This window comes from Nymphalis io, chromosome 3 (genome assembly GCF_905147045.1).
Source record: "Nymphalis io chromosome 3, ilAglIoxx1.1, whole genome shotgun sequence".
Classification (NCBI taxonomy): domain Eukaryota; kingdom Metazoa; phylum Arthropoda; class Insecta; order Lepidoptera; family Nymphalidae; genus Nymphalis; species Nymphalis io.
The window spans coordinates 7,337,368-7,481,546 of NC_065890.1; the positions used below are offsets into that span (position 1 = coordinate 7,337,368).

A 144,179-nucleotide genomic window follows, 5' to 3' on the forward strand; every position below is an offset into this window, starting at 1 on the left:
TTTTATCGAACAGCTAATATATGAATGAATATTAAAATTTCGGCTCAGTTGTAATATGTTTGTCAAAATTTCTTAGCAAATATTATTTTCATGCAAAATGAAACCTTCATTTTGTTCAATTGTTTACTTAGAAATTAATAATATATTATTTTTTATTGTATAGCTTCACATTTGGAAGGCTGTTTCATAAATAAACAAACCTATATATTTTATATAAAAAGACATTTAATTAGGTTGACTTTTCGCTGTTGCTGCAATTTACTGGAAAATTTAATTTATTTTATATTTTAAGATTTTTAGAATATCGAAATTCACCTAATTTATTGTTTAAATTTAAAAAGTAATTTTATTATACAACACAAAAAACTAATTGATAATTGAGATTAAAAAAAACTTTTTCGATTCGTCATAAAATACGCCGTAAAAATAGGATAATCTATGGGAAAATTTTTACGTACGAGATATTAAATTCTTCGTATGTTTCTCAGAATATATAACTTTTATTATCCGATGGTTCATTTTTAGAAAGCTTATAAGAATTTAATACTGTTTTAATTATTGTGTTACGTAAAAATTTTTTTTATGATTTAAGGTTAATTTTTTTGTGGAAGTCTGGGTGTTGTTTCAAGGGTTCTGTGTATTACAGAAGGCTTTTCCTTATTGTTCAACGTTCAGTGCTTGTTCGGAGAGCCATCGACGCGGTCGTCACGCGCGGCCTGCTTTCTTGTTTCAGCTTTAAAACTGATATTTTTGAACGATATAAACGATCTGAAAAAGTGAAAAATATTTAAAAGTGTTTGTGGTCTTTCATGTTATTTCCAATTGTAGTTATTGAACCTTTTTATAGTTAAGCTTTGTTTCCAAGTAGTTTAAGGTAAGGCTTTTTAATTCATATATTAGATTTATTAAATAATTGATTTGCAGGGAACAAAAATTAAGTTAATACGAATTTAAAATATTATTCAATACTAAATACTTAGTGCAAATGTTTTTTGTTAATTTTTCAGAAATTAAATATACGATTTACTTTTAAATGAACTATATCTAAATATACTTTAATTTATGTATATAATTTTTGTTATTTTTTAATGACTCAAGCTTTTATTTTGTCGTTATAAAATTAATATTGTCATTTAAAAAAATCTAAAGTATTTCTCAGTAAAATAATTGTATTAACAGTTTTAATACACTTTCTTTTGTATGATAGGATATGTGATTAAAATTATTATGACAAAAATGTAATGTGTTTTTAAACACAATAACCATTGTACATATTTTAATTAACACGGATGTAATATTATTTAGTAATAAGTTAAGTATCTTTGTTCTATTTATTTTATTCTTCATGACTTTCTCGAAATCTAATATAAAACTTGTGTTAAGAACATTACCATTTATTAATAAATAAAATAGAGAAGATTTTATCATTTATAATATATTATAAGAAATATAGACCAATTAAATTGAGAAATTACTGTTAATCAATTATACAAATCATTACTCTTTTTGTTAATTTTAAGTTAAAGTGAGGATAACATTAAAATTTTTGTATTTTCTTTTCGCGAAACTAGAACAAATCGAAAAGTGGATTCGTTCGTTCGCAAACAATGTCACACGAGGTTGTGCGATTGAGGGGAAATATAGGGATAGTAACAACGAATGGAACTACATAGATACGGCTACGGAAATAACTACTTGCAATCTATTTCCTTTGTCGATTTTGAAGTTAAATGCATTTCCATTTATATTTTTAACAGCATTGAATTGATTTAAACGTAAATTATGTTCGTTACATTGCATAAATAACTTTTAAAATATTAAAACGTTTTGGGATAGGTTTATAGATTTGCGAATCATTTTATACGAATTACAATTGGTCACGTTTTAAGTATTTATAATTTTATTAAAAATAAATATGCCTATATGGCCCTGTGGTAAGAACGCGTGAATCTTAACCGATGATCGTGGGTTCAAACCCGGGCAAGCACCACTGAATTTTCATGTGCTTAATTTGTGATTATAATTCATCTCGTGCTTTACGGTGAAGGAAAACATCGTGAGGAAACCTGCATGTGTCTAATTTCACTGAAATTCTGCCACATGTGAATTCTACCAACCCGCATTGGAGCAGCGTGGTGGAATAAGCTCCAAACCTTCTCCTCAAAAAGAGGAGAGGAGGCCTTTAGCCCAGCAGTGGGACATTCACATTCACGGTTACGGTAAATATGCCTATTATAATGTAGAGGCTTTTATAAATTATAGAAGAGCTTGGAGTTAGTATTCGTTGTTTTTCATACAAGATATATAAATATAATTATATACGATTTTTTGTTGACAAGAGTAACTACTGAGTTTCTTGCCGGTCTATTGAAATTTAATTTGTAACACGACGATTCAGAAGTGTTTGTGAAAGCCTACTTGAAAAAAGTATATTTTGACTTTGACTTTGAAACAGTAGACATTTCTTAGTATTATTAGCGATATATTGATTAAATCGAGTGTAAAGGTATTTAATTGATTTATTTTTAAAAGACAAAAATTCCGACAAAGGTGGGATGTAACATGGAATAGCCTTTATAATTATTATATTACACTTTAAGGTTTATCTAGCAATGGAATTATATATTTTCTGATACGAACCATATTATGAAAACTCTTGAGCTTTTCGTATAAATGACGTCATTTCCTCCTCAAATCGAAAATATTAAAAAGCTTACCATTAATTTTAAATGTACGGTCTTCCTCTGATTGTTATACTAGTATAATAAAAATGAAGCCTTTTTTTCTTGACATGCATACAAAATTAATAATATAATATAATTATTTACAAAATTATTCAGTTAAATTAAGGCCAGTTAAGGCAAGATTCCAGGTATTACTTGTCTTCGCTTTTCTTGTCCAGTCTTCTCCAGTATTTTTATAAATTTCATCTACTCGACGATCTGTAGGGCATCCTCTGGCTCTTGCCACTTGGACCTGAATAATTAGAGACCAATTTTGTTCACCTTCCATTTGTAGATCTTAACCACACCCTAACATATAGTAACATATTATATTTAAAAATCATAAATAAATAATAGTAATCGTACTTATATTATAAATTTAAAAATGTCAAACTCATTTTCACATGAAGAGCAATGGATAAATTTTTAATTTTGATGCATAGAAATAGTTTGTGTGACAAAGTGTGTATAAAATTACAATATAAACTTATATAGTTTATATTAGTTTAATTCAAAGAAAATTGTAATTTTTTAAACATGGTCAATCAAAATTGTTTCCATAAAATAATATTAAAACTTATTCATTCCCATCACATATCATATTTTTATTTATATAACCATAGTCTTTCAAACCGGAACACAACTATACCAAGTACTGCTGTTTTGCCGTAGAATATCTAGTGATTAGGTGGTGCCAACACAGACGAGCTCGCACAAGGCCCTACCACCAGTATATGAGTGAGCCAGTGTAATTACAAGCACAAGGGACATATTATCTTAGTTCCTACGGTTGGTTCATTGGCGATGTGAGCAATTATTAACATTTTTTATAATGCCAATGTCTACGGGCGTTGATGAACACTTACCATCAGGTGGCCCATATGCTCGTCCGCCTACCTATACTATAAAAGAAACACCTAGCTCTTATAATCGGTATATGATATCTAATAATGTTGTCATAGCTACAAAGACCGATAACCCTAGTGGATTTACAAGGGCTTTACCTGTATTCACGATTCGTCTCATGTTATGTGATAAATGAAAATATCTTAAGAAAATCTATACGTATCGATATTAATCTGAGTCAATTACATCGTATCCCTAACAATCCAAAGTTAGTAGTTTAACTTCTAATCATTCCAACGACTTCATGCAAGGAAACATTTCTTGACTAACTAGATAACTGTAAATGTAAGTATATATTGGAAGTCTCCCGCGTAATGTATTCAAGCAACGATCGAAATATTGCCTAAATGTATTCAACCATATGTTACGTATTCGATATTGAAATTGCCAATTTCAGTGAAGATATACTTGCTATTTATATTAATGTTCTAATTCTTTAAATTTAAATAAATCTAAGAAAATTGCAGTTGCTGATAATAGATATCTGCCGTAATCGTTTGGCTAGATTTTAGAAAGCTGTAGTGAACGACACCGGCGCTAGTCCACTAAACGAGTCTGAGTCAATTTTCGTTTAGGGCAGGATTTGGCTGGGTCTCCAGGGTTCAGCCATTGCGACGAGCGCATCCGATTGTCGTTCAGCATCCACTTTCCATCACAAGTAATGATTCGATTTAAAATCCCTTCATTATTGTGTCGGTTGAGCAAAGTAACACAGCATCGTAATCGTTTAAGTTTTTTTACTTTCCCGACTTGCTTCAAGTGGATTAATACAGTTTTATCACTTACCCGAAGCCTGCAGCTATGTCTAAAGTGCTTTGTAATGGATCCGCTTCCACAATAGCGTTTAATTCTTCATTTTCCACTTTTATCTTACACGTCCACGGGGTTGGTTCTGAAAGTCGAAATTTCCGGAATGTAATCCTTCGAGCTGTTTCTGCAGCACTGCTGCTGCGGTAGAACTCGTACTCGTAAATATACCGATATTTCATGTTTTCCATTGTAATAAGCGACGCCAAAGAAAAAAATATTGAGGAAAAAACAAATGAATTTCAAAACTCAAATGAATTTATAAATTTGAATTTGGAATTCTTAACCAAAGAGCAGATACTTCAGATCAAAGTGGCCAGTACGACAAAACGCTAATTTCATATGTAAGGACCTAATAATAATAATTAATCATGACTTATAGACTAATTAAACATAAATAGCAATAGCAATAAGTCTAATTACATATCAATATATTCTATAAAGTATATCATATAGTGCCGTATATAAACTTATACAATTATACACGAATTCAAATGATGTGCTTGATACAATGTATGAACACGACATAATAATTTTGTACCTGTTAAAATTTTATGACACTGCATCACGACGCCTACGATAAAAAATTTAAACCAGGAGTGTTTAAGTATTTTTAGCATTTATATTATAGTTCTAAACGAACATCGGTTGTCGGGGAGTTTTAATTTACGAAAAAAATACATTTTTAAACAAAAATAAATTAAACTACTAAAATTAAACGAAGTTACGTTGAGACGACGAAGGGTCTCATAAAATCGTCTGAACAGCACAATGATTTTTCTTTCCATGCTTTATTTGTTGTACATTAAAAATTTTGTACTTTTTAATTCTAAATTAATCAAATAAAGCTTGTTTATTTTTAGTGTCTATGTTTTACAAAACAAATACCAACCGTTCAGCTTTGAGTTCGTGAATATCTTAATTAATAGTAAATTTAATAAGATCAATTAAAAATATATATATAATAATATATTTGTGTAAATTTTAAAAGACAATTTGATTTGATATTTAACAGACAAAGTTTTTTTAAATCTATTAAGTCATTTTTATAGTTGAGCAACTATAAAAGAAACACCTACCTTAATCAGTGCCCATCCCATGTTACTGAGGTCCTCCTCTCCCTTTTTGAGGAGAAGGTTTTGGAGCTTATTCCACCACGCTGCTCCAATGCGGGTTGGAGGAATCCACATGTGGCTGAATTTTAATGAAATTAGACTCCTCACGGTTTCCTCACGATGTTTTCCTTCACCGTAAAGCACGAGATGAATTATAATCACAAATTAAGCATATGAAAATTCAGTGGTGCTTCGGGTAAGCACTGGTTTGAACCCACGATCATCAGTTAAGATTCACGCACTCTTACCACTGGGCCATCTCGATATAGATATAGTTGTTCATCTGATGCTTAATAAATACATCCAATAATGTCTTTTATTAATAAAATTATTTTCAATTTTATTTTCTATTCGTTATAGAAGTAGTTTCAATAATAATCAGGATTCAGGACCGATTCCAAATTTTACTCCCATCCTTCCATCGTTATCATGTTTGTATGTTCTGTGTATAGTATTATAGTAAAGCATGTGTTAAAATATATAAATTTGGAAAATTAACTGAAATTTAAAATAATTTTGTTAATACTATAAGAAAAAATCATAACAAACAAAATATTTTTTTCATCATTTGGCTCTTTTGTATTGCCATTTTACAAGATTACACTGGCTGTAAATATGCCTCTGCTATTGGTTCGAAAATCAGTTGTTCGTTTACGTCTGAAAGTAAGAATGCGTGGATTAATTAGCTAAACAATTCGTATTACGAATTGATTGATCTGTTCCCGGCAATAATAATAATAATAATAATGTCCTCCAGACCGATTTCGGCCACGGCGGCCAGTCACAAGAGAGATTTGCCTACTGCGCAGGAGATATTATAATGCACAAGTGTGTGCGCAAACACAGGTGCACTCTCTCTTCCCTCAATGTCATAATCCGATGGGGCGGCAATCCGACACGACCGGAAAGAGTTCAGGCGCAGGACCAACGGCTTTACGTGCTTTCCGAGGCACGGGAGTGTACACATTTCGAACTGCCAGACTCCTGGATACATGAGAATTTTCTGACAGAAAAAACCAATAACTTTTTATTGGCCCGATTTGGGAATCGAACCCAGGTCCTCCGGGTCTGCGGCCTTACATCAAGCCACTAGATCAACGAGGCAGTCAAGTCGTTCCCCGCAATATTGTTCAAGCAAATGTCGAAAATTAGTTTAGAAAATATTTTTAGTACTATTAAAAACTTCTGGTAACTTAATTTCATATATATATTCAAATGAGACAAGATTTTTGCTGAAATTAGAAAAAAATGTACTGGATAGATACAAACATATGGTGGTAATATTAAAACCCTTAGCGGTGATACGAATAACAAATAATGTTGAATAAAAAGTATCAAATACACTCTCCAGATTAATTCCGGAAAATCTCTATATCGCAATCTCATTGAAACTAATTATTCGTTTTTAGGGCCAAACGAGGCCGATATAAAAGAGAATATGTGCTCAATGATCAAAAGGAAGAACAGATAATAAATGTCGAAACAATGAATGCCGATTCTATAAGCGTAATTTATTTTATAAACCGATTAGACTAGGTAAAAAAATACGATATTTTAATAAAAATATAAAATTTTGTAAAATTAAAAATTATAGGGTTACAGCGGACAGTCCGCTCTTACCAACTTACAGACTGGTGAAACGTAACATGAAAAGTATCATTCTGCCTTTCATTGCAGGTTCGCTGCAAGCGTAGACGCGTAGTGCGCTTATACCGCGCATTCACTATGAACCTCCGCGTTTTAATTAGACATAAAACGTGTTTTACGATATTTTGTCTTGTTTTAATATTGATTTCTTTAATGTCGATAAGGTTTTTGCAATAAAGTTTTTTATGTAAGAATAATAAAGCATAAGTAAACGGTTATTAACTAAATAATATTTATGTTTAGATAATTACTATTACAATGATTTGTGATATTTGTTAAAATATTTAAAAAAAAAAATCGGTAGGTAATCGATTCCCATATTACCGTTAATGAATGCAGAAGCCACGACGTAAATGATTAATGTTGTTTTAACAATGTAGGCGGCCGATGTAATCATGTTTGGCTGATGTGGGTATAGCAATATATGTGGTTTATTTTTCTAATTTAAGTGCTTTAATGCTTCTGTGAAAATCGACTCAATCATCTGCATTTTTTATTTATTAAAATATTTGCAATTTATTAATTGTTTACTTTAACAACAAAGGTAAAGCCAATAAATGTCCACATTCTTGGCAAGGACTCTACTCTAAGGGTTTGGAAATTTGTTGAAATTGATAAATATGACGCTGAGAGAATATTAACTGACACATGCAGGTTATTCACAATGATTTGCTACACCACTGTTCGTGAAATGGAAAACCCAGTGGTATATGCCTGAGTTAGAACCATTGATCCTAGCTTAAGAATCACGGGTTCAATCCACGGGGCATATCGACTCTAAATGTATTAATTGTTATATTATATATAACATATTTTTATTTCCTGTGAACGGTATTTACGTAAGAATATTACTGTGATTTTTATTATCGTTTATTTGACGAGGCTATTATAATATTGATCAGACATACTATTAAAACTTGCACCTTTTAAATTGTAACACGAGTATGTGTACCAAACAAAAAGTAAACAGCGTGCTGAAACAGGCTTCCAATCTTCTCCTAAGTAGGAAGGCCCTAAAGTACGCTCGGTTGTTAAGTAACTAGGAGCGGTTACCGTTTATCATTTTGCAAAAACTATATATTTGCGAAAAATGTAGGTCGTATATTTTATTTACGTAAAAAGCATAGTTACGCGAGCCACACGATTCGCTTAGCATTATTATAATTTACATATTATATATAATATCATTAACATAATTTTGTTTTTATGTTATAACTGCTTAATATGCAACGGTTAGAATTTTTTCAAATAATAAAAACATTATAAATTGTATATAAGTGAGGCCGTGTCGCTTTGCTGTTTTAACTACAACTACTTTCAGAGATTTTACTAAAGTAGAGTAGCCTAAGAATATGTACACAAAAGATGCGCGCGAAGCAAAAGCAAAGTGCACGCAGAAGGTTGTGCGAAAGATAAGTGCTGTAGAAAATAGCCTGGGAGAAGATATCGTAATATTTTCTATAATATTTGCTCATTAAATCATCAAAGTTTTCGTGATATCATAATAACTTTATTCGAAGGCAGTAAGGTCAGTGAATATAGAAAAGGGTAAAATGGGCAGGGTGCGCTAAATTATTTATAGCACAAGTCCGTTTAATTCTGTCAGTCCGATATCTTTAAAAAAATCGCACATAAAATTACAATGGATTTTACACTTATTTCATTTCATTGCGTTCGGTTCACTTTTGTAATTTGCCATTTCCTATTACATATCAATATGATATTATATTTCAAATATCACTGGATTTACTAGATACCTGGGGGGCTGTGCGGGTGGGTGGATGTTTTCTCACCTATAATTGTACAAGTAGCAGGTCATCTCGTTTACTTACGTAACAATAATAACCGTTTATTTACTAGATATATTGTAAATTATGACGACAAGTTTAAGAAAGACCAAACACGTAACTGAGTTGCAAATATCAAAGTGAAAATGAAATGAAATTAACTATTATTAACCCAAATAATGAATTATTACTTCATTACCATATTGTTGCGAATTCAGGCCTAGTTTGATATTTTACTTAATTTACTCTGATCCGGTTATCGATGGGATAACCGCCGAAGGACCAGAGGGAATTTGTGTGTATTACCTATGTAATACGTATTTTTGGCAAAAGTGGTTGTTGTTAGGATTTAATTTATACAACCATGATAAAAGACTTATTGACTTACCAAGACTAAAAAATCGCATACGTCGGTCGTAAAATAACAGGGATTTAAAAAAAAAGCTTTGATGTTGGTTTCACGGAAAGTGCTCGAGGGGTACGAATCGATGACTCCGTGTTTAGAGCTATTATAAATACGGATTTAATGGGTTGATATTGTAAAAAATAAAATTATATTTTATGTTAGCAGATATATCAAATGATTGTTAAGTCCATTCATAGAGTTAATTTTCAATATTTTCTCATGATAATAGTTGTTTATGTGCGAAACTTTGCTTATATACGGTTATCTTATTTTTTAGCAATGTGTCAAAACACTGCAACAATCTTCTTGATTTACCTTTACCTAACTTATACGCGTTACGTAACTTACGGGCTACACACACAATAATGTGCCTACATTTTCATTGCACAAGAAAAACTGCGTTTTGAATATGACAGATTTGTTGCTTCCAAGTTGATGCGATCGCATTGTGTGGGTTTATTCCAATACTAAAATATCTGAATCGTAAAATGACAATTCAGAACCTTGTAAACAATAAAGTGTATTTTGATCAAATGTCTAATATTTTTTATCTTAATTAGATACTTTGATCTTAATTCAACAATTCGAAAAAATACGAGTATGAGTAAACATAAATGTATGTATTTATTTATTTTGGGGAATATTCAGATTAAATGAGTTGAATAAAGAATGAATTATAAAAAAAGGTTAACAAAAAATAAGGTAATGTGTTAGGCAAAAATTTGTGGAATGTGTGGAAATTGTTTAATTGATGTATTATTTAATTTTAAGAAAACGAAAAATAATGAGTGAGGAATAGAGAGCGGTGGCGGAGAGAGGCTATATGAGAGCGTCATGCCGTTCGCCGTCGCGGCATACGGGTCTATCTAATGCGCAACAAGGCGCGGCAATAGATGTTTTACATAAGTAATTGCTTTGCAACAGCTGGTTTTTACTCCGAATTTCATTTGTTTTTTTTCGCCCATGCGTTAATTATGCGTATAAAAAAAGTTGACACCTGGCTTTTTTTGTTCCTTTTTGAAAATTGTCATAACTGTATAATAGTTTGTTTTATTAATCATTTCATATCATCATCAAAATCATAATTAATATCTTATTCAATATATATTTGCATAAAATAGCAAGTTTGGGAAAAAGGCAATAAATCTGATTTACGGTAAAAGTTTTATTAAATACGTCAAAAACCTCTTACGTTACTAGCTGAGTTCGTTTGTGTTTTGCTGTTGCTTGCCCAATGTTGCGGAAATAATTGCTGATGCATCTTAGCCAATATTAATGGGCACAGTTGAAGCAATATCAAGCTTGTGATGTGCTTATAAAAGTCCTGTATAAAATTTTACCAAGTAAAATTATTTATTTTCTGTAAAATGGACGTGAAAAATGATAATTATGCATATTTGCGATGTACACGAAACGGAAAACTACCGAACATATTTTCATACGGTTCTTACCAATGGATGGAGATGAATCATGAGGAAGAAAGATTTAGATGTATAATTCATTAATGATTTGTTTAAATTAGCTGTAATAGGACGATGATTGTTGAAGGTATTGAAAAAAAAATGCCGACTGGGAGCTTTACTGGCGTGCGCCACGTAAATGAGTAGTTAGATGTATAATATTACGATATTTTGTAAACCTTTTTTGTCACGCAAGATAAGCCTTGAGAGAGGTAGCACCTAGGCGGGGAGGGACTGGGTTATGTAGGATTCTTACCCACTAAAGATACTACGTTGGCCGTCTTCACCACGAATCAGAGAGGCTGAGGGATCGTATTGATATAACCTCCGCTTCGATGGTGCTCCGCTCGTGGCTCAGCGGAGCTCCGCTCAGGCCTCCGCACTCCTCGCTAGTGCGTACGGCAGCATGAACTTTTTGTACACCCTTATTCTAACCATGCGAAGAAGGGACGGGTAGCTCTTATTTGAATCTTTTAAAGATAAATTTGGTTGTGTCAGTTATTGAGGAAATGCCATTATCACGTCTACCACGCTTGGTAGACGGCTTGGCATCGTAGTAAGTTGATCATAGTACTAACAGAGTCGCTGCTGCCCGTTCTCTAGTATATATTCCCTCGGGACGACTTCTAAGCCCCTCATGGGGTAAAATGGGTTGTTGATGTTTTCACCATCACCATACAGCAAAATAAATTGACCAGTCATCATGGAAATCCTTGGAGGAGACCTTCGTTTAGCAGTCAGCAGCAGTCTTCCGGCTGATATGTCGATTTAAAGATAAATAAAATACAAATCCACGATATTTAAATATTTTTTTAGTTTAACTTACACTTGCAACATATGTAAAATAAATATTTTACAGTTTCAGAGATGGGAGATCATTAACAATGTATTGCAGTGCAGAGGCATTGTACATGCAGGCATGCCTAATGCCGTTTACATTTACAAAGTCGTGTATCAGGCGTGACGACTTACCGTCACGTGATTATTATGAGCATTTGTCACCATATATAATCATTTGTGCTCGGTTTTGCCTAGATCTTATTTAAGATTGAGTTGAAATGTATACGGTAAAGCTATCTATCTATAAGAAGAAATTCGAAATTTACCACAGAACACAATCGAGACTTGTCAAAGAGTGATATGCGAGATTGACTTTAATAATTAATTATAAGATTTAATAGATAAACAGATCAAAATAGCATGTAAGTAGTTTTCTCGTATTTCACGAGATGTTTCAAATTTCATGGGACATGAAGTCAGTTCTAAAAGAATAGCATTATTGTAGTTGTAAGCACTTGTGTACACTGTTGAAGAGGTTGGCATGTTACCATCAATATACTAAAGGCGGCGCTTGGGTCGTATCGGAAAAATGTTTACATAAAAGAAAAGTCATATTGCAACTAGTTTAGTTGCAATTTGACTTTTCTGCTGTTTGCTGTTTGCTGTTTTCGCATTTCTGAGATATACGTTAACTGAACTGAAGCTATTTCTTAGCCGTTTCTATTTTTCTAATTTTAATAACATTCCTTTAATCATTCTTGAATATCTTTGAAAGTATTAAAATTACAAAGAAAGTATGAATTGTTTGTTTAAGGAAATGCTTATTATTTACATGAATTTATTTTATTGAAATAATTTTATGTTAAAAAGGAAATGAATCTAAGATGAATTTCACATTTCTTAGGAAATTCTGACATTATTTATTGACATTATTGGTCAAATCTTCCTTTAATGCTTACCTACTGTATAAAAGGAATCCGTATGCAAATATTTATAGTGCTAATACTACTGGGATTTGGCTGGGTTTGGGCTGTGCGTTGATATGCCAGTCAATTAGTCAGTTATTCTTATATATATAAACTACTTAAAGATAAAAATATTTTTGTTGCATCATTCATGTTCACCAACAAACTACTCTATAGACTATAGATCCGACTTTTTATAGCACCAGATTTTTCGTGCATCCCAATAAAACCTACAAACTACAGTTCTTCACTTAAATATAAAGTACGAGCGAAGTTAACTATTTATGTCGAATATGTAGGTCTAACGACAAACGTCTGCCCGAACTCCATATTTCGTATAGTTCGAGCTTCTAGGAGCGGTCGACGTAATTTATATGCATTGTTGACATTGCTTGGTCAATCTATGACCTGTGTGGCTGATATTGTAGTGGAAGATAAACTGTTTTTTTATTTATTTACTTTACGAAATTTTTTGTCAGTTTTTAATGTTCACATAATAATATAATTATGATAAATTACCCGTCCTGGCTTCACATGGGTCGAATAAGGTTCACTGAAATCGTTTGTATCGTAGTACGTATAACTCTACTAGTTAACGCCGCGCATGCAAATAAAGTTCCCAATCAGTATATTTTATATATCTTCAACAATGAGCGTCATATTCAAATCAATTTACTAAATCTTAATAAATTACCTATACACTTAAACCTTCCTCATGAATAATTCCGTCTATTACGAAAAACCGTTTGAAAATCCGTATGGCAGTATTGGAGTTTATCGCGTTCAGACAGACGCGGCGTAGCTTAGTCTTCTATACATATAATAAAAATGTAACTCATCATACTGGCTGTACATGGAAGATATTAAGTTAAACTATTATCGGAGGCTTTTTATCAACGCAATAGAACCCAAAACAATGATGATTAGAATTTTTGTTTGTTTGTGAGTTTGTGCACGCTAATCTTAGAAACGGCTTAACTGATTTGGGTGCGTATTTTCACTAATGTATTGTGGCAAATTTCATTTAAGATTTAGTGTTTGTTTTATTCAATCGGCTTATAAATAAAAAAGTTATGTCATTTTAAAGAATCACGTCGAACATATATTCGATAAAAATGCTATAAATACTTGTTCAGTTGAATTGGCTGAAACTGTAGCTATTTATAAATAATAGTCTGTAAAATGATGATGGTTGAAAGTTTATAGGAACAAAACAAAGTTATAAAATGGTCAGTTTCAGAGATTTAGATTCTTCCAATATAAGTTAAGCTCAGATCTATATGATCAATCATATTAAATAGGGTTCCGTTTATACTGAACATTCGTCAGTTAATCGTGCTCGCGCGTAGATGTAAAACGCACCGATTGCCGGGCTGTTGCCTATAGCATCGAGCAAATGCACGTATGTCGGAGACGCACAGCACTCCTGGTAAATCTCTGTCTGTACTCGTTTGTAATATATTTTTTTAGGTTAGCGTAGTAGCTTATTAAAAAAAACGACTTACTTTTGCGAGCACGGGATGGGGTTATGCTACGCGGATGACACATCATCACGGCGACAGGACGGAATTTCTAGGAGGCAGCCCGCCCAGCCGAAGTCTGAACGTCGCTCACGGTAGACCGAATAGGATTGTTGGGATTGACGGTCATCGTTTCGTAACAGAGGCACTCTTATTCCCGTCGGGGCTTCCGGGCCCCCCAAGGGTTCGTAAATAACTTTTTAAGTTAAATTTTATAGGTTAGGAAGATATTTCGTTTCGTTACCGCATTTTTTTTTCTAATTGTTACACACTCACAGACACACAGTCGGTTAGTTAATAATAAGTAAGTTTTTCAAATACACAGATTTACCTTTCAGTTTTATAAGGACACCATTTCCTGTGAAGGTATCGTTTGCAGTCACAATAAACAAAGCACATTGAAAGACATTAAAATATGTCAGAATAAATTTAGGGGAATGTTTTTTTTTCATGGGCAATTGTCGTCTTTTCTAGATCCGGTGCGTATGCGGTGAAAAACAAAAAATATTGATATTAATATCCAACAATAATTAAATAAAAATAGTTTTATAATATGTAGTGATAGTAATAAGTTATCTTTACTTGAGTCGTGCAGTGCTTTTCTGTAAGAACTGACTTCATTACTCACCCGTGAAATGTTGACAACCGACTTATGGGGATATACTATTTTGATGAGTGTATTCTTGAAATGTTATAATTATTATGGTCAATGTAGCATAATACTGTCTGATATGTCACGACCGTTTTTTTTGGTGATTTTCGATTCTGCTTTTTTTATCTAATAGGAAGGCGGACGAGCATATGGGCCACCTGATGGTAAGTGGTCACCAACGTCTATAGACATTGGCATTGTAAGAAATGTTAACCATCGCTTACATTACCAATGCGCCACCAACCTTGGAAACAAAGTTGTTATGTCCCTTGTGCCTGTAATTACACTGGCTCTCTCACCCTTCAAACCGGAACACAACTATGCCAAGTACTGCTGTTTTGCGGTAGAATATCGATGGTACCTACTGTAACCCTATAAATTAAAATTTTTCAATATTTTTTTTTGTTTATTATTTAAATTATTTTCAATTATTAATTTTTATCATTTTTTTCATATTTTATTCAAAAACTGAACATAGACTTTGTCAATGTCTAGGTGACCTGGGTCGAATCCTAAAGTGATTCAAATTGTTTAAAAGCTTTAATTGTTTAATGAAACAAGTCATTAATTTAAAGATAGTTCTTGCTTTCTGATATTATTTTATTGCTAATTAAGTGATAATATACCATGTTTTCACACTTTAAAAGTTAACTTTAATAACCTCTATTGTCTAGGTTATTACTTGGTTTTAACTTATCTTCTTTGTATCAGTGTCTAGGGCATTCTTAGGACCTTCTTAGTGTTCATGCAAGATAGGTTATAAATTGTTTTGTTCCCTGTGAACAGTGTTTATTTTTCTTAATTTTATATATACTTTGCATTACAAAGTAATATAATATTTTTCGGTGGACACAACCGAGGAATTGTTGCTGATTTGGAGCTGTTGGAGGCTCTGCTGTTTTATAAAGGAGAGGCTGTTTGTCCAGTGGCCTGCTTTTGCTGCTGGTGCTATTTGCTGCTTCGCACTGCTTTTATTTGTTTGCTCACTCATTGTGATACTGTGTTCAGGGTTTGCACTATCCTGCTAATTTATTTATTTAAGTCTATCACTTAATTTTACCGATGCCAACTCACCTACAACTAACTTGTAATATTTTATTGTATTAATGTTAACTTAATTGACCAGATACTGTCAACGGCCCACCCCCTGATTTTGATGATCAATAAACAAGCGTGATTTGACTTGAAAGCTGCAATAAAAAATAGAGTAAACTATAGATACATAACAAGTTTTACAAATAATAATTACCATTTACCTGTCAAACTGTCTCTGTATAAACTCTAATATATATTTTTATCCTAAGGTAAAATTATCTTCAACATTATTGTAAAAAAAAAGAAACAGAAAATATTCAACGTGTGCCATAGACAAAGCAATCAAAAGTCCTCTTTGATCTTTTTTAATATCTTTAGTTAATCTTGGCTTACGATTATTTCATTTATATTACCGACACACGCATCGCTTTTTACCTGATTTTATGTTTATTGATATTTTGGTGCAAAGAGAAATAGTTATGTAGTGTTAAAAATATTTATATTGTTTTAGCTTGTTTATAAGCCAATTGGCGCTATTTTACCTGACAAGGTACTAAAATTGTGACTAAGATAATCCCTATTTCCTTAGTCAACATGTGTAATGATTTCTTCCTTCTGGCAATTTTTGACAACTCTCCACGACTCGAATATCGCAACAGAAACGGCATGACGCTCTTCTTTGCCATCATGCCCTTTCTTAGCTGCCGCAGTCTATTTCCCTTGTATAAAAGTACTTAAATTGTCAAATATTTGTTTACTGGGATATTTTAATTATAAATAATTTCAAAAACTAACAATATCGGTGTTTCACATCTTGTGACCATGATTCCACCACCTGACAACTACCTTACTGTATAAATGTTGCTACCCTTCATCACTGATTATATACACCATTAATCACTGATTTCACTCTTTCTGACATTATTTATTTGATATTCGAAAATAAGAAGACAACATTATGTTACTAGACACCCGCTAAAAACAGTTCATAAGTAAGGCCGTATATTATGCGTTAGACTAATTAAAGTCACGTCCTTCAAGTAATATGAAGTAATTTTATGGGTCAATATTATTGTTATAATTAAAACCAACAATGATTGTAACGAAGTTTTTATCGCTTTTGTATGAAGATCAAAGAGACGGCTCGTGCCGCCAGAGGTTTGTATGGGTTTATTAAATTATAGCTTCTTTGTTTTGGTTTTTGATTCCGAATTTATTTTAATTGATTGATTCAATGGCACAAGTTATGGATATATATTATTGGTCCGATATAACGGTTATATCGATTTTGTCGTTCGACATTTCATCTGTTAACTATATTCGTGAAACTTTTTTGCGTTTAGATTTTACAATTAAAAGTCCTGATATTAGTAATTAATCGGATTTGACAAACCGACTCAGTATCTCTGACGCCGTCGTTAAATGATGATGATTTGTTTTTTACTTCCTCACTAATTTATTTTATTATATTAAAAAATCCGTTTTTTAAAAAAATTACAGGATTCGCCAAATTACGAAATATCTACCCGTTGGAAACACATATCGGGCTACAATAATGCGCGTAAGCGTGAGTTGAAAGTAAAAGAAAACAAAGTTATCACATGCATGCATTTAATAATAACAATGATAACCCGAGTTTTGAGATGACACATGAGAGAGACATGCCTTGCCTGTGGGGATTTTTTTTTATTATTCAGATATTTTTATTTTCCAAGGCGTTCAAATACAGTTTAAAATGGCCAGTTTTGCTTTATACGTAATTTTTTCCTTAAAATAATAAAACAATCCTTCAAAGTCATTCTTCACAATTCCATCTCCGTTATACTCGACGTAAGAGAAAATTCCAGCGTTACCTCGTCGATATTCCGATGACGCGCACTAAGAGTTTTCCGTCTTCGCTCCGTCTTGGTTCTGAATGGCTCTAACAATTGAAATTCCTTTACATTGCCGTCGGTTTGTTTCCCGTTTGTTTTGTATGTATTTCCGTTACTTAACGTACTAATTGTACTGTTTTATTTATATCTTTTTACTTTATTTGATTTTAAGCCGAGATTGTTTTTGAGTTGCTAGACAACAAAAAGTAATTTTCTTATGCTTAATTTGTGTTTATACTGCATCTTGTGTTCGGCGGTGTAGGAAAACTTCGTAAGGAAACCTATCTGTTGAATGATGTATCAACTTGCATTGGAGCAGATTATTGGAATACGCCTCAAGCCTCCTTTACTGTAGAAGATGCCTTTGCGCAGTAGTGGGACATTTATAAGCTGTTACTGAATTAAAAATCAGTTATAATTAATTTTTGCTTACGTCTCTGCTATAATAGGTATAAAATTTTCGTAATTTGCAAATTAAAACATTGATCAATTATATCAGTAAGTTTGTTTAAAGATACTTTTTTTGATACTATTAATAGGCCAGCGTTTGACCGTTGACTTGAATGATGTTAAGCATCGACACGGTCTAAGATGTAGCACGTTTGCCTATAAGAAACCTGTTTACTCTGGATTTGAATACACCAACATTGTACCTATCGGGAAATACGGACTCAGGCAAAGCATTCCAAAGTTTCGCAGTGCGAATGATGAATGTAGACTCAAAGCGCTTCGTACGCAAGCGGAGAATTTCCACTGTGTACCTATGGCGCTTTGGTCGCGTTTGCCTGGGCGTTCGATAGTAAAAAGGGGCTGGAGGAATCAGTTCATGTAATTCCTGAGCACATTCTCCGAAATGTATCCGATAGAAGACTGAGAGTGATGCAACCACACGTCGATGTTCCAGACTTTGGAGCCTAGACTCGACCAATGCGTCGTCTCCTATCAACCTTCTGGCACGCCTCTCAATCAACTCTAGAGCCTGAAGGTGGTTCTTGGCAGAGCCATCCCAAAGGTGAGAGCAGTACACCATACATGACCTCACTTGTGCTTTATATAAGTTGAGCAGTTGCTCTGGAGTAAAGTAACGTCTCACTTTGGAGAGGATACCAAGTTTTCGAGCAGCTATTTGGGCTTTGGACTCAATAAAAGAGCCGAAATTTAGAGTCGACGTGAGAGTAATGCCAAGAAGGTCAAGATGGTTAGTTATAGGTACAGATACATTTCGGAAGGAGGGAGGTAGCTGGAATTCCCTCTTTTTGGCGGAAAACAAACACGCCTGTGTCTTAGATGCATTGAACTTGACCAGATTGGCATCGCCCCACTCGGACACTGCCTTAAGGGTCACGCTCAGGCGCTCTACCATGGCCTCTCTCTGAGCCTGGATTTGGCCTCACTAGCTCGCGCGTTGAACTTGTAGCTCTCGATAACTGTGCAATCATCTGCGTACCCATAGATACCGAACATCAGCAGATCATTAATCAATCAATCAATCAACAGCCAATCGTTGTCCACTGCTGAACATAGGCCTCTCCCAAGGTGCGCCAAAGCTCCCTGTCCTCCGCCTTCCGCATCCAGTTGGTGCCCGCCACCTTCTTAAGGTCGTCGGTCCACCTGGCTGGAGGGCGCCCTACGCTGCGCTTGCCGATTCGCGGTCTCCACTCTAGGACTCGTCTGCTCCAACGGCCATCGGTCCTACGACATACGTGACCAGCCCACTGCCGCTTCAGCCTGCTAATTTTGCAAGCTATGTCGGTGACTCCGGTTCTTTTCCGGATAATCTCATTTCTGATCTTATCCTTCAAAGATACTCCGAGCATAGCTCGCTCCATAGCACGCTGAGCGTCTTTGGATTTGTGGACTAGTCCCGCAGTTAGTGTCCACGTTTCGGCACCGTATGTCATGGCAGGTAAGACGCATTGGTTGAAGACTTTCGTCTTCAAACATTGCGGTATAGACGACTTGAGGACTTGACGAAGGTTGCCAAATGCTGCCCATCCCAAGCGAATTCTTCGATCGGCTTCCTTCTCGAAGTTGTTCCTACCGACTTGTATTATCTGTCCTAGGTAGGTATATTCACTAACAACTTCAAGAGGTTTCCCCTCGACGTATATCGGTCCCGGCACGACATGCCTATTGAACATGACCTTGGTCTTGTCCAAGTTCATACCGAGACCGACACGCCGGGAAGACTCGCCTAGGCTACGCAGCATTTCGGTGAGTTGTTCCAGCGACTCTGCTATGATGACGATATCGTCGGCAAATCGAAGGTGTGAGATGTACTCGCCGTTTACATTGACTCCATACCTAGTCCAATCCAGCGTTTTGAAAACGTCTTCCAACGCGTTGGTGAACAGTTTCGGGGATATTACATCCCCCTGTCTCACCCCTCTGCGCAGTTGGATCGCCTTCGTCTTACAGTCCTGGATGTGGACAGTCATTGTAGCGGCGTTGTACAGACATCTCAGTACCTCGATATATCTCCAATCGATATGACATCTCTGCAATGAGTCGAGCACTGCCCAGGTTTCGATGGAGTCGAAGGCTTTCTCGTAGTCCACATATGCCATACACAGCGGCTGATTGTACTCTTCGGTCTTCTGCACAATCTGCCGAACAGTATGGATGTGGTCCACGGTGCTGTAGCCTGATCGAAAGCCGGCTTGCTCTGGGGGCTGGAACTCGTCAAGTCGTCTGGCGAGACGGTTCGTGACGACTCTTGAGAACAGCTTATACACGTGACTCAGGAGGGAGATTGGTCTGTAGTTTTTCAAGAGGGTTTTATCACCTTTCTTGAAAAACAGTACCACCACACTCCCGCTCCACGTTTCCGGGGTCTTGCCATGTTGGATGACGGAATTAAAGAGGCTTGCTAGCTCTTTCAGGACCGGAGTCCCGCCTGCCTTAAGCAACTCTGTTGTGATTCCGTCATCTCCCGGAGCTTTGTTGTTTTTAAGCTGTTCTAGAGCCACCCTAATCTCTCCTTGGTCAACGATCGGGAGCTCCTCGGAGTAATGGCGCATAAGAGGGGCGCGCTGGTCATCAATACTGATTCCCACGGGTTTATCCGATCTTGAAGAGAACAACTGCCCATAAAACCTCTCTACTTCTCCGACAATCTCAGGCCTAGAGGTAACGACCCCACCCTTTTCAGTTTTAAGTTTTGTCAGACGCGGCCTCCCAAACTTGCGAGCGAACACTTTCGATCCCCGATTTTGCTCAATCGCAGCCTGATGGCACGGGTATTGGAGCGTCGGAGATCGCGTCGCGTCAGCGTTTTTATTGTTCGGTTTAAGGCCTTATCTGACAAAAACGATGGTAGTTCTCGTCGTTTTCTCATGAGCTCGAGTGTCTCAGCAGAGAGTTTTGGTGCGTTGTCTCTTCTCTGTGGCGAAAAACACTTGCGGGATGTGTTTTGCAGTATTTTGACCAGCGTGTCGGTTCTCTCATCAATGCTGCTTATGGATTCCAACGCGGTGAATTGATTTTGAAGTTCCATTTGGAACTTTTCGGAGCCTTGAGCAGCTTGGAGCATGGTAGGTCGGAGAGTAGACCTCATCATTCTCGATCTTTCGGCTTTTAAGTTGATATTTAGAGTGCCTCGAACCAAGCGGTGATCACTTCCGGTATTAAACCTGTTGATCACTGAAACATCTCTAAATATGTGCCTTTTATTCGAAATTATAAAGTCTATCTCGTTCCTTGTCACGTTATCCGGGATTCGCCAGGTCCACCTCCTCTGAGGCTTCTTTTGAAAGAAAGAATTCATCAAAAAAAGCCCCTGCGCTTCGAGAAAGTTTACCAGCATTTGCCCCCTGTGATTTCTGCAGCCCAAGCCTTTAGCATTAAAGTCTCCCATAACAACATTGTAGTGGGCCTTCGAGGTGTCGTTGCGGGCCTTTGCGATGTCCTCGTACATCGCTTCGACCACATCATCAGAGTATGTCGAAGTTGGCGCATATACCTGTACGACCTTCAGGGAGTACCTGTCGGAAAGTTTTAGGACAAGGTACGCTACCCGGTTCGACACACTACTGATTTCCACAATGCTGCTAATGAGATCCTTTTTGACTAGAAAACCGACACCACCCTGGGAGAGGTTATCACCTTCGCGGAAGTAGAGTAAGTTACCGGACTCTAGAGTTATCGTGTCCTCCCCCTGTCTTCGGACTTCAGATAACCCCAGTATATGCCAGTTTATATGACTTAACTCGACTTCTAATTCGGCGAGGTGATGGTCCAGCCTCATCGAGCGTCCATTATACGTTGCCATGTTCAGTCGTTTTATACGGTAGCCTGCCGTGAACCGGTGATTCTTATCACCCCCTGCCCTGCCGATACCGCGACCGCTACCTTGGTCGGGCCTAGCGGGCTTGCTGGTAACTGGGGGCCTTTTTTTGGGCGCATCTGCCATTAATGGAGGGGTTTGCCCATACTAGCCGCGCTGGGCAGGCGTGTTGGCGAGCGTAGTAGGTAGCTCCCATAGATGTTTATGGGAGGGGGGACGCTGCTGCCCATCCCCCCTTTTCCCCGTCCCTCAGTCGCCTCTTACGACACCCACGGGATGAGATTGGGGGAGTACTATTCTAAGCCGGTACTCCACGGCACAAGCCGGTACTCCACGGCACATCATTAATGTGCAGCAGAAATAGTGTCGCCAAGAGCACTGACCCTAGGGAACACCGGCATTTATAGCCATTTGATCCGACGAGTGGCCATTATCCACTACTCGTAACGATCGATTCCTCAGGAAGTCTGCAATCCACGCACACAGGCTAGCAGGCAGGCCATATGCAGGAAGCTTGCTGATAAGGCCATCATGCCAAACCCTATCAAAAGCCTTCGAGATATCCAAAGAAACAGCAAGTGCCTCCCCGTGTTTCTCGATGGCCTCACTCCAGATGTGTGTGACGTACACCAGAAGATCACCAGTGGACCGATTTCGGCGAAACTCGTACTGTCGGTCACTGAGAATGTCATTGGCTTCCAGGTACGTCAGGAGCCTAGTATTTAGGATACGTACCATTGTCTTGCACAAATTGGACGTAACCGAGATGGGTCTGTAATTGGCAGGGTCAGCATGACTGCCCTTTTTAGGCACGGGCTGCACGTTAGCAAGCTTCCAGGACTTAGGCACTTGACCAGTCTCAAGAGAGAGGCGAAACAGACGTGTCAGGATAGGAGACAGTTCAGGCGCACATTTCCTCAGGACAATTGCTGGAATGCCATCAGGTCCGCTTGCCTTGTTCACGTCTAGACTGCGTAGCGTTTTGCGAACTTCCTTTTGCCGAATGCGTATATCACTCATATGAGTGTCGGCGCTAGGTGTTGCTGGAAGTGTCGCGCTACCAGCATCAAGACGTGAAGACTCCGCAAATAGAGACGCAAACAGATTTGCTTTCTCTTCAGAGGTGTGAGCAAGCTTCCCGTCAGGCTTCTGAAGGGGAGGCAGTGAGGGCCGACAAAAGTTCGCTTCAACCGCTTTAGCTAAGGACCAATACGCTTTGCTACCCGAGGGGTACGCAGCCAGTTTGTTCCCTATTCGACTAATGTGATCGAAGCGTGACTTTTGCATAGCTTTCTTGCATGACTTGGCGGCTTTATTAAAGGCTCTTTTTTTTTGGCGTATATCCCTCGCTTTGCGGTTACGAGCATCAACCCAAGCCAGGTACGCTTGATGCTTCAACGCTTCAGCGCGTCCGCATTCAGGTCCGAACCAAGGTTGAGCTTTAGTGGAGAGTGGCACGTCTGAAAATGGAATAAAATATTCCATAGCCAGACGTAGCAAATCTGTCACACTTTGCGCGCTAATCGAGGGATCACCAGATGAGAAGCACACACGCTGCCAAGGATAGCATGCAAGGAAAGAACGCATTCCTTCCCAATCTACTGACCAACCCCAGTAGGACTGGGGTTGGGCAGTGAGAGACAGATACAGATTTCACCAGACAGTGGTCGGACTTACTTAACGGTGAAGAGATCGCCACTGAGTAACGGTCCGGATCAGTTGTCGGTAGAAGGTCCAAGCAATAGGCCTTATGCGAGTCAACGTCAGGTAGTCGTGTAGCACCATGGACCAGCTGGGTAAGATCTAACGCTAAGGCTAGCCTTCGCGTCTCTAACCCAGCATGGTCAGTGTCCTGGTATGGAAATAGCCACTCCTTGTGGTGGGCATTAAAATCCCCCAGAAACACCAATTAGGCTGTGGGGTACAACCGTTGAGCCGCATCAGCCACCTCACTGAGGTATTCTGTGAGCCTTGTTGTCTCTTGATTCCCGCTGTGCGATCGGTAGCCACAGGCATACAGAATTTTTTCCATACCCGACACCAAAGCCTAAAGTACCGAAAATGTGGTTTCTTCAAATCGCCAGAGACGCCGAAAGCAGATGTCATTCCGGACGTAAACGCATACGTCTGCTCGTGATTTAAAATTGTTCTCCAGGGTACGAAAGATACGATACGTCGGACGGACAACCAATCTGCGTCTCCGTGAGAAACAAGAGGTGGGGTTTCTCAGAATCAAGGTGGTAGTGGACTGGCACGATATTAGAATGCAACCCTCTAATGTTGCTGAGGTGCATTTTAAGCGAGAGGGAGTGCAACTGCTGTGAAACTTTCCTTGAGTTAAAAGGTAGAGAGTCGAAAGTAGAACGAGGCGCCATGCTGCTAAGACACGATGATACACACAAGGAATATCGCGCACACTGATGGGGGACTAGGCTCGAGACTGCGGGGACGCCCGAGCCCCCCCAAGTATGTCCATCGGGCCCTCTCATCCGGTCGCCGGATGACGGCGCAACCCCGGGATTTTTCGACAGTTGGCGGGGCAGCCTTTTGTGAGTGGCTAGCTCACTACTTGGGCCCCCATCTATCTTCGGTCGGCCAGCGGTGCACCGTGCCTCGGATCCCGCAAACCTCCACGACTAGTCTCCCGATGTTGCGATTCCAGTATGTATTGTTTTCAAGCTTTTGCAGGGACGCAACTGTTCTGACCCGGCTCTCAGAATGGTGTCACCGGAAATCGTACCGGAACACAACAGCACTGTTTGGCGATACGGCTTTGTCCGGTGGGTGGTCACTAACCACGGCTGAGGCCTACCACCAGTTAGCTTGTCACCTGATTTCCACCACCCAGGGACCACGTGTGGTTGGTTACAAATTAAGGGTCCCCAAAAATTACTATACTATATAAATACATATTTTTATATTATTTAGATACTAATTAATTACATATTTTTGACTCGCTCTCGGTATAATTTTTTTATTTCTAGTATTTTTGCGGGGCCTTTGCTACCTACTAGCATGTATGTCGGCACCATCCACCGTGAATTAATTTATATATTTATATTAAAATATTAATTTCAAGGTTCCAAATAAGGTAAATAAAACCTATTAAGAAATTGAAAAGAACTAATTTCAGTTTATTATATACTATGTGTCTTTAATATTCTAGAGTATGCCATAAATATTTCATTGTTTACATACATAATTAGTATATTTAAAAAAAAAAAAATTATTTATACATTTAAAAATATTATGAATATCGATTTTATTATATCTTTCCATTTCTATTTTAGATTGCTGAAATGCGCCATGACAGTTCACAAACATATGTATGATATTTATCAAGTAACCACAATATGATATGTTAATTTGGTTTAATGTGGAAATTCAATTATTCTACACAGGGTTACCGGATCGTATAATTATATACAAAACGTGTATAATATAGTTTCTTATGTATTCAGTTTGCATAGAAGTTTACCTTGTATATATTATAACAAATATCAAAATAAAAATTCAACACAATATAAGTTGCTAAATTGATCGCTTTACTACAATACATCGCACGCTTTACTACAATTGATCGCTTTAATACATTTATAACAATAATTAATAATAAGTAATATTGTATTCTTTCGTATTTTCGGTCAGATTATATGATAACATTAAAAAAAGAAAGAAAAAATGTTTTATTAGTTTTGTTATAATAGGATTTGATTCTGTATAATTTCAGTGGCCCAGCGGTGTTAAAATACTAGCTGTACTGGAAGCCCTGATTCTACAACATGTCATATATGAACGACACGGTAGAATTTTGTACGGACAAATATCTAGATTAAGAAAAACAATGCGAAAAGAAAATTTTATTGTCTAAATGTATTAATTATATAGTTTATATGAACTATCACTTTTGAAGAACTTAGAATTATTTTATAAAATGAAAGAAAAAACAAAGTTTCTGACTTAATTTACACAGTACCATTGCTGTTTAAGTTAAGTCAGAAAGTTTGTTTAACAAAACACGTTTATTTTTAAGTGTTAAGTTTATACTTTTTTTATTGTTCTTGTATTTTTAATTAATAATAATGAAACTAATATCTTATTCGTCAGTTGTCAATCTACTTAGCAGGTGTATCGGAAACGAAACTATTTATAGAATAAATAGATATGCTTAAAATAGACTTGATTTAAATACATTGATACTTTTTCTTTTAATTTAATCTTTTAATCTTTGAGGCGGTTATAAAGCTTATTTACGCACTAGCTGTGGCAACGGTTTCACTCACGTATAACTTAAAAAAAAAAACATTAAGAGCAGACATTTCAAATATTTTAGTATATACAACATTTTTAATTTTATTTTCGTGAAATATTAGTATTTATTAGGTTTTTGAAACAACCGGATTTAGATAGGGCAACATAAAGTTGGAATCATACATGTGAAAAATATCATTCCCTTAAATCTATTCCGACATCCTTGAATGTCTTTCCCTGACATTTATTTATGTGACTGTAAACGATACCTTCACAGGAAATTGTGTCCTTTTTAAACTAAAACGCAAATAAGTTTTTTTTAATAAGTACTTATTATCAACTAACTGACGGAATTGCGATTCAACTAACTGACGGAATTGCGACTCAACGGAATTGCGATTCAAAGGGGAAATGCTGCTAGCATTCTTGTCACGATTTGTTTATTTTTAACTATTTTTAAATTTTATTTGTGTATATTTAAGGCGCAAAGCCTTGTTCACAGTTCACTTGTTGAACTAACCGACTAAGTATAAATTTAACAAAACCATGAAAAAATATATATGCTGCAACGAAACAAAATACCTATCTAACCTATAAACTTTTAACTTACAAAGTTATTTACAAACCGAAAACAAATACGTATGGATAAGTATTTTTAAACAACCTACTCAATTAAACGTTGTTATAATATGTCAAAACTATAAAAAGTACTAAAACCTGTCTATGGTCTAACCTCGATATCTTTCATAAGAATTAATATTTTATAAAAACGACTTTGCGAATAATACATTACTTTAGAACAAATTTGACCATACAAAAGATTATAGTCAACCTTAAAAGATAGACATATATATCTACGTATAGGCGCGTAACCGACATGTACCAGCATAAGCTGAACCGTATTTAATATGATTGATTATATAGACCTGAGTTCAACTTAAATTGGGAGATCAGTTATTTTATAGCAATTGTATCGAATAAATGTTCGACGAGATTCTTTAAATTGATATAACTTTATTACTTATAAACCGATTGAAATAAAACAAATATTAAATTTTAAGTGAAGTTAGTGAAAACTGCACTCGAATCCGTTAAGCCGTTTCTGAGATTAGCGTTTACAAACGCACAAACAAACTGACAAACAGACAAACATTCTAACAATCATTGTTTTGTAATAGTTTAGTACACATTTATCTTCCATGTTCAGACAGCAATCAGTTATATAATTATTATATGTATAGGTATAGATTATAAAAAGACACAATGGTGATATAATTTATGGTGGTGTAAGATATTATGTTGAATACTATGAAGAATGCTATGAGTTCTGGCAATTTAATCTTCTCTAATAAATAAATCTTCATTTATTAAGTAGTATTGATTGAAAAAAGATATTTTCTTGTAACTTAAACGCTATTGAACATCTTCTAGGAGAGTTTAATTTATCACAATGGTTCGTGTTACATTTGAGAACTAGTTTCCAATCAATGAGATCTGATTCGATCCGATTTCTATTATTAAAATATATTAAAGAGGATTCATGGACAATTATTTACTTGTTCAGAAAGTCAAAGAATTATAAATAGTAATACAATTTATTTTACGACTATGTGATCTTCTTATATGATAATATGCAGTTACCTCACGATTCCTTTTATGTAGTGAGTTTGATAAATTACAAATTAGGTGGAGTTTTCTTGAATATAGTACCAACTACGAGCGGTTCAGTGTTAATTTATACAAACATAAATAATAGAATTTAAAAAATACATTATTTAACATATACGATGTGTATGTATTTTATTAAATATTACAAAAAAAAAAAAATATTTACATAAGAATTTACAATAAACAAATAGTAAGTAATAAGTAGTAGCACCTTTTAATCGTAATACCGATCCTCGGCGAATAATGTCCATCAACCAAAGCAATCAACCATCCTGTCCAGTCACCAGTAGTGGAAATAAAACGAGGTGCTATATTTTAATACACGATTTGCACTCTTACTCCAAGGTCCAAGCGTTCCAACTACAAACGGAATAAAGACGTAATTTGGAATAAGAGACGAATATTTACAACGTTTGCTTGCTTCAGGGGCCAGTGTGTCAACACATGTAGCGTCCAACACTAGACCCCGTCATTATTTCCAGGGAAACAGTGTCAGTCTATCAGGACTTGCCATCATTACGACTAATTTTATGGGGCTCATTAAGAGCAGGAACGTCAATGGCGGTAAGAGCTCTTTTTAATGTATCAATACGAGGACCGTGGCGGAAAAACCTAATTGAACTCCTTGAACAAGATCTTGTAAGTGGAAAGAGTCCACCTCTTTTCTACAATAAATGATTTAAAAATATTGTATTATTTTTTTTTATTTCAGTTAAATATACATTTTATTACTATGTTCTATTTAGTTACGATATAAAAAAATTCTGATTGGTTTTATCCTATATTATTGTAATTAGTTATCAGAACTATATTTACTTTACTAAAAATACATAAAAAACTATTGCAGTTAATATATGCTAATATGCATAACTAATATATGCAAAGCAACAACAAATCAATAATTGCGCTCTACTTTGAAAGACAAAGCGAGCCAGTGTAATTACAGACACAATAGGCATAACATCTTACATCACTTCAGAATCAGATGGTTGGAATTGGAGAATCAGATGGAATCAGATGGCATAAATGAAATTAGATAGCATATATAAAGCAATCACAAGATAAACGTTGAAATAAGAGAAATGCTTTTAAATGTAAGGTGATGTTTGAAAATTTTAATAGTACTTTTGAGTCGTCATTTTTATTAAGATAAAGATATCCCAAGATTATATCAAGGTGAAACTAGCGTCGGTTTATAATGTAGTATATAGATATTTATAGAGAAAAACTGGTAAGAAACTCAATAGTTATTTTTTCACTAATTAAATGATGTAAATTTACTGATAATATAAAATTAGACCTGCACCTGAATTTTGTTATAGAAACGAATAACCAGCATCAAGGAGGATTTATTGACTGCGGATCGAAATCTTAAATATTATATGTATATAATGAGAAAAGGACATGCAAATTGTAGATGCTCCATACGCAACCTAGGTTACTCTTATGAAAAAGGTTGCTGGGATACGTGATCAAATTAACGTAGTCCTCATTCTTAAACAATGTTAATTAACTGTTCTTTTATATCTATAACAAAGTGTATAGAATTTATTAGCTTCACAAAAACAATTTTAATTGTCAAATAAAACAAGCTTTAATAATGATTGATGAATTATTGAAATACGATCCCACATCAACAAGTGCTCATTAATCACTATTTTGTTTGTTTATTCAAGTGTGTATAACCTCTAACGTTTAAGGCAAAAGATTATTTATATTATATGTATGTATATATAATATATAACTTAGAACAAGCCAATACCACAATTACAAATAGTTGTTTTTTAGTGAGCCAGTGTAACTATAGGCACAAGGTATCTCATCTGATTCACAAGGTTATATATCTGGTTATATCAGGGTTACACGGTCTTACACGGTCAATATCTATGGGAGCAGTTGACCCCTTACCTTTAGGTGGCTCAGTGCTTTTTGTATAAATAAATAATTGAATGAAATATATACATAATACACCCAGCATCGGGGTGGGTACCGAACTCGAAAAAAAAACTTCATTAATTATAATTTAATTGTAAACTTACTTAAAATAAATCTCATTCTTGACCAGTTATCTGGCAAAAAATCCAATAGCTTTTTAGCCAGTATTTGAACCACGAAATTCGGGATCAGAAACCAGCTGAACTCAAAGGCTCAAATTTAATCTAAACAAAAACAGTCATTAATTGTAAAGATCTCATAGCGGCTTATTTCATACATATACTTTATTGTACTTTCGTTCGATGCCAAGATATTAATTACTATGTGGGTGGGTGGCCTTATCTAAATCTTATGATTAATTAACGGATGTTGAGACTTAAACAGAAGTTCAAAGCATCCAATAATACTTAGTGATCATGATGGAAAAACATTAAAAGAGATTATCAAAGCACTTTCTTGTGATACTTGTAATATTCCGTAAGAACTCACTTCATTACTCATAAAAGGTTGACAACCGACTTATCTACATTGTGATATACTATTTTGATGCGAGTACTCTTGAGATGTTATAATTCCTATGGTCAATGTCGCATATCACTTTCTGATATTTCTCGACATTAATAATTAATAAAAAAACATATTAAAAAATAGTGTAGCTTGTAAACATTACGATTTGTGTGTTTTAAACATTTTACGATTTGTGTCATAATTTAAGTATGACGCCGTCGAGAAGGTTTATAATGCTTAGGGTAAATAGTTGATGTTATCACCAATACTCTATAGTAAGTCAATTTTTGTGATAAAATAATACAACTCGAAAACTATAAAAAATCGCTAAACATATGTATACAGGCGTAGCGGTAGTCTACTTCTTGATTCCGGTTGACACTATTTCCTGGGACTGTATTTATCGTAGTTTTATCCCAATAATAGGACTTTTAAATGCTTTAAAAAATATCTTCGTTAATGTCAACACGAAGAAAGTCGCATGTTTGCCGATGACCCGATGTCATTTGATTGTATAACGCAGGCTTGCTGCGCTGTTATGAGATTGACATTATCAATAAACGACGTAAAACAATAAATATTCTGGATGGGGAGATCTATCTGGAGAGATGGGGGAAATCTATAAAACTGAGCTGAAACATGGGGGATCATAGGATATTTATTTGCACTTTTAATACTTGCCTGGCTTTTGACACATGCTCTTTCTTATATTTTATCGCCAATCTTACAATTTTATTTTATTTGGCCATGATAGATGCGCGACTCGCCTTAATGTTCAACAGCTGACGTAATATTTTAAAATTAAAGGAATGAAGCGCATCTCACTAGCTGTTAAAATGTCCTTAGAATTTTAAAATTTTCTTTGTTTAAAGAGTTCATCTTCAATATATATATTTTTACTTAAGATGTTTGTTTTCAAAATGGCTATAGTAGATAATAAAATGGCTCAGATGACATTTTGACGTTTTTGTTTCGACTAAGAATAAGATTCAGCGCCGATTTTTTTATCCCGCAGCGTTTTATCGCAAGATTGAAATAGTCGTTTTGACAAATTTTCTATTGTTGTTAGTATGGGAAGTTGATATTACTATATTTTTTTTTTATAAAATAGGAATATAAAATAGGCGGACGAGCATATGGGCCATCTGATGGTAAGTGGTCACCAACGCCCATAGACAATGGCATTGTAAGAAATGTTAACCATCGCTTACATCACCAATGCGCCACCAACCTTGGGAACTAAGATGTTATGTCCCTTGTGCCTATAATTACTCTGGCTCACTCACCCTTCAAACCGGAACACAACAATACCAAGTACTGCTGCTTTGCGGTAGAACATCTGATGAGTGGGTGGTACTTACCCAGACGAGCTTGAACAAAGCTCTACCACCAGTAAAGTATTTGGTGGCACAAATATAAATCTACAATACAAAAACAGATGGAATACAGTTTTTAGTACCCTATTTAGATGGTACAGTCATTGTTATTAAAAAAAAAGAAAACAAATCCTTTCAAAAATAAATATTCAATTTGAAAATACATTATATTATTATAATAGTAATTTTATCGCAGACTACGTCACTTAAGACTAAGTTCAGAAAGTAACGTGAAAACTTGCATTATACCTACCATATGGGATTTACCATATATTTAAGTAGATAATTACTGTGAAACTAGAGAGCAGTAGAAAATAGCCACTTCTAGAATGATATTATATTTTGAGTTTTTGTCTTTCTACAGAATAAGTAAACTATATAATTTTATATTTTTTTATATAGCACCTGTATTCATATTAGAAAAATCCTTACAAAAGATATACACTCAAATTACTTTCACGAAAAAAAAATATATTTATAAGCGAATGATTAGAAATGCTAATAACATATGTTTCGGCCCATCAAGGACAAACTACGGCAAGAAAAGTATTTTGTTTGAAGGAGCCCGCACCTAAAACAATTTGCCGAAGGATATCAAAGATATAAAATCGCTTCATAATTTTAAAAAATGTCTTAAAAGCCACATTTTAAAGGATTCTTCTTAAAATTCAATTCAATATTATATAAAATTAATCTAAATAAATAAAGTTGTAACTAATATAATATAATACCTAATAACACTACACTACTCCTAACTTAAAATAACATTACTTATGGATATATCTTATGTAAAATAACTACTAAAACTACTATACTACTACTACTAGAATACTGTTAATGTACACTCATTGTAATCAATTATACATTTTACACATGTCAATAATTATGTAATATTAAATTAGTTAATTTATATATGTATATTTTTAAGCATTATCGTAAATAAATACACACATTATATAAATTCGCCTTGCCTTTCTATATAATGAACAATCGCACTGTAAAATTTATAAATATAAAATTTAAAAACATCAGATGAGTCTAATGTGTCACCTCCGTTACTTGACTGTGTACGTCTATTCGATTTAATTTTTTTTTTATTCTTATTGTTCTGCAATTTTCTCTGTAAGTGATTTTAATTTAAATCTTTTGAGAAAATAAATGGCTTTAACCGTAAGAGAATAGTGTACTCATTCCTTGCAAGCTCTCGGGTGTTGCAGGTGTCCATCGGTGGTGGTGGTCACTTTTCATCAGCCTCCTGCTCGTTGACCCTCCTCTTACATAAAAAAACACTCTATTATTAATATATTAGGTAAATAATAAGCCATTGGTTTGGCGGTCTGTAACTTAAACAATTAAGATTAAGTATTAACGCGCCAGTCCAATTTCATTTAGAAGAAAAATAAAAAACAAAAAAATTGTCGTTTGTTTTTTTCTTAAACTTTATATAGAAAATTTATTATTGCAATAAACATTTTGAGGGTGATATGGCAAACAGAGTATTTGCTAAGCAGTACGCGCTTATTCATTACTAGACAAAGAAAAATCTATTTTTATTTTTAAATATCATACATAACTTTTTAGTTTTCGTGTTTTGTGGGATTTCTGCTTTGTGTAAAATTAATAATATTTATCATACTGTTATTATATTATTGCCTTTTAGCTGTAATATACATCGTAAACATGTAAATTTTATTTAAAGTGAAAGCTTATGTAGTTGTATGTATATGTAGTTTATGCTTTGAACACAGGTTTCGTTATAATAACAAAAATATTGAATGTATTTTGCAGTTTTTAAACAAAATAGTTGAATGTAATAATAAATATGTTTCCTACGTAAACATTTCGACGTTTTTAATGAGAAAGTTTTGCTAGATTTGCTTGAGTTTTTTTTTGTTAGCAGCGATCAAGCAACATTTAAATTAGTAATTTAGGTTTTTGAAAACGTTGTTATTTAATATTGTTTTAATATATTTTGAAGGTTCTGTTTCATTTATAGGCACGTTTGCTGTGATAGACTTTAACAAAAAAATAACTTATTACAGTAATAAAAATAATTTTTATCAATGTTATAGAAATAATCTGATCAAATAATATTCAAATAAATTTATACTTACTTTTCACTTTAAACTATGCAGAGAAACAATGATGTGTTAAAAAAAATACGTTAGAATTTTATAACAGTTAAAACGCTTGGTGGTATTTCGAAGTAAATTTAGATTTTTTAAACGAATAATCTATTGATGAATTTATTCAAATGTTAAACGGTAAATACATACATTTATTTAATGCTTGATACAATATTTTTTATTAAGAAAAAAAAACGAAAATTTTCGGTAACAATGATTCGCTTTATAACTAAATACGTATATCCTTTAGAACTTAGCTATGATCTTAGCAACAAAATTAATCCAAGTCCTACTGAATATACAGTGGGTCGGTGGTCACTGTTAATTGAAATAATTATCTAATATGTATTCGGGCTCGTCACGAATATCTACATGCAATGTCTGAAAAGACATTACTTTCGCATCACACAACATTTTTCTAATTAACGTTGATTCGTACTTTCATTTGGAGTTCCATCAATTGACTGTCTTGTTGATCTAGGATAGCTCGAGGTCCTAGGCTCAAACTCTAGGTCGGACCGATAAAAAGTTATTGGGTTTTTCTGTTGAAAAATTATCAGTAGCAGCCCGGAGTCTGGAAAATAGAAGTGTGTTCACTCCCGTCCCGCATAAAGCACATAAACGCACGCCTGAGCCTGAACTCTTTCCAGACGTGATGGATGCATCTATGTTTGCGCACATACCTGTGCACTATAATAAGTCCCGCGCCGATGGCCATTCTCTCTCGAGATTGGTTGCTGTGGTCGAAATCGGTCAGACAGATATTATCACAATTGACAAAATGAATAAAAAATCATTCACGTCCTTGTTATTCTAAATACAACTCCGTGTAGTGTAGCTCATACGTTACAAGCGTCGAGTTATTTTCGTTTCCCATTAAGACAGTTTGTTTTTCTACTGCGATGATCGCGTCAACAGATTTTTTCACTAATACAAGTTTTCAATTTTTTTTCAAAAACAAATATGAGTCTAGTTTACCTAGACATAACAAGAATGTTTGGACTTACGTGTGTATGTGTTTGTGTGTGTATGTGTTGGTGATACGTTGATGTTCCACATCACATCAGAATGTTAATATGATTTTATATTATTTATGTTACAAAGAATATAGTTTTTTTTGTTTCAAATCAATAAAAAATCTACTAATACCAATAATACAAGACTTTCGTTTATTGATAGATTATAGTTTCTCGATAAAAGGTTAAAAAAAAAAGGATAAAAGCTTTGTATTTTTATTTGCGATGACCTTAGCTATATTGTGTTATGGAATGGCAAACCGACCCCATCGGAGTGATCAAACTTTTATTAATTTATATTAAGTAAACTGGCAAATGCGTCTGATGGTAAGGCGTCACCATCGCCTATAGTCATTAGCACTATAAGGTTTATTAACAATTTTTACATCGCCAATCAATCAACAGCCAATCATTGTCCACTGCTGAACATAGGCCTCTTCCAAGGTGCGCCAAAGCTCCCTGTCCTCCGCTTTCCGCATAAAGTTGGTGCCCGCCACCTTTTTAAGGTCATCGGTCCACCTGGCTGGAGGGCGCCCTACGCTGCGCTTGCCGATTCACGGTCTCCACTCTAGGACTCGTCTGCTCCAACGGCCATCGGTCCTACGACATACATGACCAGCCCACTGCCACTTCAGCCTGCTAATTTTGCAAGCTATGTCGGTGACTCCGGTTCTTTTCCGGATAATCTCATTTCTGATCTTATCCTTCAAAGATACTCCGAGCATAGCTCGCTTCATAGCACGCTGAGCGACTTTGAATTTGTGGACTAGTCCCGCAGTTAGTGTCCACGTTTTGGCACCGTATGTCATGGCAGGTAAGGCGCATTGTTTGAAGACTTTCGTCTTCAGACATTGCGGTATAAACGACTTGAGGACTTGACGAAGGTTGCCAAATGCTGCCCATCCCAAGCGAATTCTTCGATCGGCTTCCTTCTCGAAGTTGTTCCTATCTACTTGTATTATCTGTCCTAGGTAAGGTAGGTATATTCACTAACAACTTCGAGAGGTTTCCCCTCGACGTATATCGGTCCCGGCACGACATGCCTATTGAACATGACCTTGGTCTTGTCCAAGTTCATACCGAGACCGACACGCCGGGAAGACTCGCCTAGGCTACGCAGCATTTCGGTGAGTTGTTCCAGCGACTCTGCTATGATGACGATATCGTCGGCAAATCGAAGGTGTGAGATGTACTCGCCGTTTACATTGACTCCATACCTAGTCCAATCCAGCGTTTTGAAAACGTCTTCCAACGCGTTGGTGAACAGTTTCGGGGATATTACATCCCCCTGTCTCACCCCTCTGCGCAGTTGGATCGCCTTCGTCTTACAGTCCTGGATGTGGACAGTCATTGTAGCGGCGTTGTACAGACATCTCAGTACCTCGATATATCTCCAATCGATATGACATCTCTGCAATGAGTCGAGCACTGCCCAGGTTTCGATGGAGTCGAAGGCTTTCTCGTAGTCCACATATGCCATACACAGCGGCTGATTGTACTCTTCGGTCTTCTGCACAATCTGCCGAACAGTATGGATGTGGTCCACGGTGCTGTAGCCTGATCGAAAGCCGGCTTGCTCTGGGGGCTGGAACTCGTCAAGTCGTCTGGCGAGACGGTTCGTGACGACTCTTGAGAACAGCTTATACACGTGACTCAGGAGGGAGATTGGTCTGTAGTTTTTCAAGAGGGTTTTATCACCTTTCTTGAAAAACAGTACCACCTCACGCCCGCTCCACGTTTCCGGGGTCTTGCCATGTTGGATGACGGAATTAAAGAGGCTTGCTAGCTCTTTCGGGACCGGAGTCCCGCCTGCCTTAAGCAACTCTGTTGTGATTCCGTCATATCCCGGGGCTTTGTTGTTTTTAAACTGTTCTAGAGCCGCCCTAATCTCGCCTTGGTCAACGACCGGGAGCTCCTCGGAGAAATGGCGCATAAGAGGGGCGCGTCATCAATACTGATTCCCACGGGTTTATCCGATCTTGAAGAGAACAACTGCCCATAAAACCTCTCTACTTCTCCGACAATCTCAGGCCTAGAGGTAACGACCCCACCATTTTCAGTTTTAAGTTTTGTCAGACGCGGCCTCCCAAACTTGCGAGCGAACACTTTCGATCCCCGATTTTTCTCAATCGCAGCCTTGATGGCACGGGTATTGGAGCGTCGGAGATCGCGTCGCGTCACCTTTTTTATTGTTCGGTTTAAGGCCTTATCTGACAAAAACGATGGTTGTTCTCGTCGTTTTCTCATGAGCTCGAGTGTCTCAGCAGAGAGTTTTGGTGCGTTGTCTCTTCTCTGTGGCGGAAAACACTTGCGGGATGTGTTTTGCAGTATTTTGACCAGCGTGTCGGTTTTCTCATCAATGCTGCTTACCGTTTCCAACGCTGTGAATTGATTTTGAAGTTCCACATCGCCAATGCGCCACAAAAATTGGGAATTAAGACGTTATGTTTCTTGTGATTGTAGTAACGTCTTACTTATTGCGAGGAAAACAGTATGTGTCGGATAAAAAATTGCCACCTGTTTATCAAACCCGCATTACAACAGCATTCTGGAATGCTACTTAAGAGTATGGACGCCTTGTCTGCAGAGATTATATTAGTAAATAATTATATAAGAAGGCGGAAGAGAAGGTACCTATGTAATTTATTTATAATTTACAACATAGGTCCATATAGTAAATTTAATAACCTCCTGAAGTAACCTTCATCATACTTGTGCAAATCCGAAATATTATTATTAGAAATTAGATAGATACGCATTTGTTTATGGTCGTTTAACGTTTTAGTAAATTATAATGTTATGAGTTCGCAATATATTTCTGATGTTCCAACGTTTGTTATAAAGTTTGATTGAAGTTTCCTTAACAATTAATATCACGCAAATAAAATTGAAATTAGGATATATTTATAACGCGTCTGATTAAATATTAAAACCATTTACACAACAATTTACTTGGTGGTATGGCCTTATGCAAGCCCGTCTAATAGCAATATTTTCTATTGTTGTGTTACATTTTTAAGGGTGAGTAAGTCATCTTTGTTCCTAAGGTTGGTGGCGCAATGGCAATGTAAGGAATGGTTAATATTTCTAAGAGTACTAATGTCTATGAGCGATTATAACCCCTTACCATTTGTTGGTCTGCCTATTCTAATAAAAAAAATCTAATAACATTTAACGTTGCCTAGATTTGAATATTAGACCTTCAGGATCAATGGACGCGCTAAGTTAAGTAATTGTTACGGCATGTGAAACGTATTAGACATAATTTTTGTATCTTAGTTTTTTTATTATTATTACTTTTCATGTCATCATTTGTAACGATATATTTACATATTTTATGTATTATGCGATGCTGTCGAAATTTTACATTATAATAGACGGACTTCAACACTACAATATAAATCGATCTCATTAATTAGAGTACGGATTAATAACAAGTTTGCATATTCCATGAACAGATTTAATTATTTCGGCTGAATGCTCGTAGGTGTTATTTTCTATAAAAAAGTAACTCCGGATGTTTGCTTCATAAAAGTGATTAATAAAATCTTTGTTTATCGTTTAAAAAGAATGTCTTGCGTCAGTTTGGCAGATCTTTCATAAGGTGAGTCGGTGATGAATAGTTTCCGCTGATCCATTTTGATTTTAATTAATCTGTCTTTTAAAGTTGTTTTTTAATTGGATTGGCGAAACAATGAATAGTTGTTATGTTAAGAAAAATTAACGTATTCCGATTAAATTGCGTAATTACATGATAAACGATATTCAACTCTGATCTTTGGCTGTATAGTATAAATATTAGATTTATATTGTTAACAAATGTGGTTGTTTGAAAATGAATATCTAATTAAATATGAAGTATTGCCAAAAATGAAATATTATAACATAAATATTTAATTAAATACAATTTTAAAATCTAGGCCGTCGTTTACTTAATAAGGTAACTAGATATGCATTATGGGTAATATGTAATTTTATAAGGGTATAAGCTATCTATGTCAGATTTTGATGTATATCAGATTTTATAATTTAAAAAAATTATATAACTCAATGAGCAAAATCAATTTAAAATTAGAAATAGCTTTAAAGACCTTCATCTTCATCATGTCTGATTAGGCAAATTGATTTAAGTTAATTACTTAGAATAACATAAGGCTTATAAGGCTTCCATTTAATTCTGCTTTCGGAACTTAGCGAAATACATATAATATATTTGTATAACGTTTGTAATATTATAATTTTGACGTTTTATAAACTTTGATTCGTATTTCTATTGTTTTTAAGGTTTCGTATAATACAATGAAAAAACAAAATTATAGGATCGGTATCCTGTGTCTGTCTGTTAAAAATTATTATTAAAAAGAAATAATAGTAAATGTACATGCTAATTTTTTAACATATTTAAATTGCTTACAAAATTAATTGTAGTTACAAATAATATTCCTTAGACAAGGCTTATTATTCACCAAGAGCTGCGACCTACACTATCATGTTTATGACGCTATCCATTCGTTATCTCAAAGCCTGCAGGATAGGTTCGGTGTGACCTCCATACGATAGATAGCATGCATACCTTATAATGCATGCATAACTTATAAAATATTTAGATTAACTTAGTTTATTTTTTGAATATTTGGTTGTATATTTGTATCTACAAAAATAATATATAAAAGGCATAACCTTAACTCATTATCAACACACAGCTTAGGCTACGGATATGTAGAGACGAGTTTGGAGACGAGCTGGCCACTGAGGCCTACTCCAGTGGTACAGAAAATTATTTACAAAAAAATCAACAATGAAAGCGAAATCATAAAATTTAATATGCTCCATAACTGATCTCGTTTTGTTTATCTTCTCTCACGCTTTTACAAGTGAATACTACATCTACAGCTATATACATAGCTTATCATGTAATAAGGGGCATTAGGTTAAATACAACTAAATTTTTATATATCACAAATACGTTTAATGTTTTACTCTAATTTTGATATAACAATATTTAAAAAAAAAAGTACTAACACTGAATTCATGTAATATTTTTCGTAACGTAACGTATTTTTCGTTACGTATATATTTTTCGTAACGTATAACGTTCCTGCAGGAATAGGGCCGTTAATATCGGACGACTGTCAAAAGCTCATTATACACCGTTCACGGCAAACGAATTTTAATTTAGTTTACGTTTTACGTTACGTTAAGTTACGTTATTGTTTTAAAGTTAAATGTGTATTTCAAACGCTGTGGAAGTGCCTAAAAATCGAGAATTCCAAAAAGAATTCCAAATATAAATCGCATTTTTTTATTGTGATACTGCCTGGAATTGAAAATAAGCAGGAACATAATACATAACTAAACCGACAGGACGATACATTAGAGGAACGGACATTACGTCTGTGTAAACTACACGACAAGATCAAAAAAATTAAATAAAAATCTGTTTCTCAATCTCAATTAAGGATATCAACGTAATAAGACTATGAAATATATATTACTAATATAATATTATAAAGAGTAGGTAGGTAGGCGGGCTAGGTATACGGTAGGAAAGGGGCTGGTTTTTTAGTGGTTATTCCGATGTTCGGAGCGCACTTGGCACCTTGGACAATAGTGAGTCCCACATACCCCCCTGGGGGAAACGCCTAAAAAAAAGGTGAAGATAGAACTTTTGTTTATTTTGGTTTAACCGGTTTCAAGCGAAAATTACAAAACCTATATGCAGCTTTCATATTCTTTTAATTCATAGTTTGAGGACGGATATAGGCTTTATACTCGTGGTTTGTTAATATGTTGCATATTATTTATGATATAGCTTAAAATATCGACGTAAACTGAGCGAAAATTGCCGTTCTTGGCGCTTTCGAAGCGAACGCTGCCAAAACTATAACAGACACACAAAAACTTTGTATGTGTGATATATAGGTCTTTAAAATGAGCAAATAGATCGATTGAAGTCTGAAGTCAGCCAGGTCACTTATTAATACTAAATTGCTATATTACTAGGTGGTAGGACTATAGGTGGTAGGTGGTGGTGGTAGGTAGGATGGTAATTTAAAATTAATTACTAGGTGATAGGACTCTACCAGCCCGTCTGAGTAGGTAACACCCACTCATCAGATATTCTACCATTAGTATTGTTGCGTTCCAGTGTAACTGAGGCACAACATCTTCGTTCCCAAGGTTGGGTGGCTTATGGTTGCCTGTCCTATCTTTAACATAAAAAAACTTATTATTATGTTTTACGTCTAAGGTCGAGAATGCCTTTTATCAATGAAGCTAATTAATCGTAAATTAATGTGAAATTTTTTCTTGATTTTCTTAAACAAAAGAAAAGTTACTTACCGTCAATATAATCTGAAGAACAGAATGTTAACTAATTTTTTAAAGTTCTGCTGCAAAATACAACAAACAGTATTATAATAATATCTTTTAACTTTTTTTATGATGAATTTTAAGTTACTCTCTGGTGTTACAATTACTCTTGTTATTTCAATGAAATTTATAACTACAAATCACATCTTTAGGTGATGATTAAATAATTCCTCATTTTACCCAACTCCATGCGGCAGAAAAAAAAACAATGCAATGCTTATGTCATGTATGGTTTGTATGTGAAAACATATTGTTATAAATCGCACGAACTCTTCATAACCTCGAAGCGTTCTAACGGCTGGATAGATTTTAATAAATGATATGTCTATCAATAGGTTTTGTGCAGTGCAATAATGCTGGCCGTAAAATAGTAAAAGGTAGTAGAGACAACAAAAATAAATTGTGTACCATATCACTGAAAAGCTTCAAAATCAATATGATGTTTCTTAGAAACTTTAACGACTATATAAAAAGCTACGAGTATATTAGCATCGTTTACAAATTACGAAACTTGAAAGCTGTTAAGATAAGATGCTCTTCTTATCTTTTCAGTACTTAGGTACTTGCCCTGTGGGCTTTGTCCTGTTTAGAGATTTCTTATTTTTTTTAATTACTTTTTTATTCCTTAAATTTGAGTATTTATGTTTTTTAATTTTAATTTTTTTTACTGTTTCTTAAACCTTGTGTATAATTTTTCTCTTTTATTGAAAATATGTTTTAATATTTTTTATATTAAGGTATATACCACTTTTAAAACTTTGATTCAACATGTGTATTTAGTGAGAATTTCGTATTGGAGACTCATAAAATAATATAAAAAAGAAAGCGTGGAATTAGTATCCGTCGATTTTCATGCAGGATGATTAATAAATTTAATAAGATTTATTAAGCCTTTGTAAAAAAGCCGTTGTTGCTAGAAAAGAGTAACTACTGATTTTCATGCCGCTTCTTCGCAGTGAAATCTACGTTTACGCTTTTGGAATGGTTTTTATGAGATAACTTGCGTAAAGAATATGTTTCTTTTTTATTTCTAAAAAAACACGGAGCGTTTCGTGCACTAACTTAATGCAATTTTCGTACTTTAACTTCATGATTGGATTAACTATTATTACTCATTTCATGTTTATGTTTATTTTGGGATATTATATTGAACCTTCATAATAATATCAAACATTTATGAAACATAACCATGCTGCTTGAATAAGCAATTTCTATGTATCTCAATTATGTTTCCTAGAAATGACTTTATTTATTAAAGCCTTACTGAAGTCCGGCTGCGTAGTAATAAATAATATATACATACATTTTATAATATTGATTGGAGTTATATATGCGATAAAATAATTATCAGTTGTATTCAGTAGCAACCGGTGTATGACAATTTGTCGGGCAAAGCTTTCTACCCTGTTTTTAGTTAATAACACTTAACATAATACATATGACGTACATTCATTTCACGTGAGCAGGTTTCTAACAATGTTTTTAATTAAGTACTCCTTAATTAATTAATACTAAATATTTTTAAAAGAAATCATAAAACTACTTCTTTAAAATAATAATCTAAAATGAGGGTACAGAAATAACAAAAAAAATGTGTATTTTTATACGAACTCAATACATCGTCTCGACCTAAAATTTTTGAACAATATTTAACTTTTGTCGGTACACTACAACTAGTATTTAGTAGACAGAATTAAATGCTTAATACAATTGGATACTCTGAACCGTTAAGTCTTGTCTGAAATTCTCTAAATTCCACTTTTATTAACAATTTAAGTATTTTGTACCATTAAATTCTTCTATGTTTTATAACTATAGTAGCAAAAAATATAATTATCATATAACATCTCAATTCTAAAAAGTAATAAAATATGACTTATGGCAGTGCATTGTGCTCGTCTGGGTTGGCCACACTCACTTCTCAGTTAATCTACTGCTAAATTGACGTGTTCCAGTTTGAATGATGAGCGCCAAATACGACCTGCGCCAGTTCCGCCATCGGACGAGTGATTTTTGTTTGACTTCATACATGTTTTTTTTAATAATAATGATATTTAATCTTATAAAATCAGTACTATTTCAAGCAACTCACATTCCTGTACTGACATTTGCCATTTTTTATGTACTGCTTCAAATGTTCTGCAATCCAAAAATAAAAGTACAAATTGCAATGAGTAAGCGCAATTTTAATTTACAAAATATTTATTTAAAAAAGAATAAATTTACAAAGACGCAGAAAATGCACGTAAAGATATTTTATTTAATGTTTAAATAATGATAATAACGAACCTATTTCGTGTAATAAAAATGTATTAATAAAGTTTATTTAACCACAGATGGAATAGAGTAGTGCAAGGCTGTGTAATACGGATATGCTGTTCAGTTGATCGAGTATATCTGCATGTATTCTCATTCATTGTCCTATACACATAGTGTAAGCAATGTTAATATAAGCACTCTGTAGTATGGCCAATTCTCCATATATATTGCCTTGTACTTAATCAACTTATAGTAAGTTACTATAAGTTAATGATATTATTAACTTATAGTATTGACCTGTTTATCAAATAGTAAAGTTAAAAAAATCAAGGTATTAAACCCACCCAAACAGGATTGGATCAACCGGGATGTCATAGATGCAATAAATAAAAGAAATAAATTATGGCAGCTAAATAATAAATATGACTATATATAAATGAAGATTTGGACAAGCAGAAGAAATTGGTTACCGAAATTATTCAAAATTCAAAACACAATTATTATCTTAAAACCTTTAATACCTGCTTAAATATGCCTACCAAGATGTGGAATTTAATAAAAAGTCTGTCCATCAATAACACCAAAAGCGTACTATCACCACTTAGACTCCAAATTAATTCCAACGTTATTGTTGATGAGACGGAAGTATGTGAACAGTTTAATTTGTATTTCTCTATGATTGGGTTAAATTTAGCGAATAAGATTATTTCACTATATCCTATATACCATACTCCACATTTGGTTAAAAATGGAAATGAAATTTCAAAATTTGAACCCGTTACCATAAATGAAGTACAGAAAATAGTAAAGGATTTAAAAACAAACAGCAGTTCTGGCCTAGATGGAATAAGTATTAAAACTGTAAGTCTATTGAGCTGCTGATGGCCGATGAACTAAGTTGCTGCATAAATGAATATTTTGAAAATGACATTTTCCAAGATAATTTAAAGACAGCAAAGGTGACACCTATATATAAATCAGGAAGTAAATTAGATCCAGGTAACTACCGACCCATTTCTGTTCTGTTCTGTGAAAAGTCAATCTATAATCGTTTGTACACATTTCTAACCCGTAATAAGATTTTATCTCAAAAGCAATATGGTTTTCGACAACACTCAAACACTCTTTCAGCCACAATTGACCTCATCACCCGAATTAAAACCAATATTGACAAAAAAAGATAGTATTAGGTGTTTTTATTGATCTCAGAAAAGCATTCGATACAGTGAGCCATGATATACTACTGCAGAAATTATCTAATATAGGCGTAACTGGAAAGGCCTTTGAGGTATTAAAATCTTCTTGATATATGGTCTACAGCTTCTTGATATATGGTTTAAACGTAATTTGCTGACTATTAATATAGAAAAAACAAATTATGTAATATTTACTGCAAAAAACAAGAAGATAAAAGCCTACACTGAACCTACTATTAATTCCGAACAAATAAATAAAAAGACGTCGGAAAAATACCTTGGTTTGATACTCGACAATAAGCTGACATGGAAACCACACATCCAAAAAATCATATCAAAATTATCATCCTTGACCGGGGCTCTTCGTGGTGTAGCGCGATGTTTACCGCGAAAAGTAAAATATCTGATATATAACTCATTGGTGAAACCACATATCGATTACTTAATTGAGATCTGGGGGACTGTGGCGAAAGTACACCTTAAGAAAATACAAACCGCTCAAAATAAAATCATTAATAGTTATTTAACTACAACTATCGCGCGTGGATCAACGGCTGCATTAGTGGGGCTTCTAACATTGACTCACTGAAAGCAAACTACAATAAAAATTCCAAGTCCTGTAGGAAGGCATACACGAGAGCGGATGCACAGCGCATTGTACAGATTGGTCATGACCTTATTTCGCATCCTAGGGGCTCCCGTAGCTTCTGGCGTCTGACCAAGTCTGTGCAAAACAATTTCTGCCAACCTTCGCTGCCACTTCCTAAACTTCATAAACTTCCTAATATCATCTGAAAAATTTAAAAAAAATACTAAAATAGTAAATATCTATGTATATATGCCTATAAAACATGCATATTAGTACGAAAAATATTGAATAAAGAAATCCACACAAATTTAAATTTTAAAACAAAATCAGCTATACAAAGAATTCAATTGCGTAACGCAGATCATATTACCTTGCGCATCCCTAGAACTAATTACGGAAAAAAAATATTACTTTCGAGGGAGTTAAGCTGTACAACGGGTTACCGAGAGACATTAAAAAGCCCACATCTATGGCAAGTTTCAAAAGACGTCTAAGATTTTATATAACAAACAACATAGTACAATAAATATATATAAATGATAAAACAATAATTATAAAAAAATCTAAAAACAAAAAAAAAAAACTGTCTAAAAAATAAAAAAATAAAAAGAAAATGGAAAAAAAGGAAAATATATATTAAAATAAAATAAATAATAATAATAAAATAAAATGATGAACAGATTTCAATAAATATGCCGCATCCATACTTTTGTATTCCTGATTTGACACGGCGGGCGATATGTTTAACAAGCTCGTCGATCGTCGATCGAGAAGAAAAAATTTCTGCATCTACCTTCTTTCTTATGAATTTTTGTAACACTGTACGCTTAGATTTTTATATTAGTTTGTAACTTTCTCATGTAAGTGAATTTCTGTAATTCTTTATGAGAAATAAATTCTTTAAACTTATATTATATTATTGTTCTAATTTATATATATCTTAATATACTGTGATCATTTTAGGTTATGTCTATTTTCGCTTAAACTTTTAATATTATTTTACATTACTTGACAAGGCTTACACTGTAGAAGTTGATTTCTATGCATGACATAAATTTAATTGTTCACATATAGTAGATTATGATGGAATAGTGTTTGAATTGAGGGGTCTTTCATCAAATTTGTTTTGATTCGTGATGTGGTTTGTGATGTGTTATCGACAATGCATACTGCGTTGTTATTTTATTTTTTGATAACCTGAAGACAGCACTTACAGCAAGAATTGGTGTATTTTATTCAATTACACATAAACTCATAATTGTTTTAACAGCTCGTAATAGATACTGGGCTGTTAGTGTTTCGTGCGACAGAGATAACGCTCCACGACGCCGAAATTAGTCGATTGTTTCTTCAATGGTCGATTTGCAATAATTATTGCCAGGTAATTTACCGAGCTTCTTGCTGATTGTTGTTAAAATGGTCTTGAAAATATAAAATATCCAGAAAGACGTTACTTTAATAAGTCAGTGCGTATTTTCGAATCTAAAAATAAGTACATTAACATTTTTACATAAAAAAATGTGTGAGTATTTATGCTTTTAATTAAATAACAGCCCGTAAATGTTCCACTACTGCTCATTTCTCAACGCTGATCCACAGCGAGTTTGTAGAAATAGCTGTATCGGAATCTCATCGATACATCGCATTTCCTTTTTTAACCGACTTCAAAAGGTTCTCAAATTGACTTTTAAAATAAATAAATATTTTTTATACGTTCGTGAACTTAACTTTTATTGTTTATGGACTGACTTTAATCAGTCTTTTTACATTGAATTTATTACTCAAAGTTGGCCTCATCTTAATTTTATTGTCCGTTGTTTGAATCACGGTTAAGATCTCTAAGTCTTATTACTGGGCTATTTCACATATAAAATATATGGCTTTGAAATATCGGTCAATGATATAAATGAATTTAGTACTATTAGTGTAACCAGGTGCGTTGATTAAAACATGAATGCCAAGTGTTTATTAGACTTGCAAATTTCATTGGATTACCAATAAATATTCGCGCATTTCAATAGGTAATAATTAATTAACGGGTTATTATGAAATCATTAATCATTTTGATTATGAGCTAACTGCCACTCTTGACTATGTTTGGAAAAAAACATATGAAGTAGTCCATTTTCAATTATTAAATTAATGGACTTATTCCAAAAAATCAATCTTTGCCAACGTTGTAAAAATTAACCCATATTCCGAATATCAACATTTAGACTCAGTAGTTGTGGCTGGCGTTGATAGAGTGAGTTAGAAACTCCAGACAAACTAAGTTATAGTTATAGATCTCATGATTTGTATGAAAATGTTTGCATCATCTAAGATTCATGGTTTGAATATTCATTGAATATATAATATTGACTGATTCTTCACCAGTATGGGAGAAACATAGCTCAAATTTATAATAACTGTTTGACAATTTACAGTAAATAAGCTACAGACGATTCTTCGAACAACACAGAATCAATTTTAAAACCGCCTCACCGAATTTATTAAAAATAAATAAATCCTCAATTTATCTGGGTTAAATATAAATTACATTATTTTGTTCTGATAGTACCCAGTTAGTCTGTAAGCTTTGGCTTTTTCTATATTGCATAAAATTTTTGGTTATTACTTAATGTTAATATGTTATTAAATATACATTTAATTGAATTTAACTATCATAACTTTGTAATTTGATTGCTCGAAAAGAGTAACTTGTATTTCTTACCGTTCTTCTCGTTAGAATCTACATTCTGAACCGGTGGTAATTTAAATTATTAAAAGTGGTCATAATAGTCGAATAATGTGAAATTTTAGTTTTAAAATATGATTCTATAACTACATTTCATTTGACGAAGGATTATGATTTTAGTTTTACTCGTATAGAAAATTTTATGATGATAATGAGGCTTATATAAGAAAATACGAAAATACGAAACCCCTATAGGATCACTCTCATAACCGTCTGTCACAGTCTATTTTCAGTGAGCGTATTGGATGAGAACAGTTTAAATAACTGTTGGCGCATACAGAGGAGTCAGAGTTTATTAAGGTTTATTAGTACTATACGAACATATATCACCAAATATTCGTAAGTAACGGACAGCCGAATTGTAGGTAATCTTAAAAGCAAAAAGTAATAATATATAAATTTCGAGTTAAGCATTGTAACCTAGCGCCACAAATTTGGACACCGCGATTCAGAATTGACATCTCGGTTCAGAAATTTAGCACCACACCACATATACTATAATAACAAAATACGTACGTTTTTATAACTTTTGGTAGATTTAACCGATTTTGATGAAATAAAAACTAAACGAAACCTTCAAATACATCTTATGATAATTCTGTTATTTCAATTTGTAATTTTTAGCCATTTCAAAGATTAGCGCGGACAAACAGTTAGAGAGAAAAAATTAAAAAACGATTGTTTTGGTTTTGGTGTCTCACCAATAGACATATTAACTTCAAAAGAGGCAATCATTTTGAGATAGACAAACACTTTTATTTATTTGTATTTATTCTTAAATGTTCAGAATAAATAAAACTATTTAACTCACTGAAAACACTATTTATAATTAATAATCCTAGAACCTCTTTGTACACGACTCTCGGTGTTTATGGTACTAAAATTACTAAGTTACTCGCAAAACTTATTCTGGTGCACGCAACATAGAACTGTTTACGTGAGAACAGTCCTCACTTAAATCAATGCCGGTCATGTTTAATACACATACACATATTAAGAGGCCAATATATTCTTTGAAAACTCGAGCACATCCTACAACAAATGTATAGGAATCTTGGGTCATGTTGAGATAAAACTTCGAGACTACCAAATAAGCGGACCTGTTCTGCTTAAGTCCATCTTTTATAATTTGTTTAGCACCAAAAGAAGCATCCATTTGTAAACATTGATATATAATGTATAATACAGTCCATGAAATGTTTGCTGACCCATGATCAAGTTATCAAGTGGTCCAGGTAGAGGCAAATAAGGCAGAAGCTGTGCTTTACCATCAATTTTTTACTTTGGAAGCGAAGTTTTTTATAAAAAATCGTATTACTTGCATCTCCATAGGATATATGTATTTGTCTTGAGATATTGTGTATTTTGCATTTCATTATTTGCACCCAGAAGTATAATGTATATGAGGTTTTTTTATCGAATATGTGCAAACAAACAACGTAACCCTTCAAAATAAAAATAAAATAATCCCACCCATTTGAGTGTATTTTCCAAAACTTTGAAATACATGTTTATAAATTCATTCAAGGAACACAAACAAGCAACATTTCAAGCAGATGAGACATTTTCTTAATACTAATGTGTCCACCCCCAATTCTCCCGAATTTCTAAAAATAACAATATACGTATGCATTTATTTTTGCTCAGAAGCTTTTATATTAAATTTCATTCTTTTTACTTCAAAAATGAGGAACTTCTTATACAAACTTCCAACCCCTATTACTTGTCCTCTTGGGATACCAAATACCCTGAAACACGTAAATATTTATTTTTAACCAGACTGGTATATTAACTTTTATGCTTCTTACTTTAAAAATGGCGGACCCCCCATATAAATTTTTAACCCATATTTCACCCTCTTGAGGGTAGATTTCCATATATATACATTCCATAGATATGCATATTTATTCAGTTCTAACGAGAAACTTATATATAAAATTTCATGCATCTAACATGACGGATTTCCATGAAACCATTCATCTCTTATTTCACCTACTTAGGGTGGAATTTCAAAAAACCCTTTCGTAGTGCGTGTTTTCTTTATAAAATGCATTAACTGTCTATATTTAAAGTTTCTAACCACTATGCTTTAGGCTCTGCGTGGATGAGTCAGTCAGGACAAGTAACAAATACCAATGAAGACAGTTTCGTATTATTAAAATGTTCCTAATAGGAGCATTTGTCACCCACATCACTTGTCTACAAGTAATATGCATGGTCTAGAATGTACATTATTACTTATACTACTACTTATATACTACTAAAGTATAGTATCTTTCTCCGTGCTCCATTATGGTACAAGTTGACAAACGGTATTTCAAATTCATCTTGCTTTATTTAATATTTTAAAAAATAAAAACTGTCAAGTTCTGAGAGGCTAAAAACTACGTAGTAATTTATTTTTTATTATACAATATATTAACTATGTATATGTACATGGAAAGTTCTTTTTTGGCCACCTCATTTCTAACATCTGTACATTTTTAGAGGTTAGACGCACAAAGAAATTTGGCTACTCCTTTCTTTGTCGCACTTCCAAAAATTGGAATTCCTTACCAGCTCACGTGTTCCCCTCCTCTTACAACCCGGGTTCTTTCAAACGAGGCGTGAAGAGGCATCTTGCGGGCCGGCAAGGCGAAGGCGGCTAGTGCAGAACGTTTTTCCCGTCTGTACTGGCCGTCGTCGCGTTTGGACTCTACTACCACTTACCATCAGGTGGAGTAGAGTCATTTGCCCTCCTGGCGAATATTAAAAAAAAAAACAGTGTATCTAATGCGAGTTTTTTTTACTAACCTGCAGTTTCTGAAACGTTTAGTATTTAGACGTATTAGTAGATCTGACTTTAAAAAGTGTTTCAGCCATTGTCTGCCTAGTATGAGTTTTTTTACTTATTCTCTAGCGTTGACGTTAACTACGATTTGGAATGTTTGTGGTAAGACAGATGATATGCATAATGTTTTATTAGAATATAATAAATGTTAATAGAGGTCGTAAAGCATTAATAAATAAATTTCAGCTATGTCGGTTAAATGTCGGAGTTATGCAAAGTGCTTTATCAGATCTCACTTCTACAGTGGCTAAAGTAATATGTTGTATGAAGACTGTTTATAAATCAATGACCGTTACAAAAGATTTTAAAATCTATAAGATAATTTGATACGTAAGATAAATTAAGATACGGCACTGTTTTCATTCCATACCAATCACAGTTAATGTAACCGCTATCGAGTAGGTAAAAAAATCTCACTAGGCACACAGTTAATAGAACAGTTTTACTCAACTCACGTTGTGAGACATATAGTTATTGAATTTCCGGCATCCCTTCCCTTCCACTTTCCGGTTAATACATATTTTATATCTTCTTCGTCGAAAATAACAAAATATTCAGTTGAAAAATTATTTTGCCGTGGCTTTTACTTTTTACGATTGTTAACATAATACGATTGTATTTTGTGAAAAAGTAATACTGTTTCTACTTTGTTATAATGTTATTTAAGAAAAGATGTTAACCAGACAATGACGTAATAGTATCACTATTAAAAAAATAATAATTTATGAAATTTTAAGAGCTTATCTAAAACCTGCATATCTATACATTTTTATTAAATTCTGAACGGAGTTACTGTTAATTTTCAAATTAATTTTTGTAAAATTTTAACTTGAAGAAGTATTCATTCTTATACACATAAAAATGACACTTAAGCTTGGCTGACTTATGAAAATATTTTCATTATTACCAACAGACTTTAGCCATTATTTCACTGACAATATATATTTCATGAAGAATTATTTCGCATCATACATAATTTAAGGACTACAAACTGAACCCTTTTTCATAATCTATAATTTTAATTTTGGCTAATCACAACAGAGATTAGCCAACTGCGCAGGACATATTATAGTGTACAAGTGTGCGCAAACACAGGTCCAGACTCCGGGCTACTGAGTGAATACTTCATTAAACTAAGATTGCTCATTAGTAGCTCAGTAGTAACTACAAGTAAAGCAGCACAATAACACCTAGTTAATACTATACAGCTGAGCTAAGAGCACCTCTCCTTTAAGGAAAAGAATCGGCGCTTATTTCATCACGCACCACACATGCAACCTGCACGATATTTTTCTTCACTGTCAATGACGTCATGAATATACACGACAATATTAACACAAATTTCACAAATTTACGCGTTCTAACTGCTGAGCCATCTACGTTCATTTTAGTACCTACTCAATAGTGTAATATAAAACTATATATTTACTTTATTTGTTGAGATACAATGATGCTATGTAGCAATATTCAAATGTTTCCAAACACAAAATAATATTACTAATAAGAAAATACTCAAGCCATTATTAGGGGGGTCAGGTTCTATATTTTATATATAGGTAGTCTATATTTTATGTACCTCTGACAATAATGATAATGATAATAATAAATATTTATTTACAGATAAACATCCATATTGTTATTACCAAGCTTATTAGATATATTAACTATCATTTAGCATACATAAGGGGTCTAAAACAACGAGTAGATACACGAATTTGCCTCTAATGTTTAACAAATGGGTTATCCATTTTCAGCATCAATGTATTCAGTATACCGTCAGAAACTCCGCTCGTCCTCGCCATTATAGACGCTGCTCTCCTACTAATAACGGCATAGAGGTCATCCACACGGGCTTAAGCAAACATCAGTGATGCACTACAAAAGAGTAGCAATCCCAACAGTATCCTGAATGCATCGTTATACTGTATGCCCAGAGCATTAAAGTCCCTCTGCGTATACTTTAGCAACAAGCTACACGTGTATAAGTTTTGACAGTACGCTTTAAAAAGAGGTGCAAGCCTGCGAGCTATCATTCTGCATCGTACCGCCATGGCCCTGCACTCCCTCTCCATGTCAGTATCGTCAGATAAATCCTCGGTGACTATGTGACCCAGGTATTTAAAACTCTCAACTCTTTGAAGTTGTGTTCCGTTTAAATGCAAAGCAGGGATATTATCTAATATGCTATTTCGATCCTTAAAAATCAAAAGCTCACTTTTCTTTTCATTGTATACATGTGACATAGCATAGGACACACACAGTAAGCAATTTTCTAAGACCGCTAATTGAGGGACTCAGCAAAACTATGTCATCCGAGTAACTGGTTATTTATAATTGTACCATCTATCGAACAACCTACACCTTTTTTGCTGAGCTCATCAATTAGGTTATTAATATAAATATTGAACAGGACTGACGAAGACAGACCTCCCTGTGTCACACCACATTCCAATTTATAAGTTTCAGAGAACTCACTTGCCCATTTAACACGGGTAGTCTGTAAACTGCACGAAAATTTGAACATGTTAACTACCTCTAGTGGCACTTCCAGTCTTTTTAATTTAAGCCACAGTTTTTCAAAACATACAAGGTCAAAAGCCATAGTGACGTCGAGAAAAGCCGCATATACTGGCGTCTTTTTATCCATATAATATTTAACGGTCTGCTTAAGCGCGAGAATAGCACTTTCTGTGGATAGTTCTCTTCTAAATCCAAATTGAGCATCGTTCAACTTATACATATTTACATAACAGACGGTCAAGCAAATCAAATACTTTACCCAAGGATTGTTAAAGAGATAGGTCTGTAGTTACTTTTGTCCGCGATATCGCCAGTTTTGTTTTTAACAACTCTCGCCATAATTTCCATGAGTAAATACGTATGACAAATGCAAAACGTATACAGCATCGCTAGAATGCGATAAACACGAGGTCCAGCGTATAATAGGTGCTCGACGCCCAAGCCGTCATGACCCGGAGACTTCCCTTTTGCCAAACTTTCTACAGTTTCCTTAATTTGACATTAACCGTAAAACTAAGAGAGCTCTCCGAGTCAGACACCCCGACATCAAGCATCTGCTTGTGAGGGCACAAAATAGGCTGAACTCTAAAATAGTCTTTAAAGATGTTAGCTATTTTATTTGCATCCGTCACTCTATCAACGCTCACAGGAAGGCGCGGTCTTGGATTGAGTATATTTAATGTTTTGTTATTGAGTTGACAATGTGTATGTAAAATACATAATTATAATCGGTTAAGTACTTGAAAGCGTAACAAACAAACCAATAAAATCACTTTCGTTACGAGGTTAGAATTATTAAGACGTTCAGTAATTCAGTGTTACCAGTACACTAATTTAATAATACTAACTTTTATTAATTTTAAATTCGGAATACAACAAAACCGTTTTTGATTTTCTACTGAATTTAATTACAATACTTAAAATTTACTAGTAATAATGAAATTTTGTAACTGTATCAATTGGAGAGATTGAAGATAATTTAAATTCTATGTAGGATTCAAGGCGTCCATTCTAAATGGAATTTATATAAGTTTACTATATTTGGAATTGATATAAGGCTTATACCAAGACAGGCAGATCATTTTAGGTCTTGCTGGACCTTCAAACCATTTGATAGTTTAACGTTATACTGTCAATTCGAATATGACCAAATCTCAGCTTATATATATATATATTTTTAATAAACGTATATAAATATGCTTATATAATCTTTTTGTTAAATTGTCGTAAATTTTTTTTATATCAAGTCTTAAAATATGAGTATATTGAAAAATAAACGTGTATTATTTTGATAAAAGGTATTATAATAAACTTTTTCATATTTCCAATACCCATTGTTGAAAATATTTATATAATAGACATATAAAATAAAATCTGGTTAAAGTAATAACCTAAATAACTTCTAAAAATATTCTTTATGAATCAAAAGAATAAAAACTAAAATAAGAAATACTTTTATATTACTTGTTAACAAAAGCACGTATTTGAAGGAAAAAAGTAAACCAAGTTACATACATTACAGTATAATATCTATTTATATCTATATTGAAGGATATGCGGAAAGTAAGGTTGATGAAGAGACTTGTTGATAGATTTGTCGCTAATTTAGAAAAATGTTTGACTTTTTTCTAAATGATATTACATGATTATGTATATTAATTATAATATTCATTTATTTTTTAGTTTCCCTATCAATGATTTGTATACAATATTGTAATATTTTTTCTTTTTTTAAATATTTAAAAGATTTATTTGAAATTCGAAACAGTAAAACAATTCCAATACCGACTTGATATTCTGCTCGTTGCGTGGTCGACTAGAATTCGAATAACGCGTATTTAGATTTTTAAAGTCCTCTTCGTATTATTACTTTAACCAGATTTTTTTTATATGTCTATTATATAAATATTTTCAACAATAGGTATTGGAAATATGAAAAAGTTTATAATACCTTTTATCAAAATAATACACGTTTATTTTAAATACAGTTATAGTAAATATTTTTTATATTAAAAATATATTTTGCGAAACTCAACTTATTGTAAAAAAATAAAGTAATTTGTGTAATAAGTAATATCGAGTTCTGGCAATATTAAATTTGAATAGTATTATATGGCTATTGAAAGCGTCAAAAGTTGGATATTAATTTTATGGACTTCTATTCAAAAATACATTAATTATATTATTTATATAATATATTTCGGCTAATGTCTAATAAATGTGTAATATTCATGTAGATTGTGGTCTTGGGAGAATGATACATTATTTTAAATCTATGTCTGCCTTGCTTACTCAACAGTACATTTTAAGGTATTTATATTTAAGATAACGTGCTGAAACCATATACCTTCATTTTGGTTTTGCTTTTAGTCACCTTAAAAAAAAAGATATCCATCTTATACACGGCATAAATATTCATCCACGTTAAGTAAAAATAATAATGATGTTTCTATTTAATGAGATTGTAGCACGAATGCCGGAGGAATTATTAGCTTTACGAATTAGTCGGGGGTGGCTATGTCGACAGCACAAGTATATCTTAAATGATGATCATGAGTTCAAATTAATCCGCTGTGTTTCCTTGTGTTTATCATTCATAAATTCATCCCAAATTTTGCCAAATATGCAATAAACCCCCATAGAGCTTAGTGGAATCACTCTCAAACTTTCTCCTTAAAATAAATCGCCTGTTCTCAGCAGTGAGACATTAATTGGCCTACTTTTTCTATTGCAAGCATTAATTGCAATACAGGTAGCCAAATAACGACATTATAGCTGTTGTAGCTACGCAGGATAACAACTAATTAAGGTAACGAAACGCTTATTTCGAATGAAACGGCTTCTTAATTACATTATGATATTTTTAACAGAACACACATAGATTTTTATTTCTTTTTACAAAAATAGTTTTTTATGGGTTTGAATTACAAAATAAAACCTTTAACATGCAAGCATAAACTTTTATGCGTTAGTTTTTTCATTAATTCCAATCAAATTTATATATTTTAAGATAAATCATAAAAACACAAAGACTATTTATATACTCTATATATAGAAATACTAATCATCATTTTATCTTTGTATATCAAAATAATTATTTATTGAAACAATTTTTTCTTTGATAAATTTTAAACATAAGAAAAGGAAATAATTTTCTCTCGTAAATTTTAGATAATGGAAAACGATCTATTATATTTATTTTGTAAATGAATTGGGCCAAAATATACCTATATGTTTTCTTACGCGATGAAGATATTTTTGAAGGATATTTCCTCATGAGAGGAATTCAAACTTCTAAATCAAATGAACATAACTCATTAATAGGATTTAGATTTACACCAAGGATTTTTAACCAATTAAAATGACATGTGTTTCTTTTAACACCAACTAAAATGCTTTTATTTTGGTCATAAAAATCGTTTTACGATAAAATAAAATTGAAACTAGCAAAATTTGTTTTGGCACACATATAAATTACTACGCCCACATAAATGTCTTAGGTGCATGTGTTTGAGTAATTATTCAATAACACATTATATTTCGCGTCTTTATAAAACAAATTTCAAACCAAATAATAAAAACAAGGTGCCACTCACCAATGTCCAAAGTGCCAAGTGCGCCCCGAACATCGGAATACCCACTAAAAAAACCAGCGGTACACTTTCCGTCTTAACGAGGAGCGCCACGAGATCGCTTTCGCATGCTACCGTATATATTTCATCCTACGACAATCTATCTTCTAACGGTATAACTCATTATTAAACAACAAAACTAGTATCTTCTTCTTCTGCCTAACGTATTCCCGGCCTAGTAACGCCAGGGTCCGCTTTCCTACATCTACGCCTCCACTTTGCCCGATCTAAAGCGTCCTCCTTAGTGAGATCGTGCTCTCTCAAATCGTCCCTCACAACATCGAGCCAGCGCTTCTTGGGCCTGCCGCGGGATCTAGGGCCTTCGACAACAAAGTCCAGGCATCGGTTCTCGACATAGTCTGGTGGACTGCGGCTAATGTGGCCAAACCAACGCAGACGGCTTTCCTGCAACTTATCCGCTACATCGCAAACGCCAATGCTACCACGGATGTGCTCGTTACGAATGCGATCTAGTCGCGTAACGCCACACATCCACCGCAACATCTTCATTTCCGCGACGTGAAGTTGCTGAACGTGTCTCGCGAGAGCTGGCCACGTCTCGCCGCCGTACAATAAGACTGGTCGGATGATGCACTTGTACACAATACCCTTTAATTTCACCGGTATCCTGCGATCACAGATTACCCCGGTGACTTCCCGCCATTTGGCCCAGGCTGCGTTTATTCGAGCTCTGACGTCGTGGTTGATTGTATCAGACTCGTGCAGTATGGACCCGAGGTATTTAAACTTTTCCGTCTTGATAACGGATTCTTCGCCTATCTTTATGGGGTCTTCGCAACATTTAGCATCAGACTGCCCCTCTCTAGCACACCCTTCCACTGGTTCACCTTTTGCTCCAATACCTGCTTGTCCTCATCTACCAGTGCAATATCATCAGCATACATCATGAGCCAGGGAGACGGCTTATGGGCTTTCGCTGTGACAACGTTAAGCACTACACTGAACAGAAAAGGACTCAGGGCCGAGCCTTGGTGGACACCAACTGTAATCGGGAAAGGGTGTGTGTCGCCAACGGCGGTCCTTACTATTGATTCCAAATTATGGTACATGTCTCGGATAATGTCAATATAGATTTGTGGCACGTTCTTTATCTTCAAAGCCCACAAGATAATTTGGCGTGGGACGCAGTCAAATGCCTTCTGCAGGTCTAGAAATACCTTGTACAGCGGCTCCCTGTGGGCCTCGGCCAGTATTCTTAGGGCGAAGATGGGGTCTATGGTTTCACAGCCTGGGCGACACCCATACTGACATTCCGAGACAGTACATTCTTGCCGGAGCCTTGAATCGATTACGCGTTCGAAAAGTTTCGTGGTGTGGCACATAACCTTAATACCGTGGTAGTTTTCGCAGTCCTGTACACTACCTTTGCCTTTATACTATACTGGAGTAATGATACTCAATCTCCAAGAGTTGGGCATCTTCCGGCTAGAAAGTATTCGGTTAAAAAGGTCAGTAAGTAGGTTCACACCATGAGAACCCATTGCTTTCCACGCTTCAATCGGCAAGTCGTCAGGGCCTACGGCTTTTCGGTTTTTCATTGTACGAAGACATTTGAGAACCTCGTCAGGTGTTACCAGTGCAACAAGTCCGATATTAGGATACAGTTCTGGAGGAGAGACATTACCGTATTGTGTATTAAGCAACACGTTAAAGAAGTCGCGCCACCTCTCCTTCACCTTAACTGCGTCGCAAACCAAAGTACCATTTGAGTCCTTGACACAAAGACATTTTGTAATATCTTGTGTCGCTTTCTCCCGAGCTTTTGCGAAACGGAAGATAGTCTTTTGGCCTTCGTTTGTCTCAAGCGTGTCATAAAGAGATGACAACGTCTGGTAGCGGGTTTTGGCAACTGCTCGTTTAGTGGCACATTTAACTGCTTTATATGCGGCCTGGTCTTCAGGAGATTTGGTCTCTTGCCACTTTTTAAACTGTGTCTTTTTCTCTCGAACAGCCTCCTGTACTGAGCCGTTCCACCACCACGTCTCCACGTCGATGACGCGGCCTCCCTTCAAAGTGCCAAGCAGCTGTTTTAAAATGGTGTTCATTGTTGACTGGATCCTAGACCATTGCCTATCGACTGATTCCTCTGTGTCTGTGCTTAAGTTTGAGCTAGCACAATTTCAACAGCCACCATTTAGTTTTAGGTCTGCGTCGTACAGGCACCATTTTACTTGGTACTACCAGCATGTCCATGACAAGGATGCGGTGTTGTGTTGTGAGGCATTCCCCAGGAATTACCTTGCAGTTGGTCACTCTACCAATTTGGCTTCTTCTTATGAGTGCGGCCTACTTTTATAGGTGATGAGGTGCTCGGGTTTCTTTTGGAAGAAAGTGTTAACAATGGCAAGGTCTGATAATAAGCAGGTGCTGAGAATTGAATCCCCCTCTGCATTCTCATGACCATAGCCGTAGCCGCCATGTACACGTCCATATTCACGTGACTCCTCACCAACATGGCCGTTCAAATCTCCACCAATCACGATGCTCTCGGTGTTCGTAATGCAGCGGAGCATGTCTTCCAAGTTATTCCAGAAGGCTTCCTTCTCCGACTCAGAGCTGCCGACCTGTGTAGTGTAAGCACTGATAAGATGAGTAATTACTCCTTCTATCAGTAGCTTCATCCGAAGAAGTCGGTCGCTCTGTCTATCGACTTCTAGAATACCGTTCTGGAGTTCCTCGGACAGTACTACGGCCACACCGTTCATTCCTGAGGGGGAGCCGGAGTAAATCAACTTGTAACCCAGTCCAATATCACGGGACTTGTTCCCCTTCCAACGACTTTCTTGCAAGAATGCAACGTGAACCCTGCGCTTCGTCAGTACGTCAGCCAGTTCAAGGGAGCGACCTGTGAGAGAGCCCTTGTTCCAGGTGGCAAAGCGGAGCTTCTTTTTAGGTACTTACTTCTTTAGCCGTGCCTGTACTTGACACGGTAGCCCTTTCCCACTTGTCGCAGGTATAGGGCGATGTGCCTGCGCATCGTTTTGCGGCGACGCCCTAGCCATTGTATCTAAAATTCTTTTCTTCTTTTCCATGTTAAATGGCGGGTACTGGTTTTACAAGGAGCGACTGCCGTCTGACCTCCCCAACCTAGAGTAGGGAACTAGTTCAGGATAGAGGAATGTTGAGGAAATTTGGTAGGAATTCAAGGTATAAGGACACTTATGCCACGGAAGACACAGGGTGTGGCATAAGTAGCTCGGGGAAGGCGGGGTCGCGTACCCGTATGTTTATATCTCTTATACCGGACAGGTACAAAGATACAAACCCCCCTGCCTGCAAACAACAAAACTAGTATAATTTCATTATTATTTTCTAAATCGTATCTGTTCAGGGAAATTTAATAAAAATGACATTAATTAATTATATTTTTGTTTAAATGGCATACACTTTGCTATCAGTTATTTCAAGATTATCCGTAATCGTCATAGTCGTCTATGTCAACTTATTAAAATTTTTATTAGTAAAACCGCGAATACTGATAAACTGAGCATCGAATTACTAATATATGATGTAAAAAATATATTGGAATGCAGTGATGATAAAATTATAAGTCTATTTAGGTTCGATTGCCAGCTTTATGTAGAAAAACGTGACCGTCATGTGAAGCCCGGCAAACGTCGATAACGATTCTTAATCGATTAAAAATGATTTGTAATTAAAGAAAAACATAGAGTTTCGTATATAATATTCTTCTCTTCTTATTATAATATTTTTAATTTATAAAATAATACACTAAAACTTAACTTAAATATATACTTAGAAAAACGACAGTGCTACCAAAATACTAAAATAATATAACAAACAACAACATGTAGCTGCAAACTGAATACTATAAATATAAATTATATACATTCACCAAATTTTATACATCACCGGTTTCTTGACGGGTTATCCACTTAATTAATATTATAATTTAAATAGCAACACTGATCTTTCAGGAGAATTTATAGAAGGGTTGGTCTTGGTACAAAACTTATACGTTCAAATATTAAATCGGTTTCGCCCTTGTAGATTATATTTGATAAAATTATTGAAATATAAAGCGATATAAATGGCATAAATTAAATCGAAAAATAGACTTAATCTGAATAAAATAGGGCTTTCTATTATGATTATAATAATTATTTGTTGAAACAAATGTAAAGTTGTCTAATATGTAGTCGATGATGTAAACATACAAAGAGCCTGACGAAAAAAGTCTAAACATATAAAGAGCCTGACGAAAGAAGCCTGAACATATAAAGAGCCTGAAGAAAAATGCTTGAAAGTAAATTAACTAGTTTTCGTGTTGGCTTAAGATATGGAAGTCAATTATTCTACTCATTGAACTGCGAATTGTAAAACTTTTACATTATGAAGCAAAATGTGGAATAAGTATTATAATAATTTTAGGCTCGTATTATTAATGCGATCTTTTTAGTTATTTAGATAACTTATGGTCCAGTGGTAAAAACGCGTGAATCTTAACCGATGATCGTGGACTCAAACCCGGGCAAGCGCTATTGAATTTTCATGTGCTTAATTTGTGATTATAATTCATGTCGTGCTTTACGGTGAAGGAAAACATCGTGAGAAAACCTGCATGTGTCTAATTTCACTGAAATTCTGTCACATGTGTATTCCACCAACCCGCACTGGAGCAGCGTGGTGGAATAAGCTCCAAACCTTCTCCTCAAAAAAGGGAGAGCAGGCCTTTAGCCCAGCAGTGGGACATTCTCAAATTGTTACGGTTCAGTACATTTTCAATATATACGCATAAATTTTCCCATATTTTTTAGCCTTTTATTTAACTATATTTAAATAAATTAAATAAAAAGGTTTACCGTGTAAAGCATGAGTTTTATTTTCATTGCATTCTTTTGCATATACGAACAAATGGCCGTCTTATGGGAAATGATTACCTTCGTCCAAAAATACTGGTACTGAAAGTGATAGAAGTCAAATCTTAAACTGAAAAAACGCCATCAACCACGTGATATAAGATGATAATATGTTCCTTGAAATTACAGGAGTATCAATTAGACGGTAGAATAGCAGATTTTCTGTCGGTATCCACAAAGCGCACAGAGCTTTACCTACCAACAGTAAAATGTGTGTTTTGGTTTTGTAATGTATCTTATGCATTTACCCTTAGCCTAATTAATATAAGTGCATATTAAAGAGCGCAGTTTTATTCTTTACTCCTTTTGTATATTATTGTTGAAAGTAAAAGTAAGTCAATTTTTTAAATGTTATTTTTTTAAGGATGAAGGAAATAATGTCTGGTGAAAAAGAAGATAATGTACTTAAATATATACAAGTCACAACACAATTGATCTCGTAACTATCATATCATCATCATATGACGCACTTGTAACATCTGTCCGTATACATACATACATACAGTTGGAAGAAGCATCAACAAAATGTATTCATTCTAATTTTTTTTACGTTAATGTAAATAGAGCATAATGAAAATGGACATTAAAGTGAAGCCAAATATTCTCTGTTATAACTATCTGTGACTTTTTGAGAATATTTAAAAAGTATCGATTCGGCAATTTAAATTCCTCTTGGTATCTGTACAAAATTTTCGATTAATACTGATTACTGTTGTTTTTTATTTTATCAGTATGTACTATTACTGTACTGCAATGGTAAATACTTTAACTAAATTGTATAAGACGTTAACAACTTGTTGCTTTACTGGATATATATAAGGCCGAAGATCTCGTGGTCCTGGGTTCTATGCCCGAGCAAAACCAATAAAAAAGTTACCGAGTTTTTCGGTCAGAACGGAGTCTGCATTGGAAGTGTAAAAGCTCGCGTGAATCGGAAAGTACATTAAGCCGTTGGTCCTACACCTGAACTCTTTCCGGTCGAATTGCCGTCCTATCGGATTACGAGAGTAAGAAAATAGAGAGTGCACCTGTGTTTGCCTTGTTTGTGTTTATATGTCCTGCGCAGTTGGATTATATCTCTTGAGAATGGCTGCCATAGCCAGTATTAGTCAGAAGGACATTATCATAAGAAGCTGATAAAAGACATCGTATATATTGTAACTAAGTTGATGTTTTTTTTAAATATAAATATTGAATGTCCTAATATTATCATTATTTATTCACGTATAAAGGTCGTTACGATCCATGTTATATTTGTATACCTGAACTTAACGTGGGGTTATAGTCCATTACATAAACATGTCGGATGCCGAAATTTTCATAAGTCATTTTTAGTCTCGATAAATAAACACAGAGACGTAACAAATTCGTACGTGGTCTGTGAGATACAGGTCAACATAGTCACTACAATTTTTAACCACAGAAGTGATGTATATTCATATATAAAAATCAAATATTGTTGTAATATATACTTTAAATAAAAAATATCGTAATAAGGTATTTGAAAATGAGCTGAGTTAACGACACATTTGCCGGTAACTATTGTCGTTGTGAAACGCATTTATTTCATACTTTACCAAGAGCATGGACCATGTCTTATAAATTCTAAGTTGTTATGGCTTTTGTTCCTGTAATTCCACTGGCACACTAATGACTGTGGCTGTTGGAATGTTGTTTAACTTAAGTGTAGTAATGTAGTGTGAAACGCGGAAAACCTTACCTTGAAATGTAATATATTGAGTGTAGAGTTTGGAATGTTCTGCAATTCACGTTAGTTTACTTCGCTTCGGGCTCTGATTTGATTGGCATTGGAATGTTGGTATGTTTCATGCAGGTAGGCATCAGATTCAATGTAATGTAAGTGGACATTTTTGTTTACAAACAGTAACTAGTATTTTCTATTACAAAATGTATACAGACATGATATAATTATTATTAAAGAACATCCAATATAAAAATAGATTATCTACAAAATATGAGTAAACTAGAATGACATTTAACATTCAATTTTTCTTTATATTATCTACATTTCAAATTTGCTTCTGTATAATATCTAGGATGATGCCTGTAAAATTGGTATCTAAGATATAGACAAACGCAAGTATTATTGGAGGTAGCTTTTAGAGGTAGGATTTCTGAGCAAAATAGGTTTTTTCTTCGAATAAGGCGGAATAACTGACTTAGGTACGCTATAACTTCTCGTGAGTCTTAAATCGCTTATCTATATTGAAACGAAATCGAAACTTTCTCCACACACGAAAGATTATGCGTTTAACTTGAGTAAATAAATACTGATGGGAATAAATATTTAGTTGTTGAGTAAGATTAGTATTTTGCGAGAAATACCATTGGTAGAGCTTAGTGCAGCCGCGTATACTCGTAATTGAGCAGTAAAATACCATTAGTTATCTTAATGTCAAATAGCATTTTTTAAAGCGGTATTTCAGTTTGTATTATATCTGATTTCATTCGACATTATTATGACTGCCCCTTTGAACTAATGGCAAACTGACGGGTCCAGGTTGGGTCACTAAAGAAGTTATTGGGTTTTTCTGTATATTAATTTGCATGCCTAATCTTTACCAGATTAAAAATCTAAAGCTTCCACGGGTATGATTCTACTGATAAGAACGAGCAATAAACTCAGTTAGTCATGTTTATTTCAGTTTGTTTTTTATTTTATTTTATATTATATGCGAACGAGCATATGGGCCACCTGATGGTAAGTGGTCACCAACGCCCATAGGCATTGGCATTCTAAAAAAATGTTAACCATCGCTTATATAGCCAATGCGCTACCGACCTTGGGAACTAAGATGTTTTGTCCATTGTGCCTGTAATTGGCTGACACTGGCTCACTCATCCTTTAGACCGGAACACAACAATACCAAGCATGTGCTTGTTGGTGTTTGCGGTAGAATATCTGATGAGTGGATGGCTGCAATTAATATTTCAAATATGACCGTTACATTTTGTTTTAATTTTTTAAATATTATGTAGAAACCGTTTCGATGACATTATATAACACATTGAAAATTATAAATGAAGGAAATCAGTATTATTACACATATATATGAGATTGTGATATATATTCGCCCAAAAGAAATAACTACAAGTACTCGTTGGTTTATGATATTGGTCGATAATATTCTGAATCGCAATTCCTAAGCGTCAATATATTAAACTTGAACCAAGACTTATCGGACTACACTAAAGTGTTTGACTAAGCAGATAAATTTGATTTGTGTGTATATAAAAGAGAAACTAAAGAACCTGACTGACTGATATATGGGCACAACCCCAACTAATGGGACTAGTACCATGAAAATTTGCATACTGGTTCCTTTTAAACAGTAGCTCATAATTTACTTTTACAATTTATTATTTTATAAATCAAGGAAACATAGTTGTTCTTATTTAATTATAAGCAACAATTGCCCGTAGTATTAATTATTTTCTATTTAATTTTAAATAAAACTATTCGTTGGGAATGATGTATTTTTTATTGAACTACCAAGTCGTAGAATATAATCATAAATATTATATTTACAAAAATAAGGGAATTACATCTAGTAAAACATTTACCTAAGAGTTTTTAGGTAGTTAATTGACTGTAATTTGCTGCACACTTGGAATCCATTAACGATTGAAGACTTGATAGCGTGAGATATAAATATAAATATTTATTATATACTGGCTTATACCTGGTATGCGTTGCAATGTATCTTTAATTTGCGCAGCATATACTGAAATTTAAAGTAATTACAGTCTGTACTGTAGTAACAAGTTGCTATATCAGAAAACTACATGCACGAGCTATTAACAATTACAAATTAGTACAGAGTTTCGACTTCATCGAATGTAAAATTCCATAATGCATAGAATATGAACAAAAACAGAGATATTTTTAATGGCGCGCCTTAAGCCGGGGGTTAAGCCGGCTCGTATGCCGTGACGTCAAGCGACATGACGCTCTTGTATGACCCCTCTGCCGCTATTACTCTTTTATGTGTACGTGGCGTGTATTCTATTTGCATATAAATTGCTATATATAGTTAAAAATATAATAAAATTACACATTATATATAATTTATTGATGGCATTTTTATATACATGTATAAGATCAGGATAGTGATCTGTTAACAAATTAATGTATACAATTGTGCTACTGACCAATAGTAGATACAATACCATGTTGTGTTCGGTTGAGTGCACTAAGTGCACTAACCACTGGCTCGAGAGTACATCTCAATACATTATATCACTTGTCCATCTTGTCACTCCCCTTGAACAAGAGGAATGGCGAAATTTTTATATTTAATGGCTCTTTTATATATACACAGCAATAGATGCTAGCTTGTGGAAATAAAAGTTATTTTATGATTATTTCATGATTTTTTTATTGGTCTCGACGAATTAATGCCAGTATGCCATAAATTAAAGTTGTTTATAGCAAGGGCAATACGCTTTGTATAAATGTTAAGTAGTTTTTAATCGTGTTACAGATAATTAAAATTTTATCATCGCATTCCGCCGGAAGAGCCGGTTGACATGGTTTGTAGTTGCCTTTCGCGCCGCAGGTCAAGGGTTCGATTCCCACCCAGGACATACATTTGTTACACACAAACATAAACATGTCTGTTTGTCCTGAGGCTGAGTGTAATTATCTATATAAGTATGTATTTACAAAAGAAAAGTAGTATATGTAGTATATCAATTGCCTGGTTTTCATAGTACGAGCTCTGCTTAGTTTGGGATCAGATAACCTTGTGTAAATAATGTACCTGGATATTATTATTATTCCTTTTCCTTTATTGTGTAAAGACAAAGGTTCAATCTATTTTTAGAACCCTAAGTGCTATTAGGCATGATATAATCTCCAATAAAGTAAATATATACAAAGTCGGTCGGTTGTACAATTCCATGTTGTAAAATGTAATTAATTAATGTATCAAGTATAGTTATGTAATCAAGTAATCGAAATAAAAACGGATGGATCACATAGTGTCAAATAAAAGACACACACGCACAAATGAATTGCAGGTCTTAAATTTTGTACAGAAAATTATGTCTCATTAACGCTACATATAATAAAACAAACTTCTTTCCACCGTGTCTGTGTGTCCATCTGTACTAATTATACTAAATGGATAAACTCATAATCAACCAAACGAATTCTACCACGGTTTTCACCAATAGACGCAGTGATTCGTGGAATGGGTTAGGTATATAGTTCAAAAGGATTTTGTGTTAATCGAATATGACGATGATTGATAAAAAATGATTGAAAAATTTCGAATAAAATCAGGATAACTGGGACTAGGAACTTTACTGGCGTTGGCCGTGTAAATCAATAGTTATATGTATTACATTAAAAACGTCTTTTGTCGACCCTTTTTCTATATGTGCAAAGCCGGGTCGGATAATTAGTTTAAAATAATATAATATATAGTCTAGTAAACATATATATATAACAATAAAATTTAGTTGTTATAAATGTACGTAATACAATATATTTTGAAATAACAACGCTAGTAGTAAAAATTATGTGCTGAAAATATCGTTAAAATCAGTGCAATTCTCAAGAAGAAGCAGGTCGTTTTTTAGAAATTTTATTACTACATTACAAAAGAAAAGTACGCTGTAATGAAGATCAGTAAAATACTGCTTCAATATATAACCCGAACAATAAACAACTCGCACATCGAACAAAGAACATCAATTAATTTTATTTTTTATTATAATATTACAAAATCTGCTCATTTCTCTTACTATCACCGTCACTGATTATTTTAGGTATAACATATTTCTATCTCTTTGGATCTTTTATTTTCTAAGATTTAAAACCATATTATTTGTAATGTTATGTTTAAATATATTTTATTTTTCATACATATAAAATGAATCGAGCAATCTTGTATATTTAAGTGACTTATTTCTAATTAATTCTGAAGTTATCAAATTAAATGAATAAAAGTATCAGAAAGCCCTTGTAATTAAATCTGTAATCTTATACGGCTTATGTTATGTAATTTTCTTTTGTTAAGGTTTTAATTAAGCAACAATTATATGTATATATATTGTAATTAATTATAAACTAATCGGTATTAATTATCTCTTCATTGAGATTCTGATACTCCATTCTTTACTGGTGGTAGGGCTTTGTGACTGGTGGTAGGGCTTTGTACTGGTGGTAGGGCTTTGTGTAAGCTCGTCTGGGTAGGTACCACCCACTCATCAGATATTCTACCGCAAAACAGCAATACTTGATATTGTTGTGTTCCGGTTTGAAGGGTGAGTGAGCCAGTGTAATTACAGGCACAAGGGACGTAAAATCTTAGTTCCCAAGGTTGGTGGCGCATTGGATATGTAAGCGATGGTTGACATTTCTTACAATGCCAATGTTTAAGAGCGTTGGTGACCACTTACCATCAGGTGGCCCATATGCTCGTCCGCCTTCCTATTCTATAAAAAAAAAAAAAAATTCTAAAGTGTTTAATTATTACATTTTACTTGACGGTAGAGCTTTATGCAAGCCTGTGTGTGTAGGTACCACCCACTTCATTATCTCTCATTCTACTGTCAAATATCAATACTCAGTAATATTGTGCTCCGGTTGGAAGAGTGAATGATCCAGTGAAACTTCCTATACAAGGGAAATAACATCTTAGTTCCCAAGGTTGGTGGCGTATTAGCGATGTAAGGATGGTTAATATTTCTTACGCTGACAAAGTCAGTGGGCGGTGGTGGCCACTTATATCAGATGGACCATTTGCCAGTCCGCTTAACTATATAATAAAAAAACGTATTTTTATTTCTAGTGCGTTTTTTTTAAATATATCTAATTTCAAAAACGCTAATTTAAAAAAATAAATACATATTTTTGAGAGTAGATAACAATCCAGCAATATTTAAATTACTTTGTAGTTCAAACCAGATGACGGCGTCCTGACGGTAACTTACAAAAATGTTACCGTGATTACTGTAAACTTTTATGTTATAATAATAATTAGTAATCATTAAAACGTCGATATTAAACTTCATGATTTTCTTGTATCAGAATAGTATTTCAGATTTGTTATCGTCTTTGGTACATACATAGTTTGCGTACATAACAACATACCCTCGATGCATACATAATCGTAACCACCAATCTAGACAATGGAGATTATGGTATGTAAACATATATGCCATTTATATACCTTAGATAAGCGAGTCATTAAATATAACTTTATATTATAAAAAAATAACTTATTGTAAAATATAATTACTATAATTTATACACAATCTGGATTTAAAAATACTTTCGTCGAAAATAAAATTATAAGAATAGTTTGTTTTAGTTAAAAGAATGTAAATAATGTAAACATTCTGAAATAGCCGCTCTTACCAACCTAGGTCGCTTGATTAAGTGAAAACTCGCACCTGGACTAATATTTTAAATAAAAATACTTGATAACATCATTTGAAAGTTTTCAACAATATTTTTACTGATGATCTCCTGACCGAATTTGATAATGGTAGCCATTTTTAACGGAGAACAGCCAATTACATTTGAACTGCGTGTGTGCAAATACATATACATTCTCTATTTATATATTAACGTATATCGAGGGAACGGCATTCCAACACAACTAGAGAGAGCTCAGGCGCAGGATCAGCTTGTTATCATAGAACAAGTCCATAACGTTTTATTGATCTTACCCAGGCTTTGAATCCAGAACCGCAAAAACTACAGCATTATACACTAGGAAATACATATAACAGACGTTATAACAATAACATTAACAATAAAACTTTGTTTCAGATGGACGAGCCGAAGTTTAAAAAACTATTAAAAAGATAAATTAGAAAACAGCCGAAATTATGTACCGTGTGGATCTATCCGTGGAGTCTGATTATACTGTCGGCACTGTCCCGGAGACGGTAAATGAGACGTATGTTAGTGATGTCAATAACAGTACATACATATCCAGAAGTAATGAAAGCCAATATGCTATGGAAGACGAGGAGTTTATATTCGACAGAACAGATGTTAGGGCTATATTTATCACGCTTTACACAATCGTGTTCTGCTGCTGTTTCTTTGGTAAGTTGGCCAACAGTTTTCCTTGTTTATAAAATTACGAGGAATTTTGAAACACATAAAAATTTGCTTGTTATTAGATTCGTAAATTTTGTTGGTTGTATGTATTTATTGCATTTTCTATGTTAACCGAATATTTTGTTTTTAAACCAGGGCCAATATTACTGTGATTTAATATACTTAATTTGTGTTTTAATTTCATGCACATGAAAACCGCGTGAGAAAATCTACACGTGTCACAAGATTTTTTGCCATATTTGACATTTGAGCGGTGAATGAATGAAGTTTCTTTTCTATTCATATAATAAAATTTAACTGATCGCTTTTTATACATGGAAGATATATGAGTAAAATTATTATCGGGAGTGTTTATCAACGCAATAGAACCCAAAAATATGATGGTTAGAATTTTTGTCAGTCTGTTTGTCTGTGCGTTTGTGCACGCTAATCTTAAAGACGGTTTAACTTTACTTAAAATTTAGTGCTTATTTTGTTTCAATCGGCTAATAAATAAAAAAAATATGTCAATTTATAGAATCACGTCAAATATTTAATCGATACAAATAACTGTTCCGTTGAATTGGCTAAAACTTTAGCTATAAATGATAGTCTGTAAAATGATGATGATAGAAAGTTTATAGGAACAAATCAAAGTTGAAATCAAAAAATGGACAGTTTCAGAGATATAGATTTTTCCAATGAAAGTTGAGCTCAGATCTATGATCAAACATATTAAATAGGGTTCAGCCTATTGGACATCGTCGCTTAAACGCGTCCACGCGTACATGTTAAGCGCGCTGATTGCCGCGCTGTGCCCTATAGCATTGAGTTATTTGCAGCGAACGCACGTATGATGGAGACACACGGTGCTGCCTGGTAACAGGGATCTGGGAAACATCTGTCTGTATTCGCTTGTAATATTGGGTTAGGTTAGGTAAAAATGTGTATATACTAAAATATTATAAGTCTATTCTTAGTGATTTCTTTACGATATATGCGTGTGAAACCGCGGGCATAGCTAGTATTTTTAATATAATTATATTGTAATAATAGGGTAATTTTCACTGAGTAGTGTCGCAAGCATGAGCAATGGCATTTAATTAAATTTTAACTAGCGGCCATTTTTCAGCCAGTAAATATGTGGTTTAAAAACAATTGAAAAATGAAGATATAAAACGTTATTAAAGATTTATTGAGTGCCATTTGATATCGTTATAAATCTCAATCTCTCATGGCGTAACGAAAGCTTTTCTATCCATATCGAATGTGTTGATCAATATTGTCGATATCGAGAACAAGTACTTGTTGCGAGTTTCCGAAACAACGCTCAAAATCATAAGCTTTAATTATACGGTAGAAGTTTTAAACATACCTTCATCTTTATAAATATTTTCTGATTATACTTTTGCACCAAAATGGCACCCGCAATTGTTAGTAGACAATTTAGTCGAACCATCTTGCTGCAGGACGACCCATGTTTTTCCGTTTTGCCTCGGTCATCATTAAATAAGTTTCGCCCTTCACCCGCTATCATTAAACAGAGTAAATGGAATAGAAAATATAATATAATTATAGTTCCGTCGAATTTGCGAAAATAGCTTATCAGATACAACTTTTTATGCGTAAGTAAAAAAGTAAAGCCCTCTGATTTCTTTTGAAAAGAAGGTTTTGAGCGCATTCCGCCATGTTGATCCAATACCGGTGGATACACATGTAGACACATGCAGGTTTCCTTACAATGTTTTTGTTCACCACCGAGCCCTAGATGAATTAGAAACACAAATTATGCACACGAATTGTGCTTGCCTGGGCTTGAACCCGTAATCATCGATTAAGATTCACGAGTTCTTAGTACTGGGCCAACCAGATTGTCTTTCTGCGTGCATTTCTTAAAAAATATCCCTCGATGCGAAATCTAAGCAAATAAAATTGCAGTCACACCACTTCATTCGTTATTATTAAAAATATTGATAGTAACGGGATACTGCAACAGTGTACAGTGCCTTAGCTGTAAAGCGCGATGGATGTTGCGTCATTTGTTTTAGTCGATCGGACAATATATCAAATACAATACAAGTAAATAATACAGTAACTAAAATTTAGAATATAAATGTCCCACTGCGGGACTAACTTCTATATAGAACAAGGCTTAAAATTTATGCCACTATATTGTCATGTTGCAGATACAGTGTGCTATTTAGGTTTATTAAACATGTAAACTGATTTATTTAAAACATAAATTTTATTTTATTTTTTATGTTCATGTTTACACGAATCTACATACACACATAGCTATTCATAGTAGCGATTGCAACAAAATTATATTTTTAATATTATAATAATATTATATTTTTGCTTGGAGTTTTTCTTCGAAAACGAAATACCATTATGGTTAGAATGCATAAATCATAACCGATGATTGTGTCATGTGTTTAATTGTTTATAATTCATCTCGTGTATTATGGTGAACGAAAACATCGTCGGAAAACGTGCATGTGCCTAATTTCACTGAAATTCTGCCACATGTGTATTCCACCAATCCGCATTGGAGCAGCGTGGTAGAATAAGTTCCAAACCTTCTCCTCAAAAAAAAAAGGAAAGAGACCCAGCAGTGGGACATTCACAGGTTGTTAATTTAGAAGTATTGTACTTTACAATATAAAGAACATTTTATTTACAAATTGTATAAGACGTAAATAAATACAAATCTACAAATAATTTCCCTCGTGGATAGTATATCCTATATATCTTTGGTGTTCAAGCGAAAACTCGGCTAGCGTCGTCAATTCGCTTCTTCTGAAACGCATTGTTAGACCTTACGAAGACTGCTATTTAAAAATAATATATTTTTGAATGTATTATGAATGGAAATGTAGTCTATTATTATTCAATGAAATAGATGACATCAAAAAGAAAAAAGTTCGATTTTAGAATTTCAACCACAAGGATAGTAGTTTATTTAAGTATATAATCATAATTATTAAGTTCAACAAGCGTAGATACCACACCAGAAAAAGAAAAAAAAACCATAAATTTCCTCTAATCACATAATTTACTTTAATGTTAATACAAATGGAAATAATGACATAGAATATTCTTAACACAAAATTATAACTAATGTATAAAAGACACTGTGTTACGATGACATATTTTCATTCGATGAATTTACATGAATATTTTCTTAGACCATCTTAGAAAGTGAATGACATATCGTGTTCTTATGTTGAAAGACATTTATTTTCTTACTTAGAATGTATCCGGTAAAGATTTTATATTTTACTATCTTTATATTAAAAAAACATCGTAGCGAACAGGAGCACTGGTATACGATTCACTCATATTTGATGCGAAAGGGATTAAGTTCAGATCAATATAAGTTCAGATTCGTTGGACTAACGTCCTACGCCGGTGCGGTTTAAAAGCGCTTCGAATTTTTAAAAACGGGTTCTCAATCATTTGCTACGTTTTGGGATCATGCTTAAAATAAATCTATAAAAAGAAAACAAACTCACAAGGTAATCCAAATCTCTGTAATGATTATAGAAAGTAGCTGTAGAAACGCAAATATTGCTACCACTTCAATTACTCATGATTCTATTCGAGACTAAGACTGAATACGACTATCTAAAAAAAAACAAAAATTGACTGTAATTACTATCACGTAGATTGAGCTTTATAGTTGTATTTAATTCATGTCCATCAAAATTTCATACAACCTTGGATCTGATACATAAATATGGTTTTTATTTCTTTCTAGAGGAATATAACTCACATTTCCAGAATATAATATTTTGTACAGCTTCTTAATACGAGTAACATAATACTGAGTGTTTTTAACCAAAGAACGAGTTTTTTTGTTAAAATATCTTATTACATAATAATTGTTTCGTATAAGAGCTTTTTATAATAACTCAAGGTATACAAACATGATAAGCGGGCTCTACATTCGCCCATGAATCACGACCGCGAATTTTAGCCACGATACGCGTGTGTTTTCTACGCGAAAAATAGGGTCCGCTCCGTTCACGGTTTCGTTTATAGTAAAACAATTTAATCCATTCCAAATCTTTTTTCGCGAGACTAAAAATCAACACAGACCAGCGAACACCATGTGAAACTGTCTAACTGCGTTTAAAACCGTAATCCCGGCCATTAAAATACTCATTATATATTTATATTTACGTCATTATAAAAAAAAAATGTCAATTTTATCAAAGGATATATAAAAATGGCGTTTACTTTAAAATTTAATAAATTAAAAGTATTAATGCATTTGTGAACAATAAATTGTTTCTATTTTTTGTGTCTATTTACTAACCCTAAACCTAGATGATAACTAAATTTAATAAATAATATTATAGCACAGATAAGTTTCAGTTCAAGCAATTGTTTTTACTACATCGAATCCATCCCTTCATATATATACAATTACGGTGATCGGTTATAACTTAATTTAGTTTGCATTTTGATGTTGTACATATGTTGTACTAGTACAAGTAGTAGGCGACAAGGCTCATTCTCGTCCAGGTCCTTCAAAATTTTATGATTTGCAGAAAATTATATAAAGCATATACGTTTTTTTACTTACTAAGCTAATCAGCTTGTTGAGTTAGCTAATCAGCTAAATCATTTTTAATTTATTGCTTTGTATAGTCGAAGAAAAATCCAGATGAAAAAAATGCCTTATCTTATTATAAATTTGACTTAACAAGGTTTTCCAACAGAGAGTTGAAGTAATAATTTGATTTACCTAGACTATTGTTAGCAACATTAATAATAATAATAATGTCTTACTGACCATTTCGGCCACGACAGCCAATCTCAAGAGAGAATAGCCAACTGCGCAGGAGATATTATAGTGCACAAATGTGTGCGCAAACACAGGTGCACTCTCTATTCCCTAACTCCCATAATCCGATACGACTGGAATAATTTCAGGCGTAGGACCAACGGCTTTTACGCACTTTGTAACTACACAGGCTTCCAACTTCCAGACTGCTACTGAGAATTCTGACAGAAAAACTGAATCTTTTTATTCGCCCGACCTGGGATTTAAACCCAGAACCTCCGGGCTTGCGGCCTTACATATACCCACTAGACCAACGAAGCAGTTAGCAATATTATGCTATTATCTAATATTTTTTTTGATTCTTGTAACAATTTTCCTTTATTTATTTCTTAAAGGTTACAAAAATTACTGAACGGAGAGAAAAGCGATCGCTATAGCGATAAGGCCTTTGCACGCTTTTAACCTGCCGTACATGAAAGGGCAAATTTTATAATAAATCCATAAGTGAAGTTCTTGCTTTTCCATTTTGGACCGTTTAATGTTTATATTTTGATTTTATATTTTTATAAATACTTAAATTCTTTTTATGATTCTTGTATTGATAATGTCTGTATTTTTCTCTTTATACGTATAAATAATTTTTCAACTCAATAGTGTCTTCAAAAAAAATTATTTAGAATTTGCGGGTAGACTTGACAACTGAGTTTTAAAACCAGCTCCACTGTTGATCGGAAAATTAATACATATTTTTCGTATTGGATGAGACAATATAGTCAAGATTACTAATTATTGTTTGTTGTTCATAATCACCGCTACATTATATTTTAACCTGAAAATTGTAACTTTTTTAAAAGTTAGGAAGGGAATTTGCAATAATTCCGTGATTATAGAAAGGGTGGCAGTAGAAGATGATTGTTACTATTAATAACCGTAGTAATAGTAGTTTATTCTTGTCATTATATGAAACCTTCTACATTATATACTCATTTTTGCTTACATTGTAATATATATTTTTGAATATAATATTGTATAAATTGATTTTAGTTTTCAATCTAAGTAATTATTTCGTTGTAATTACGTTAAAGTTAAAAATTTGCCTGTAATAGAATAACTCGCAAGTTGGTTTGATTATTTTAACACGAGCAGGATAAATAAATATTTTCTTTTACCATGGACTACTCTAGATTACAGCAATATTTGACCGTATTTAACATGATATTTGAATCGAATCCACGTGGTCTATGCCGTTGTTTCGTGTATATTTATAATTTTATAATTATAAAATACTTGATTATTTGCTGCTTCTGACTGTCAGCAATTCATTAATCGACAAAGATGCTGACAGTCAGCATCTAAACAACATAACATGAATATCATACATCTCGAAAGATTAGTGTTACTAATATAAGTTGTATTAAAGGTCTAAATGTCGCCCGTAGCATTTTAGAGAAAAATATGTTGAAAATTGAAATTGTGCTTGCAATGACAACAAGTTCAAGAGTGTAATCCGATTATTTTCAGATGTATCATTGCGAGGAAATAGAATTAACGATCAATGGAACAACTAAACGGCTATTACTATCACAGCTGGCGGTTGATTCCCGTTTATTTGTACTCAGGATTCGCCTTGTAAAGTATTTATTGTATAAGTAATATATTCCACGAGTATCGGTATAATCGTTACACTAGCATATCGTTGAAGGCCGATCGTTATTGAATTATTCGCATAAAAGTTAATAGCCACTTCAGTTATCCATAAAAATATGTATATATTTTTCGGGCGCATTTGATAAAGATAAAAGATAGATATAATAACTATTGTAATTGCGAAACGTGCCGTAATGCAGATTTTGCGTTACGGCACTTGTTTAGTACCTCTATAGAAATAAAAAGTTCCTTCAAATGACATTTGATCATTATATAAAACAGTTAGATATTTGTGTAAATCTTAATATTGGACATAGGTTGTCAAATTTAGAGTGACTTTGTTAATAGCGCAGTAAATCCTTGTTGGTAATTCTTGTACTGGAGAAACATTGCGAACTGTTTGTTCTTTGAATAAGTCTCAGTAACATTATTATTAAACGAACCTTTGTGAGCATTATCGATAACGTTATTGTTTCCAGAAAAAAAATAACAGACAAAAAAAAAACAAATAAACGAATTATATTCGTTATGAACATGGCAGTTAATACAATAATTTTAATGCTATTATCATACCAAAGAAATTAAAAAACAGAAAAAATTGTTTTAATATTTTGATAATAATAAAATATTTGCTTAAAAAAAACATTTATTGTACGTTAAAAGCAACACTCTAGATTCTCTGTACGAAATTACCTTCATTTGGCTCTTTAAATTACTTATACATATTACTGAGCTGAGAATCCGATATTTAAATTTCCTGGTTGGCTTCACGGATATTTTTTTTTAATATCGTATAGATAGAGCGGACGAGCCTACTTACCATCAGGTGGCCCATATGGCCACCTGATGGTAAGTGGCCACCACCACCCATAGACATTGGCATTGTAAGAAATTTACTAAATTATTTAAATTACTGTATTAAATATTAACTACATTATATTTTTGAGGGTTATGTCTAATCAAAAGCAATAAAGCATTAAATTTTCTGGATTGAAATAAATCACGAAATGGCCTATAATCTTATTTATTTATTAATATTTTCTCATTAATACTCGTAATGCTATATGTTATTGAGATGAAAATTGGATATTTAATTATATCTACAAATGACTGCCTCGTTGGTTTAGTGGCTTTATGTAAGGCCGCAGACCCGGAGGTCCTGAATTCAATTCCCAGGTCGGGCCAGTAAAAAGTTATTGGGTTTTTCTGTCAGAAAATTATCAGTAGCATCCCGGAGTCTTTAAGATGGAAGTGTGTACACTCCCGTGCCATCGGATTATGAGAGTGAGAGAAGAGAGAGTGCACTATGTTTGCGCAATCACTTGTGCACTATAATATCTCCTGAGCAGTTTGGTAGTCTCTCTTGAGATTGGCCGCCGTGGCCGAAATCGGTCTGGAGGACATTATATTTACAAATAATCTAGGGCTGTTTTTAAGGAAAACTTAACTTTTTTGTAAAACCCTTTCGTATTATTTTTATAACGATATAAAGCTTTTGGCGTTTATTACGTTTTCTTTATGCGAAAAACAACATATCATATCGCATATCACCCCATACTTCAAATATTAAGAAATATATTTGTTTCTTATAGAATTATTTAATTAATTCATTTCTTAAATCAGTCGCAGCGAGACGAGTGGACTACGGAAATTTTTACATGCGTTTTGTATTAATTGTCATATATAGTTAGAAAAACTATATCATATTCTTCATAAAAATGTTGTTAAATATGTAAAACACGGGAAAAAATTATTACCATACTGCTTGTCGTTATAAATACAAAATTCATATAAATGAGATCGCGTAGCAAAAGGGGTTGAAATCTGAAATTTAAAAAAAAAACTAAAAAATATACTACTAAAACTATTATAATAGCAATAAATATGCAAAGTACCTTCTGAATTTATTTATATTTATATCGAAATATTAAGTAACGCAATACTAAGTAAACCTTTAGCATATTTTTGCAAAATATCTTTATTCATTTTTTACGTAATCAATACGCGTTAATCGCGATGCAACCCCTTTGTCACCTAATACTCGTAAATCAATGTGGGACTAGAAGTTGTGCTGAAAAGACATAGTGCGCGGCGCATATTCACATAAGGATATACACATAAGGACAACCTCTTAAATCTAAAGCTACCATTAAAGATTCTACTACGAAGAATCGGCAAATTCAAACGTCAATAGCGCAATGGTGACATGCCCCCTATGGCTATTGTCTTCTCCATTCTTAACTCAAGTTGTACTGTACTGTAATTGGACGGGTAAATAGGAACATTAATAATTCCGAAAGTTCTTTCGGAATTACTAATGTTTTTAAATAATTATAGGAGTACTCGAATGAGTTTCGAGAACAACCGAAACCCAAAAATTTGTCACCAATTATATTACTTAGGTAGGTATAAAACAAAAAAAAAAAAATACTAATAATAGAACGCTTTTTGTGATCTAATACATTGTATCATTTTTATTTTATTTATTATAATATACAATATCTTGTATTGAGTAAGAACGAAATGAAGAAGGCTAACTAGCGACTTACTAAAACTTTTACCGTTACAATATCTATTATGTTAAAATACTTATGTCATTTAATCTACATTCCAAACCAACAAACAATAAACTACCACCTAGTTTGAATTAAATTAAATTAGGCAAATACTATACTGGTGGTAGACCTTTGTGCAAGCCCGTCTGGGTAGGTACCACCCACTCATCAGATATTCTACCGCAAAACAGCAGTACCTATTATTGTTGTTTGTTGGTTTGAAGGGTGAGTGAGCCAGTTTAATTACAGGAACAAGGGACATAACATCTTAGTTCCCAAGGTTGGTGGCGCATTGGTGATGTAAGCGATGGTAAACATTTCTTACAATGCCAATGTCTATGGGCCTTGGTGACCACTTAATATCAGGTGACCCATAGCATATGGGTCCGCCTTCCTATTCTATAAAAAAAAAGTAAAATATTATTCATAGAGCTTGTTATAATTACTAACTTCAAAAAAATATATTTAGATTTAGATCTTTAATTAAATGGAGATGATAATTGTATTTAAGCTAACTACAGTATGCCATTTTTTTTCAGGAAATCTTCTCGTAATTCTAGTGGTGACTCTCTCAAGACGACTGCGGTCTATAACTAACTTCTTTCTGGCTAATTTGGCTGTTGCTGATTTATGCGTTGGAGTATTCTGCGTTTTTCAAAATCTAACAATATATCTTATTCCAAGGTGAGTGTTGAATTTAAGTAATAATTACAACAAGAATATAACACACAACCTACAATTTATTTTAGTGCCTATACATTCAAATCTTGGTGATATGATGTGCAAAAAAAATCTAAAATGATCGGAATTGCAAATCAACGGGAAAATGCTGCTAGCATTATTGCCACCATTCCACGCGGGCATGATCAGTACGATGTTTTTTTTTTTCATTTTTTATTCGCAATACCCTCAATATAAATTTTTCATATCTAAATTAAAAAAATAAGTTGATAACAAACTTTTCAGTTTGATAAACAGTGACATATTTTTTATTACCTTTTATAAAGTTGACAATATATACCATATTATTATTCTAACATTATAAACTAAACAACAGCAAAGTCGAATGGAAAACACTTCAAAAATATGTTATTATTATATATGTATTACATTACATTACAAAAGTTGCGTAAAGTGCAACTTTTGGATTTGTAAAATTATATATAGTAAGTGTTTCTTTCCAATAATGAAGAACGATTTTTCATATATACTTTTAACTAATACACATAATAAGAAATACATTTTTGATCCATTCTGATTCTTATAATAGCAAAATAATATTAAACTTATATAATTAAATCATATCAAAGCTTATTTAAATCACTAATTAAAACATAATATTGCAATGTTTTCGCTTTAGGGGCTTCCAGACGAACTTCGATTATAGGAGTTAAATTTGAATTTATTTTTAAGTTCGGATCGGATCTTACATGGTTTTTCCCTACGTGTATTTACACTGACTCATTAATATTTACCGTCCATATGAGAACAATATAAAGTATTATGTTTGGCAGTAGGATAATTGGTGAGTAGGTCTTTCTGCCGACCGTCTAGGTAAGACCTACCGCCGGCATAAATATACTCAATAGTTGTTTCAATGGCATATAAGTCAGACAATCTTGAAGAAAGGCTTGGCTCCTTTATTTAAAAAAAGTGATATAACGAATGATCTGAAATGAAATGATCAAAAATAATCGCTACCACAGGGGGAAATAGGACGCTAATGAAACGGAGACGATGGCATTATTTGCGAATATAAATTGACAGAAAGCGTGTATAAAATTCAATTACGTTTACTTTATCCCGGATATTAGGTGATATTAAACATAACAAAAAGTAATTTATCATACCCATTTATATTAGAAAAATATATTCCATGTACTTATTATTACGTTTATTTTTAGCATTTAGCCTTCTAATAATACAAATTTTATAATAATATTATAATATAATAATATATAAAAAGTAATGTGTGTAAAGGCGGTCAATCACAAGAGAGTAGCCAACTACGCAGGAGATATTATAGTGCAGAAGTGTGTGCGCTAACACAGGTGCACTCTCTATTCCCTAACTCTCATAATCCGATGAGACGGCAATTCGACACGACCGGAAAGAGTTCAGGTGCAGGACCAACGGCTTTACGTGCTTTCCGAGGGACGGGAGTGTACACACTTTCAACTTCTAGACTCCGGGCTGGCACTGAGAATTTTCTGACAGAAAAACCCAATAACTTTTTATTGGCCCGACCTAGGAATTGAACCCCGGACCTCCGGGTCTGCGGCCTTACATCAAGTCACTAGACCAACGAGGCAGTCATATAAAAACCAATATGTATTTAAAATAAGAAATATGACAACACCTGATTCTGACATTCTACGAGTTGATATGAGATGTTACATAAATAGTCTAGATTATATCCAATTATTTCTTGCTACAAATTATTAATAATTTTACATGTTCTTCATTACTGTGATTCAGCCTCATTCTTTCTTATATTCTGTTATCTCCTTCGCCATCTGTTTTGTACATAGTGAACTTTGGACTTATAGCTCAATTATTTACAAGCAATTTGACATCCAACATTCAACTATAGTCATAATTAATATTATACAAATCCCTAGAAAACGAAACTATGCAGCCTTCTCTTTAAAAACGAGCGAACCGAAGGAATTAAGATAAGTCAATATACGCTGAGGACAAACAATGGCACTGACTGATCCTGTTTTACATAACATTAATTAAACTAATTTGATAAAACAGAATATCTTATATATATATAAATTATAATAATTTGTCAAATTAGTTTAATTTAAGTTATGTAAAACAGTAAAGACGGACGGAGTGTATAGTATAGTGTAGTGGAGTGTATATATATATATATATACATACTATACACTCCGTCCGTCTTTACTTGCACACATCTACCAAAATGAAAAAGAATATCATCTAGATTTGTTTCAGGGTGTCTCGACAAGCTAAGTTATTAGGAATTTATTGTTTATTGTTGTTGTTTCTTATTTGGTTTTTTATTGATTCAATTATTATATTTCTTTATTATTATGAGAATATATTGTTACAAAGTATTATGTTTTTCACACTAATTTAATAACTTAACTAAATAACTTATTGTTGCAATAACACATAGGGATTTTGCAAGCCACCACATCACTAAATGCTCGAGTTCTTTTGATAACCACAAAAAGTAACGAGCCTCCGTTTTCGATTCGACCCGAGCATTAACCAATACATTTTGAAAATATAATAATAAATAATGTATGCATGTTTATTTATCATTAGGCGTATACTAAAACTAAAAATATAATACGCAATTGTAATAATGTCAAGACGTGGGTGAAATATTCAGAGGATAACGAATTTTGTTTATATTATTGTTTATTTTTTTACAGTAATATATATTGTGAATAAAAATATTTTATTCATGAGTATCAAAGGTTGTTCTAAATGTAATAAAATATTTTTATTTATGGACTTCTAGGATTTTTTTAATAGTCGTGTTGGTTAAAGAATAATTCGTTTTACACTGTTTATATGTTAGAATGTATGTGTGTAGTACGTTTGTTATAAAACACCAAATGTCATCACGCGGCACGATAATCGTCATAGAAATATTAATAAGTTTTTAAAACATTGGAGGAACCTTGTTGTTTTTTATTATAATAATATTCAAATTAAATTAAATCTATGTTGAGACAGCAAAGTTACTCGGGGCTTTACTGTTCAAAGTCGCTCCTCTAAGCTGCATTAAGCGTTTTCAATGCTGCCTTGTTTCTGCTACGTATTGCTATTTTGAACTTAATATTTTTTACGATCAACACCCTTTTACTTCTACATTTGCAAAATATATATTAATTTCTCATATTGTGTACCATATAATGCTGTATAGTCTTAACAATTTAACGCTTATAATATTTAAATATAGTTTTTGTTTTTTCTTAGACAAGTCAAGTAACTTAAAGATAATTTTCTCGTGTCAAAACGCTATGTAGAAGGAGGCATATTTTTAGCACCCGTATATAAAAAGTTTCTAAGCAATGTTTAAAAAAAAGAATTATAAAAATAATTTAAGCTCATGAAAATTCAGCGAAACTTGATCTTTGAACCCGAAATCTTCGGTAAGGATTAATGTGTTATAACCACTGGGCTATCTCGGCTAAACTAGCTTGGTAATACAAATTTTATTATATTATCTCTCTTTATATGTATTAAAATTAAAAACTCATAAACATTCTTATTCAGTCTGTAAATAAAAGATTTTTTATTTACAGTGATTTTTAGACAAATTGATCTTTCGATTAATTTACTGTCAATCGTTGGAGCGAAGTTTTTTGCACGTTATATGGTACCATACTACTACTACTGGTAAGGTTAATACCTTATTACCATACCTTCAAAATTTAACAATTTTCTCATTGCTTGTTAGTTGTGAAAATAAAATATCTAGTTCCAATCCAATCAAGTAGTCCGTCACATGGCTTTGTCCCAGATTTGCATTTAGCATAATATAACATAACACTACATACTCCTTCAAACACAACTTATATTTAGTGTTTCCTTATCATTTCCTTCATAATTTAATTTCATTGTCTTTATAATTAATTATAATATATTCCCTTCCCTTCGTTTATTTAATGAACTTTACAAATATATACCAAACTCAAAACAATTCCTCCTTACTAACTTTAGTGTGCGAAGGCGTTCGAAGATAAACATACAAATTACAAACAATAAACACTTATAATACTTACATTAAATGCTATTAATATTATTTATATTTTTCAAACAACAAATTAATTTTGACCAAATTATTTGGGATTTTCTAATTTTTATTTTTATTTAATATATTTACTAGTTTTACTTAGTTTGTCCGCAGCTTCACCCGCGTGTTGCGCGGAGAAGGTGTTAATTATAAAAAAAGTAGCTTTTGTCCTTTTTTGGGGCTGAAGCTTTCTTCATACAAAATTTCATTTAAATCGGTTCAGTGGTTTAGTCGTGAAGGCGTTTTTTGTACAATAACACACCATATCGTTAAAGCATAGTGTATCAATCAATTAAGTACATTGTTTTCTATATTTCTTTTATATTAATTACGTAATATTACAAATGATTTTTGTAGTTTAAAATTAAAATACCTTATTAAGACACCAAAATCCACTCAGACTAATAACCAGATTTTAACCAGATGCCAGCTAAGACCACGGACGATCATGTACGTACGTAATAGGATCATGATATTTTGATGATTGACTCATAAATGTCACAACTCTTGATTGGATAACATAATGGTAGTTATAATTGCCTTTAGAAAAATATGCTTACATTTTGCAATTTACATGTATGACAATATAATCGTGTTATTGTAAACAAAATTATTAAACATCATCATCAGCATCATTGTTATTAATAATATAATAATCAGATGGTCGTTTATATTCGATTAAGAATTGTTTACACGAACGAAATCACGAGTTAACTAAATTATTACAAGACATGGTATATATTGTAAAGTTTATATCTTTTATTGTATAAAATAACAAATAATATTATATTTTTAGACGGCTAGCCAACTACGTAGGAGATACTATAGTGCTCAAGTGTGAAGACGTGGGTACACTTTTATTTCCTTATAGTCCTATGGAATGACAACTCGATGCGACCGGAAAGAGTTCAGGCGAAGGACCAACGTATTTACGTGTTTTTTGAGGCACGGAAGAATTAACACTAGACTTCCAAACTCCAGACTTCTATAGAGAATATCTGAACACAAAAATCCAGTAACTTTTTATTGGTCCGACGTGGTTTGAATTCAAGATTGTAGCCTTATAAGCTCACGAGAATTTATTTACTTTAAATATAATAAACATTTAAACATATGCATGCAAATATTGTAACTGAAATAAACTAATTATTGAAATGCATTAAAATACTTTATAGAGAATCAAGCCAATAAACAAATTTTATTATTAAATTACGCAACAAATATATCATTACATGTTTTCGTTAAATTAGACTATTAAATTTGATTAATTCATATATTTGATATTTATTTTAGGAACTCTTTTGCAGAGTAAAAGTATTTGTTAACCAAGCAGTTGTGTATTTTTTCTTAAATCTAACTAAGTGTAAATACACACTTACATTCAATACGTTTTCATATCATTTAACTCATACTTATATAATGTATGCCGAGATGGCGTAGTGGTTGAAACGCGTGAATCTTAACCAATGATCGTGGGTTCAAACCCGGACAAGCACCACTAAATTTTCATGTGCTTAATTTGTGTTTAAAATTCATCTCGTGCTTGACGGTGAAGGAAAACATCGTGAAGAAACCTGCATGTGTCTAATTTCATTGAAATTCTGCCACATGTATATTCAACCAACCTACATTGGAGCAGCGTAGTGGAATAAGCTCAAAATCTACTTCTCAAAAGGGAGAGGAGGCCTTAGCCCAGCAGTAGGACATTAACAGGCTGTTACCGTTACATAATGTATAGACAAAGGTAAAATAACATATAACTTTGTAAATACATAATCATGATGCACACGATTCACAATATTCTTATATTCTGACGATTAATTTAGGTAATTTAGTTGGATAATGATTAAATGACGTATCATATTATTATCATTATCATATTATTGCGTTGCACGACTTTAAATATTATATCTGGTATGAGTACATTCTAAATTATTTAAATATATTTTATTTTTTTCTATAATTTTTTTTTTATATTTCCTTATTTAAAACAGTGTAATGTATGGTATGTCTTATATGATATATCCATTTGATAGTAGTACTTGTCTGATAAAACTGTCGGCTCGCGCATTTTCACTGTAAAAAATCATTTAAAAAAAAATATGTCACTAATTTTCCTATTTCGCAATGTCATTGTATTATTCCAAGGTCAAGATCTGCATTTGTATAATAAAAGCCTACAAATATGTATCCCGTAATATTTATAACTTTGCTAATTAGTAAATTTAAACATAACGAAAATATATATTGATAAACATGGTAAATTGTTTATTATTCATTAAATCACAGTGTAATCAACATTTCGAACTATCGAATCTTAACATTAAATTGAATTCTGTAAAATGACTACACAAAACTTGTTAAAGGAGTTTACTTAAAGTACATTAAGACGATCAAGATAATTAATGTAAAGAGCTTTGAAAGTATAGTGGAACTATTAGCAATAGATAAGAGCGAAAAGATCGCGCGAATACCGATAGCATAACAATAATCTGAGTAAATACTTAACTAAATACAAATTGTATTCAGAAAATCCGATTATTTATAATAATTACACTTTGATTAGAAAAACTCACCGTTGGCTCTATTATGAAAATATTATTAATAATAACTGCCTCTTTACGTAGTGGTTTGATTTCAAGCCCAGGGTTGAAATCGCTAGTCGGCCTTTGCCGAGAAATTCTCAGTACCAACTCAAATTTAAGAAGATATCAGTGGTTACAATTTCGTGTCTTGTAAAGCTCGTAAACCCATTGATCCTGCGATTGATCTCTCTCCGACCGTGTCGGATTTCCAGTCTATGGGAATATGGAAATAGAAAATGCACTATAATTTAGCCTGTGCTGTTAACTAGTCTAGTCTCTTCAGAATTATCGCGAAAAAATGGTGAAGGAAATCGGTCAGGAAGACATTTATAAGAAACGAATGAAGTGCGATAATTATTGTATTAATAGTAAGTATTATATGCTCATGGCCCAGTGGTAAGAACATGTGAATCTTAATCGATGATCGTGGGTTCAAACCCGGGCAAGCACCACTGAATTTTCATGTGCTTAATTTGTGATTATAATTCATCTCGTGCTTTACGGTGAAGGAAAACATCGTGAGGAAACCTGCATGTGTCTAATTTCACTGAAATTCTGCCACATGTGTATTCCACCAACCCGCATTGGAGCAGCGTGGTGGAATAAGCTCCAAACCTTCTCCTCAAAAAGAGGAGAGGAGGCCTTTAGCCCAGCAGTGGGACATTCACAGGCTGTTACAGTTACAGTTATATGCTCAATATCTCATTCAATACGGACTACGCCGATATCTTCATATTTTTTATTTCATTTCGTGAAGTAACCATTTATTTAGAATCTGAACATCTATTTATAGAAACAGAACATAATAGTAGTCATCGTTTTGTAAAAAAAAGCCTAATTTTGCAGCCGTATCGAATGGAAGCCTAATCCTCAAAAAGAGGAGAGGAGGCCTTTAGCCCAGCAGTGGGACATTCACAGGCTGTTACGGCATCGAATGGAATATAATGAAACTCACTACACAACAACACTATGTATTGTGGTGCTATTTATCTGTGTTCATAACAAAAGACTTTGACATTTCGTTTTGTTTCAGCTGGGTGTTCGGAGATTTTCTATGCAAGATGTATCAGTTTGTGCATTCGTTGAGTTACACAGCCTCGATATTTATACTAGTAGTGATTTGTACGGAGCGATACTTCGCTATCATACACCCTATAACGTGTAAACAGATACTGACGTCAACGAGATTGAGGGTAAGACTTTGTTATTATTGTTTTTTTTAGAGTAATAATTAATTTAAAGAAAAATTCTTTTAGCCTTTGTATCCACATATTCACGAGAGTAAAACCGTTTTATTTCCCATGTTAACACCAAGGTTTATATACGGCATAAGATGATATTTGTTACAGTGAAAGCCTTCTATTTATATTACTATGTTTTGTATTATTGTATTATAATACTATGTTTTGTATTAAAGGTTTTCTGCAATAGCCAATTAGTTATAAATTATAATAATAACTTGCAACTGCAACAGCTTACCTAGCCTTTTTGAAACCATACTAGCGTTAGTAACTCAATAGTTAAAAAAGTCGTAGGTTCGTTCCCAAGTTCACGAGTTTTACGCTTAATTGGAGGGGTATATAGGAATATTAGTAATTCTTGAAGAAATGGGCAATCCTTTAATTCCATTGCTATACTATACACATACAATACTAATTGTATTCAGCGGTGAAGGAAACTACCGCCAGAAAACCTGTTAGTGTCGAGAATACCCGAGATATCTATCCCCTTATGGAGGTATAATGGGTATTCGATAAATTCTACATTAATTTAACATTATATACATTATATACATTATATATATTAATTAAACATTATATACATGTATAGGTGTTCCAAGGAAAAAATGCAGGTATTACTACTTTATAAATCTCATTTGAATCAGAGAAAGTCTGCATTGCATACAAAAGTAGTTTGATAAAATTAACATAATTATATCGGCAACATTTTCATTAGACAAACTTATTTAAGGCACCGGTAAACATAGCCGCTTTATATATTAAAAATTCCACGCAACATGATTATATTTTGTTTTCAGAAGGATAATTTATATAAATCTCTCAATGTGAAAACTGTCCAATAATTACAATGCATAGTTAACTAAACGATAAATACATTTTTTAATCATTAGTGCAGCACCGCAAGGCTATTTGTCAAAGTAAACAATTTTCATTACAGATTGTGCTAATAAACTAGAGCGGTATTATTTATAGTACACCGACCGTTCGTGAGGTTTATTCGCTGTATTTAATGACGCTGAAAACGGATTGCGAGACTCGTCTCCAATATCGAATTCTCCTCAACATTATTTATAAGTTTACTTTCTTACAATCTTTCATTTCGAAGCAGATGTCGCAAGTAGGGATGCAGCTTTCTGTTTTTGTGCAATTCTTTAGAAGCGCTTTTTAATAATTTCAAATAGACGACATGCCACGAGGAATGCAATAACGATATTGCTTGAGTATTGTTTTAATTCTTATTTTGCTAAACTTCTCTTCCAATTTTTTACACACTAAAAGATTCAATATTACCTTTAAGAGCCTGTACTAGGAATTTTTTTTTGTTTATTTCATAAAGGGAATGGGCTACGTTATGGTAAGTGAAAAGTAAGAAAAATTAATATATATAAATATATATAATTATAAATATATATTAATATATATAATTATTATAAAAAGCCGAGATGGCCTAGTGGTTAGAACGCGTGAATCTTAACTCGATGATCGTGGGTTCAAACCCGGGTAAGCACCACTGAATTTTCATGTGCTTAATTTGTGATTAAAATTCATCTCGTGCTTGACGGTGAAGGAAACCATCGTGAGGAAACCTGCATGTGTCTAATTTCATTGAAATTATGTCACATGTGTATTCTACCAACCCGCATTGGAGCAGCGTGGTGGAATAAGCTCTAAAAACCTTCTCCTCAAAAAGGGAGAGGAGGCCTTGGCCCAGCAGTGGGACATTAACAGGCTGTTACTGTACTGTAAGAAAAATTAAACATTCCTTACATTGCCAATGCGTCCCCAACCTTGGGGGAAAATGTTGGTCCCTTGTTTATAAGTTATTCTTCTTGACGTTAGCATAAATATCACACTGACTCAAATTGTAATAATAATAAGTATTGTTGTTTGGCGGTAGAATGAATGATTAGGGCTTAGTACCTACCGAGACGGGCTTGCACAGAGCCCTATCACTATGTTAGTTTGCATATTATGCATTTAAGCATCGTTCATACTTGGTCGGATGGTTAACAGCTGTACAGTGTCTCATCACTTTTCGTATTATTGTATTTTTTCAAATAGGCAACGTGGGCTGTAAATTAATATGAAATACATAATATTAATTAATATTTGCTTCTAAGATAAATATTAAAGTACCTATAAAAAACAATACAGGATAAATTGAATTGCTTAACAATTTCTTAAATATATTGTTCGTCGTTATTTGTGTTGCAGCTTAAACACCTCAGAAATAAGTGATTTTATAAGTCTTATGTTTAGAACCTATGATTATTATTGCTACCAATTATTAATTCTGTTATATTCTTAAGTCTAACATCTTTTTATATTACAATATATTTAGATTATTTAAAAGTTGTTCCACATTATGACGTGACGTCACTCCTACAAATTTTATACAAACTCTCTTACTGTATTCGATTTAGAGTAAACCTATACTGAAATTCTACAAGTTATTTCATCATCTTATCTTCTTGTCATTATCGCCATTTCATTTATGCTAACGTCAAGAAGAATAACTTATATTAAAAGTTTCCGTTCTTCGTAGCTAAAAACTTTTTTTTTTTTGTATAAAACATTAATTGTGCTATACATAACTTCAGTAGCAATCTTAAATAATGTTATGACAATTCATAGTATGAAATGTCTTCATACACAAAAGGCTTGTTCTACTTCAGAGAGTGTTTGGAATTAATCTCGCCACCGAACTCCACTGTGGTTTAGCGAGAATGCCTGTCATAGATTTTTTAAGATTAGTAAGCTGCTGTTGTAACTGAAAACGAGGTCAATAAATAAAATCAACATTGAAACATATCTCTACTACATATAGTACTTATATTATGAATACATTACATATAGTACTTTTATTCTTGTGTATATTTATCATATTAATCTTGATAGCAATTTCCGATTTTATGAAATTACTAACTTACTGCAGCGTGTAGCTTGTGCTAGGAGTGGACAACAATAGCCCAAGGGATCAAAAACAAAACTGCGACGATAGATGACCTTGAACCATTGCGGTGTTGACGCTTAATTGTGTAATAATTTTGTTACTGTCAAAACTATTGCGGTCAAAATTATTTAATATTGACTAAATAAGTTAAAAATACTTTTTAGAAATGATTTACTTATATATAGTTATAGTGGTTGGTTTTTGCTATAGGAATGCTATCTGTCTATATGTGTATCTCAGGACAACGAGCTCACGGTCATGTAATATTTTCTAGATGAAGCGCTTACAAAAATAAAACTAATCTAATTGATATCATATCCAGTCAAAAATAATTTTATGGCCGGGAGTTATGGCAGTAACATATACACATAAGTATGTGCAGTAACAAATGCACATAAGTAATAAGCAAATGGACACTATTGACCTAAAACACATTATGTATGTTTGTTTGTCCTATATATTGTTGTTTAAATATGTCTAATCAAAAATATTTTTATGCAGTTGGTGATTTTGGGTGTATGGATAACCAGTGCAGCCTACAGTGCTCCTAAGTTTATATGGGTGGAGACGATCACAAACGACTTAGGCGACGGCCGCATGGAAACAATTTGCATTCAACACCAGATGAAATACAACTCTAAAATATTCGACATGGTCAATTTTGGTCTTCTCTACGTGACACCTCTCTGCGTGATGACGGTAATTCTTTATTTAAAAATCTGGCTTCCGCATACTGTAAATCGTAACAGTCTGTAAATTCCCACTGCTGGACTAACCTCTGTTTAGTGTACAGTTAGGTTAGGTTCTCCACTTAAAGAAAAATATTGAACTTAATCCACTACGCTGCTCCAATGCAGATTGCACCAGGCACTATTTTAATTATAAGCACATGATTATTTTAATCTGGATTTAAAGCCGCAGTCATGACCTAGAAATAACATGTTTTAACCTTTTGGCCATCTAATTTGAAATACTATTACTGATATAAAAGAAACATTTAACTTCTCCGATCCCATCACACTCGGAGCTAAAATAAACCAACTTAAACATTGGAAGCATGGAAGTAAGAACAGGTATTTCCGAAGCGGTATTATTTTTCCGACTGTCTATCCGCAAATTATTGATATCATGAATTAAATTTAAATTCCTTAAATAATTTATAATGGTTTATAATATGCTATTTGAATGTAAATGTCCTTCTACTGACCTTATCTCTTTTTTGAGGAGAGGGTTTACAGCTTGCTTCACCAGTAACAGTCTGTTAATGTCCCACTGCTGGGCTAAGGCCCCCTCTCCCTTGTGAGGAGAAGGTTTGGAGCTTACCCGCGTTGGTAGAATACACATGTGGCATCATTTCAATGAAATTAGACACATGAAGGTTTCCTCACAATGTTTACCTTTAAACACGAGATGAATTATGATCATAAATTAAGCACATGAAAATTCAATGGTGCTTGCCCAGGTTTGAACCCACGATCGTCGGTTAAGATTCACACGTTCTAACCACTAGGCCATCTCGGCTTTTTTTGCTCCACCACGATGCTCCAATGCAGGTTGTTTACTCACTACCTACACATTCATATTGTCTCACAAGCATGAGATGATAAACCTAAAATAAGCACATTGAAATGGAGTATCAATTCAAACCTGGACCAGCGCCCATTTTATGATTCACGTTTGCTAACTACTGGGCCATCTTGGCTTGAATGCTATATGAAAACAAATTTACAAAACTGTAACAGTCAATTTGTGGAAGATAATATTGCTATCGAAATATCTATAAGTACCGAAATTCAAGACCAAAGTAAATAATTTATTATTTTTACCAGCATTAATAATTATTGCTCCTTTGCTTTTGGTAAATTTAATAAATTTTCTTTTAATAATAAATATTTTATTATAAATATTAACTATATTAATTACATAAACCGTAAAATATTATATATACTTTTGACATTTTCGTCCATCACACGTAAGTTTTCTCACGAGGTCCTTCTGCCCAGCAATTGAACACGAATTAAGCACATAATAAATGATCTTGATTAAAATCTAACCTGGTGCCGGTTGGATTCACGTATTCTCTCACATCCATCTCAATTGTATTTATTATAATTTATAAAAGCGAAATTGTTAAATATTTCAAAATACAGTTCAATATATTCATCATCAAATCAAATGTAAGAATAAATGGAATGTTAAAAGTCAACGATCTTAAAGAAAAAAAATCGTAAGATGCATGTGTAGACGTGTGAAAACGTCTCGTGTCATCGATCTTTTCTACTTTTAGCCTCTTTGGTTTCACTATTTGAATGGAAAGTTGTTTCTTGGAAATTGTAAAATAAAGTCACTTTTATCCTCTTGATTTATGGAGTGAGTTTATTTATATTTTGAATATATATTCATTTTAATAAATAAGGGTATTTAAGATTGAGTCAAAAGGTTTTTTATTCAAAGCATGACTTCGTCAAACGGTAGGCTTTTTCTTTCACTTGATTGAGATAATATATAAATATTTTTTGCTATGTATAAATGCTTTTTTAAGTATAATTGCAATTCCATTGTTTGAGCAATAACCTATGGCTTATGAAATGGTAGTGGGAGTCGGGAAGACTTGTGTGCACAAGCATCACATCTGCGATTTTGCATCGCAGGCGAACCGTATACTGTAGCGCTCTTGGCGCTTAAATGCAAAGCATGATTCAATATTATTTTGTTAAGTTGGACCTTACATCAGAGGGGTACTATCTCGAAAATTAATGATATTGTATGGGAAATGCTAATGGTGCATCCCTATACAAACATCATCGGCTAAATTGGCATAAAATTTCATCACCTGTCCCAGTCAGCTTTAACTAATTAGAAAAAAGCTGCACCTTAAACATTGAAGCAACAATCTGTTCTTTGTATATATAAAATTCTTATTAATATTATAAATGCGAAAGAGTTTTTTATTTCTTTTTTTATTGGTTACCTTTTACGTTTTAACTACTAACCGACGATCGTGAAATTTTACGTACACGTTATTAGAGGTACAGAAAAGGACATAGACTGCAAAATAAAAGCCACGAGCGAAAAGTTTAAAATCATTATAGTTTAATATCAGCGTCACACTCTCTTATGTCGTCCATTTCCCGAACGACCCGTGATGGCTACATTTGTACATAATAAAAATGACAGCGGAATTTTATTACATAAAGAGTAACTCCAAGAAGGATTTATTTATAGTGTGGAGTCGGATTATTTAGTAAGTTAATTTCAAAGAGATTAAAAGTCTTTTATTGTTTATTTATTCGTTAAATGCTTTCGAATATCGGTATACGTTTTTTAGAAGTTGTAGTCGAGCAATATCAATCTTTAGTTGGATTATTGAAATAAGCATAAGTGCAAGTCTTTTGTTTAATCATTCATTATTAAAGCGTTCGTCCGCTTATGTCTGAACTGCTAGATTGTAATTTGTTTTTTTTTTCACTAACTTACTAATAATAACCATTACATTGTAACAATAGCAATCCTTTACATTATTGCTAATTTAAAACCACTTTATATTATGTTTTAATTTTCTATGATCAGTCAATCGTTCCGAATGCTTATATTATAGGAGATTTTAAAATACTTATTAATATCGATCGTATTGTTAGGTATGTCCTCAAAGCTTAGATTTAAAAATGGTTTATAATAAGTCTCATTATCAAATATAGGGGATTATAGATATTTACAAAACCCACTGTAGTTTAAGCAACTATGTATTTCGTAAATAATTTGTGCGTAAGACAAAGGTTAGTCCTTAGAAACTAATTTTAATTAAAAATTTCTCAATTTTCTCAAATTTCAAGTTTTTAATCATTTTAATAATTTAGACTTTAAAAGAAAATTTATTATCTATATCATCGAATTATTTTTGTATAATATATTTCTAAGTCTGTAAATAATGTCTACGGCAAATTCAGCGAAAGCACATATTTATCTTTGATAGTTAACTTAGATTTTTTTTAATGTTTTATACAAAGGGGATATTATTGTATTTTAAGCTTGAAAAATACCGTTTAACCATTCACCAAAGTTATTATTTAAACAACGCCTTTTAAAATAATTATAAATCATTAATTATCAGTACAATGTCGGGTAGTTAAGTAAAAAAGTGAGGTATTTACTATAAATCTTATCGTATCTTGTAAATATTTTCAAAACACCGAAGACTTATAAAGCAGCCAATGAACTATAAATGTAACAGATTTTAAATTCTGAAATTTTCCGGAGTTCGATTCAACGCCCGAATGTTCTTTGACGTATGAATTCTATGATAATATGTTATCATGTTACTTTTAATGAAAACTACTATTAGTATATAGATTTACAGAGCTAGGATAGCGAAAGATTAAATAAAAAGACGGAGCGTGGTTACAATGACAGACATATTCTTTTTATTAGAGAGAGTGACACTAAAGAGGTTTAGCGTCATTAAGTTTGGACTTCGTTCATATTTTTAATAACTTTGTCTGTATTTCATGAAAAAAAAATCATCTTAAGTTTTTCCTAACCCATAAGCATTTAATTTTCAAAATTTATTTTTATTATTTATTGTAAGTAAAATGTAACTATCATGCTATATCCATTGCAGCAGTCTAGCTTTAAAAAAATTAAAATAGAAGACGACATTCTATTTTATGACGAAACAATTAGAGGACACTGAACTTTGCATAATTTTATCGTCTACGTGTATAAATTAAAGTCTATGATTCTACTGATATTCGTGTGCAACGTCTAGAAGTAATTAACTTAACTTTTAACTTCGTTGATTTAATTAATTTTTAGAATGTAATGAAGCAGAATAAGTTAATTTTAAAACAGATGAGAAGACAAACAAAGAACAAATGTATCGTTTGAAGAATTTATAATATACACTTATTTTTAGAGAAATGCTTATTAATGTTCGTATTAATTTTTATAAATGACAGTTAAAGTGTGTTTAATATCCTCGGTCACGGCGGCCAATTTTGATCATCTAAGCAGGAAATAGTATAGCATAAAGGCTGGTTGGCAATCTGACACGATCGAAGAGATGAGATGTAAAACCAACAGTTATACGTGCTTTTCGGAATGCGGGAGAATGTCACTTCGAGAGCTTCTAATAATTTCTAGACAATAACTTAATAACTATTATTGTTCGGACTTTGACTTTGACTCAGGCTACTACACCATAGAGCCAATTAAGTTTATCGTATCATATCGTATTGAGCCTATCGTTGGGTTGGATATGCCAGCAGCGTAATGGATCAGGAATGAACTTGCAACCTTCACGTCTCCTAAAGACCACCAGTTACCATTATTATGAAAGCTACTAATTATACGTGATAAATATAAGCGAATAAATATTGATATATAATTAATGCATTCATTCATATTTTGTTTACCTTATCTACAAACTCATTTATATTGTATTTATATTATTATACATTTTTATTACACTACGATTGTTATATACCGTAACCGTAACAGCCTGTGCATGTCCCGCTGCTGGGCTAAAGGCCACTGCTCCCTTTTCGAGGAAAAGCTTTGGAGCTTATTCCACCACGCTGCTCCAATACGGGTTGGTGGAATATACATGTGGCAGAATTTCAGTGAAATTAGACACATACAGGTTTCCTCACGATATTTTCCTTCACCAAAGCACGAGATGAATTATAATCACAAATTAAGCACATGAAAATTATTATGTGAAATCATAAATTAAGGAATATAATACGAAAAACAAACAAACGTCTTTATTAATACATACATTTAATTTTTTATAATTACACTTAATTTATATATTTAACGAAAATTATTAATTAATGGGTTTGTATATTTTGCAAGTGAAAAGCTTCCAAAAAAACATAAAAATGGCAGCGCGATCATAAAGTGCAGTACAACGCAATATTCGCGTGCCATTTAATTGGGGTTAGAGTGCATAAACTATATGACAAACGAATTTGACAGACCTCTAATACTGATTGCCTTTCTTAGACTAATCTTTCTTAGAAACATTCACGGATGGTTTGAGGCCAACCCGGTCTCCACAATATACAAGTGGTTAAGGCACTAACGTGCTCAATTAACTAAGTTTCGTGTGTTTGCTGTTTATGCGTTCCCTGTCAGCCTTACCTTGGAGCCAAACCTATGTTCAGTTTCCAGGTAATGATGTGAACTAAACAAACTAGCCAGTATTGCAAGTTAAATAAAAGCTTGTAAACAGAGATGTAAATATAAATAAATTAAGGAATATCAATCAATCAATCAATCAACAGCCAATCGTTGTCCACTGCTGAACATAGGCCTCTCCCAAGGTGCGCCAAAGCTCCCTGTCCTCCGCCTTCCGCATCCAGTTGGTGCCCGCCACCTTCTTAAGGTCGTCGGTCCACCTGGCTGGAATAGCGGGCTTGCCGGTAACTGGGGGCATTTTTTGGGCGCATCTGCCATTTAGGAGGGTTTGCCCATACTCGCCGCGCTGGGCAGGCGTGTTGGCGAGCGCAGTAGGGGGGTGAGATGTTTATGGGGGGGAGACGCTGCTGCCCATCCCCCCCTTTCCCCGTCCCTCAGTCGCCTCTTACGACACCCACGGGATGAGATTGGGGGAGTACTATTCTAAGCCGGTACTCCACGGCAAAAGGAATATGTATTTTGAAAAAATCAATTATTTTATTTTAATATAGAAGTATATAAATAGAAAATACTACCGAAAAATTATTTTTATTTTTTAAATTATTATACACATTTTTATTACAGAGTTTCATTTAAATTATTAAACACATTTTATTACAGAATTTCAATCTTTTTGTCATGATCTTTTTGAGATGAATTTTGTCATGAACGGTGCTTCAATAAAAATTAGCATTTTCAGTACTTCCTTTTTAGTCAGTAGAACATTTAGAACATTTTAATGAAGTTTTATCGTTAACAACAATTTTATACTAAGCATTTTCTTATAATAGGTGTTATTACGTAAATAGAAAACGAACTTATTATAGGAATCATGCCTCAAGGTTTTTATACAGTCCTTTGGGAAATTATCCGACCCACTCTTAGAAAAACCTTGTTCTTAAAATTAGTCTAATAAGTAGCGGCTCAAATTAATATATAAAACTGTCAGTTTTATAATAAGTAAAATAAATATATATTAGTCATTATCAATATAGTAACAGCTTGTGAATATCTCACTGCAGGGCTGAGGCCTTCTCTCCTTTTTGAGGAGAAGGTTTGGTGGAATACCACGTGCCACGTGGCAGAATTTCAGTGAAATTAGGCACATGCAGGTTTCAGCACTATATTTTTCCTTCGCCGTTAAGCAAGAGATGAAATAAAAACACAAATTAAGCACATGAAAGTTTAGTGGTGCTTGCTCGGGTGTAAACCCACGAGGATCGTTTAAGATTCACGCGTTCTTATCACTAGTCCATCTCGGTTTCGGTAAAAATGATTATAGAAGTATAAATAAATGTTTTTTTTTACGCAATACATTTAATTAATTAAATAAGTTATAAAATATTCAAACTGTTATATGAAGCCACAATGTTCATCTATATTCATATTCGAACCGAGTTCTTGTTAAATCGCATTTGCTTGAAAATTATGCAGCCTTGACTTAAAAGTTTACGTTCTAGAATTATGTTAATAAATTTTTTCCTTCGTTAATTTGTAATATTTTAGTAATTGTAATAAGTCCTTCGATGATCTAGTTACTGGCTTGCGTATCCCAAGATTAGATCCCAAGGTTTTGGTTCAAACTCCGGATCGGGTCATTAAAAAGTTATTGGGTTTTTCCATTAAGGAATTCTCAGTAGAAGTCCGGAGTTTTTATGTTGGGCGTAATTACAATTCCATGCCCCGGAATTCACACTTGCGCAGTTGCATATTTTATTGTTTTATGTTTTTGATCACTATCAACCCTTGAAATTTTTACTGGATTAATCCTGTAAAATCAAGTAAAAGACTTTATTTATATCCGCTGTTAAATCTGTCCGAGGGATATAATCATTGTTGTAGTAATTAACCAAAGGCTTTGTTAGTAAGTAAATGTTTAATGGAGGCTGTTGAAAAGCTATTGAATGAATATCATAATTGAGTTTTGATTTCTTCTGCCTAAATATTACGCCTTTGAAAGTCATTCAAATGTTTATAATAAAAATTTGACATTTTATTCAATATTTTTTCTATATAAGCTAAAAACAAAGCATATATTCAAAGATATTATAGCATTTTATATTTGTATTTCATATGTAAAAGGTACCCCACCTTTTATTAGGGCATTTATTTTTAAGATTTCTTCGCACTAATCCGTGCATCATAAACGTAGACTTTCAAAGTAAAGGCATTTATAACAACTTTTTTAATATAAAGTGGGTCTCTAAAGTAAAAAACGTACGTGTGGTCTGTGGATTAAATATTTCATAAGTAATAGATTATAAAACACTGTATTTTTAGTTACTTTTTAAGTTCTTTGAATTAAATACAACATAGTTTGAACTACAACTATGTACATTATATCCTAATCGAGGACTAGCTAACTGACCAGAAGATGACGACCTAGTGTAGACGTGCAAACGCAGCCACATTCTCTGTACTCTCGATATCCGAAAAACCGAGAATTATCAAATATATATGTCGCGGATTCAAATGGATTGCCATTTTAATGGCCGTCATTGTCGTCCAATATGTTGATTTTATTAAATCAGTCAGTGCGCACGTCCGGCGCTGGCGCTGTCCTGAGAGCAAGAGACCAAGAGACCAAGGGGGTCGCTCGACAAAATGATCATACGCGCTATTGACATACTCCTTTATACTTTATATTTCCATCAGTCGGCTACATAATAAAATAGGCACCCATCTTATATTTTTCACTCTTGACGTCTGACAACCGACCAACCTGCATGACATACATCACGTTGTGTGGTGTTACTATTCTAAGTCGTATATCCGCTTAAATTTATTATCTTTGACATATATATACGGTTTTATTATATTATGACTATATCGTTTGTTCATAATATTTTATTCCATTTATATTAAACATTACAAGGCTTTCCTACGAAATGTCTTCTCCAATGAATTTATTATCCCACAAAATATAATACGATAATTTTATTGTTGACTTTATACGTAAAATATATTCTGTTTATATACTACATATGTAAAAATAACAGTAGGTAAAATGATTTATGTCGGCCAAATATGACGACCCTTTTATTGTAATTGACTTTTTTGCTAACTTTTTGAAATAACCGAAACTGCAAACAGATTAAACCATTTAGATTTCAATTTGAACATGTAAATGCTTTTAAATGAAATAAAGTTAATATACTAATGACTAATAGAATTTACCAGCAAGTTAAATAACCTAATATATACTATTATAGTGTATTCTATTTTTTTATTATTATCGCTATGAAAGACTGTTGATTTATATCAATCGAACTTCCATCCTATTCAAAGAACTTGCTATTTGTTTTCAAGCAATTCAAGTTTTGACTTTGGACATTATTTTCGATTTACTGATCATAGAATGATTTGCGGTTAGAAACACATACATATTTTTAATCAAAATATAATTTATTTCATACTCTGATTGAATTTTTACGAATTATTCGATAATCTATTACTTTGTAAACAAATTCATTTTTACGTCTCCTTATTACAGTTAATTTGAATATGACTAAAAAATATGCCACTTGGACCAAGTTACATATTTTTCTTAGGCATAAACATCATCAGAATCATCGTTAGAACGGTTCGTATTTTCTTTTACTTAACTTTAAAGGAAAATTTCCTCGGTCCAGCGCATCTATCTCTCTTAATATGTAAATCGAATCTCGCTGAATGCTAAGTACTTATCTATGTACGCTTAATCCTTTAAGCATCGAAAGAGCGTTAAATCTGTTAAAGTTTTGGCCTTAAGCTAGCTTTTGCTTTGTCGCGTATATATCGGACTGTAATTAATAACGATTCGTGAAAATATCAAGTTATTGCAATATTACATACACAATTGCGTGAGATATAAATAGAGAGAATTGTTTCGATTATAGCTCTATATAAAAATATAGCTGTTTCGATTCGAATTATTGTTGATAATTAGTGAATAATATTTCGAAATAATATATATATATATTATTTATATAATAAATTATTACTTATTTATCATCAGATTTTGCAATTTCAATTTAAGTATAAAGGAATGTGATCCTAAATAAACTTTTAACACAAAGCTTCCAACCCCGCAAAGTACTTTCATACTTGGGGCAAGGTTTCCATACTAAAATTCCGCAAATATTTATTAAAATAGTTACCGAGGCCTTTAAAAGATATACACCCTGCTGTTATATCCGCAATACATTTGTCAGCATTCTCCATAATAGCGCCCGGACCGTCGATTATCCCTCCAACTACGTTGACCTAATTAGTAGAAATTGGCCGAATATTCGTATTTAGACGAATATTCGGTTAAAATGCCGAAAATTCCGCTTAATATCTTTCCTTTAAAAGTTGACTCTATATTTGTCAAACGCCTAACAACAATTTAATTTCATCAACTTTCTATGGGTGTTGGAAGAGTGGAAGAAACCTCTTGGACACTGGTAGTTTTGGAAGGCATAAATCAAAACAAAAATAAAATACATTAACAAAATTCGTTACAGTTTGCAGTTATATATAGTTGGCCACCAGATTGTAAGTGGTCACCACCGCTCATAGACATTGTACGAAATATTAACCTACCAAACTTAATAGTTTCAATAATAGAAAACCAATATTTTTTCTGTGATACTGAAACATTCACTTGTCGGTGGGTTAATATTTCATTCACCAATTATATTTGATAAAACTTATATTCGTTCCATACTATACATACCACGTTTAAACATACGATGTTGATGACCTATAAGCTAGCTGAAAGTTTCTTGTCATTCATTTTAGTTTTTTTTCTTCAAATGAACTTGATAGAAACTGCTTTTTATTTTATTAATGTATTTGTATTAACTTACACTACTGTAATGTACTTAAAGTAGCGTTTTTCCTTTTGAACGGCAAGTCCTTTTACTTTAAGAAGCCAATATCGAATTCGTTTCAGCTTCTCATCCAAAGTTACTAAATAAACTTTATAAATGAGATACGTTATTTCTTCTAACAACATCGAGGAGTTGTATTTAGAGAAATATCTATGTATAGATATATAAGTTATTGCAATACTTCATACGCAAATGCTTGACATAAAGAATAAATAATAGCCGTTTTGATTTGATTTGTTGTTGATAATTAGTTAATAATACAGTAGATTACAGTACACAAAAGTACAGTACAGTACACAAAAGCCGAGATGGCCTAGTGGTTAGAACGCGTGAATCTTAATCTGAATCCGATGATCGTGGGTTTAAACCGGGCAAGCACCACTGAATTTTCATGTGCTTAATTTGTGATTATAATTGATCTCGTGGTTGACGGTGAAGGAAAACGTCGTGAGGAAACCTGCATGTGTCTAATTTCATTGAAATTATGTCACATGTGTATTCTACCAACCCGCGTTGGAGCAGCGTGGGGGAATAAGCTCTAAACCTTCTCCTCAAAAAGGGAGATGAGGCCTTAGCCCAGCAGTGGGACATTAACAGGCTGTTACTGTACAGTAGATTATGTATTACTATTAGTTACATAATAAATTATTAGTTATTTAGCAATGGAAAATATGATCCTTAATAAACTTTTAACACAATTTTACCGATCTCATTTATTTAATTCTTATGCTTGAATCACTAAGATAAATAAAGCAATATATTTTAAACGTAAGGCTTAATCACGAATTTCTTCAACTGCAGGCATTTTGTAATCATGCACATCCTCGCTTTCTGTGATACATCATTTATGTTAATGACAACTCTTTCTGATATCGTAACTAAAGCCTCGTCTCTACACTGAAATTTATTGTCCTCTTCAATAGCATGTAGACAAACATTTCTCCAATCTTATGCAGTTACGGCATTAAATATTTACTCAGCTTATATCATTATAGTATTTATATTAATTGTGCCTTTTTTGCGAGGTAAATTACTTCCATATATGAGCTAATTAGTAAGAAAATAATAATAAGTCAAATGGCATGACACTTCTAACGATACTAATGCGAGAGTTCAAGGCACGTGGAGCTAACGCAAAACGGCTTATTCAGAATTTAGTCGCTGTGTGTGTAATATACAAATACTACTACAAGCGCAAATAACGTCTTCAAGCTGATTTATGTGTAGATGAGTCATTCACGATTTATATATTGGTAAGTATTATTTATATTATTAAGTATGTCCCTCAGATATAGCTTGTCAGAAACACTGGGATTCATCCCGTATTAAACTTACACACAATTTGCTCCAATGTACTTCAGATACAGACCACGCAAGATTGCTAGCTGTATCTGAAAGAGAGGCCACAGGCTCAGGCTCTCCCTTCTAAAAATCTAGGGACAGAACTTGATTGGGCAACGATACGCATCGCGGTGTTCCTTCGCTTAGGTTTAAAGGTGTGCGAGCCTCACACATGTCCCAGTGGTACCCGGGTGGATCATTTCGGACGCCATGGACTTGCTGCCGAAAAAGCGCTGGCCGTGCATATCGCCATGGATCTCTTAATGACATACTTCGTCGGGCTTTTGCCACAGCTTCGATTCCTGCTACTTTGGAACCGAATAGTTTATGCAGAGATGATGGCAAGAGACCCAATGGAGCAACATTAGTGCCATGGTCGATGGGACGTGTTCTTGATGCAACTTTCGTAGATACGCTGGCAGTATCTCATATCAAGAATACGTCTCGTAAAGCCAGTGCAGCTGCTAAAGCTGCTCAAATACTCAAGCGCCGCAAATATTCACTTTTATCCAATGGATATTAATTTGCGGGGCTGTGTTTTGGAACATTAGGTCTATAATAATAATAATAATATCCTGGGACATTTTTCACACACGGCTATCTGATCCCAAATTAAGCTTGTACAAGGCTTGTGTTATGGAAACTAGACAACTGATACTACATATACTATTTTTCTTTTGTAAATACATACTTATATAGATAATTACACCCAGACTCAGGACAAACAGACATGTTCATGCACACAAATATCTGTCCTGGGTGGGAATCGAACCCACAACCTTCGGCGTGAAAGGCAAGCATCCACCAACCACGCCAACCGTCTATGGTCGTTCGATACAAAAAAAAATCATAAAAGATCTTTTTACGAAACTGGTCAACACTTCTGGGGACCCAAAAGCTGGCGCTTATTTAGCCCAAAGGCTGAGACTAGCGATGCAGAGAGGCAATAGTGTTGGGTACAATGCCACAGGACAATCTTTTAGACGGCGTATTTTAGCTTTAGATTTGTAATGTGTATTTTGTTCTTTTTATTTTAATTTTGTATATTGTAAAAATGTCTGTACATAGTTTCAACAAATATAAATAATTTTATTAGCCTAAAATAAAATTTAATTAGCCTTAGTGAGTTGTAAACTAAGGCAAACTAATTTCGCTAAAATTCTGCCACATGTATATTCCACGAACCCGCATTGGAGTACCGTGATGGAAAAAGCTCCAAGCCTTTTCTTAAAAAAAAGAAAAAGGCTGTTACTGTAATATATTAGACACTACAAATAATTCTTTATTAATACATATTTTTCGTATAAAACTATTCCACATAACTAATTTTATAAACTTTAATTTTACTTTCAAAGACCTTATAACAACTTCGCCGCAATTTTATCATGAATCCATAGTGAATACCATACATAGATTATTCAAGATCTCGACCATTGATATCATATCAATTCAGTGTCAAAGTTGTTTATTTTTTACGCCTCCTGTCTTTGGAATAGCATAAAGTTATACTTCTTACTACTATTTAAACGCGATAAACTGAAAAATCATTATTTTTTGAGTGAATTGCCTGAAATATGACGATGAGTGTTTTTTTTATAGTATAGGTAGGCGGACGAGATACGGGCCCGATGGTAAGTGGTCACCAATGCCCATAGACATTGGCATTGTAAGAAATGTTAACCATCGCTTACATCGCCAATGCGCCACCAACCTTGGGAACTAAGATGTTATATCCCTGGTCCCTGTAATTACACTGGGTCACTCACCCTTCAAACCGGAACAAAACAATACCAATTAATGATGTTTTGCGGTATAATATCTGATAAGTGGGTGGTATCCACCCAGACGAGCTTGAACAAAGCCCTACTACCAGTAAACATTTTTTAATATATGCATTTTTTAATACCTTAAAATCTACACGGTGCTAGCCGCAAGCTATAGTCAAATAATAATTTAATTAAAATGCATTATAAAATTGCTTGACATCATATCATACAAAAACATGTACAATTTCTGTTTGAGGTGGTATTTTGTATAGTAAAATTTTAATATCATAGTAATATGCATCGTCATATTTGTTACGCATTTCTTAGTAAAAATTATAATAAAATTCCCAGTAGACCCGACAGCAGAATTCCCACAATATGAATAAAAATGAAAAATTATGAAACTATTTTATCAACATATAATTTCAATTTTGAAACAATTGTAAGTAATTATATACGGTGTTACTTTCACGTTGCTTAGCGGGTGATTACTTAAGCTATGTTGTGTTTTTCTTTCGAATGTCAAATCAATAAACACAGAAAGAGCGAAATCTGTTACTATGCAGCCTAAGTAATTAAAACTAGTAATGTATGATAACGGTTTGGAACTCTTAAACTAACAAATGATTGCATCACACTAAGAGATCTGTTTTTTGATACATTGACAACTACTAAGATTTATAACATTTAATTCCTGTATTACTTGTCTTTGAAATGCAACGAAATGTTAAATAGCCTATCAAGAAAAGCCATCGTAGCTGATTCAGTCAAAACGGATATCTCATCTTTGATATATAACGAGGAACGCACGCGTAGGCTCTAATAATATTATTTAATGGCATTTTTTAAAGTAGTAGTAGTAAATAATTATAGCCCAAATAATAACATTTATAGTTGTAGTTGTATAGCCCAGTAAACTATACACGTATTTGAATCCGAAAAGACACTATTAAGTTTTTTAAACGCAAAATTTAGGTTTTCAATTTATTTGAAATTCGAAAGTTAATCTTAGGAAAAATATCATTTGATTGAAACACCCTAGGAGATAATTATGATCCAATCCCCAAGGAGCAACAGGATAGGTTAACCTCCTTCTCCCTCATAATTTTATGGTAAGGATCTTTTGATCCCCTTATCCACCATAAATCTGCGGAAAGTTATTTGAAATTATATTATTTACTCACTTATAATATAACAATTTTATTAACATTTATCTATAACGAATTTTGTTGAAAATTTAATGACAAATCTATTAACACTATAACAACGCATGATCTAAAATCACATCACAATAAATATAATAAAATCAGATTAAAATAAATAAAATACACAATATGAATATGAACATACATGAGGTATGTCGTGTCGACTGAAAGCAAGGACGCGGGAAGCATTTTCTCGTTAAATCACAGATACTGTAAGCAAATATTGTGAACCAGGTTTACCTTAGAAAGATGAGATTGCAATTCACATATTGGAAGTTATGTTGGCAGGCTAATCTCATCGTTATTTCTTAATATAGCACGAATACTCAAGTGAAGAGAACGATTAAAATCACATCCATTTATTTTGCTAAAAAAAAGCTCTAGAGCTTAACACAAAAAGGCGTTTTTTTAATGAAATCAAAAAATTAATAAATAGACAAACTAAGCAATATCAAGAAAAAAACAAGATGATTGCATCTGTTTAATTTAATAAAACAGTTAATACGCAGTTCTTGTAAACTATTTTGTTTAACTTGTTTAGATTTTATTTCAGCCCGTACCAGACACTAACAAAACATGTTTCTATAACAGATAAATTCTTATAAGGAATTTTCTCCATAATATAAATGGTGTACCCTCCAAGAATTTAAATGAATTGACTTCTCATAAATTAAAGAGCTAAAAGTCTCGAAAGCTTCTTCACGTGACGTCTTTGAACTAGTAAGGATTATTTTACATAACATATTAATTTCTATATATACTAAGAATACGGCTATTCTTTAAGAACAAACTCGTAGCTTATAGCAGAAAAAGGTCGTGATATGTGATATGCGATATTGACTGTATTAATAATAAATAGGAAAACGTGATTCCATTGGCGGCCATTTTGTTTTTGCCTGCAGTATTCAATTGCATCCCTTTCAAAAGTGCCATCTAACGACACACGTTACCAAACTTACTTAAGTTCAACTAATGTTTATTTTTTCAGATATACGAAGAATACTATTATTAATGTGTGATTTAAATGTATTGAATGTGTAATCATGTGCCAAAACTATGGGCCTTGATGCCTGAAAAATAAAGATATTATTATTATTATAGTAATATTTATCAATGTTACAGAAAAAATTGAAGGCACCGTGCCGAAGTTTTTAATCTTAAAAAGAGATCAATTTATACATCGATTTTAATATAATAAAGGTAGGAAGGCAGACGAGCAACTGAATATCGTATATGGAAAGTGGTCACTCCCTAAGACATTCTCAGTGTCACGAATATGAATCATTTCATATACCGCCAATATTCCACCAGCCTTATGAACTAAGTTATAATATCACGTCTCTTATCGGATGTACCTGACTTACTTACTCTTTTAACCGGAACAAAGCATTACGAAGTATTACAACAACTATTGATTGGTAGTAGAAATAACTAATTCAGAGGGTCTTACACAAAGCCCCATCATCAATTCAAGCAATTATTCGGTTTACTTTTGCAAGAGCACTAAATATATATTACGATTTGATTTTAATATAAAAGGTACTTTAAAAGAAGAGATCAATAGTTGTTTCAACTTAAAATATAACTGGAAACCGAGCTCAGCAAACAGCTATGCTTCGTAAATAAATAATACACAAGTACCTTGTGTTGGATCACTACGCTGTGCTATTGCAAGCGAGAAAGGAATAAAATAAAGTGTATAACAGTATCAATTGATTTCAAATGTACCTTTGTTTTTTATTTTTTTTTATATACACTGAATTTAAAAACTGATTTTTCAAATCATATTATTTAAAAATGTAACGAAGTCGTATTTTGTATTGCATCCTGTGTCATATGCATTTTTCCGGAAAGACAATTCGAATTTTAAATTTATCTGATATTTTCGGATATATTCGTTTTTTTTTTAAATTACTTTTTGAATGTATTATTGTAATAACTTTTTTTTTCTTTTTATAAATTGTCTGAGCTAGTATATTTTTAATATTTTAACGGTTATGAAATTTTCTTTAATACAATACTGAGCTTACATAGAGAGATTGAGTTTTTTGTTTTCTTGTTATAAGTAGGTGAAGGGGCATATGGACCAACTAATAGTAAGTGGTCACCAATGTGTTACTAACTTGGGAACTAAGATGTATATCTCTTCTGCCTGAAGTTACATTGGCTCACACACCCTTTAAACCGGAATGCAGCAATACTAAATATTGTTTATCAAAACAAGATTTTTAACCCATTAGTTATAAACATTCGTCAACCCTGCTATTCGCCCGCAATGAGCTTAGGTGTATTCAACAACAACACGAGCCACGTATTTAGCCACGCGTTCATTTTCATATCATGTAATATTTCTGAAACCACTGATTTGAATTTCAAAATGCTTATTAAATAAAAATACTTATCTTAATAAATGTTTAAGATTAATATACTAATTACGTTGTTAAGGATTAATACTATCGCTTATCACAATTTTTAACATAAAAATGATCATTTTGAGTTATTTATATAATAGAAATACGCTGTTCGAGACTTTCTGTGGACATTTTAGAGAAACGCAATTCTTTCATATATTTTTTAAATATACGGTTTCGACGGCGTTTGTGATTAGCAAATTGTCCCTCCTAAGTTACATATTAAGCTATGTATCTCAAAAAAGAAGCAATATATTAACATACCATATTAAGTGCGTCAGACCAAAGGCTATAGACAAATAAATAATTAAATATTATGAAAATTCTATATCAATCTGAGCATTAGTTAATGCGTGAAACCGGGAAAAAATAAATAAACAAAACTTACTTAATAAAATTGTTATGATAAACAATTCTAACCCATCCGCTCATATAAACCTTATCTTTTTTATTCTGAGGTGAAAGTGAAGCGCAATAATAATTAATACTGTCGACAGATGTCTTTAACTTTCGTAGAAATACTTAAGAACTGTATTCACACTGTATTAATATTTATTAATACACTAAACATAACACTTTCTAACCTGGTGTCGGGATTTGTTCAAGTTCGTCTGTTTATGACTCTCATAGTTTCATTTGATGGTAGGGATTTGTGTAAGCCCACCTGGGAGGTACCACCAACTCATCATATATTCTACCGCCAAACAGCAATACTTAGTAATGTTGTAATCGTGTTTGAAATGTATGTGAGCCAGTGTGACTAAAGGTACAAGGGACATAAAATACAGTCATTAGTAATATCCAAGGTAAATCATGAAAGAAAAAGTTTTGTATGTTTGTTAGTATTTTCTGGATTGGAATGGAAAACTATTATCCTAACTGGAATGGAAAACTACTATCCTTTCCATATACGATATTCAGTTGCTCGTCTGCCTTCCTACCTTTATTATATTAAAATCGATATATAAATTGATCTCTTTTTAAGATTAAAAACTTCGGCACCGATTGTTTATAACCGTGCCATTTTCCATGTATGTATTGTTTCGTTGAAAGGGTTTTAAAATCGACATCGACTTTGTCACTACAGCACATTATCTTGTATAGCCTTCAGAACTCAACAGACAGTCATGACAATTTTTATATATGTAGGTATACCGGGTAACGTCTGCTGGGTTTTGCTGGCTTATTATGACAAACTATATGTAAAACACATTTAAATTGTTAATTATTCGAATGATTTCACTTCAAAATGTGATGTTTTATTTAATGTACAAAGTAATTATAAAACAAAGTTGAGTTCGTGACTCATCACGAAATTATCAAAACTAATTTTCAGCGGTAAATTAGCAGTATAAAATTCAAAATATTTGGGTATATCCGACACTTTGTAAAGGGTTAAATAATTGCTCCCGGCTATTTTACATGCAAACTGAGGCGCAGAAAGTTGTCGAATTACTGTTTGCCGTCGTTGGTTAAATATTTTGTAAATTTTCGGTTTTCAAAATTTTTTGGCTACATTCAAAACTGTGATGAGAAGTTATCCAAATTATTATCAAAAGAATTGACTAATACGGCAGCGTAGCATCCGGTTTGTTGTTTATTTCCATGACTCTGATCTCCTGTAACAAAATATGAGTTTTAATAAACAAAACGAAAAAAAGGATCTAGTTTCGAATAAAAAATAAAATGTACTCATACGGGTCACCTGATAGTACGGTATATCTCTTGCCATAAATATTGCCATTATATGCACTCAATGTACCGCAAACCCAGTCCCATGACATTCCTTGTGTCTGCGGTTACGCTGGCTCACTCACACTTCAAACCGGAACACAGCAATATATATTGATGTGTGGTGGTGCAAAGGATATCCGTATCAGTAGAGATTCATTACTTTAAGCCTACTGAATGAGTGTCGATAAAATGAAGCTGTCATGAAAAAAAAAGCGCTTCGAAGAGATTTAAAAATGATATACACTATTGTTCCTAATATTTCAGCTGGTTACAATTTAAAATCATGTAATTTTGACAAATTATTTACGTTCGTTCAAAAAGTCATGTTATGTATTATTTAAAACTAGTTGCTCCCTACGGTTTTATCCGTGTTAAGCGTTACTACTCCGCCCTCTTGGATCGAACTGAGATGTTATATATATAGTCTATAAATTTTCTCAATAAGAAATTGTTTAACGGAAACGGTTTTTTTTTAAATAGGAGAAATGGACAACTTTACGCACAAAAAGTTAAATCCTTCTCATATTTTTCACATAAATATTTTATGACCAAAAATCATCTATTTATTGTCAATTTTCATTAGCATTATCAGAACTTGTTTACCCCTTAAAATGTACTTGTCTTCTTTTCCGCATAGATGTTAGACGGCTCAATGGGTCCTTATCAATTATTAAGTTAAAAAAAAAACAAAATGTGATGAATATTTACGGTATGTAGAATAATTATATTTTATTTCCCAATGCATAATCTTTTTACATTTTTTTTATTTTTGACACGTACACGTTAATATTTTTATATGTATTAAAAATATTTCAATAGAAGATCACAATATTTACACTTGGATTCATTTACAAGAGCAAGGACAGTTAAGTCCCGCTTCTTTTTGTCTGCTAGGGATATTGATTATTGGTCCGTCGCATGAATCTAATCCCTAATAAAATATATTCATCATTTAACTAAGCTCTTCCAAGGAGCTTACACGTACAAGATTTATTGAAATATAAAGTTTCCACTGGTATATAATTTTTACAACACAATTTTAATCGTAATCATTTTGTACTAACTTAGTGGTTAAACGATCATTTTTCTCAGTTGAGTTATCAATACACGAGGCTCGTGAAATGTCAGAAAATGATATGTAACATTGATCATAATAATTATTACATTTCAAGAATACATGCGTCAAAATAGTATATCGCAATAGTCAGTTGTCATCATTTCACGGGTGAATAATGGGTGAAATAGTTAGTTCTTGTGTAGTGAGAATCACACAACAGCTCTTAGTCCAATGTACGTGACTGACGGACCACGACGCAAGATAACCGCTGTTCGGTTTCCGAAATTGTACCCTTTTTGTGTAAAACTAACGAAATCGTTACATAACTTTAATTGTATCCATAAAATATATTATATCTGGAAACCGATCTTAATTAAGGCTAATAGCAATTCCTATGCATAAAGCGTAGCAATTAAGATGCATTTGGTGTAAAACTGGTATTGTATTGTATTATATTATTATTACTCAATTTACAATTTGGAAGTGATTACAAAACGTTTATTTGAATACATAATAAAAATGAAAAGTTTACGATATACCTGTCTAGTAAGATTGAAAGCAAGCTATAAACATTTCTAAGTTTTGTTAAAAATATGAATGCACTTGAACCTTACTTGTATTTTAGTTTCGTTCAATATTTTCGTTAAATTTGTGGAAGTTGAATCCTTTTCTACAAATATTAAATTAGTTAGGTAAGATATATATTGGACTACTTTTACCCTTTTTAGTCGAGACATAGATTTAGTCGAGACATAGACACAAAAATAAAATCATAATTAAGAGATCCATCGAGAGAATCTATAAGCAAGTTTAATCTTTATTCGTTTTGTTAACTGTACAGGTGCTCTACACAAGAATCGCGGTGGGCTTATGGCAGAGTTCACACGGACTCGGGCAGCTAGGACAGGGGAAATGCTGTGCAACGCAGTGCCCACGCGTGGACAAATCTGTCGCTGCAAGCTGTGAAACCCAGAGGACTCCTCTAGGAACATCTGACACTAAGGTAACAAGATTAATATTAAGGAACTGTAACATTTGTTAATTGAATAAATATATACGGATATTTTAAGAGATATACAAAGTATTAAACAAAAATAGTCCAAGGCATAATTTATCAAACGACCACTTCGGATTGTTTCCGTGCGAGAAACTTTCAATTCGAGTGTAAAATCGGCCATTATTATGCTACATTTCCATTATGAAATTGTTTCATGACGATGAAATATTAATTGAACTTTTCATTGTTTGTTAGATAAAAGTTCAGTAAACAGTAAATTTATAAATTATATTTGTCTATACAATAGATTTGTTTGTTTAAATGCGCTAATCTCGATTAACTTTGAATTCCATTTTTAATCTTGTATTGTATGATTCAAAAATGCTTGTAATATTTTACTAGAATATCTAAAGTTTATTTTGATTATTTTTATCAGCGAGCTGAGATCCCTGAGCTCGAGTATATTTAGCCGAGTCTAGAGGTTAGAACACGTAAATCTTAAAAGGTGTATAAACGCCGTTGACTTTGCTCGATTGGACGTTTACTTACTATGTATCTCATCTCGTTCCACAAAGATTTATTGGATGACAGAGAGGTTACGATTTACGTGTATTGATATTATATATACACATACATAAAATATCGTTAAAAATGATAATAAAAAATATTTTGCAAAAGTAAGATGAAGGTTCCTTTGGTGTTGTTATATTTAATGTGATTATTTCAATAAAAAAAACTTTCGTGATGAAAAGATGTCTTACTCCGTAAATAAAAATCGTGTTGTTTAAAAGAGGAAAGCAAGCAAACAGGCAATCGCGATGAGCGTTTTTGCTCTAAAGTATTTAATACAAATACGTGCAATACATATTTCACATTAAAAGTATGATGAAATGTCATTCGTAATAACGCGTACAAGACTGTATAAAGAACGAATTACGAATATCAATCAAGGCTTATAAAAAATTGTCTCTGTTACACAAATTAAAAACGAATAAAATAACTAAAGAAAAGAATATTTTAAGAAAACCGAGCTCTTCAGGTAAAATCAACAGTAGAAAACTCGACGACATTCATACTCATTGTAATTTGCATAAACTTACTTCGTTAAAGTTGATAACCTAAAGTTTATTAAATATTCCTCACGAATCTACGTTTGCGATTATTTGTTAAATCATTTAATATGAATAGTATTCATATAATATGAACGGTATGATTTATCATTAAATCGGTCTTAATATTAAAACGATTCGTTACACTGACAATATTACATAAATATTTGTTAATATAAAGCTGAAGCAACATTTCGCTACATAATTGAGATAAATCACGTATTCGTTTGGAAAAGACGAATAAGCGATCATTTATTTCTTATTACGATTCAAGTAACGCTATCAGATAAATGATTTAGTTGGGAAGGAACATGCTTAATGTGTTTGCTGGATGTTTATTTTTATATAAATGTCAAATTAAAGTAGTTAGTAGTAGAGCCGTTAGTTTGTATAGATTTCTATATAAAATTCGATAGTTTATATTTCGGATAGTTAAGGTCAGTGTTTTTACAATTTAAATGAAATTGACGCATTATATATCAAAACAATATGTACCGTTTAACGTTTTTTGACAATTATCTAGATTTATTTTAAACAAGCGGTCTTACTATTGTAATGTCTATGTCTGGTAACATAATACATTGTATGCTTTCTCAAAAGATAAGAATGAGAATTTTTGCATAGTAGATATTGGATAGTAAAGGTTCATCCTATTTGTCGATCGCTGGTTCAAGACGCGCAAGGTCCGCTGTGCTTATATGTTATAATTTATTTCGTGCTCAATCGTGTAGAAAAACGTCGTGAAGAAAACTAGATGTGTAGGATGAAGATCTGTTGTATATATATATACCAACCAGTATTAGAGACAGTATAGTAGTATAGTCTCCTTAAAAGTAGAGGAGAAAGCTTTTGCCCAGCAGTTAGACATTTAAGGTCAAAGAAGGTTATATATATAGTAACGAGTATATATATATATTATGAATTAGAATGTAAATAATATATAAAATGTGTTTATTTTACGCATTTTTCTTGAATATTTTTATTATTTTAACATTCAATAGTGACCTTGGAATAGAAGTAATTATGTAAGAAACAGTACCTACTGTTTCTTACATAATTACTTCTATTGTGGCTACTATATCGCAACGTAAATGCAAGTGCATTAGTTTGAAGTGCAATTCGTTATGTCACATAAGAGAGAAAGGATAAGCCGGTCGCAACCAAGTGGGTGACGAATAAATTATTCAACAGTGCTACCGTTTATTTATATGATTTTATATAAATTTGCTTAAACAAAGGGAAAGAAGAAAAAACCTAGAATACCGAGCGACAGACAGTCATGATTAAAACGACAATGAATAAAGTTTAAATGAAATTTTTTGGCATTAAAAAGGCTGTACAAAATCTCTTATCTGTTGAATTTAAGCCGTACACGTTCGAATAAGGATAACGCGTGTATAAGCTTTTGTCGTAACGCTCGGATGCGCATCCAAAATCAAACTGGAAAAGACGATAAGCTTTTATTTCTTTTATAAATTTGAAAATAAGGACGCTTTGTTTTTAAATCCTGATTAATACAAACACTGGCAACGGAGAATAAAGGATATATCCTTGCGTAATAACACTGAGACATCTCAGTCACGTCTCTTTACAACACCGTTCGTTCATTTATTTTAATACAACTATGTGTAAACGTTCACGATCTTATTGTGTATTAGTTAAGAGTATCTACTTAAAATGATAGTGATATATCATCTAATAATACGTCACATTATAATAACGCAATATTATGCACTATCAATACACGTTAAAAGATTCACAACGTATTTACGTTCCTTTTCGCAAATAAATGTTTGATTTTTTAAGCGGTAACAGTCTGTGAATATCCCACTACTGGGCTAATGCCTCTTTTCCTTTTTTGAGGAGAAGGTTTGGAGCTTATCTTATCACGCTGCTCCAATGCGGTTGGTAAAATATACATGTGGCAGAATTTCAGTGAAATTTGACACATTCAGGTTTCCTCAAGATGCTTTTCTTCACCGTCAAGCACGAGATGAATTATAAACACATATACACATATTAAGTACATGAAAATTCAGTGGAGCTTGCCCGGGTTTGAACCTACGATTATCGGTTAAGATTCACGCGTTCTAACCACTGGGCCATTACGGCTCATTGATTTTTTTATTTGTAAATAGTTCCTCATATATAACTATAACTAACTAACTATATATATATATATATATATATATATATATATATATATATATATATATATATATATATATAGGAGGAACTATTATTGTTGTAATTATTATTGTATAAATGTATGTATATTATGTATAAAATAATATTGATGTTGGTAACCAACCGGCAATAAAATATAATATAATTAACAAGACAAATCCTAATCATTCGTTAAAATTTAACAAATACTGTTACCATATAACTGGATTATTGAATAGGGTTTTCTCGATTATTTAAAATGTAAACAATTAATAATCCAATTGAAAGCATCCATTCGTAAATGATGATTCCTACGGGGAACTAGTATTGTATAAATTATTGCCCCCTGTGCGCACTTAAATATGATGAAGTAGTTTCTAAGACAATGCATATTGGCGCTTACGGTGTTCAAAACACTATGCATTATATAAGTATAACGCTTCGGTAAAGTTTTAGAGCTCTCAATGCTCGGCTTAAAATTTAGGAAGTAATATTTGCTAACGACACAATAACTAGCTTAAGTTCTCTTGAAGAAATAACTTTACACGAACAATTGCATACAATATTTGTCACGACTTAATTTTATTTGAATACAACATATTCACAGTGACAGACACGACAATAATGATGTAATGAAGCGTAGAAGGGCTCTATTATCATTACAAAATAAAAAATATGTTTTCAGCAAATGCATTTTAAGGTTCATGGATATAAAAAAATAGTTTTTATTTATAAAATATTCTGTGAATTGTGCAAGATGTAGTCAGGTATAATTTTGTAGCGTCTAAATGGTGCCCAAAACGTAAGGTAGATTATATAAATAACAGAAATGTCTCGTAGTTATGTTTAGTGTATATTACATATACGTAACTTAAATTAACGATGCTTTTCTAATCACAGAGGAAAGTACCAACACCGCCGAGAAGTTCAAAATCACATGAAACTCGAAACTGTCATCATTTGAGCCACCTCTCCCGAAATGTGCTGCGCGCGCGCCGCGGTGTCGTGCGCATGCTGATTGTCGTCGTGCTAACCTTTGCCATATGCAATCTACCGTTTCACGCACGCAAGATGTGGCAAAACTGGTCGAGCGGCTACCGGGGTACGAGTGACTTCAGCGCTCTCTTAACACCACTGACCTTCCTGATCACATACTTCAACTCTGGAATTAATCCGCTATTGTACGCGTTCCTGTCTAAGAACTTTCGGAAAGGTATGCGCGAACTCTTATTTTGTAATTTTCCCGGGAAAAGGAAGAGCGATAATTTAATACTATTGAATCGCGTCGGTGGAATGGGATTGCGAAGGAGTTCAACACGATCCACACGTGCTAACTGCAGCACGGTCACGATGGCTCCCAATGGGGACTCATGAGGCTTACATCGCCGCAGGTTTCTCTGTAAAATCGAAAATGCTGACATATCCTGATCAACGGAGAGTACCGATGAGGTGACTAGTAGCAGCTTTTGTACGGTTTCAACGATTTCTAGACGAGATTTGTACGATTAAATCTTTGTAATGAGCCGATTAATTGTGAAAACCAAAAGGACTATGTTGAATTAGTGATCTCATGAGCTTACCATAGTATGTATATGTTGTGATTGGTAAACGATATTTATGAGCGAAAATCTATTTGTTTGTTTTCACTGTTGTATAAACAAATTAGGTACTTTATTAAACTTCGTTTTAAAATATGTATGTAATATTTTTTTCTTTTAAATGTAAATATTTATATTGAAACTCTTCATACAAATTAAATAATATTCATATGCTTGCAGATATATTTATGCAGAATAATGATGTACCTTTACAAACATATTAGTAGTAGTTAAGTATAGTAAGTTTATTAAAAATTTCTTACACTTTTTATATAACGAAATAACTATATATTTATAATAATGTTAAAAATGAAATAGATGCAAAGTTTCAAGTGGTACAAATTTTATGTTTATTGTAAATAGTGTTTGACTTTAAAAGTCAATTAATTTTGATGAACCAATATTGTGAAATCGCTTTTATTAATATTTAAAATTAGAATTTGTTACATCAATAAACTTTACATCGTTGTTTCTTACAAATGATATATTAGATATATTAATATCGGAAAGACACGAATATCCTTTATGTTTTGCAGAAGTTATTTAAACTGACAGTTGTAAGCCTTTGTGTGAGAAAATTGAATAATTCACGAGCTCGCATATTTTATTTTCGTAGTTTACGAAGTCAGTTGGATTTCCTTGATATCACACCCAAGCACTGGCAGCTTACACTTGAACAAAATTGAATTTGCTTCTTTATAGTAACGACGTCAGTAAATTTATTTTTGTTACACTTTTAAAACTCGAACGGTAAGTTTGAAATTATATTGACACATGCATAAAATTATTTTAAGCAATTTCACATACTTACGATTAGACAAACGAAGTATATGAAATGAAATACATAAATGAATTAATTCATAAAATAATACATTTCAATCAATTAGCAAGTTGAGGTGTAAGGTTATCTTCTAATTTGCAAATATAATTTAATTAAACAATGACAAAGACATCGACTTTAATTATACTGTTTAAATATTTACTTTATATGGATCAAACCCCAAACTAATTTTGAATTTATATATTTTATTTATAAGACTACAATATTTTTTCTTAAATATTCTATTTTAAAAATAATACCATGAAATATATTTTGAAATAACAATGTGTTATGCTTATAGGCTCAAATTGATTTATCATCAATACATAGTTTGTTAAAATAAAATTCTTACCCTAAATCTGTACTATATTTTTGTGTCTAGTTAGTTATATCTAGTTATAAATATAAATATAGTCAAAATATAGTCAAAGGTAGTTTAATAAGAAAACCTGTTAAAAAGAAAAATACATATATAACGAAAAGGGCTCGAGACTTCTGTCATGTGAACTTTGACAAGATAAATTTTTACCCAGAAATCTTTAATATTCCGGAAGATTTTTTCGAAGCATCGGTCTAAGGTTAGCATAACCTTAGAGCGAACTTGTTATCGCTTGTAATTAAAAAAAATTCAATGTCCTCGTGTTTTTAAAAGTAAAAATAAAAAGAGGTAAGCATTTTTTAAATATTTTAATACACACAACATTTTAAATTAATTAAAAAATACGTACATGACCACGCGTGACATTATTGAATAAAGAAAATCAGTTAATTTTGAGAGTTATAATTTATTTTGTTATTTTTTTATCGTTGGTGAATAAATCTGTTTAGTCGCAAACGAAATACAACGCAAATGTTATCTACTCTTATTAGAAGAGTTAACACCGAATGGAGTTGCGTTTGTCACGACGGGCGAATGTCAATCATGGACTGGTTGACAGCAATGGTACGCGGTGATCATTCGCAAACCCATTGGCTCTAACTCGCTAATTATTAGGGTAATCTCTTATTTCATAAGAAATATAAGTATCTGTAATTAAAATAGTTACAAAAGTCAACGTTGCAGTTCACTTATTTTAACGTTTCCTGAGCATAACGCCCACCATGGATTCCCGTGCTAGTTCACAAATCAACAATTAGGTCCGATAGCCCGGCTTCCCGTCGTCCCGTTATATATAAAGTCATAATATGCATTCAATATAAACAGATGAATTCAGTTTTTTTTCCCATGGCAGCTGAAATAAAAGAGTTAAACCCTTTTCTATTTATTATTTTCAGACTTAATATTTTTAATATAAAAAATAAGGTTATTTGCCACAAAAATGCGTTAAGCTTTTAAATTGAGTAGACAAAACTATAGAAATAGTAGTTAACTTACTTTTCTAGGTACTACCTATAATATACGAAATAATTTTAAGAATATTATTTAAATTTAATAATTTTATATCCTTCAAAAGTATCTATTAATAACGTGTAAATATGCAATTTTTAGAATAGCTTTTATATATTTTTCATTGTTTCATAGTTATGTTATAATGGCTGAGATTGCATCAAAATATTATTAATCTGTGAAAATATATTCATGTGCTACAACTATGAAATATTGATAGCGTATTGAATATCTAAGTAAAAATTTATTGTTATAAAAGCGTTATGCGCATGTTAAATTTTATTAAATAATGTATGACTTATAAAAAATAATAGCTGAACATTTTTAAACGTATAAGCCAAAGAAATATTTAGTTATATTTTTGTAATTACTATTCAATTACGTTATTATCTTGTAAACCATATCATTAAACATTCTTCCATTGATAACTGTAAATATTAATTGGAAATTAAATAAATACTTACTCGAATTGTTTTATTTTAATTGCAATTTGTATTTTTTCTCAATAGTAAAATAAATAATAATCAATAGTCTTAACAAGATTAGTAAAGTATTTTTTTTCAACTTCTGCTTTAATAAAATTATCATAAAACTGAATATCATACCTTGAATAATTGAACATTTATAAGGCTCATTATTTTCGAAATATTAATATAGAAATAAAATCAAAAGTTGTCTACGTAAGCCCTTAATATATATATCCATAACTAGTTTCTACAAAATTGTTTAAACTCAACTTAGGTTTCTCAAATTATCTGAATCTTTTTACATGATTGTAATTTTTGTAAAACACTAAAAAATATTAATGGTGTATAATTTTTTTTATATATAACATAGGTAAGCGGACGAGCGTATGGGCCACGTGATGGTAAGTGGTCACCAACGCAACCAACCAATGGTTAACATTTCTCACATTGGCATTATAAGAAACGTTAACCATCGCCAATGCGCCACCAACCTTGAGAACTAAGATGCTATGTCCCTTGTGGTTGTAATTACACTGGCTCACTAACCCTTCAAACCGGAACAAAACAGTGGGTGGAGCCTACCCAGATGAGCTTGCACAAATCACTACCACCACTAAAAAGAAATTTTTTTTTACTAAAAAAACAAACTAACCTACAAAAATCTAACTCTACAAAAATAGTTCAAATAGTTAACTAACTAGATCAAGACCACGAAACATCTAACATAAAAGTAAATTATTCGTTTGTATTCAAAATTTAATTTGTTGTTTTACCAAAACGTGATTACATTAGCTGAACAATGTGATTACAGTCAAGTTTTTCTATTATAATAAATTAAGGAGTTAATTTAATTTAAGATTGTCTACAAAGAATCGTTTGCTGAATTATTCTAAGTTTCTATAGAGTATTAATAATGAACAAAAGAATAATACGAGTACTTTAATATTTTATATGAAAAACATAAAGTTTTATAAAGATACTCATAAATAATTACTCCATACTTTTCTTTGTTGTTTTGCCTATTTCGTATAATTTGATGTATATGAGTTAAAAGAAAACATTTTAATATTTTCTTAATTATCTCTACGCATTGGTTTTTTTTATAGAATATGATAGCGGACGAGCATATGGGCCACCTGTTGATAAGTGGTCACCAAACGCCCTAAGACATTGGCATTGTAAGAAATGTCAAACATCGCTTACATAGCCAATGCGCCACCAACCTTGGAAACTAAGATTTTATGTCCCTTGTGCCTGTTATTACACTGGCTCACTCACTCTTCAAACCGGAACATAACGATATCAAGTATTGCTGTTTTGCGATAGAATATCTGATGAGTGGGTGGTATCTACCCAGACGAGCTTGCACAAACCAGTAAAGTTTTATATCATGATCCAAGTTAAGAATTGCGTTTTATGGTCCTTTAGAGTAGATCAAATCACGTTATTGTTTGATGTTAGGGTGTTTTGTTTTTAATTGTTGAAATAGTAATCACGTGTGAATATGGTTTTAAATTTTAGAATGTAACACATTTAGTTACCGCTCACTGGCAATTAATAATCAATTTCTTTTAACTTTAATGATTGAAATGAATAATTTGGAATAATTCTCTAATTTATAACTGACAATAAAACATTTATTCCTCCTTTCAGACAACCAGCTCGGAAATTCAACCTTGAACTTTCATTGGAAGTCTTTTGTCTAGCGTCAGAATGTTCAGTAGACCAAATTTTAGCTTAGTAATATCAAAATTAAGTCACAATGAGGCTCTTGTTTATGTCATTGTCAATTTGTTTTATATGATTTCAACATCTATTTTTATACGAAATAAATTGTTAAATCCTTGTAGTATTACGTACTACAATGTACTACTACTACCTACTAGTTAGTTTTTATAATTAAAATCGACTACGCAAAAAGCTACTACTACTAATCAAAAATGTTTGGTACAACCATTTTATAGATGGTAGAAATTTGTTTGGGGGTAAGTACCATAAGGTATTCTACCGCCCAGCAGCAATACTTTGTTTTGCTATTTTTACGTTCGAATTGTGAATGAGCTAATGTAATTTCTGGCGCATCTATGACGGTTGGCGTCGTTTATATTTACGTAGAGTCCTGTCCCAGGTCCAGTCGACATTATTTTTCCCTCATCTTCATCTTCAACTCATCGTCATATTTTAGACAAATTACACAAAACTTTAAAGAATTATACACCGAAAGCTACCTCATGAATCACTTCGTACTTTGATGAAAACTGTATTAAAATCCGTTCAGTAGTTTTTCAATCTGAAAAGTCTGTGATTTTAAAATTACTGCCTTTTTTAAGTTATATAATATGACTAAAGCAAGTTACCAAAACCAACACAACCAATATTTTTAATTTCCCAGAGGAAGTTGATGTAATGGGGCCGATTTTGTGAATCCCCAATTTTTGCATATCTCATCACCGTTTCAAGGTCACTGGAATGAAAATGTTTATATAGAGATGTATGTGTGAGTGGATATACGTATGTGCGTATATTCGTATGTACGTTCAGAATTATCTTTCGCCTCGATTATCTTGCGAACCAAAAATAATATTGACGTGGGACTGGGCTCATTCGACGCGTTATTACATAATTAAAAACTGAAAAAGTTTTTAGCAAAATCGGTCCATGGAGTCCACTGAGTATAATTTCACTGAAATTCTGCCACATGTGTATTCACTAACCCGCATTGTAATAGAATCGTGGAATAAGCCTCAAACCTTCTCCTCAAAGGGAGAGGAGACCTTAACCCAGCAGTAAGACATACACAGGCTGACACTTTACTTCACCATTTATATGTTATTATCTATAATTAAGTTTCTTTACAAAAAAATTAAGTGCTTAATACTGAGAAAATACAGCATCATCCCAATATAGTCACTGTTAACAGCTAACACTAACAACGTAAACCGAGTGAGAACCTAATTAAAGTGGTTTGAACTTCGTGTTTATTTAGATGTAAAACGGCAAATGTAAGGAGAAAATATAGCTAATTGAGTTGCAAGTTTCATTTACTTGGAAACTTTATCGAATACGTGTTAAGGAAAGAGTTTTTTAGAAAAGGGTTAGGGTAGGGTAAAGGTAAGTCTGCATGTCACTCACCTCCACGTGGTGCACCCTGGGCAACGGGGTCGACCAGCAATCCGATGTTTTTTTTTGCCGGATTGCTTGTCGATCGCGGCTGAGACTGACGCGGCGGAAGGTTCGCTGGCTGCTCCTGGTACTTCTCTGTTGCGCAGAGTGGACCAGCGAGCGGCTTCGTGGCAAGTAGGAGGACTCCGGGGTCCTTATGTGCCGCCAGAGAGAGACAGAGGAGGAGTTGGTCTCCAGGGTCCTTTCAGGCTGCCGGAGACAGGACATACATCTCCATGTAGAGGGAGGAAGGAAAGGCGGGTTCGCCCAGTTTTGGTGTCGATGCTGGGTGGACAGACTTCGGTCACCGCCTTCTCAAACTCGTTTCCCCATCCAGGCGTCAGCCTGTGGTGGGACCGGGGGCCTTGCCTTCACCGGCCGGGCCAAGAGGAGAAAACCTCAATAAAAAACAACCGGTGGGTCGCTCACCCAAAGCGACGGCCGCGGGCGGGGTCGCGGTGGTGTGCTAACGCGTTCCCGTAACCCCGCCACCATGCGGTGAGACGGAAACGAGGAGGTTTTAGTGGGTAGTACGGTGGCCTTCTGCCCCGTGAGTCCCACCTACCCGTCCCGGTCTGGTCCGGGCAGGAGGCGTAAATGCCTTTCCTCCTCGAAAAAAAAAAGGGTAAAGGTAAGTCGATTGTCTTATTTCAGTCAAATAAATCGTATTTTTCTTTTATCTTCATCTTTAATTCATTATGAAGTGATACCATCGAAGGCAGTAAGTAATCGAATCGTTTAAATGCTTAAAGTTTTTTAATTATTTAGACCAACATATTACCAATGGAGTGTTGTGTATGGTATATTTTGATTAAATTTAGTTTTGTTTTTATTTCCAGGTGGTATCACGATTGAAATTTCTAGATTACAATTTTATTTGCTTTCTGTGTGACGTGCGACTTTTTCATTGCTTTTTTAATATCAGTCGTCGTTCTTTAAGAGTGTTATTAAAAAGTAAAGCTTAAAGTTCATTAATTTGCGATACAATATATTTCAAATAATTATTTTTCAACTAATCACTAACTTTGTGTGTTGTTATTAGTTTATTTGTTTTATTTTCTACAGATTGTTTCGTAGTTCGTTATTAATATATTTTAATAATTGTACAACCCATTGTATGCAGTGTATTTAAACTAAATGTAACTTATATATATGCATCCATCCATCCACATCCAAGGCTTACCAGGAAAAAATATGTTAACTATTAAAATTGAATAAAAATCAACGTGTACTTAATATAAAATTCATGAAAAACCAAACCGACGTGAAACGACTTTGTGATTATATTATTGCTATTTAGAAATAGATTACTTTTTAAGGCTAAAAATAGCCAATATATGGAGAATAATACCTAATTGAAATGATTAAAAATAATTCAATTTTATGTTATTTTAGAAATATGGAGATATTTACCATAAAATAAATTTGATTCTAGTGATCCATAAACCCTGCGAACCAGACGTGCCATTGTATGATTTTAAGGGCTTAAGCTTTTGAATTATGAAAGATGAAATTATATTATCATAGTGAGAGTAGTAAGCAAAGTAGAATAGCATATTTATTACGTTAAACTTGCAACAAACGCATTTGTTAAAGTTAGCCTAAATTCTACATCAGTTTCGAAGCCTAAATATCAAAAACGCTCCTAAATTATACTACAAAATATTATTATGTAATAGGTACAAGAATTTTGAACTGAGAGAGTTCGTCGTGTATGTCTTCCGAGCGCTTACGCTTGTTACGGGTGCTCATAACCACAGGTGAAGCATCACAGCGTTACCTCCGATTTTACGTAAGTTGGACTCAGAGTTCGATTTTTTTGGTTTACGCAGCACTATACAGCCTTTCAACGCTCTTAAATACCAGAAACACAGAAGTGTAATTAGTTTGTAAAGCAGCTATCTAAATAACTTACGGATGGTTGAGATACCAGGGCCGCAGAGATTTTATGACCAAAGCACGTAAGATTGTTGCCGGATTGAATCGTTATTGGGGTATGCTGACAGGTACCAGGGTTGCATAAATGTGCAGTACGTTGCTAGTTGTTTCTGAACAAGACGGGAGGGATGGAGGCGGGAGGAGGAGGGATGGAGACGGGGCTTATTTATAAGAATGGCTTCATTATTGTACAAACTCATACACAAACGCTATGTAATTATGTAATTTAAGATATTTTTATATTCATATTTTAGGTTTAATTAAATATTAGTAGCTTTTGTTTGTCTTTGTGGAAGAGCGGGGTATCCAGTAACACGGGTAGAAGCTTAGTAAAGAGGTCATTGAAGCTAGTTTGTAATGCTTAATTACCAACTAGTTTATTTTCATTATTATCAATCTAATATTTTTTTGTATTCTGTTTTCTTGTACCTGTAAAACCATTGGCTCACTGATTTTACACCGGAACACAAAAATACTGAGTATTGCTGTTTGGCAGTAGAATATCTTATGAGTGGGTGGTACCTACCCAGATGGGGTTGCACAAAGCCCTACCACTACTTAAATACTCAATACTTGTCCGAAAATCGTATAACGTTGTATTCAAAATACATCGTGTAAATATTGACAATAATATGATCCCTCAAGCAGAAAATACGCAATATGTCGATAATATTCCGCCTGACGAAAAGCGAATTAATTAAAATCTGTAGTCTTTGTACGCTGTAATCGGATTACAGATAACTTCATCATACATTTTTGTAGAACTTTATGATAAACCTAGTTAACAAAATTTTTAATGCGCAATTTTATCAAACTTTGATTTTATATTTTACATTTTAATATGAGCTTAAGGTCTTTAAAGATGGAGTCGGATTTGAATAAAAAAGTAAAGGCTTCAAATAGTTTATGAAATCAGATGAAAGTTTAGTTTTGTAATATATGTATATACATAAATAAGTAATAATATTATTAAAGAGGTATTTCTGCTGTGGTGCCGTTATTTTTCCCTCTAAATTATACCCTAATTATTGGTTATTAAATTTATAACGACAAATGAACAAAGTTGCATTAATTTACATGTTTAATTAATATGTTAAATTACAGTCATATGAGTACATTTTTGTACAGTATTTTATTTAATTTCAACTTTTCAAATTGAATATATTTTTGTCAATTTGTTTTCGACAACTGTAATACTTATGAAATTTATATTTAGGAGATGTGTACATGTTATAAAAGTAATCCCTGTTTTAGAGCATGTTTTATGGTAATCTACTTCCTCAGAGTGAATAAAGTAGGTGGCAAGTATTTTGCAATAAAACATACAAACGAATTTACAAGATACATGACACATAATTCGTGTTTAATAAAACCAATGTTTACATAACGTCAATTTAAAGAGTGCCGAGGATTTAATCTGAAAATTAGGATAAAATAAATTCAAATTAGATTTAAAATACACTACCAAAAAATGGAATTCCTTACCAGCTCACGTGTTGCCTTCCTCTTACAACCCGGGTTCCTTCAAACGAGACGTGAAGAGGCATCTTGCGGGCCGGCAAGGCGGGGACGGCTAGGACAGAACATTCTTCCCGACTGTACTGGCCGTCGTCGCGTTTGGACTCTACTACCACTTACCATCAGGTGGAGTAGAGTCATTTGCCATCCCGGGGCATATAAAAAAAAATGTCGTTTGAAATCCATACTACACATAAAAGTAAAGTATGAGCCTGCAAATGTCCCACTGCTGGGCAATGGCCTCTTCTTCTGTTCAGTTGAAAGCTTAAAGTTTATTTCAGGCTGGAGGCCACACGTGTTATAGAATTTCATCCGACACATACCGGTTCCCTCACGACAATTTCCTTCACAACCACTGAGCCCTTTTCCTTAACGCTGGAGAAACGAATATAGTGGGGGTGGTAAGTGGGACTCGCCGGTGTCCAAGGAGTGCGCGCCGAACATCGAAATACCCACTGAAAAACCATGGTACCCTTTCTGTCTTAACGAGAAGCATGCTACCGTGACATCTACTGAGCCCTCCTTCGATATCCCTAACTGGAGGTAAATTTCCATTTTAATTCCTATAGTGTATTTTACCACCATAATCAACTTTTGAATGATAAATTTAAAATACCTATAAACAACTACTATGGAGAATATATTTTTTAATATTTAAAGTCGATTAATGAGTCATCTTCATCTGTTTTTACGAAGCAAGCTGTTCCATTTTTAAATCTTCACCTGAATCTAATTGTTATTTCAAGATATTTTTCACTTTATTATTCAAGTAACTATAATAATAAGTAATGTATAAAGACACTTGACAAATACCTATAAAGCTAAAATTTTTTCATAACAAATGTAACACGTTGGACAAAAAAAAAACAAAAAGACTTGGAGTTAAGCCAAAATATGTCAAAACCTTTTTATAGTTAAGCTAAGTAATTGACAGTTAAATTAAGTTAAGCTTCATATTATTTTCTTTTCTTTCCAATTTAATAATACTCAATTTAAATTAAATCAGTATTTGTCATATTACTTACTTTATCTGGTTTATTAAATATGTGCGAAACATATTTAATGAAAGCTTCATTATTTTTATTTTTGTATTATTAAAAATAATAATTATATGATGTATTCATAATAAATAGATTGACATATTATTTGTTACAAAACTAGCTAACATTTTTACTTGTGATGAAATTATGAATATGGTTCGGCTACTACTGAGTGCTATGATTTATTTCCTGACTGCCAAAAGTCGTAAGTATTTGATATTTTAAATTATCTCTTAAAGTATACAATCAAAAACGTACTGGAAAAACTAATTTTATCTAAATGAAATTTCCTTGGTAATAAAGCAATTTATTTCTAAATAGATTAACGTGTTATATCGAAAAAACCGTCTAATAGAAATATCACTCAATAGATTACGACACGGTCGCGATTCCATACCTATGTTGTATCTCTTTAACCATTGGTCCAAATTATATGCAGTAAAAGGAAAAAGTCTTTTGTTTTAAACACTTTTGACGATAAGTTTACTTATTTTGATAAGATTTTATAATTGTTCATAATATATGACCAATAAACATGACCAATAAAAATGACGATTTAAATTAATTTTTTAATACAAAAAACTACGTTTTGTGACTTAAATATAAAAGTTAGACACATGCTGTTGCTGACTTTTTTGTAGGAATTATCAAGTTCTACAACTTTTTTATAGAACTCAAACATATATCTCTCATCCTTATATATATATAGATATAGTTTTTTTTGTAAATGATTTTACATGAAACAAACTGGTTGTATTTTATATTTTAGTTAAACTCCATATTTGCAGTGTTATGTTATTTTTCAAACTTTTGATTGGTATATTTTTACGAGGGAACCTTCGAACTATACCTGATGAAAAATTTACTTGATCTAAAAATGAGGTTCGTCGAGCAGTAGAATAGGAAAAAGAACTTTTTGGATACAACTCTGAAAATAAAGGTCATATTCACATTCAGAGTTGTATTCTTGATTTTTAAGAAGCTCAGCCAACATTTTATTGTGCCTTGGTACTGAATTGTATTACATTTCAAAATGGCCTCGTAAACTGTTGCCAGTAATAAAAATATTTTTAAGCTTATAATAAATATTGAATAACTGTTGAATATATTATATCATCTAAATATGTATGTATATGTTTGTAATAAGTTGGAATGTTGCTTGATGTTTCGCCCAGAAAATCGGATTTGCATTACAAATATGAAATTAAATTTATACAGTAAATGTTTTTGAATTCTGGTACTGTTATTCATTTATTATATTCTTGCATATTAAAATAAGAAAGTAAATAGCAAACCAATATTTTTTCCTGCGAAGAGGAAGGCAACTTACTTGAGTTTCAAAAGAATCTAATTTTGCTCAATATTTATCTCTGGAGACCACAAAAAGAGTCAACTTTCAATCTGACTCATTAAAAAAGATTACTTCCGTCGATTCGTAATGAATGGAAGGTTAACTTTAATTACAACCTAACGCTGATGTAACGTAGCTGACGTACTTACAATATTAATTAGTAAATAGTTTTTTTTAACACAGTTTGGAAGTGTAATTGAAGAAAGTTAATATAACAAAACAATAATTGTGGTTTTTTTTTATTATAATTGCTATAACAAAGACAATTCGCGCGCCACCTTCATTGAAAAATAAACTAAATATTTATATAAAGATAAAATTCTAAATATACTAGAGACATTATTAAGCACTCTTTGAATGAATATTATTTTCTTTTCTAATATCATTTTCGTGACTTCCCGTCTGTCATAGCCTATTTTCTTCGAAACTTTATGAATTTGTTGAAGTTTGGTACTCGTAAAGAATTAAATGCCCACACACGAACTTCTCGCTTAAATAAAGGAATTTTGATTTCAGAAGATGATAAATAGAAGCAAATTAGAAAAATTGAAAGTACACAACATAAACATAAATATTTTTTAATTTTAAACTGCGATGTATAAAAGGTATTAAAAATTTATATAAGAAAGTCGAACTTTCTCTTCCATCTCTGAAACGCCCAAGCTTAAAATTTTAAAGGCAAACTTGAAATATAATTTTGCATTCCCAATAGAAGCAGAAAATATTAATGAATTGAAAGTGCGTACAAAATATAATACCTATAATATTAGCGAGAAACGACAACACCAAGTCACGATCTAGCGATTACAGTAATCGCTCTTCTTATATAGCGAAAAAGAGTTCAAAATTTGCTTATGACTTACCTATATTTTTTTATTGAAATAATTATATACCAGAAACACATTTTTGTATTTCTAGTGGCTTTTGTAACTTCTTCAAATGTAATATATAGCGTTATAATATTTTTTTATATATAATACTTTTTTTAACTTCGCCTGTTAGTGTGGTGGTGTAGTGCGCAGCTGCCGCCTGGAATTTGCAGTTGATTTCTTTTTGCAACCGCTTACTGAGGAATATTATTCGTCATAATTTTATCATTCTGACCTGTAGAAGCGAAGTAATAACCATAAATATCTACCAATTTGCTAATCTGCCTGTTCTGTTATGTTGGTATCTAGTTAATAATATGCACACAGATTGTTTATGAAATAAACAGAAATTCAAAATTAAACGTTAAGCCGCGTGGCACGGTAATTTTAATACATTAATTCTGGTGATCTTAGCAGAAGCCCGTTTGTGTATACACATCCAACTCACCACATATTCTACTACTAAACAGGACAACATTATATTGTAAGTATTGCTGTGTGGGTTAAAGGCTGAGTGAGCCAGTGCAATTACAGACACAAGAGATATAACATCATAGTATCCAAGATTGGTTGCGCGTTGCAAGGAATAGTTAAAATTTCTTGATGCCAATGTCTATGGACGGTGGACGGTGGTGGTCATTTTTTACCGTCTGGTGGCCCATTTGCCAATTAGCTTTTGTGAAAAAAAAATTATATTAGAAGTTATTCCTTGTCATTTGAATGCAGAATAGCTTCTTTAATGAAATTAATTAATTACACGGTTATTAATTAAATGCACGTATGCGATGTCATACAGAATTTACTAATATGAGGATGTGGAAATATATAGATGGCCTTGTTACACACAATAAAGTAATGTAGATGAAATATTAATTAACTCAATTTTGTAACCAAGACCATCTGTTTAAAAATGTATGCATTTCCAAGCTTGTATTACGTAAGATAGTTTTGTATAGCCTTATTTACTTTTATTATTTATTGCACTCGCACTGTGGAATGAATTCATTAATCTGTGAATGCTACTTATTGTTGAGATAGTTATACTCTTTATTATTAATGTCGTATTGAAATATTCTTACATTTATATTATTCTGCCAAATATGGCATATTGTAAGTATACTCCGCCATATATATCAACGATACACTTCTTATTAATTATATAATAATGTAACTTTTTTGTATTAAAAACGTAGTTTTTATATTAAAATGTTTAAAAGATTGCAAGTCTGGCTTGAATATATTCTATTCAAATTTAATAATTTCGTTCCTTTCAATTTAATTAAAGTGAAGACATGGAGTGAGGGGGGCGAGGGGGCTATTTGGGACTCACTGGCGCTGAGCACTCCGAAATATTCGGGGGTGTCGCGAGATCGCTTGCGCTTGCTACCGTGACGCCTCGATGGTTAGTCCGCCTAATGACCTAGCTGCTTACAGGGAGAGAAGGTGCGCATACCGCCTCCCTTTTTCTCTCCGTCTCCTCTCAACATGATACTTACGCAGACCATCTCCAACCAGCACGTGCCGAGCGTGATTAACGCCATGCTCGGCAGCGAGGACTTCCCGCCGACTATAGCCACCAGGAAATGTCTGGAATAATCGGAGTCTAAAAATTGGAAAAAAAAAATTAATTTTAATTATTTTTATTTAACTCTTGGTATTAAGTTACAACTTTTACATATTTATTAGTCATTCATTTGAAAATCGTACCCAAACCGATTTATCAATAAAAGACTAAAAATAAAAAATCTTTAGTATGTTATTTAATTATTTGAAATATTAAAAAAAATAACAAATATTGTTCTTTTCAAACTGTACGTCTTACTAGCTTCGAACTAAGAATTATCCAGTCTAAAATGATATTGTATACAATAACACTACTGACTAATAACAACAGATATAATTACGTGGCTGTTATATGTTATATATCAACAAACAGCCACATTAATTGTGGAGTTTAGTGAAAACTTTTATTAGTTAAAATTCCAAGACGTGTGAAACAGAAGGTGAGCCAGGATAGCGAAAGAAGTGTTGTGTTGTCATAAAAAATATTTATTAAACAGGCAGAGTGACCACCCTGCTCGAGTTCAACAATAATTATGATCGTTCATTGTAAATACATCGCTATTTATACAAAATTTAAATCATTATAATGTTGGTAGTTATGAAAATCATATCACGAAATTAAATAACATTGAAACAAAATTTATAATCAAATTAACTTAAATAAATATTAGGTTATTCTAAATTATATACGCGTTGGTCGTGGCGTTGAGTTAAGCACGTGTTTGCAAGCATACCACATCAAAGATATAAATGGACTCTTGGTGCCTTAATAGTTAAAACCTAAAATAGTTAACGTAGTATAAGTTTATAATGTACGTATAGATAATAATTCGTCTGCTAAATTCGCTTTCACGACTAATCTGCTAAGCTGGTTTTGAAATTGAATATAAATTAATGAAGATTTTATATATTATTTTATTTTATTAAATTATATTAAAAGATAATTAGATAATTGCGGGTACAAACCTAGGCAAGCAAGCTGACTATGAAAGACATGTGCTTTTTAATTTAATTTATATTTATAATTAATCTCGTGCTTGGCAGTAAAGGAAATCATCGTAAGGAAACCTAGATGTGTCTAATTTCTTTGAGATTCTGCCACATGTATATTCTAACCTAACCTAACCGCGTTGGAGAAGAGGCCTTAGCCCAGCAGTGGACATTCACTCTATTACGTTACTTTTTTAACTTTATCCTGCTAAAGTACTTCAAATATATGTATACATTAACCAAAGTTTCATGGAAAACGAAAAATAATAGGTACTTAAGCTATTTGTAACTGTGTTTAAGTATTCCTGTTCAAACTATGATCTTTTATAGAATAAAGTTAAAAATTCAATATACCATTTTTATAAAATAAGCCAAAGGCAGAATGACGCTCGAATCGACATTGTGACAAAAATATGTCTAACATAGAATTATGAATGGCCTGTTTAGTATTTAGTATTTACTGGAGTTCACAGTGATATCAGAATTCGACCATAATCATTATTGAAAAATTCCGGAAAAAATATTATAATATTATCGAAAACACATGAATTCTATACATATTTGTACATTTTTTTTATTTTCAATAACACTAAAGCTCGTCTATAGATAATAAAGTTTGTATTCAGAAATACTGGCATATAGCATGCACATACACATTATAACAATATTCAACATTTTAAATAAACGGGAACGCGAGAAGAAAATTGAAAAAAAAATTAAGCAATACAATGTAAGTTGCCTGCCTTTTAATTGTTCGGAAAACTAAATTATTATTAGCATATTTAAGTTCATTATCATTACAGTTTTAAGCAGGCTTAAATTAAAAAATATAGTACGTTATAAAACGATATTTTAAAATTTCGTGTTATAGTAGTATTATTGTAGTTATTTTCTGTTTTATATTAAAGTTAAGACTACCTCTAAAATGGCACATTAATTTGTATCACAATATATGTGATAAGTTATCTTGTAATAATAACTAATCCTGTCTAATCGTATATATGCGAAAGAGAGTTATTTTATTTTATAAGTAGGCGGACAGGCAAATGGACCACCTGATGTTAAGTCACGATAAGATGGTCACCACCATAAACATTGACAAAGAAATTAATCATTCACACAGGACTATCTGATCCCAAACGAAGCAGAGCTTTTACTATGGAAACCAGACAACGGATTTACTACGTATACTACTTTTCATTTCATACTTATATATATAATTACACCCAGACTCAGGACAAACTGACATTTTCATGCACACAAGTGTCTGTCCTGGGTGAGAATCGAGCCCATAACATATGAAAGGCACACACGTTGTCCGGGGTACGTATGAGAACAGATTTCCACACTTGAGATTCTTTCCCCTTCACAAACGGGCGAGGCTACGGACGGAGATTATAAAAATATAACTTGTTATAATAAGAACGTTTTCATATTTAGAGGCACTTAAAGAGGAGCTTACCGGGAAGGGCTCGACGTTCGTCTTAAGTACGTTTCCTTGAAAATCGCATTTCATCTGAGAACTTTATCGTAGAAAAGAGTACTTATAACATTAGCAATTAGTACTCTTGTCCAGGATTACTTGGATTGAATGATTTTTTCCATATTTTTTATGGTCGAAAATGCTTCAACATATGTTTGAAAGTTAATTAAATTTATATATTCTAATAATAGATATATGATATCACTTCTATATTTTTATCTTAATTACTGTTGTTTAATATTAACTACTATATTTGCTTCAATAAAATAAAGCAACCTGTGTTAATCGGTTATTATTTTATCCTTTATATATTTGTAATGTTGTCAAAACGATGTTATTAATCACGCACTATAGAGGACATAAATGTTAGTGAGTAATTTAAGAAAAAACAAACGATGATAGTACCTATTCACTGAATCAATTTTTATTGCGGTGACGTCATAATTGAAAATTAAAAACATGTAACAAAGTATTTATTGCAATCGGGAGAAATTTGAAAGCAATTTTGAATTCTTTTGAGGTCCTCCTCTAAAATTTAAGTTACCATCTCATTTTATTACAAAGAAAACCTTAATAAGACGTTTTCATTACACGTCAATATAAATCCACTATCGCTAACATAAACGTACCTCAAACACACAAAGCTACAATTTAATTTTCGTAATAAACTTAAATCGTTTTTATAGATATCATAATGTTGTAAAAGAGACGGTCCTAGAAGCCTTAATACTCCTTACCACAGAGGTTACATTGCAGCCTAGTCAGCGTCTCTGTCATAGGTTGAACACCTAACTTGCCTTATTTTAAATAGCCTAGTAGCTTTTTAAAGCAAAATCGCTAATATTTTATTTGGTTTTCATCTGTGAACCATTTAAGTGCAACTATTATAATATTATGTGAAAATTATTAATTAATTTTATATTGTCTTATTTATTATCAATTGTAAGCTATAAAATACTAACACTTCAAACCTCAACGCAACCAAGTACTACGGTTTTGCGGTAGAATATCTGATTTAACTTTTTTAATCTAAATAGTCCAGCAGTGGACGACGTTAAATTGAACAAAATCCAAATATTTATAAAAGTAACTAAAAATGGCAAGATGACCCAACACTCGGTTTATCAGCTTCTTAAGCACGGTAAGGTCTCTCACACTGTCAATTTTTCAAGGCTACTTTGATGTTATGATCCCATATCACGTTGTTTAAATCAGACATACTCGGGTTATATTAAAGAGAGCGGTAGCTTTATCACAAGTTTCTATATTTGTATACATTTCTCCTGTGTCGCGATATTGCAATAACTGTGTGGGATAAGTTTCAGAAAACATGACGAATGATTGTTTAAATTTCAGTCTATATACAGTTGAGTTGAGTTGAGTTGAGTAGTATTATATTTGTTATTTTAATGTTACCCTGCGAATTGTAATGTTTACCTTCACAATATGTAACCTAAATAAATATTTTAATATCGTTTGATCAGAAAGTATTATAGTATATAATAGGTTAGAAATTGAATATATGAATAAATTGAATTGTACCATTTCAAACTAGGCGTTATACATAATAACATGTTTGCCTGTAATAGTTTTCTCAAGTGAGATTTGGGTATAAATTGAAATGACATTTGTGACGATAAACGGTCTTCATTTGACCTTCAATTAATTATTATCAAAGATATCGGTGACAATTTTATTTAGGAGAATGAGTTACGTACAGCTTAATGGATGAGAGTTTATTACCGAATTATCGCCCCATTACGATGATTAATGAATCGTCCTCGGCAACCTTTCTCGAAGGAAATTAGCGAACATACACGGATATAATACATAAACATTAAGTGTGTGAATAAACACTATTATTCTCTTAACTATCCGATGAAACCGAAAAATTCAGGTGCAGAAAAAAGATTTTGCGTGTTTTCCGACGTAAATATCGCCGACTTTCAGACTGTGTACTGTATTGCAACTGACGAATTCTCGATGAGAGAACTCGATGACTTTTCATTTGCATGAAACATAGTTTTATCCCATCCCATTTTATTTGCCTTGTAAGCTAACCCATATAACAATGAGACATCTTGATATAAAAAATAATACTGTGTTAAACAAATGTTTTTTTTTTTTAATTAGACTACCTTCTGTTCTTAGAAAATGCTAAAATGTATATATATTTTTTAAATTAAGTAAATATGATAAACAAAACGAAAACTAATGACTAAATTTAAGTGTCCTCCAATGACTTTTTCCACCAATTAATATTGGCATTTTAAAATTATTCATTACACCTTAAAATTCCCGCCATATGTACACAGATATTCTTTGTGCCTTTAATTATACTGGGTGAATCACGATTCAAACCGGAACACATAAATACAAACTATGTATAATAACTAATACTAAGACTGGTGGATGTTCTTTTTCATGTAATTTTCGTTGAATCATTCTTAAAATATAATATTTAATATGCTCATTAAAATCGGTTCACAATCGGCTAAGATATCGAATAATATACACAGATCACGTGATATATTCATAATTGGAATCAAATGTTTGATTTTTACAATTAAAATGGACCCGCTTTATAGTTTAAATCTATCAATTACAAAAGCATCATCGGAATTGGTACTCATAGCAAAACTATTATATAACATACACAAAAAGGCCGAATTGATAACCTTTTTTTCAATTAATTTAGTTATATTTTGAATTTATTTGTATGATCGTTATAAAATCATAATTATTTATTATTATAAATAAAAAATAGCCTTTTTAAATATACATATGTACTGTAACAAATACATTGTAGTTATAATTTATACGATATTGCATCGTCACTATTTCGGTTGTTGTTTAAAATTCAGTTGCATTATTGACCCACACAAATAAAAAGGACTAGTTAAATAAAATCTTGCATAAATATACTGTTTCCTCTTTCGAATGTTAAATCAATAATGACAGAAGGAACGAACGAAATGTATATGTATAAGTAAGCATAAAGTCGTAAGTCATATGTGCATATGTAAAATTACATTATATTTTATTTCAATTAAAGTAATTTCATTATAGCTACTCAATTGTTTTTACATTAAAATAATTAAGATCGAATGTTTAATAAAATGAATCAATAATAAAACTTGCACCGCCTTTTTTTTACATGATTTTATTTAAGTTGTAAAGTTTGTTCGCTAGTTTGTCACGTCTTACTTTACGGAGCTATAATTTTACATGTTGGTTTAATTTCAAGCTTATAACTGCTTTTTATCCGACACTACTTAGTACATTGTATTCGTTGATTACGATACAGAATATTTAATTTTTATTATATATTAATTGTCATGTAATTTCATTTCAGAAAATGATTGTATTAAATACTGTGTTTTTCGCTTCTTCTTCTCAATATAACCTACACTCCGAACCTGTGATAGTATTAATTATATTTCTATCCTGTAAGTGACGTGATGTGGATACAGTTTGCAAGAAATACTATAGTATATTATATAGAAACCTCCGAAGTATACTTACTGCATTTTACTTAGGGATAATGCAGCCGATATCAATGCGATCTCTGTCTTACAAAAGAGGGCATATCGTGCAATTTATAATCTAGAAAAAAAATGGGAAGAAATCTAGCTTTACAATATTATTATATTTGATAATATTATATAAGTTTCGTGTAAACATATTCATGCAAGTGCAAACATAAACTTGTTACCTCTGTTACCCGATCACACAGGGTTACGAAAGAATACAAGAGAACAAAAATAATGTTACAAAAACATAATATATATACAAAACACACCTTGTGTGTAAAAGAATCGCCTCCAGGTCATTAGAAATAATAAATGCTTAAGATAAACAAAAGTTGTTGATAAAAAATACCTTTGCCAAATTTATTTCATCAGTTCTTCTTGTCTTTGATATTTCCTTCCGTATCGATGTCAAATGTTTGACAATCGTAAAAGCAAGTTAGTTCTTTATTTAACAACTAGCGCTTGGCCCGCGGCTTCGCCCGAGCAATAATCGAAAATTTAGTTAAACGGAATAAAAAGGCCAAAATATGTTAATTATGTCATACTTTAACTGTGATAAAGCTTGCAAAAGTAACAAATATTCACAACACTCACAACTTTTCGTATTTCGTATTACGTATATACTAATAATATTATTATTCTAGTATATAAACATAAATATATATACTGAAGTATCGTAATGTTATGTGTAGTATTTTCTTTTTCTAGAACAACGATATCTGGCAGGACTTACACGTGATCATGGTACACCACAGTACATGAGTAAAGCAACAGCAAGTAATAGAAAAAAATATCATCCCTCTTATCTAATGAAACTATAAATAAGGATAAAACTAAACAATTTAATGCGAACATTATTAAACCCTAAAGTTAAGGAATAGCTAACTTTAAAAGTAAAAGTAATTATCTATAAAATTCAAAACAAAATTATTATTTAATAAGTTAAGACTAATAGAACAAAATTACAACCTAGTTTATAATTGCAACCTAAAGCCACAAAGTATTCACAATTATCAATGTAAAGTGTAATAATGAACATATAAAAAAATCAAACAATCAGACTATGACGGAATAAAGACAACGTAAGTTTGAACGAAACGCGAATATGTATAGTAGAAGATCACTGTACTCCGGAAAATCTGGACACCGCGATTCATAAATTGACATATTAAGCACACCGCCATCTCTGTATGACTGCAATATATATTATAAAAACAAAAATACGTACGTTTTAATAACTTTTGATAGACTTAACCGAATTTGATGAAATAAAGACTAAGAAGAACCTTAAAATATTTTTTATAATAATTCAGTTATTTCAATTTGTAATTTATAGCTGTTTCAAAGATCAGCTCAGACAAACAGACAGACAAAGATAAAAATGATTGTTTTAGTTTTGGTAACTCGCTAATAGCCATTTTAACTTTAAAAGGCAGTTATATTGAAATCATAGATATACACTTATTTTTTTTTTATATTCGCCGGGAGGGCAAATGACTCTACTCCACCTGATGGTAAGTGGTAGTAGAGTCCAAACGCGACGACGGCCAGTACAGACGGGAAAAACGTTCTGCACTAGCCGCCTTCGCCTTGCCGGCCCGCAAGATGCCTCTTCACGCCTCGTTTGAAGGAACCCGGGTTGTAAGAGGAGGGGAACACGTGAGCTGGTAAGGAATTCTATTTTTTGGAAGTGCGACAAAGAAAGGAGTTGCCAAATTTCTTTGTTCGCGATGGAATTGATGTCACAGTTAGGTGGTGACATCGAGAACCAGCTCGCGTGGACTTAAGAAGGAAGGGGGAAGCAGGAATTAGAGGGAATAATTCCTCAGAGCACTCGCCGTGATACAGTCGATAGAAAGCGCTCAGTGCTGCTATCTCACGACGCAATTGTAAAGGTTCAAGGGTGTTTGTGACCTTTACGTCGCCAATAATGCGCACCGCACGTCGCTGCAACCAGTCCAAGGCCTCCAGTAGGTACTTAGCGGAGCCATCCCAAAGGTGCGAGCAATATTCCACGCAAGACCGTACCTGTATTTTGTACAGCAGGCACAGTTGTTGTGGCGTGAAAAAACCCCGCACCTTGTTCAGAATTCCGAGTTTCCGTGAAGCTGTTTTTATAACAGCCTCGATGTAATCCCTTGGACTAAGGTCGCAGCGAACGTCAATCCCCAGCATGGCGATTTTCCTTTGTATCACCAGCGGAGTACCACAGAGGGAGGGAAGAGGGGAAAATGCTGACTTTTTCGCTGTGAGAGCGCATACCTGTGTTTTCTTGGCTTTAAGCTCAACAAGATTATCAGACCCCATTTGGCGATGAGCTCTAATGTCCTATCGACTTCAATGACAAACTCCTTCCGCCTCTCCTCAATTTCCGCTCGCCCAGCCACTATGCGTCCGTAGTATCCACCATACACTGTACTATCGTCTGCATAGCAATGTATGTTCCCAAGAAAGAGCATATCATTGATATGCAAAAGAAAGAGTGTGGGAGATAGCACAGATCCCTGGAGGACCCCAGCATTCACTACATAGAATTGTGAAGCGCAACCATCAACTAAAACACGAAGGCTACGCTTGTGTAGGAAGCTGGCAATCCAGGTGCATAGCTGAGCAGGTAGACCATATGCCGGCAGCTTGGAGAGAAGACTTCTGTGCCAGACCCTGTCGAAAGCCTTGGAGATATCGAGGCTGACAGCCAACGATTCTCCATGCTTGTCGATAGCTTCACCCCAGAGGTGTGTTACGTACGCTATAAGATCACCTGTGGACCGTTTTGGTCACTGACGATCATTAATTAAACAGTGATCTTCTAGGTAATGGATCAGTTGATTGTTTAAAATCCGTTCCACCACCTTACAAAGTACTGGGGTGATAGCTATTGGCCGATAATTTGCCGGGTCAGACCGATCCCCTTTTTTTGGGAACCGCTTGCACATTAGCTCTTCTCCAAGCCTCCAGCACACATCCCGAAGAGAGAGAAAGAAATAAATTTTCGTCCAGGAATCAATCCGTCCATTGGTGAAAACCATTTGCAAATAAATCCGTTAATTAGATTTTAATTGTATCACGTTCATACAGACAGACGTGACAGGGGACGTTGTCTTACAATATACATTTTACTCAAATATATTTCACCCTATGCTAAATATAAGCAATATAAACAATACGTAAGTTTAATATAAATGCAAAATAACCGTAACACACGGATACACATAACGTAAAAGCAATAAGTGACATAGCCGTGATGTATCGTGACGTTAACGTGATAGTTGTAATATACGACCACGTAAGTCTTGCCTTCTTAGGTCAGCTGAAACAATGTCTTTATAAAACTAAACATGCAACTTCAGGAAATAAGGTTTAACTATTACTTACTTAATTGCTGGGTGTACGGAAAAATAAATACCTGCATATTTATGCAATAAAAAAAAATGTTTGTACCTGCAGTTTTTTTTATAGAATAGGAAGGCGGACGAGCATATGGGCCACCTAATGGTAAGTGGTCACCAAACGCCCTTAGACATTGGCATTGTAAGAAATGTCAACCATCGCTTATATAGCCAATGCGCCACCAACCTTGGGAGCTAAGATTTTATGTCCCTTGTGCCTGTAAATACACTGACTCAGTCACCCTTCAAACCGGAACACAACAATAACAAGTACTGCTGTTTTGCGGTAGAATATCTGATGAGTGGGTGGTACCTACCCAGACGAGCTTGCACAAAGCTCTACCACCAGTAAGTATATTTTTGGTTTTATTAATAAACTCTCAATATCAAACCGAAGTTTGTAAGTTGGCAGTAAGTATACTGACATACTTTCAAAAGCACTGTGTTGTTTGACAACAAAATGATTATTAAGAATCTTTGTAAATACTGCTTCTAACTTTCGCAATCCATTATTCCACTTTTACAACGCAAAAATCTCCCTGAAAGTTCCTATTAAAAGATGCCTGAGCGTCGTTACATTTAAAGTGTTTAAAATGCTAATAACTGAGTATTACGCCGACACTGGCAGTAAAAGATTTTTTAATTAAATTACTTAGCCTATAAAGAGCATGAACCTTTTACAATATTGTCCATTTTTGATAGTTCTTTATAATCTATTCATAATAAAACAAATGATAACATGCAATGTACAAAATCGAAGTTACGTTATAATATTTATAACTCTTATATAATCTTTTATAAATAGGTATTTTTAAAAATAACTTAAATATCTTAGAGTTAAAATCCTACTTTCATTCTTTAAAGGCAGGCAACGCACCTGCAAGCCCTCTGGTGTTGAAGGTGTGGTGTAGTCACTTTCCACCAGGTACCTAAGTCTCCTCTTATAAAAAATGCTATTTTTTATATTTTAAAAATTATCGTTACACCAATCTGTACTCTTACGCTTGCACTTCACTCGACGTGGCGAATTTAACTATAGAATAGCCATTTCATTAATTTGTGTGTCCGTCCATTTGTCGATTTTTAGTTACTGATCAAATTATATAATAATAATAAGAAAACATTTACTCTTTATGCTTGTGTATTATTATCACACATCTCTAGTCTCGATTATATATTAATACTCTATATTACTTACACCTATCATAGACAATTAATCATAACAACCGTCAACATTTAAAGCGTTGCATCGCTCTTTTCAACGTTATTTTTTTTTTGTAAATAAGCAAATAATTTGACATTTTATATATATTTGCGGGTTTTGTCCATTAATGTCAAAATACTAACATGTCATGTGTACATTTTCGTAGTACAGTACAGTACAGTAACAGCCTGTAAATGTCCCACTGCTGGGCTAAGGCCTCCTCTCCCTTTTTTTTGAGGAGAAGGTTTGGAGCTTATTCCACCACGCTGCTCCAGTGCGGGTTGGTAGAATACACATGTGGCAGAATTTCGATGAAATTAGACACATGCAGGTTTCCTCACGATGTTTTCCTTCACCGAAAAGCACGAGATGAATTTTAAACAGAAATTAAGCACATGTAAATTCAGAGGTGCTTGCCCGGGTTTGAACCCACGTTCATCGGTTAAGATTCACGCGTTCTTACCACTGGGCCATCTCGACTTATTGTGAATATATCAAACAGTTTGCTAATCAAAGTGATATCGCTACGCATACTCAAGAGAAACGCTACCTGTAGATATAAAGTAAAGTATGAAATGTAAATCAAAATGCAGCGAGCGATATCTAGCAGTTAATAAAAGTTAAATTACTCGAATTACCTGTAACAAGACTTTAATTTAAAATATCAGAGATTAAAAAAATAAATATTTATATTATATATTTGCGTTCGACACACCTATTAATTTGATTAAAATACAAATGGCACAGAAGCCCGAAAATGATGATGTGCTAGTGAACCTATATCGGTCTCAGCGGCCATTTTCAAGAGCGACTAGCCAACTGCACATGATATTATATCCTCACTGTCTCACGCTCATTATCAGAGTGTATGGCAAATCGGACACAATACCAGAAATAATAAAGGCGCAGAACCAACAGCGTTAAGTGCCTTCCAAAGCACGAGAATATAAACACTGCCAGATCCGAAACTCCGGGCTATTACTGACAATTTCCCGAAAACAAAACCCTAACTTTTCTTAATTCCTCGAATCGGAGACCTAGGATCACGTGACCTTCAACCTTAAGCTAGCCGTTAGACCAACATAAACATAAAATGGAATTAATAGTAATATATAAGTAAACAGAGTTGGGAGAAGTTAAAAAACAAACAATAAATATCGTTTTATAAAAATATTGTAATTGGATATTGTAACGGATTAGGTAACGTAATTAATTCTTATTTGTTTTTTCGCGATAATCTCTTAAGGTTATCACGAATAAATAAATAAATTTACTGCCTCTCCACAGATTAAAACGAGGTAAGCATTAAGATTTATTATCTTATTCGACTTAACAAAATCCTTATCTCGATCTTGTTGTTCTGTTTTGGAAGATAATATCTGTGTATCGATTTTCGTAATTTACAAATATACGAAAATTATTTTGTTCAGTAAAAAGTTTATAGTATTAGAAAAAACCTCTTTAGGCAAGTTGTTAATAACGATTGAATGTTAATAGTAATAATAATTAAGATTACAATAAAACAATAATAATAATGTCCTCCAGACCGATTTCGGCCACGACGGCCAATCTCAAGAGAGATTAGCCAACTGCACAGGAGATATTACAGTGCACATGTGTGCGCAAACTCAGGTCTACTCTCTATTTCCTAACTCTCATAATCCGATGGGACGGCAATCCGACATGACCGGAAAAAGTTCAGGCACAGGACCAACAGCTTTACGTGCTTTCCGAGGCACGGGAGTGTACACATTTCCAACTTCCAGACTACTGAGAATTTTCTGACAGAAAAACCCAATAGCTTTTTATTGGCCCGACCTGGGAATTGAACCTAGAACATCCGGATCTGCGGGCTTAAATCAAACCACAAGACCAACGAGGCAGTCGTAATAAAAACAATATTAGACTGTTTACTCTAATAAAAAACTTACAATCAGATCACAAACTATTGGTTTTAAAATTTAAACAGCTAATTTAATAAAACAATACGAAACGTTAGTTTATCTTGACATTTATTAAACAGCAATTGTTTTAAGCTAACGAAAATAATTAATTTATGAACATACTAATATAATCAATATTACACAACAATGTGGACAACAGTTTTGAGCGTATTAGTTAGTTGAAATTGATTGAGGACTACCAAACATAATATGAGAATACATGAAAAATTATTCGGAAAATAAGGTATCATATAGATGTGAAATTAAAAACAGCAAGGGATGATCTTTTGTATATTACTGAAGACTCAAAGAAGAAAAACGTCACGTCATTTGAAACATTAGAGAAATAACCAAATTCATGTGAAATTTTATTCATAGTTTGTAACAAAGATAAGAATAAAAGTATGTGTCTCAAAAGAGCAAAATGCTCTAGAAAATCGTTTCCTCAGAAATACCTACAATGGGCCTGCGACTAAGCTGGATGAACCCGGCGTCGTCGGCCACAAGCTAACGGACCGCATCGACGATCTGAAGCAGAAAATCGCTGCATGGTAAATCTGCATTCGGCGATACTAGGAAAGGTTCAAGCGCTTTC

General features: G+C 33.1%; 1 protein-coding gene across 3 annotated transcripts; it reads left to right on the plus strand.

The window, feature by feature from the left end:
- Positions 1 to 703: 703 nt before the first annotated feature.
- LOC126780974 (trissin receptor-like) lies at positions 704 to 117,192 on the plus strand. 3 transcript variants are annotated; one of them, XM_050505695.1, is made up of 8 exons: positions 67,625 to 67,673; positions 68,938 to 69,050; positions 69,685 to 69,966; positions 79,494 to 79,638; positions 87,350 to 87,509; positions 91,012 to 91,209; positions 111,899 to 112,060; positions 116,230 to 117,192. In XM_050505695.1, exons 3-8 carry the CDS (start codon positions 69,744 to 69,746, stop codon positions 116,701 to 116,703), a joined length of 1,362 nt encoding a protein of 453 aa, XP_050361652.1. In that variant the 5' UTR covers positions 67,625 to 67,673; positions 68,938 to 69,050; positions 69,685 to 69,743; the 3' UTR covers positions 116,704 to 117,192. The 3 variants fall into 3 exon arrangements, with proteins under 3 accessions (XP_050361653.1, XP_050361652.1, XP_050361654.1); XM_050505696.1 differs by lacking the exons at positions 67,625 to 67,673; positions 68,938 to 69,050 and adding an exon at positions 704 to 874; XM_050505697.1 differs by lacking the exons at positions 67,625 to 67,673; positions 68,938 to 69,050 and having other exon boundaries at positions 69,682 to 69,966.
- Positions 117,193 to 144,179: the final 26,987 nt, after the last annotated feature.

Bases quoted from the DNA above. Each gene is read 5' to 3' on its own strand.
- LOC126780974 (XM_050505696.1), top strand. From the start codon at position 69,744: ATGTACCGTGTGGATCTATCCGTGGAGTCTGATTATACTGTCGGCACT. The intron at 91,210-111,898 runs GTAATTCTTTAT...TTAACTGTACAG, and splicing joins CACCTCTCTGCGTGATGACG to GTGCTCTACACAAGAATCGC. The intron at 112,061-116,229 runs GTAACAAGATTA...TTCTAATCACAG, and splicing joins TAGGAACATCTGACACTAAG to AGGAAAGTACCAACACCGCC.